Raw genomic sequence first — 144,179 nt, forward strand, 5'->3', positions numbered from 1 at the left:
CGAATACCACTAGCGCAACGTCAGAGAGAGTAAAAGAATGTCTTATCACAAATTTATGGGAATTTAGATTGCTGCTTGTAGAGAAATATGTTAGTGTATTCTGAATGCACAGCTGACATTGAGTTGAAACTCTAAACTTTCGGTGTTGTACTAAACCAGATAATACAACTCGCATATCATAATTTACTAAACATCTGCCGATTGGATCTGACATTCGAAAAGCTATAACATCATGGAATCTGTATAACCTAATAGGCCAGCCGATTATAAGAGGAAAAAAGTCAAAATTGCGATACCAGTTTGGCTAAACAAGTATTGTTGACGAACAAAGAGAAGAAATAAATGTCCCCCCGTCAAGAGAGACATTCATATAGCTTACAGAATTTGACGTAGGAGTAAATATTAATTTTTTTTCTATGGTGGTAGAAGACTACTTAATAATCTATTGGTAAAGTAAAAAAGAGGCCGTAACTCTTTGGGTCTGATTTTATTCATGTTAGCGATGAGCAGTAAAGAACACAGTGGATAGTTAATTAATGTAAAACCACTTTTATTCTTGTCATTCAAATAACTACGTTCACCTGTAACGATTAATATTAAATTCTGCGCAATAAGGTAGTCGTCTTCAGGACCCTCCAGGTATTGCAATCTCTGCAAGTGGCCCACATGCGCTATGTGAAGGCGATTATCACTTATCAGAAACCAGTGGCCAGATATGCACAGTTATTTGTTAACGTTACTGCAATAAACCTGACTTAATGCAGTAGTGGCCAATAATTTTGACGTCTCATATACGATTGCCGATGCTTCCGCTGTCAGTAATGTAAACTGCGATCTTTTTTTTTTTTTTTTAAGGGGGAAGTTATGTCGAAGTAAGTGTATTTTGTTCTATGCGTGGAAGTATTAAACCAACACTTTGATGTTCTGTACAAAACAAGCACATACTGTTCTGTTTTCAAACCGACAGGTTCATCCTCAGACGGCTGCTGATGTTAATTTAACTTACGCTGTATATGTGGTATGGTCAAAGTAGAAGCGAGGCGGTACTCCAAAGGACTGATCGACTTTTATTCATTTTTGCGGTGGATAGTAAAGAGCATAGTTTTTCGTAGTGGAAAAAGTTACTTGGGATAGTGGTGCTGTCGAAAATCCACCAGTCCACAAAAAGCATTCGCCACCTCAACGAAAAACAGCCATTTTCGCCTGTACAACGACAGCTAAATGTAATTTTACAACTGTGCAACCATCTGTAGATGTACATTTTGGCTCGAAATCGGTAACGTTGCTATTCGGTTTTAATACTAAGAAATGTTTGGCTGACTGTAACCGTTACTGTCTGTCTAAAATGTTTTTGCGATGCTTTTCGGGGGCTTCCCTCCATCATCAGGTTGCATTGCCCGTGTTTAGTGGAAAACCTACTTATGGAAGACATCGTTGGTTTCCAGGGAGTTGGTTTCCTACCAACCCCTGGAAATGCCACATGATGATGGATTGAAGTCTCTGAAGTGCATCGCAAAGTGTACGGCATCGAAATATGAAGACTTAAGTTACTTTGACTGAAGAATCGTTTTCGTGGAGTAGTAAGAAGTAATGTTTTGGAAGTGGAGTGGCAACCAGTAGTCCTGTGTGTGTTCACAGTGTGCTTTTCAGATGTTCAAATGTGTGTGAATTCCTAAGGGACCAAGCTGCTGAGATCATCGGTCCCTATATTTACACACTACTTAAAGTAATTTAAACTAACTTATCCTAAGAACAACACACACACCCATGCCCGTGGGAGGACTCGAACCTCCGGCGTGAGTGGTCACGCAGTCCGTGACATGGCGCCTCTAACTGGGCGGCTACTCCGCGCGGCACAGTGTGCTTTTCTCAAGAGCACTGCATTCGAGTTTAAGTCATCCACTGTTTACAGTCATTACCAGACATGTTACCAGTATTTAGCATTTACTGACTAACAAGCATGTTGTATGTTTTTACGTTATTTCATATGCAAAGATTATTGTTAAGTCGTACAACTGTGATAACTGCTTTTATGTTTACGCTAATGCAAACAATAGTCTTTTTTTTCAGAGGAACAATGTTGACACTTGAAGTGTGTAGATTTTCTTGTATGTAGTAATGCGCTAAGAGAATTGCTTCTTGTTCTGTACAGAACAAGCACAAACAATTGAGATTCCGAAACGACAGTTTCATTTTCAGACGTTCATTGCACATGATTGGCCAAAAATACGTATAATGTCTCAGCCATACACTTCACAGTGGTTTTCAGAGCATAGTTGTAGGTGTAAGCCGGAAGCTAAATTGTTGTTACGTCTCTAGTTACGTTTGTAACAGCTCACATGCAATGCTCTCGAGGAAAGTACACGTAGAATATACACAACGCTACAGGCATGCCACATCAGTTCCAATAGATATCTCTTTACTAGTCCAGCGACAGATATTTCGATGTCGTTAGCCTCACAGAAGCAAAGTAACTGTAGAAAAGCGACCTGATGATGGAGACAATTCTCCGAAACGCATAGCAAACCAAAACCTAAAATCCAGCGGCTGCTCACTCTGCTTTTTTTATTTGTACCATTACCAGTGGACTGTTGCTGTTTTTATTGTTTTGTATCAATCAAACTCAGTTGTATCCTGACGATGGCGCAATGACTGGAAAATCTGTTTGAAATAAACAGATATTAGTAGGACAAAAATGCAGTTTTTTTTCAGCCTTAAATATATAATTGTTCTGCCAATAGGCGACGGAAGAATTCACACATATTGTGGAAAGGAATAATAGCAAATCAGTCACCATTGAGAAAAAAAGAAGCATAACGTCTGTAAAAGGTAGTTAGAAATAACGTCAAGAATCGCAGCATGGTTCATATTTATATAACAACATAATGCTTTTTGACTGTTATTTAGACTTGATTACATCGGTGAAGAGTGTTGCGATCGAATATCGGTGTAGTACACAGAAGCTAATTAGCTCACTAGATACCGACAGGGCTATTTAGTTGTTACGCCTGTGGTGTGCCCCATGTTTCGTCGCAAGAGACCTTCCGAGCGGGTGCGAAGAACCGACGTTACCTTCCGCTGGCATCGCGCCCGCGGTACTGAAGCAGGCTTCCCGCTAGAGGGCGGCAGTGCTGCCACAAGACGGTGCGGGTGGCGAGGGAGGGGGGAGAGGAGCCGCCACCTTGCCCCATTCTTTCCCTCGCCCAACCGGATACGTGAGGCCGGCTTTAGTTCGCCGGTTGGCCGCAGAACGCGGGCGGTGGCCACCGCACTAACCGCGCCACGGATTGGAGGAGGGCGGCGGCTGCGGTGGGAGCGCACCGGGTGGGGGGGCTGGCGGGGGGGGGGGAGGGATCCGGAGGGGAGGGGACTCCCCCGTCTCTGTCGCGCAGCCGGCGGCGCGCGGACTGCGCTCTCTGTCGCGCCGCAGCTGGCGCGCCCGCATCGTAAAACAGGTTTTTCAGTCACGTCCCGAAAAGGAAGAGAGGGGGTAAAAAGAGCGCGCGTGGGGAGGCCGGCGCTCGAGGGTGGGGATGGCGCGGGGCGCGTGGAGTGCGGGGGGCGGTGGCAGCTCGGCGCGGGAGGGGCGATATTGACGAAGGAAAAAGTCGTCCCCTCACCCACCCTCCCAGTGCCGGCCTGTTTGGCGACACGGCAGCATCGGTCGGGGTGGGCGCGCGCGCATTTTTACCAGCAACAGGAGCAGGCGTGCCCGCTGTCGGCGGCAGCCGTGTGTGTCCGGCGCCGGCGGTTTCGGCCAAATCTCGCCCGTGCGTGCGTGCGCGCGCCAGCGTGTTCGATTTTTAGCCCTGTTCAGGGGGTCCGCGCGCGCATACCAGTCTGTCGCCCTCCCCGTCCGTCTCTCTCTCTGCCTCTCTCTCTCTCTCGCTCCGGCGCGAGGACCACGCAGCGAAAAGCGCGCGCCTGGCTCCGGCTTCGGCCGACTTCGGAAAAGTTCGGAGGCGGCTAGTGTGAAAGTTGTGTGCCGCGGCGGTGTGTCCGAGGGGGCGAGCCGCAAGCGACGTCGCGCCGCGCACCCCGGCGTGGGTGGGGGGAACACCACCGCCACCACCACCGCCGCCGCCGCCGCCGACGCCGCCACCACGGCTAACAGTCTTTTTTTCGGTGAGACCCGCTGGGGATAGCGGGAGAGAAGGAGCCGCTAGGAGGGAAAAAAAGCGCGGCAGGAGGGGGAAGGGGGGAGGCGAATATTCTCACCACCCCCGCGGGGCGCGACGCGGCGACAGCAGCAGCAGCAGCAGCAGCCGTCAGAGAGCAGGCGGCGCGGGGGAGTCGGGAAAAAAGTGTCAGTCTGCGAGGACAAACATGCGTGGCTGGCGCGGGGACTAGCAGCCGGCGCGACGACACCCAGTGCATAGTGTCTGGTTTTATATGAGCTCGGGCGCGGCGCCGTGCCGACAGCCGCAGCAGCAACAGCAGCAGCAGCAGCAGCAGCGGATGCATCTGCCGGCGGCCGTGGACGCCGCGGGCGACGGCGCCGGCTCAGCCGTCAGCCGGTGCGTGATGGCCGGCGAGGAGGCGCTGGCCAGCCTGCACGAGGCGCTGCAGGAGTACCACGGCGAGCTGGTGCAGACGGGCAGCCCCGCCGTGCTCTGCTCGGCGCTGCCCTCGCACTGGCGCTCCAACAAGTCGCTGCCCGTCGCCTTCAAGGTGGTCGCGCTCGACGACATCGTCGACGGCACCCTGGTGACGGTGCGTGCCGGCAACGACGAGAACTTCTGCGGCGAGCTGCGCAACTGCACCGCCGTCATGAAGAACCAGGTGGCCAAGTTCAACGACCTGCGCTTCGTCGGCCGCAGCGGCAGGGGTGAGTACGTCGGCTGGCGCCGGCGCCGGGTTTCGAACCTGGCCCCCTCCTCTGGCCCGCTGCGCGCGTGTGCCTCGCGCAGTCGCGAACCGCCGCCTCTGGCGTCGCCACTGCCCGCCGCACCTCCGTGCTACCTGCTGCCGGCGAGGCCGCCCTCACCTAGGCTGCCAGGCCTCCGACAGTCACACTGTGCTGGCGGCAGCAGACAATCTCGCGCACTAATCAGCTGATCAGCCCGTTTTTCCACCAGGTCGTTGAAAAATATCCTACATCTATACTCTGCACACTGTAGTGAAGCGCGTGGCATACGGTACTCCGCTTTATAGCCTACTACTGGTCAGGGCTCTTCGCGTTCTTTTCCTGTATGAAACACGGCTTCAATTCCTCTGTGCGAGCTGTAATTTTGTCTTTAGGCGCCCTAACCAGAGGAGCGGTATGCAAGTGTTAATAGTATACTGATACAGTGCTTGAACTGTGTCGGTACACACCCGTAGGCCGAACCGCTACCTCTGTCGAAGAAAAAGTCATAACCGTAGATTTTGAGATGCGGTCTGATAGAACTTTTGCTGGATTTGAAGTGATGAAAACAAATATTGTATTCACACCCCTAAAATGCTCAGAAAAGCATTAAAATAACGTTTTAAGAGGTGTAAACTTTCAACAGCACCCCCTGGAAATCACAGTACCGCAACTCGATTCCTATATTCCTTACCGAACGTTGCTTCTAAAGCTTACTGAGTACGCTTTCATCATGCGTTAGATTGAGCTACCCCTTACGAAAAATAGTGGAATTCAAATGTCCGAACGGATTTCTTCAGCGGAAGAAAGAAAGGAATTTTAACGCAGTTCGTGTCACTCATTTCTTAACTTGACCACGACCTTCCAGAACAAAAAGAATGGTTCAAATGGCGCTGAGCACTATGGGACTTAACAGCTGTGGTCATCAGTCCCCTAGAAGTTAGAACTAGTTAAACCTTGTTAACCTAAGGACATCACACACATCCATGCCCGAGGCAGGATTCGAACCTGCGACCGTAGCGGTCACGCGGATCCAGACTGAAGCGCCTAGAACCGTCCTGAACACTGTTCCAGAATTTTAAGCCGACTTTACATCGTATCTATAGGACGAAGATCTTTCGATAGTGAATAATCCTGTAAAAGTTCAAATTATTTCCTTTTTACGCCTCTGTAGTTTCAATTTACAATTCAAAGAATGTCAGCATAGTTCTTTACCAGAGGCGAGCCTACCTTCTGGTAGTTTCACTCACTGTTTCTACCGATACCTTACAAGAATAATAAACTCAGACGTCACCTACAGCAGGCCCAGGCACTAATTAGCGGGCTGATAAACCGTCACATGTTGCGCCTTATTTGATTTATCTGACTAGTTTCGGTCGTCAGACGCGAGCATCGTCAGGTGTTCATTACCTCAGTTACTTTGTCTTGTCGGTGTTTGTGAGCGGAGCTGTATCTAACTGTTGTCGGTTATGCAATTAATAATTGAGGAGGCACGTGTCTGATGAGCGAAAGTACTGAAATACGTCGAATAATACGCGACCTAAGACGGTTTGGCTGTACATTCCTACTAATTCAGATATCTAAAAGATTATTTTCAACGAAAGAAAACCATGAATATCGACCGATCTGGTACTGAAAGTAAATCCGGTGCTATTTCTGCTTTTAGTTTCTTACCCTAACTGTCGGTGCTTCACGCTCACCGATTCCTAAACGTGCGCCGACGTTTGTTCATTTTCCCCGACGGAGCTCTGTTTCGGACACCACAAATTTGTAAATAATAAATAATTTTTTCTGCCAGTGTGGGTTACATTCAAAGTGCAAAGAACAGTCAACTAAGTTCTTTATCAGAAGTTACCAGCGCTTTACAAGTTACTATCTCGTTCCATGAAATACTCGTAATGTTGTTTTTAAAGCACTACAATTCAGATTGTTGATACTGAATAATTAAGCCATATCCTGTATGTCTTTGTAATGATGTATGGCAATATTTTCTATGCATCTTGTGTGTTCATTGTCAGTGATAAAAAGGAAGATGTAGTTCACTATTCTGATGATAAATGCGATTGTAGTATTGAGTGGTTCCTTACGTTTCTGTGATGGGAGTTGTTAGGCCAAACCTTGTTCACATAGCTGTTTGCGGATGAAAAATTCACTGAATTCTTCAAGTTAGCGTATATCGTGGAAAAAAAGAGTATTTCCACCATCCATTTCGGGGTGCTGTTGTAAGTAAACACAGTACTCTATATACAATTGCAACTGATTCTGAAACAGCAGGGACGTCTCAGTTCCTATATTTTTCCCAAAAACTTTCACCACTATTTCAGAATATATTCAGAACTTTCTTAATTTTGGTCGAACGGTTTCCATTGTCAAGGCAATGGAACTTAAAACAGCAGAAATAGTTTTTTTTTCATGATACCTTGGTGAAAATATTATTGCAGTGCAACTCTCCTTCATCGTTTAACAGAAAATATCGATAAATGTCTCAAAATAATTCACACATAGATGCTGTTAATATACTTTTCGTTGCAAAATTTGAGACCTTTAGTCATGTTATTGACAACTCGTGAAGTGGCTGTTATATTTTGCTGCTTTAGGTTTTCATATCTCATTGTCATCGCCCACCACAGCGATATCCTTACTTTTATTTTGTGGGAAAAATACTGAAGTCTTCCTCTTAATCGGTCTCATCTGAGTACTACATCTATAATACTAAGTGTTACTGGATTGAATCTGGTTAGACCACAGCATCTCCCGTTATCATCAACTGAAGCGCTATGATCGTCGAGTTGAGATCACTTTCATGCACCACTTCCATTGTATGTAGAATAATACTGTATTTCGTACCATACATTTAATTTTAGAATGTGATGGTTAAATTCTATCAAAAAATGTTTGTAGCGTTTGTGATGTTAATATTAAGAATGACTGTTGACTGCACCAGAAGAACGTGTTCGTCTGTCTGTTTGAATTCGCGATTTTTGTTCCACGGTTTTGAAGTTGATAAAAAAATTGTACTTGCAGAGTTAGTTTTGTTTCTCGATGAAGACATAGGCATTTTAGTGCTCTTCAGCGTAAACATCGTTTGTTGTTTTCGTGGGAATCGTCGATAAATTATTGATAACAGAACTGACATTTTATGTACAAACACGGCCCTGAAATTCTGTTTATTACCCCTTCAAACGGTTAAATGACTGATTGATGCTGTACACCGCCATCTAATATTACCGGATAATTTCATAGTGTTGTCCGTTAATTTTATTGCTCCACGGCCGCACTTTATTAGTTTACTGTTTCTGTGACGTTCGGTCGTGCAGTGACAACATTTGTGTAGTAACAGTTTTGAAACCGTGGAAGAAAAGAGATGGAATGAAGGAAGGATGAAAAATTAGGGTTTAATGTCCCGTTGGCGATTAAGTCATTAGAGACGAAACACAAACTCGGATTGTGGAAAGAGGCGGAAGGAAATGGGTCGTGCCCTTTCAGCGGAACCATCCCAGCATTTGCCTTAAGCAATTCTAATAAATCACGGATAACTTAATTTTGGGTGACCTGTCATATATTTGACCCACCGTCTTCCAAAATCGAATTGAGTGTCTTACGACTGCGCCACCATCTTTATGCTTCATCAACACACATACCATAATTCACACTGTAGTTTCTTTTACGTTTCTAACATACGGGAAATAATATGAAATTGATACACCTTCTAATTATTGGCACCTGGAAGCCATCATCGGGCCGCCTCTTTCCTGCTTTGTGGGCAATGGGGCTTTTGCAAATGTGCAGTTCTTAAAAGCGTTGTTCGCCATTTGTTGTTGCTCACAGAGCTGAACATATTTGAATAAAAAATTAAAAATGAACAAGTGCAGTTCGAACATGAACACTTCATCTGTAAACAACGTGCCTCAAAAAAGCTAGGAATAGAACAAGAAGCAGTCGCTTGATGTCAGAACTAATTTCATATAACTACCTTACCAGGATAATGACGCAGTACCAAGAAGAAGACTCACCGACATCGATTAAGCTACAAGATCTGCGTTTCACCAAGCTTAAGTTACGTGCTCGCTGGTATCACCTCAGTTAGTTTAAGTTCAAAATTCAGTATTTCTAGTCCAGGGGATATTGTGTGTTATACAGGACTGTACTGAAATTTCGAAGTATTTCGTCGTCTTCAGGCAATATTTTTATTGAAGATGATGACCAAACAGCAACATTTATTTGAATAGATGCAACACACTAGTACTTTATTTTGAAACAGATCACTGTATTTACTATGTGACGCTACAGATGATTACCAAAAACTCTGGTAAATTAGATTAAAAGGCAACGAAACCTTGTCACAATGAAAGGGATAACTTTTTTCTGAAGCAACAATTCTACTAAAAAAAGAATGTCTTCTGTTTTCCTTTTGCAGTTCGTTTGGTGTTTCCATCACGAATTGACCTGCTAAATATCAATTTACACCATGTCCCTCCCAGAAGCTTCTCATGTCATGAGTGGAAAATGTAGAAGAAATAAAATTCCTCGGCGTGCATGTTCGGGGCTCCCATAATTAGATATGGTGATTTGGTTCATACAGTGTATGATACCTTAACTGAGATTCCAAGCTAACGTGAATGAAGCATTATAATGCGCATTTTTTCCCAAGAAGCAGACAAAACGTAAAGCTATTCCCGATATCTTCGAACTATTTGCAGAGGAAACTAATTTGAATACCGCGGCTAGTTGTTGATCTATGCAAAGAGTCAGGATAGATTAGAAGCAAAAATTACTAATTCTACAGGCTCTGTAGTTGGTGTAACCGTAGTTTTGACTTGAAAAACGGCACTGAAATAGTTCACAGTAATAAATTTGAGGTTGATGAATACAAGTTGGTAGAAAAACTAGAAAAAGAGGAGAGAATTAGTGGGAAAAGGAAGCACTCTCTTTCCCACCACGAAAAAGCACGGTTACAAATCTCAATAACTTGAAACATAATCCTACAAAAGTAATTTACTTGGTCGAGAGTAACAAAGTAGGCAGCCCCTGTCCCCTTTCAAACTGAACTTTGCACTATGATTTCTGTAGCTGACAATTCTCCCTAGAAGCGATTAATAACAACGCTCTTAAATCACAAATCAGAATAAAAGATTTGAACTTCTGAATTATGATATTATTCCGATTTTCCATCTTGCAGGAGATGGTGTTTTTTTTCTTAAATAAGCCGCACCCTTCATGTCCAAATTTAATTTCTGTACAGGCCTAGCTTTTTCTCCATCATTAATTTCTCTGCAAAACGGGAATTGCATTCTTGTGTTTTTTCAACAATTTGTGGAATTATAGGGGGTTTGTTCTCAAGGAAGACATCATGAAAAAACATATCGGTAATACCAAAAGTACAGGGAGACGGAGGAAAAAGCAAGGGATTTTGGAAGTTAGTCGTAAGTTTCGCTGTACGTCTTCCACGTAATAAGCCACTTCTCGTACAAATGGAGCGACAGACCGTTACAGCTAAACTGAAATACGAACAGAGCTCGAACATCTTTGATTGTGATGTTGCACCTCAGTCTGGAAAGAAAGGGAAGGGGTTACCAAGATTCATCTAAAGGAATCAAGGAAGAAGAATAGAAAATACAAACTGCGGTCCATTGTTTGAAGATGGATCCTCCGGAATTCGATGGAAGTAACCTGATAAAGATAGAACGATATTACATACTAAGCAAGAGCTCAGCTGGAAAAGGTAGCAGGAGTGTGTGTAGGGGGGGGGGGGGGGGGAGGGGGGCGCTACTGAGCCATTTTCCAGGAACTGTTCTAATCCTGCTGGCACTCCGTCTAAAATGATTTACTTGAACCGGGAAAAATCTTCATACTCTGGCCCAGTTTTGTTTCTGAAAAGAAATTCTGTAAACTTCTGTTAAACAGTCTTGACAGCACATAATTAATGAATTTGTCACCGACTTCAATTGCAACGTTACCTTCAGATATCATAGTTGATTCTACAATAAATGACAAAAAAATGTTTCAAATGGCTCTGACCACTATGGGACTTAACTTCTAAGGTCATCAGTCCCCTAGAACTTAGAACTACTTTAAACCTAACTAACCTAAGGACATTACACACGTCCATGCCCGAGGCAGGATTCGAACCTGCGACCGTAGCGGCCGCGCGGTTCCAGACTCTAGTGCCTTTAACCGCTTGGCCATCGCGGCCGGCCAATAAATGACAAGATGTAACAGTTTACTTCTGGGTGACAATCAATTTGACAGTTACATTTTTGCGCAAAAAACATTTTCTATTTGGAAAGGAATGCAAACGATAATTTTCCGCAGAAGAAAGCTTGTTCTTTCTGATGAGGAGTTGAGATGAAAAAGAACACAGGAGTAACAAGAGTATGCATTAATCCTAGAGGCGGAATTAACACTCAACTAATGTTGTACGTCACTTCCAAGGACCTTTACATGTCGAACATACTCTCTTAGATTCTTTCACTAGCAGAGCCATTGCAGTTAAAAATGTCTGCGCACTGCAGGAAATCTGTTACGAGATGATATAATGGCACTGAAAGATTGAACTGAATATCGCGAAAGGAGTGATTTGATTGAAAAGGGCATAAGGGGGGGGGGGGGGCAATCTTCCCCCTCTAAAGTTCACCCTGTAAATCGAAGAAACAGTAACGAAAATAAAAGAAAGTTTCAGAATTGGGATTCAAATTGAGGATGAAGGGAAGTATGATGAGATTAGCTGATAACACTTTATGCTCTGAAAAAATATGGAAAATTTACAATACTTGTTGAATGCAGTGAAGTCATACAGCGCAGAATTACAATTGAGACACAAGAATGAAAGTATTGAGGAGCAGCAGAAACAATGTTAGCGACAAACTTATAAAAACTGGTGCCATGTAGCAGACAATGTACGAATTCACCTGTCTGTCAAACAAAACAGCTCATGGCACATTGACCAAGGAGGACATAAAAAGAGTACCTGAATGGTAAAAGAGATTACTCCTCCCTAAAAGAAGTCTGCTAGTATAAAGTATAGGGCTTAATATGAAAAATAAATTTATGAGAAAGTACGTCTGGAGCACAGCACTGCATCTAAGTGAATCAAGGATTGGAAAAGAAACGGAAAATACGGGAAGTGAACCCTTTGAGATATAGTTTACAGAACGATGTTAAAAATTAAGTGAATTGATTCCTATAGAAATGAGGAGGTTTTCCGCAGATTGGAAAGGAAAAGAGTATGAGGTAAAAACACTAGCTAGAACAGGGTACATGATAATAGGACGCGTCTTAAGACGACACGGTGTAGAGTTCTTGGTACTAGAGGCAAATATGGTAGGGGAATTCTAAGATTGGAACGCATAGAACAAATAGCTGAGGCCATTGAGTGTCGGAACGGCTATGAGAAAAATGGACTGCAACAGTAGAGGATATCGGGACCGTTCGCATCTAAGCATCCAGAAAGCTGACGGGGCAACGAAAGTAAATATTCGAAGTATTGCCCAGTTTTTGGTGTAACAATCGTTAAGAAAAATATCAACTTAGCTGTAATGTACAATGGAAATGGAAATGCCGTGTGGCTAAGAGCCTCCCGTCTTGTAGACCGTTTCAGGTATGACATTTCGTCACGCTCACCACTCAGCTACCAGGAGCGGACAATTTACAATGAAATAGTAAGCAATCAGTTGCATAAAAGAAACTTACTTTCTTCACCGGTTTCGGGCACCTAGTACCCTTGCTCAGAAGGTTATGTCCACCACATTATTTGTGAGTGTCAATAATAAAGTACATGCAGAACGACGCCATGGTCCTAATAGATATATGCGGGAGCTGTAATGTCTTTCATTGTTGTTGCAGTCTGCAGTCCGAAGAGTGATCTGGTCCATCCCTCCACTCAGTCTTTCTGCATTGTGCGAGACCCTTCATCTCTGCATAACTAATATAGCCTTTGTTATTTGAACATTCTTACCGTAGTCAAGCCTTGTCTCTGTTGCATTTACCAAGCACACACATAAATGTGGCAAAAAGAGAACCCCCTATCGTAAAAAGTACTTGTTGTCGCTGTTGGTTGCACTCAGCAGCTACACAACCCCGTCACAGGAGCAAATAGGGTTAGGCAATACTGTGGCAAAAGACAAGACAGATTATCAACAATTTAGAATAATTTATTAATGGAAACTTCGCAAATAGTTAATTGGTGCGTGGTAAAAGCACAGTGTCCACAAGCAATAATCTGTCTTCACCTTTGGTTGAATCCTAAATCCAGTGAACTATAACTACTGTTACTTGTAGAACGTCCAGTTGGGCTCTTCTTAGCGGCGACTGTCTTGAGGGGTGAGGTGCTGTTCATACAATGCTGATATAGTCTGAGCGGATCAGAGTATGAGCTTTCGGCGTTTGGCGTATGTATGTCCTCTTGAGAACCATTTGTGGGATGTAAGTTCTGCTGAGTTCGATTCAGCATCTTTCCGTCGGTACCCGATCTACCCAGCCACCATTCAGCATTCCTCTACAGCACATTACAAAAGCTTCTCTCCTCGTTCTGTATTAAGTGTTTATCGTCAACTTTACACTTCCATACAAGGCTGCACTCCAGACAAATACCTTCAGAAAATGCTTTCTAACGTTTAAATTTTTGTGCCACGTTAAAAAAGTCTTTTTTACTAAACCGTTTTCCTCGCTACTGTCAGTCTGCGTTTTACGTCCTATCTGCTGCTCAAATAGCAAAACTCTTCTGATACTTTCAGTTTCTCATTTCCTAATGTGATCCGTACATTTATTAGCGTGTTGTATTTAAATACTCAATTTGCCAGGTCCGTTTTTAATGAGCTACTAGCTTGAAACTATTTGAAAGCCAATAGCAGGAAATATGGAAGGGCATTTCATTTGAGATGGTATTTCACTCAGATACTTCCTCCTCCAAACTAAACGCTACAAGTGATCAGGAGTGTTCATAAATTATAAAGAAATGTGTTTTGGAATTCAAAGTTAAATCGGCTTCTACACACAGTGTTGTTCTAATACGTGAAAGCAAAGAAAAGTTGGAACTTACGGACAAGTTCTCTCAGAGATGCTGCAAGGAAAGCAGGGTTACAAATTAACGAGTCCAAAACAGAGTACATGGTGTTGAGGAACGCATTCATTGATGGTATCCCACTGCCAACGAATGAATTCACTCTTAAAACAATAGACCTATTTAAACATTTTGGATCCATCTTCAGCGAACAAATGAAATGGAAACTGGGATTAAGTCAAGGGTCGCAGCAGCGAAGAACACATATTTTAGATTACGGAACTTGTATTAAAGGAGAGCCGTTTCGAGAAATTTTGAACTCAAGCTAAATTAAAGTGTAATTCTCCCGGCAGCTCTACACGGAAACATTTACACTGAGGAAAAGTGATGAGCAAAAGCTAGTCTTCGATAGAAAGATATGAACGAAAATATTTGGCCCCGAGAGAGTACCCCAGTCATAGGACTCGAGGATACTGAAAAATTAGAGCTATAGGCAGAAGCCGATTTTGGCCAGAGGATGAAAGAAAGAAGGCTGATGTGGATTGGGCACATAATTAGGATGGAAGATCGAAGACCACAGCGAGTAGCTTTCTCCAGATAGGCCGGGCGGGATTAGCCGAGCGGTCTCGGGCGCAGGAGTCATGGACTGTGCGGCTGATCCCGGCGGAGGTTTGTCCTTAGGATAATTTAGGTTAGGTAGTGTGTAAGCTTAGGGACTGATGACCTTAGCTGTTAAGTCCCATTAGATTTCGCACACATTTCTTTTTTTTCTCACGATCAGTGAACGGCGAAGGAACGGCATGGACGAGATGAAAGGATGATATCAACATGGATCTGAGAAATGGCGAAAGTATCACGAAAGTCGTGTACAGTAATGATTCGTGGAGGAATGTAGGTAACACATACGGTATCCCAGAACAAAGCGACAATTGGTTCAAATGGCTCTGAGCACTATGCGACTTAACTTCTGAGGTCATCAGTCTCCTAGAACTTAGAACTAATTAAACCTAACTAACCTAAGGACATCACACACATCCATGACGGAGGCAGGATTCGAACCTGCGACCGGTGCGGTCGCTCGGATCCAGATTGTAGCGCCTAGAACCGCACGGCCACTCCGGCCGGCAAAGCGACAATTAAGAAATAGGAATAATGATTTACTGCCACGTGACATTAAGTAGATCAGTCACTAAACTTACTTACGAAAAACTTATTTGTAAAATGTAATATTCAGAAACAACCATTGGATCGAAATATTTTTGAGGCAAAAGACGCCATTCAGCAGAAACTGTAAGCGCTCCGAGTGTTAACCACAATTCCCCTGGCACTGTCGGAACATTCATTGCTGCCAGGTTTCGGCAGAGAAGCGAGCGCGCCCGGTCCTTGTTTGATGGCTGCAAAATCGGGCATCGCGTCGGCGCCGCACGGCACGCGGGGATCAAATATTTATCTAGAGGCCGCCCCGCCGGTGACAGCGCGGGGCAGACGACATTGTTTCCAGTACTCAGTTAATACGGAGCTCGTTTGCCGGGCGCGGCGTGCTATTTATTTTTCTCTGCAGAAATCAGAGCGCCGATGGTCGCCGTCGGTGGCGTTCCCCCCCTGCGCTCAGCCTCCCTGCCTCGCGCCCTCTCCGAATTGGGCAGATTAACACGGGCACAAAGTCGATCATTTAGCTCGACGTGGCGGCGCGCAGTCGATATCGATTGGGGGAGGGGGCGGCGGGCCGTCCGGGACGCCAAAATGACTCACCGGTGGGCGGCGAGGAGAGGTGGGTCCGGCGCGTTATGAGGCGACGCGCGGCCCTCAAGAATCCAATAACACTCGAACCAACACGGCTTATATTTTATGCAAACAGAGCGCGCGCTCGCACAGTGGCGGGGGCCCGCCGGCTGCGGCTGACAGCCCGGCCCCCGGGCGACAAATTCACTCGTCGGGCGCGACGGACCGCCTGTCAAGCGGACGCGTCGCGAATTAGCGGGTCTGGAGTCCGGCCCGCGCTCCCTGTCCGGCGCAGCTCCGGGCGCGCCGCCGCCCCCGAACGCGCTGTCACGCGAGTGTCAGGCGTCGTTCTGCAAGGACCGCTGGCGGCGCCGATGGAGCGTCATTTCCACTGGCACCTAATGGAACAGATCGAATTGCGGACTTCCTCTTCACTCTCTGCAGCGTGCTGCGCACCTGGAAATCACTTCGCCCGAATACGATTTGCTTGCATGCTTGCACTGTGTCCCAAAACTAATAAATATTTAAGTACGAGGCCTGTCTTCTAAGAAAGTCCCGTTACGAAATTTAAAAAAAAGGCGTGCTAACATATCACAATAATTTTGTTTTTACATGAGAGCCTGCACCTTAATCTACACTACTGGCCATTAAAATTGCCACACCGAGCAAAAATGCAGATGATAAACGGCAGAAGTAGAGCTGTGAGTACCGGACGTGAGTCGTGCTTCGGTAGCTCAGTTGGTAGAGCACTTGCCCGCGAAAGGCAAAGGTCCCGAGTTCGAGTCTCGGTCGGGCACACAGTTTTAATCTGCCAGGAAGTTTCATATCAGCGCACACTCCACTGCAGAGTGAAAATCTCATTCTGGGTATTCATTGAACAAATATATTATACTAGAACTGACATGCGATTACATTTTCACGCAATTTGGGTGCATAGATCATGAGAAATCAGTGCCCAGAACAAACACCTCTGGCCGTAATAACGGCCTTGATATGCCTAGGCATTGAGTCAAACAGTGCTTGGATGGCGTGTACAGGTACAGCTGCCCATGCAGTTTCAACACAATACCACAGTTCATCAAGAGTAGTGTCTGGCGTATTGTGACGAGCCAGTTGTTATGCCACCATTGAGCAGACGTTTTCAATTGGTGAGAGATGTGTACAATGTGCTGGCCAGGGCAGCAATCGAACATTTTCTGTATCCAGACAGGCCCGTACAGGACCTGCAACATGCGGTCGTCCAATATCCTGCTGAAATGTAGGGTTTCGCAGGGATCGTATGAAGGGTAGAGCCACGGGTCTTAACATATGAAATGTAACGTCCACTGATCAAAGTGCCGTCAATGTGAACAATAGGTGACCGAGGCGTGTAACCAATGGCACCACATACCATCACGCCGGAAGATACGACAGTATGGCGATGACGAATACACGCTTCCAAACACAACCTGGGTTCATCCGAAAAAATGACGTTTTGCCATTCGTGCACCCAGTTCGTCGTTGAGTGCACCATCACAGGCGCTCCTGTCTGTGATGCAGCGTCAAGGGTAACCGAGCTGTGAGTCCATGCTCCTGCAAACGTCGTCGAACTGTTCGTGCAGATGGTTGTTGTCTTGCAAACGTCCCCATCTGTTGGCTCAGGGATCGAGACGTGGCTGCACGATCCGTTACAGCCATGTGGATAAGATGCCTGTCATCTCGACTGCTAGTGATACGAGGCCGTTCGGATCCAGCACGGCGTTCCGTATTACCCTCTTAAATCCACCGATTCCATATTCTGCTAACAGTCATTGGATCTCGACCAACGCTAGCAGCAATGTCGCGATACGATTAAATGCAATCGCGATAGGCTACAATACGACCTTTATCAAAGTCGGAAACGTGATGGTACGCATTTCTCCCCCTTACACGAGGCATCACAACAACGTTTCACGAGGCAACGCCGGTCAGCTGCTGTTTGTGTATGAGAAATCGGTTGGAAACTTTCCTCATGTGAGCACGTTGTAGGTGTCGCCACTGGCGCCAACCTTGTGTGAATGCTCTGAAAAGATAATCATTTGCATATCACAGCATCTTCTTCCTATCGGTTAAAATTCGCGTCTGTAGCACGTCATCTTCGTAGTGTACCAATTTTAATGGCCAGTAGGATACTTTTCTACGTAATTTCCGACAATATTGAGGCACTTGTCATAACATTGTACCAGTTGTTGAATACCCTTCTCATAGAAGTCTGCCGCCTGTCTTGTTAAACACTGCATCACCACTGTTTTGACTTCGTCATCGTCTTGAAGACGCTGACCGCCCAGGTGTTTCTTCAAGTGCAAGATCGGGGCCACAGCTTATTAAACTTTACCGTAATAGCATCCTAACTTCAGTAGTGGGTTACGGCTCGGGAGTCTGGGCGCACAGGCTCACGAGGGTTGTGCCCGCCATGACAGTGAGAAGGGCCCAGAGAAGTATGATATTGAGATCTATGGGGGCCTACAGAACATCTCTAGGGGGGCCCTAATAGTCATAATGGGGCTCTGCCCCCTGGACATCAAAATAAGGGAACAAGCGTCTTGGTACTGGGCAAAAAAGCGAAATTATGAGACAATTGTAGGTATCATGGGTGTGGGGGTAGAAAACAAAAGGGAAATAAGGAAAAGAGCAATAATGTATTACAGTGTTCCTTTTTGTTTAGCCCTTTGAGATTTTAGGTAAATGCTCAGCTTTTCTTTCATTAAATAACACTGTAAAAAGCAAGTTCAATGGTTCAAAAGTCACTAGAGTTGAGATACGGTTTTCCTCTGCTGAAACTCTAATCTCAAAAGCGACATCGTATTAAGACTACACGCAACAGGTGGCGAAAGCGACAACTGAAAAATGGTTAAAAAACGAACAACTAATGTCATTCGATATAAATTAAGCTAAAGACGAACTAACGTAAGCAAGAATATGTGTTTCACTGTCGCCTTCTTGCTGCCACCGAATATACTGTATGTGACCACACACGCAACTGTTTTACAAGGATGGAGGGTATCGTTCGCAGAGAAATCTGGTTCACATATTCTTCACTCTCAACAGTCGTCTTAAACAGAGAAAGTCAACTTCTATAGTTTCACGCTGTCGTGGAGACGGTATTGTAAGGTCGTGTCACTAATAATCAAAGGTACTTATAATTTATCTTGATTGCATAATTTTTATTCCCTTGAACGGCTTCGGTTCCTCTAGGACCATCTTCAGATCTGCAATTCCGGTTACAGGAGTAACCCGTCCACACGTAGCAACCTTCACATGCTGCGTCAAGTGAATAAAAATTTTGCAATCAAGACGGATTATAAGTAACATTGTAAAACCATTGATTGTGGCTATCCCATCAGACGTTATATCTGTTTTTGCAAAATAATCAAAGGCACTATCGACGGGCAGTTCAGGAACAGCAAATATGTGGAAACAAATGTGTTCTTCATATATATTTTCAGATCAAAATAAGATTTAACAAGAAGTAACCCAAAAAGAAACGAAGACGAAGAATTTAAAAAAATGGCATACCTCAAACAACCGAGCTGTGACAGTCGTATTTGTTTAAATTAGTGCCATTTTAGATTTATGCCTTGCTCCGGAAACACATTTCCTTTTACAGTCTATCCAGATTTCCTAATACATTTGTTGTCCGAGAATTCTGTAAACACCAAACATACTGAAACATGCTACAAAACTCAATTTACCGATCGTGCTGTCTTTGCTGGTTTTCTTACTTTACACACAATTAGGATCATTTAATAGGAGGAATTCATTCCGAGACACACGGGCAAATCAGTGTCATTCGTCCGCACGCCTTAACTGTACTTCGCAGTTTACGGAGTGTATTGTATAAGTTATTTTCAACTCATAATAAAGATATGGCTACTGGTTTGGTGTAGGAATCCACATGCACAGATTATTTGAGTACGTTTCACTGTTTAACATTCTTTTCATCGAAAACTCACAGTAGTATTTAATATGTAATTATGTATTTTCTGTTTATATTACGTTATAACAAACTAGTAATTTCGATCATGTGAAAGGTGTAAGTTGCTATCGAAAGTAATATGTTGTAAATGTCATCATGAATATTTCGCAGAAGTGTATCCTTTTCGGCATGGACAGATGGAAAGAAAATAGATGACGTCTTTAAATTAGGCTCTAAATGTCATTTGTCCCGTAAGGGATCCCTCAGCACTCTAATAAGTTGGAAGGTTACAAGCATAATCATAAACCGAAAATAGATGTTGAAGATATCTGTGCACGAAAGTAATCCTATGTTTTCGACTATTGTCGGTTTTGGGACGAAACCATCAAGTGCGGCGCCGACTCAAACACTTCTTTACAGTGTGAACTTTGTAGAACAACACAATGACAGCTCCCCATGGAAGAATATCGAGATTTGTGGTTCTTCCTACGTGTCATCTGCAATAGTTATAAGCACTGTGTCGTCTAAATTCTGATTCCCTATGAAATCAAAACATATCTGGTGCGTTTTAACAAGGCGATTGGGGCCCTTTCTAGGTAAAACATGGTACTTCATCGATCGGCAGTCCAGTACAGGTTCGCTTCTCCTATCTCATCGCTCACTCTTGTGCCACTCAGTGATGGTACATACATGGCTGGCTGGCACGAGTGGAGGGAGACCAACTCCACAAAGTCTCCCTGTCCTCGGTTTAGTATAGTACTATTCTGCCCGTGGCTGTGGCATGCGCAGACCGCTCTTGAGACGGACTCGCGAACTTCTACTTCGAAGCAAGGTTTCTGGGTAAATCTTCTGGATGCCAAACGTGTTATTACAACTTTTTAACACGTTCTACAGCCAACAGAAGTACGGAAGATTCGACGAAATATTTCTGGGCCTAGCCGCGTGGCTTCATGATATAAATAAAAACCAGCAATGTTGTTGCTCACAAACTACTTGTGACCTATGCAACTGTGAATGTCCTACTTTCATCTTGTGACAGGGAAGACATAGCATTCCTAGCGTTTGGCTGGATACGGATCAGGAGGGAGGAGATGAAAAACTTCATTACGGGAAGATTGAAATTTTGGCTGTGACTAGTGAATAAGGGAATTGCTGCTATGACGGGCCGACGTTTACGCAGACCTAAGTACCACCTAGCAGATGCCATTATATTCCTCGGAGGATTAGAACGTTGTGTTTGCTTCATTACAATTTGGCGAATCCACCCGTCCCCTTGGCTGACAGTGTCTAGCAGCTAGGGGTTAACAATTGGCGTCCCCATTTATGTTTCCAATAAGTTTTGCTATCGACTATTTCTCTAGTCCACCACATGAATGTAGGGGTGACCCTCTGGTCATCTCTGTTTAAATATCATCTGTTTACAACTTGACACTGACTTTCCATCATGGCTCCGGCGATACATCGAAATTCGGTGTCATTCGACCGATTCGGTCATCCTGTCCTTATTACAACCAAATGATAGACTGCTCTCAAAGATGTAACATTATTCTGATTACAGATGACGTGGCTGGAATGTTGCCCCACTTTCATCCAAGTGACAGATCTGTGCACAACCAGCGTAAGTTCACAACAAAGGGGTGGCAAATGATACGGTTTACGAGGTGAAGGTATTTGGAGACCTAAAGGAGAAATTAAGTGACAAACTACGAGAGCTGTATCCACTTCGTAGCCATGGAAGTAACCCAGCAACCGGCTTAGGGCTGAGGGTGTGTTGCAGCTTAATATGCCCACTGTGGAGATTTACTGCCAAAACGCATGTAAATAGCTGCAGACCATCCAGAGTAGACCTCTGAAGACAGCCCTTCGTTCGCTCTGTACGTTCCTAACGGCAGATCTATAAATAGTCGCAAACAGATACTTTCTGGACAACCCTCGCAAGTCCTACCAGGCTTGCTAACAACAGTAAACACGAATAACTCTAAGGGACCCTGGTGACCGTTCTACCTGCCATAGAGAATTGCAACGCTAATCATTTACATACCTACCAATGATATGTACATGTACAAGCTTACATTGACAGCCAACCATGTCTTCTCGGTGATTCACTTTTTTTGTCAGAGAGTGTAGTTAATCACCGTAGACCACCATAATGAAGTTCCATCCTTCTTTGTGGAGGGCACTCAGGATACTGAAAGCAAAAGATTTAAATGTCATCAGCCCTTAAAGGTTTTGACATATGACTTTTTTCTTAAATAGTTTATTGAGAGTGGAACTCGGTCTTTTATCCGAAACTGTGACGTATTATGTGCACAACAAAATAATAAGTGGCGGATGGTTCGCCTAAAATATCCCCTGTGTGTGTGAGTGTGTGTGTGTGTGTGTGTGTGTGTGTGTGTGTGTGTCTGTGTGTTTTACGATCTAAATAGATCGCTCCGTTGCAAGTTTCAGGCGTCAAAGGGCGTATGGTAGTAGGGAAGGGACAGAGGAGTCTAAATTTGCAGGTGAACAAGACTGCGACGCTTTTGTCTAGATTTACTTCTCTTTTTCGGACATTACAACCAATTTGTAAGTGCGGATGGTACACTTTCCTTTTGATCTTTCTCTTTCTCTCTCTCTCTGTGTCTATCTTTCTCTCTCTCTGTATTTTCCATATGTCGACCACCTTCATGGTCTAGTCTTTAGGAACTGATGAGTACTGATACAGAATCCTGGGTTTTTCAGTGGCCACTTTTTTCTAAGGTGAGAGAAGTCTCAACTTCGGGGTTGTGTGGACAAATTAGCTGCTTGGTAAAATAAGCAGCACTCAAGCTAACGAAATACGACTACGCGAAGACTTGCTACTGGCTGAAATCTAAAATTTTATATTGTTATTATTATTATTATTACTATTACTGTTATTATCATTATTTGTTCATTTAAAGAACATACAGTACCATTAGTTGGCCTTAATCTTCTTCCAAATCTTGACTTGTTCACGTCCATGCATCGAGCGAGATGCAGTGGTTAGCAGACGGGATGCTCATTTGGGAGGACGACTGTTCAAATCCCTATTTCGGTTTTACGTGATTTCCCTAAATCGCTTCAGGCAGATGCCGGGATCGTTCCTTTGAAAAGGCACGGCTGACTTCCTTCCCCATCCTTCCCTAATCCGACGGGACCGATCATGTCGCTGGCTGGTCCCCCCTCCCAAACCAACCAAACAACCATGCCCATGCGCAAATAGAACGTAGAGATTCTTTATTTGTTATCACCAGAGTAAACCACCAGATTCCCGTATGTATTGGTTACCCACGTAATAAGAGTCGATGTGCAACCAGTGATTCATTCGACCAGGTCTTACGCACACCAGCTAAAATGAACAACGCACTCACCATGGTAGAAACATATGCAACAGAGCATCTATACTTATTTATTTAGTTATGAGTCAGTAGAACTTGGAGAAGGTGGCTAACACACTTGCTGTTAATAATAATTGCGGAAGACACCCAAAGAAAAAAAAGAAAAAGGAAACTCCACCGTTCTGGCCATAGAATGGACAATCGTGTCCGTCCGACTGCCGTGTCATCCTTTTCCAACTGGATGCAGTATGGAGGTTCGCGGGATCAGCACACCGCAGTCGGGTTAGCAGACCTGGTGCCTCTGCTACTCGGACAGATGCCTTCAGCGCACTGCAAGCACCCCGTTCAAGTCCTCCTACAAAGGAAATATCTCTGGCAGCACCGGGCATTGAACCTGAGTCCCCCGCAGGGCAGTCACCGCTACCTCGACGACTTCATTCTAGGCTAATGCTTTGTAATTTTTCTGCAGTATGGCGTAGATATATTGAAGACAAAAACTAGAGTCCAGTGACTGTCGGCTGCGAAACGACATTACCTTGGGCGATTACCGGACCACGTAAGCAGACGAGCGCTGCAGTGTTGGAGCCAACCAGCCAGAGGCGGCGGCGGCGGCGTCGCCATTAATTTGGCGATCGGGGGCGGCGTCGACTGCACGGTCGGCGGCGGGCGTCGCACCTGGCTCCCCGCCCACAGCATTAACGGACACGCGTTATTGGGTTAAGCCTCCAAAGCCCCTCTAAATTAAGTGTTATAAAATATAGAGCAAGCGCCGGCAGCTCGGATAACCACGCCGCCCATAATGAGGGATGCTGATGGAAAATTGGAACGCGCCGCTAATTAAAACGTTCATTTCTGAGTGCGGGCCGGGCCTTGCCGTCCGTCGCTCGCCCGGCGCAAGTATTTAAACCTGGGCTGCGAGGTCGGCCGTAATTACCGCGATCGAAGCGACACTCTGCGAGCCGCCCGGCGCGAGCGAGCGCGCGCCTGCGTGCACGCTGATTTTTTTTATATTATTTATCCGAAACAAATTTCGTTGTTTTCGTTCGAGCGCGCTCGCGATCGTTTCACGTGTAACATTCAGGCCTTTCCACTCGATGCGTCTAAATAAAACACGAGTTTCCGTCCCCCCCAAGCAATTTCCAGGGAATTCCTGCTCGAAACCAACCTATAAACTACGGTGCTGACTGCCGAATACCTGAAATCAGTTGATTACGCCTGGTAGTCACCGCATTTGATCGAGGTTTTTGCGGTAGCATTCCTGCGTCAAAAAGTTTTCGTCGCCCCAGAAGAGCCACCCCACACAAAATCCATCGGACGCAAACGTCTATCCATTTCTCCCTGCCTTGTTCCTCCTCTAGACAGTGTTGGTACAAGGGAACTTCATAATCTTACACATATCGCCTCGCTCTAAGACCACTGCCCAACAAGGTCGGTGGCGCAATGTCGGAAGAGAGTACATGTTCTGGGTTGTCAGCAGACAAGCCTCTGTCGCGGTACCTATAACAGGTGCATCACAGTGCTTAAGAGAAACGCCGCGGCAGTTGGAAACGTACTCTAAAGTTAATGTACATGGGATAGTACGATTCTTATGAACAAAACATGTAAATTGCACAACGGTTCTCCCTGAAATTCTGGCGGCATAAGGACCAAAGACTATGTCGCGTCCAGCCATAGGGAAACTGTGCCGCCAAGTTGATCGAGGCTGGACAGACGTAGATGATGATCTGGAGGAAAGGCCATCGATGTCGACCACAGATGACAATGTCCAGTTAATCGCAGATTCTCCGACGATGAGGGCGTTTACACAACGGTTCTCGTATGGACCCGTGGCTATGGGGCGAATTTCAATGGTCGAAAAACTGAACAATTTATAGAACATTCCCACCGTTATTTTCAGAGACTTGGTGGCTATGCTGAAAAATATTCTCATATATTTGTGTCACGTTGAAGTGTAGTGCAGAAATCAATAAAAGTAATCTTCTTGAGGCTACAGTGAAATACAACAAATCATTTGCATAAATGAAAAGTTTATTCAAACCACTTCATCTAGGTTTCAATGTCTTTAAAAATTTATTTCTCAGAGGAATGAATGGTTACACTTTTACGTAACGTAGTGGAGTTATGTTAAAACTGTAACCTTAATGCACCACGGAAACGTGTCTGATGGTTACAAATTTATCGGAACTCTACAACATTATGTAAAAATTGTAACCATTGATCCTTCTGAAGAAGACGTTTTTAATGACGTCAAAACCTAGGTGGAGGAGTTTAAATAAACTTTTAATTTCGGCAAATGATTGGCAGAATTTCACTTTATCGTCACGATGATTTCTTTTTACAGTTGATGCACGCAGCCACATTTGAGATTTTAAATAAAAATGTTACTTGGGTTGCCCGAATAATGTCTCCTTGTAACAGACACTAGCGTTCAAACTAATGCAGTGTTCTGCATCTGCTTCTACGAGACTACTTTGCGGTTCACACGTTAAGTGTATGATGCAGGGATCATAGAAGCACTTACAGACTATTTATCGACCCGTCCACTCTAGAAAAACACTTAGGAAAAGTAAACACCTAAATCCCGTCAGAGCTCTGATTTGTTCGACTTATTACGATCGTCATTTTCCCCAATGTATGTGTGAGTTAAAGAAATATTTTCGTATCCGGAGGAGAAAGTTACTTATTGAAATTTCGTGAAAAGATCTCTCCCCAATGAAAAACGCTTTAGTTTTAATGAATCCCAGTCCAAGTCCCTTATCATATCCGTGAAACTGTCTCCTCTATTTAGCAGTAATGCAAACATAGCTGTCCATCTTTGAACTTCATCGACGACCTCTGTCAGTTCTAACTGGTAAGGATCCCGTACAGCACAGCGTCTTAGCGTCGCGTATACGTATGTCTGGACATACCCAAATGAGGTGTTATAGGACCATTTCTATTCACAATATTTTTAAACGATCTCATGAATAACACCTGGATAAACAAGGGTCAAAGAAAATGTTGATGCGAGTACAGAGAAGTTACGACGCAGTGTTCGGAAGACCGTCGGGATATCAATACTTGGTGCAGGGACTGGCAATAGACTCTCAGCATAAACAGTAGAACTTATTGATCATTGATAGGTGTAGAGACCAACAATAATGATAGAATCAGATCACGTCATGGCCTCTCGGTATCTTTTCATTTCAAACAAAATTATCATACAAGAGCACACCACTACCCCACCGTGGTTTTTCAGTTCAACACAACTATACAAGACACGTTTCTCCCAATCTAGACACACTACGGCCTCCTTGCGTTTTCAGCTTTAGATCTCTGATAAAGATTAATGACTGCAGAAGTGCAATTACGACACACTCTACATCACAAGCCATATCATGCCGTGCTGCAGAATCGTTGTAACGGAAACAATCTTCCGCCCTTCGCCGTGGCTCACAGTTGCCGTATCTCTTGGACGTCCACAGCTACTGCCACAGCCATACGACATCCGCATTACAGCCAGCCACACCCCGTCCAGTTGAGAGCTGCCTCCCCGACTGCACAGCACTGTACTGCTTTTCCAGTCCACATGCTTCTGTCGGCATCAAGAAACTGCAGCTCTTCCAGTTCAACATCCTCAGCTGACAGAGGTCCATCTTGTAGTCACTCCGACAGTAAGGACAAAAACGCACAAAGGGCTAACCCAGACGCCACCGAACACAAGGCTTGTCCACCACTGCCCACAGCCGCCCCGGCGCTGGCTCAAATGTTTGACGTCGGTTCCACTTCTTAGTACGGATTCTGAAGTCCAGTTGCTACCTGATGCCCGCAGCCATCATTCAGCCTTCTAACCAGGACCCGTTGTTCGGCTGCTAACAGATACGGCATCTCTGGAAGCTAAATAGGACCCGATGGCATGCCCTGGATGGCACGGAACCGCATGCAAGGTCCTGTCCGCAGCTGGTGCACACGGGACCCGGAGCTATCTTCAGAATATTGTTGCTTACGCGTCGTACCACTAGATCAGAGATGAGCTCCGTAAACTCACTTTAAACTTGCCAGCGAGTCTCGCGACGTCATCTCCGAACTCGGTCTCTCCGTTTGCCAGTAGACTCGACTCGTGATTCTCGGCCGTAGCACTCTTGTCAACCGAGTCTGTTGTCGGGTAAAAGTGGACTCGATTCACTCAGGTAGACAGTGAGTACACGAGTTCACAAGTATAACCGCGGACAACTAGCATTCCCGCTACATACGCAACCGTTCTGGAAGGAATGTCCGCCATTAATATTAAATTACTATTCATATATTTCAAACTATCATGACTTCGGCAAGTTGAAATGTCACAAAATATCTGACCTAGCTAAATGACAGAGTGCTCCAACACTTAAGCTCATATAACACAGAGCACTCTTTTAAAAATTCGTAATTGACCACTGTTTTGATATTGTTAGAGTTTTTACATGTAATTGATTAGGTGCAGTCCTACATGGTGGGACAAATGAAAGTAGCCCGGATGAATGGAGACGACTGGATCTGAATATATATCCCAACAGGATGGAGAAACTGCCTATACAGCTTGCCGAACCTTGGAGCATATTTGCACAAATATCACGCCTGACAGACAGATTTGTTACCAGAGGTCAGTATGGTCTCGAACCTGGTTGGCCACTCAGGTCACCTAATATGTGACTGTGCTATTACTCTGTGGGGACGCACTCAGGTCTAGGATGTATCGCAACAACCCTCACAGTCTTCAAGAACTGCAGCAGTACATATCGACTGAGAGTGCCACAGTTCCAGCAGTCCAGCTTCGATCCGCCTTTAGTAACTTGCTCACCAGGGCCCAGAAGTGCGAAGAGCACTTTTAACATCTGCTATTGTCCGGTTACTGTTGTATTTCCTTCCCTGTGCTGTGTTTCTCTGTACCCTGGAACTCTGTTCTCCAGGTCACTTTTATTTACCCTAGACTGTAATACAGCAAGTGAATAAGCAAGCAAATATGAAGAGTATATGATAGGTTCTCATGTTTCTCTTTAGTTGTTCCATAACATTTTCATTTCATACTAGTTTGCTTAATGACATAGCATTCGACAGTTTTCAAAGTTAAATTAAGAGCCAAAACTTTGGTTTTATGGTTGTTATTACTGCTGTAATCTTCAGTCCGAGATATGGTTTGATGCAACTCTCAAAGCTATTTAATCCTGTCCAATGCTCTTCACCCCAACGTAACTACTGAAACCTATAATATATCCATCTGAACCTACTCACAGCACTCAAACCTTTGTCTCACTACTATTCAGCACCTCTACTCCTCCCCAGTACTTTCTTCTCTCATAAAATTGATGACCCCTTGACCTCCCAGGATATGTAATATCAACAAACACCTGCTTTCAATCAAGTAGTTCCATATAATTCTTTTCTTCCCACTTCCATTCAAGTACCTCCTCATTAGTTATCCGATCTTCCAATCTAATCTTCAGCACAGTTCCTTAGCACCAAATTAACATTCCATGGAAGTATCTTCAGAAAAGAGTTACTAATACTTAAATTTATATTCAGTCTTAGCAGATTTCTCTTTTCCAGAAATGTTTTTCTTTCTAGTGCTACTCTGTACGTCCTCACTACTCTGGCCACCCTCAGTTATTTCGCTGGCCAAATAACAAAACTCATCGGATACTTTTAGTTTCTCAGTTTCTCATCTGTTTCTGTTTTAATGTGACCACATACGCTTTTGCTGATGCTCATTTTAAAACTTTTTAAATGTTTTAGGTTACCACAGTTTTGACTGTCGCTAGGACACTGGATTAGCTGAGGTACCAAGTCTATAAGCAAGCAAACTATAATGATTATGTGAAAAGTTGTCGTGTTTCTCTTTAGTTGTGCCCTGACGTTTGCGAACGGGTCAGTTGTTCAGTTCATACCATCTCACATTTGGATTGCACGTTCATTTGTTTAGCGGGGGCCACAATCGCCCGTTTATGAAGGTAAGATATGAAAAAAAGATGAAAGACAAAATTTGATGGTGGTATTTAACGAGAAATACAGCGGCACAGCCCTTCCTAAGAAGATTCGAGTTCGCGTGATGCGAAAATTGAGTTCTGAGACGGGGCTCACTGGAAACGAATCCGCCGCAGGCGTTCACGTGTAGCATTTAGCAACGAGAAGCACATTACCCGGTGGCCTCGCAACGCTTCTTCGTCGCCCTTTCAGGAGGTCACTCGATTACCGCGACCCCATCACGGCGCAGGCGTTTTTACACCAGTAACTACGTTTGCAGGCAGCGCCGGCTAATACATCGTAATATGGACAAAACAGAAAAAACACACACACACTCTCTCTCACGCACACAGGCACAACAAAAAATGCACAGCCGTCGCGTTAGGCTAATAATGATGTATTTGGAATAACACGCATCTCTCAAAAATCTGAAATAATGCGATTACGCAAAACGCTGTTCCTACTCTCAGTGCCAAATCTATGCATCGCTGTAATGGTATTCAAATTGGCATGATTGCGAGCGCTGTGGACTAGTATTAAATCAGTGCGACACATGCTAATAATCCGGCCCGAGGGGTGGGCGAACAGCGCTCGCCTCTCTCCAGGGACGCCGCTTCGACTCCCGGACGCAGTGCGTACCACCGCCAATTGCCCAGATCCATTGCTGTGTTAATGGTCGCTCGTTTCCTATCAGAGCTCTGCCGTTCGAGAACAACACGCTATGTAGCAAACTGCGAACTCACCAACACTCAGAACAATCCCATCCCTAGTTCTCAATTTGGTCTTGATTTCCAGCCACTGCTCCGAATAGCATTACGCTTACCTCCGACCAGAATAAACAAAAGGCAACAGTGATGCACTCTTTATCAAGGACTGCATTGATTGTTCACAACATTTCGTATAACATTACTTTTAAAAAAATATAAGCGTTTGGAACATGCCCAAGCAACCAGCTCAACACAGGAAATGTTAATTTACAATTTGTTTTGACAGCTCATGGTAGGTATATTTTAGTCGTACCCTGGTACGAGGTGAAATAGGATTAATAAAGGACTGATTCGACATAAAACAAGATCTACAATCAAAATATACTAAAACGAGTAAACAAGACGAAAACGGAACACATAGTGGTAGTACGCCATAAAAGTGCTATACGTAAAGCGATAAAAATGATAAATTACTGTTCGGATATGTTTGCGGCTGTCCTAGTTCAGTCCATATGAATGATACGTCTAGATTAACGATAAAATGTTGTGTATGTGTCCTGTGAGAATAGTTTCAAAAGCTGTGGATAGAGAACAGAGTATTTGTACAGGTCTATAAGTGCCATCCAGACAGGAAGGGAAAACAGCTTCGAAAATCAGACTTTGTATTACAGCGACATAGATACACTAGTATTCAGACATATATACGAGTACAGGAGGTACATAGTGGCATAGATTTAGAGGCTGACCGTTCCATATTCTGCAGAGTAGTACATGGGGATACAATCATTCAGTTGAGCTTTTGGTCTTCCCCTGTCGTTCTAAGTAAGAGTTAAGTTTATCATATTCAATAGCTCCATGCAGAGATACTTGCTTCGGTAGGACATCTTGTTCATTTCCAGGTACCCCTGAGTGACCTTTCATCCATACCATCGCGATTTGCGACAGTTCCTCTGCACCAAAGACAGAACGTCAGCAATTGCTGTAACTGTGGGGTTGGTATGGCTAGTATGATGTTTCTAGTCAGTTGTAGGGCTGATATGCTATCGGAGATGATGACTATGTTCTGTGGTCGTCTGCGCTAACAGTGGGGCTTCCAACCAAAATTGCAATCGGCTCGGCTGTCATAATAGTGAAAATTGAACAGTTCTAGCTCAATACTTGCTTAGCGATGTACCAGCTTATGTACGTAATTCTATAATTTTCTGAGACCCATCGCCATCCTACCGATTATACTTTCAAAGGGTCTCGAAGTGTTCCAATGTGCTTTTCCGAAACAAACATTGAAGAGTGATTTTCAGGAACTTCATTGCCTTAATATTCACAAACGATTCCAAATTTATGTGTACCAGTAGTAGAAGGAGTAATACTCTAAATATGTAGCCAGGAGAACAACGTCTAGAATTCTATATTAGTCAGTGTGTTTTTGGCTCCATGCGAGATTTTCTGTAAGTTACACGTGTGAATATGCTTCGTTGAACGAAGTCATCGGGGACTGCTTTATGTGTGTTCGTCTATCTCACGATGAATTTCGTCACGTCCCGTGGACAGGAAAAAGGATATAGAAATTTTTTAATAAAGACTTAGACCTAGAATAGAACTGATATACTTGATTTAAATCATTTTATTAATATTCTTGAACAACAACTGCTGCATAAACAACCGGAAAAATTGCTGTAAGACGTAATGCAATGTATGCCATATATATTGAAGAAGGTGTGACCAGAAGTACTCGTCCTGGCATTTAAACACTTCGTTGCTTCAGAAAAATTCCCTCTGCCAAATAATGCATTTCCCCCAGGGTTAATCGGTGAAAGCATTCCACATTCGAAGTGTCGAATGTCTCCCAAGTCCCGATCCGCACCTGTCGTTAATGGTTTATTTGAGATGAAACGCTTCCCAGGCCACAAATTCATTTAGCAATGAAGAGAGTTGTATGTCAGAGGTTGACAAGGTTGGTCCGAACAATTCCTGTTGAAAGATAATTTCGTGCCTAACATTCGCCAGTGGCAATTGTACCCTTTGCACCATAATCGATCTGGAGCATCGCTTGTGTGTTCCAAAACCCACTCACAATAATCTCTGGTAGATTATATCATCTTCGCCTTCCATGGTATTGGTTTCCTTATTCACTTGAAGCGATACATCCAAATCATCATAAAACCGGCTCGAATACGTTTAAAACGGACCGAACAGGGCTAGAAAATTCGGTTTTCGTATTTCTTTTACCACTGTCCAATAAATAAGGAACTAGCTCTCTAATAGTCAATGATTCACCTAAACTGTAGGCTACTACATCTACTAATTTGCGTATATAGTCAATATTTTATGCATCATTAATTGTTCGTAGTTTATTTCGTGCACTTTCCGGTTGTTGTTGCCTGCGGTTGCTATTTCGGAACGTCTTGTATGAGTGTCATCTTTGCTAGAAGTCAGGCTGTATTTCAGATCAGTCACCCATTTCTTAAGTGTTGAAAACATAGGAGCAGACTCCATATAAATCTTCACCAACTTTAGAAGAATTTATTTTGGCGATAAACAGCTAAAAGCAGAGAATTATAAGAGGTCATGAAATTTCAGTTAATCCATTTTGACGAAATGCGTACGAAGTGCCTAATGAGCTGTGCAAACATATCAGGCAAATTTCTCGATATCCCTCAATACAAGAAAACCAAATTTTTATTGGTATCAACGCCTTCTCTGTGCAGAGAACTAATCAGCATATTTCAAACTCGTACATGTGTGTTCACTTACCCTCTTTATTATAACGATCCAAGCGTTTCTTGTAAAGCTAGTTGTTTTGTTAAGAGGTGAGGGGTATTTATGCACTACTAATGACCATAACACGGTAATACGAAAGTACTAAATCACAAAAGAACTTGGGACCTGTGTGGGTATCATACTCACGTGAACGGACAACTAGATTTGTTCAGATTTTTTTCTTTTAAACAGATAATTTAATAACTTATGTTTCCCTTGCCTGAATACGTCACTTGATCATACGAATGATACTGGGAATGGTTAAACACATCAACAAAAGGTGCCGCCGGCATTTCTGATCGTTATCCTCATATTTCAATATGCGCAACCCCTTCTTTTATTTACTTTTTTAGACAATGTTGCCTACTCGATACAACGTCCCTGTTGGGCAGTACGCGGGTGAAATTTTGTTTGGAGCACTGCGATATAACAACGAAAAACTCCTCATTTGCTACCACGAATAATCCGAAGTCGTCCAAGTTAAAATCAGCTATACGGGCGCATTCAGGTACGCCTGTACAATAATACAAAGTTGCCTCGAAACCTACTAAGTAAGCACGCCTACGCAGATAAAAATCACGTTTCAGGCACAACGCAATAGAGAAACGTCAGTATACTTCGAACATTTAGCTTAAAAAGAATACTAGTTTTCTTAGCATTGTCTTGCGTACTGCTTAATTTTGAACTTATTGGTGATAACGTCTCATGTCTTTTGTACGCATCAATAATATTAATAATACATATTTGACGTGCTAGGACCATTACGGCAGAAGAACAGAAAGTGCAATAATTTCTCGATAATGGTTCTTTTCAGTTCTTTCCACTCAGTTGTCATATCATAACAAATAAGCGTGAAATGTAAAGGTTCAGAAAAAAATTAATACTCATATCCTCAGCATTATCATCCTAGGTGACAGCAGTTTCATTATTTACAAGTACTTATTCAATCAATTTGCGGGCATGTTGACCGATAGTAATTAACAATTCTCCCAATATTTCGGATGAAAACTGCAAAATTATTGTACAGACGCGTTTTATAGCAACTTCAGCACAGAATTTATTTGTCCCAATTCAATAAACTAGTAATCAGTAAATTATCCAGTGTGATACACAGCATGTAATAAATTGTGTAAGTATTGTAATAAATGTTGTGTTGTTAAGCTATCTCATACATTTGTGGTTTTGTTGCAGGGAAGAGCTTCTCGCTGACCATCGTGATCAGCTCGACGCCTTTCCAGATAGCCACCTACAACAAGGCCATCAAAGTGACGGTGGATGGTCCTCGAGAACCGCGCACCAAGTCCAGTAAGTGCACCAGTATTGTCATTTTCGGGTTACTGACGGCTTCGAGGACAACAGGAAACTCTTGTCATGACAGTCAGTATGTCATATCGAGAAGAGTAGTGATTCACGACAAACACCTCTCTCCGAGAAGCCTGAGAATAATCTTCGTTCAAACTTTCCGTCCCTATGTTAGAATTACAGTTGTCCGTACTTTAATTCAAGTTTTGATTTTCATTTTCGGAGCTTGCATCCATTGTCCGTATCAAAACATACTGTATCTCATTTAACATTTTTATAGTTCCTTCCAGTCTTTTGCTAACTATCCACATTTTGTGTGTTGTTTATTATTTTCCCCCTATGTCTGACATGACAAGTAAATGACGACATTGAAATCAAATACGGAATTATTTTCTGAAATTCCATAGCTGGAAAGTAGTGTTATGGAAGAAATACGAGTTTCAGAAGCGTTCCCACGTATCAATTTTAATGTTACATTATTGAAAAATATTACATTTTTTTGTGAATTTTGTAACATCAGGCGGTAAACATCCTCGTAAAGATAACTGAGTTGTTCCATCTATTGATACAATTGATGTTTCGTGTTCATGATATCTTCAGTGACTTCATTGGAGTCGCTGTGTATGGCGCTCCATCACAGACGTCAAAATAGTCTTCGGTCACAATGCGCACACCATTTACATGTGTGTCATTCCGTTACTTCTTCGACTGTCAGTTGGTTTCCTGGCGAAGACAATGAGCGATGTTGTCAAAAACTTTCATTTTCATAGAGAATTAAGGCGGTCACACTTAATGCCGTAGAGTTTCGCTCTCATATTTATCTGCTTCGACTACTTTAGATTAAACTTGAGAGCATTTGAAGCCAACATAATAAATTCTTTGAAAATTCGAGTAAAAAGATGGAGTAAATGCATTCAGTTTTAGATACGCTACTGTTTACTGACAGAAACGAAAGCTATATCCCAAATGAGGATAGGAACGGATGAAAATAACAGAATGCTGCAATTTCGTTAATACTTTCTTGTCCCATTCAAAATCTTCATATTTTCTATCTAATCAGAAGATTCGTTCACGAAACTAGTGTCTGGATTGCTCTGAACTGTTTCCTTCCTCCTTTTTTCGTCTTTACAGGTGTGTTACGTTTCTTCACCCTCCAGTATACTAAGTGTAGCAAAACATGTTTGAACTAAGACACCAAGTATCTTAAACCCGTAACAAATACGTTATTTTGTACCAGAGAAAGACAATGTATTAGCGGCCTTCCAGAGGTCTGAAATTCGACAAAACTGGATGATCAAATCAAACATTCCTCCAGTGGTCCAGCGTCTACTGAAAATTAAGAAATGTTCTCGTTTTTAAAATATGTATTAGGATGTTTACTGACATATAAATATGCAACCAGCTTTATTCTAGTCGCAGACTACAGTAAAATATCTACGATTTCGCCGGATTGCTCGTCTTTATTCTTGAGACCTCCACGTGAGATTTAACACTATGTAGACAGTTCGACTGTTGCACTGTTTTTCCTCGATCAGCTGTTTCTAGAGTCGTCTTTCCCACAACGAGTTCAATTTCATTCCGTATTTTTTTCTCATTGGCTGCGCCAACAAGTTATAATGCTAGCATTGCGTTTCTGTATTTCTTCGCTACCTTGGTAAGTTGCGCGAACAATGAGGCAGAAGTCTACAATTTCCTAAGGTTCCTTAACGGATGCACTGCGCTTCCCCTAATTGCTCTAACAAATCTAAGGCTTCACTTTTAATTTCCTATTAGTCATTTCATGCCTTAGTTTATTTTTTTATCACTTCTTTCGGTTATCCTGAAGCTGTGAAACGATATGAAAGGCTGAAGAAGTTTACCAGCATTGCCGTAAACTTAAACCATTATATAATTTCGTTTTTATCCCTATTACCCTACATTGATACACAGTTAAGCATTCATTGTTACCGTACATTAACGAGGAGTGTCGGAAATCAGATCAGGGGACTAAAAGGTAGACTAAGTGAAGAAATTCTACTACTTTGGAAGCCAGACAACATATGACGGACGATCGACGGGGACATAAGAAGAAGACAAGCGCACCAGAAGAGAAAATTCATCGGTAAAATAAGTCTTGTAACATCAAAATTCGAGAAGGAGTTGTGTGAGAATACATATATGGTGTACGGCACTGTAATGAAGTGAATCATGGATTGTGGAGAACCGGAAAAGAAGGGAGTTAAAGAGTTTGGGACGCGGTGTTACAGGAGGAGGTCGAAAGTTGAGTGGTATGGTAAGATCAGAAATAAACACTCCTTCTACAGACTCGGCGAGTAAAGGAATATATGGAACACACTAATTAGAAGAATGAACAGATAACAGGACATGGGAATAGCTTTAATGGCACTTTCCAGTGCCATCGACAGCAAAAACTTTGAGAGAGAACTTGTATTGGAATATTTCCAACATATAACTGAGGTCTTTGGGTGCAAGAGCTGCTCTGAGAAGAAGAGGTTGGTGAAGGAGTCTGACATCAAACGTGCGTTCCATTCTCCCCCCCCCCCCCCCTCCCCCCTCCCGCTACCCATTCCACACAAAATAAGTTGGTCGTAGCAGTAGATAACATAGCAGGAATTATGTGAATGGACGGTAACGACGGCACAATACTTACTTGGCCGTCCAGTATAAAATATAAAACCCCGAAAATTCAACCTTTGGGTAGAGAGCAAGAACTCAGAAAAAAGCAAAAAGCTTATGTATCACCCTCGATCGACTAATAAACTGGAGCAACAACACCGGACTGAAGACTGCGGCGGTACACAACAAAACTGTCAAGATAGACTCATACAGCCTATAACAGGGACGGAGGGTGAGGGTGAGGGGGCGAGAGGGGGGGGGGGAGGCAATTCCAGCAGGCACCAGTGACCCTGCACATACACAAAATGTTCATGAGGGCTGTCCCGCAACACGTTGCACATGCATGGATCGGTCACGAAGCACCACTAACAAGGATCGTATCAGCAAACAGAAGAATGATGAAGGCTGGGTACTGCAGGAAAATTTAGATATGAACTAACAGCATCCGTACACATAGTACTAAGCGTCGAACGTATCCTAGACGTAGACAGATTGATCTGGCAGGCTGAGTACTCATTTTTCCTCGTGTTTTAGTGTTGGCCGGCCGGGATGGCTGAACGGTTCTAGGTGCTAGAGTCAGGAACCGCGCGACCGCTACGGTCGCAGGTTCGAATCCTCAGGCATGGGTGTTTGTGATGTACTTAGGTTACTTAGGTTTAAGTAGTTCTAAGTTCTAGGGAACTGATGACCTCAGAAGTTAAGTCCCATAGTGCTCAGACCCATTTGAACCCTTTTTTTGTGTTCCTGTTAACACATATTGCTAAAACGAATTTCACGCTAGTCTCCTTTTCGGTCGATATGTCTAAAGGCCACGTAGAATTCCACTTTAGAAATCATTTTGTTTGTAACGGGAAACAAACCCAAGCTTTCCATCGACACTGAGCTTGCACGAAAGATGCGATGAGCAGTAGTTTTTTCGGCCGATTCCAGCTACACGTTGCGAAAAATAAACTACAAATACCTGCCCAAGAACCAGAGAAAATGCACCTGACGACTCTTAGGAGATACACCCTGGATACCAGTAACAGCGTTAGAAATAAGACAAAGAATAATCTGGGATAGAGCGTCGTACCAATTGGAGGAAAAAAGAAATTGAAACTTATCGAATAAATAATCGAAGACGTTAGGTGAAAGTTCTATTCTGAAATGAAGAGATTGGTAGGGAACTACTGGAAGGCCGAATCTCATTAGTGAGAAGACGGAGGATCTGAGAGATAGTACTTCAGGTGGAAACACTGTTTAGAGATTAGGCATTATTTTACAGTAATAAAGCGCCGAGACAGTCCTGTTGACAACACAGTGGATGTCAGAGACTTGGTTGCCGTTCCTAACTGATAAATCATTTATGTGTATCGATTCCACAAAGAAACCTCGGGTCTCATTACAACAACATCAAACGCCGCAGGGTAAGAGGCTCGTTTACGTGAGGGCAGAGCTCGGCCGGTAATAGCCGAACGTACAGGCTTTTGGAGGAAGCTCCGCGGCGCGCGATAAAAACACCCCGCCCCCGGCTGGTGGGACGCCGCGGGTCCGCGAGTCTGGGTTGGAGGCTGCCGTGTCGCCTCCACGGGGAAGCTCCCACGGCCTCCGCCCCTTCTGCGCCGCGCCGGAATCTGCCGGAATGGCCCGGATTTCGCGCGCCCCTCCAATTGATCTCTCGATATTCCCCCTACCCCCGCCGCTGCCCTTCGCCGAGCGCGGCATCTCATCTGGGAGCGGCCGTATCCCGGCGGCCGATAGCCCAGAAAACTAACCTCCGCCAGCCGCGCATCGCCCTTGCGGAGGCGATCGCCGCCCGCACTACCGCCGCCGCCGCCCCCACCGAGCCGCCCTCCCTACACCACACCCGGCGTTTCCTCAGCTCGTCTTCCACTCCACGCGAACCCTAGCTGGTGAACCTGCACTGGTGTCCCTAACCTAACGACTATTTATCTTTTGTTTATTGCTAAAGGTTACTTCAGAGATCGTTCCGATTTTGAATCGAATTCTATATTTTTGTTTAGCTGTTGCCCACACTGTCTTCTAACATTGCGGTTTCCGTGAATATTCGTCTACTGTTGTGTAGTAATAGGTGCATTCAAGTTCTAAGGCCCCCGATTTTTTTTCTCCGGACTGGAAAGAGATAGAAACATGAGCATTGTTTTAAAATGAGGCCGCGTTCTTTGTCAATATGTCCCAGAGATGGCAGCACCGTACGGTAGATGAAATTTTACCTCCAGCGGCGAGAATGAGAACTCTTTTAAATACTTAAAATGGCGACGTTTTCCTTACTTGAACAGCGTGCAATCATTCTTTTTCTGAATTTCCATGGTGTGTAACCAATTGAATTTCATCGACAGTTGAAGGAGACATGTGGTGATGGAGTTAGAGATGTGTCGAAAGTGTGTTCGTGGGTGCGACAGTTTAATGAAGGCAGAATATTGTGTGAAAACAAACCGAAATAATCTCGGGTTCGCATAAGCCGGTCTGACGACATGATCGAGAAAGTGGAGGTAATTGTTTTGGGGGATCACCGAATGACTGTTGAACAGATCGCCTCCAGAGTTTGGCATTTCTGTGGGTTCTGTGCACACAATCCCGCATGACGACCTGAAAATGTGAAAAGTGTCATCCAGGTGGGTGCCACGAATGCTGACGGACGACCACATGGCTGCCCGTGTGGCATGTTGCCAAGCAATGTCGACGCGCAACGACAGCATGAATGGGACTTTCTTTTCGACGGTTCTGACAATGGATGAGACGTGGATGCCATTTATCAATCCAGAAACAAACCGCTAGTCAGCTCAATGGAAGCTCACAGATTCACCACCACGAAAAAAATTTCGGGTAACCGCCAGTGCTGAAAAAATGATGGTGTCCATGTTCTGGGACAGCGAGGGCGTAATCCTTACCCATTGCGTTCCAAAGGGCACTACGGTAACAGGTGCATCCTACGAAAATGTTTTGAAGAACAAATTCCTTCCTGCACTGCAACAAAAAGTCCGGTAAGGGCTGCGCGTGTGCTGTTTCACCAAGACAACGCTCCCGCACATCGAGTTAACGTTACGCAACAGTTTCTTCGTGATAACAACTTTGAAGTGAATCCTCATGCTCCCTACTCACCTTACCTGGCTCCTAGCGCTTTTGGCTTTTTCCAACAATGAAAGACACTCACCGTAGCCGCACATTCACCAGCCGTGCTGCTATTGCCTCAGCGATTTTCCAGTGGTCAAAACAGACTCCTATAGAAGCCTTCGCCGCTGCCATGGAATCATGGCTTCAGCGTTGTGAAAAACGTGTATGTCTGCAGGGCGATTGCGTCGAGAAGTAACGCCAGTTTCATCGATTTCGGGTGAGTAGTTAATTAGAAAAAAAACCGGAGGCCTTAGAACTTGAATGCACCTCGTATATACAAACGATGCGAAGAGACTTCTTAGCTTGTTTGCAGGTGTTGCTGTCGTTCACCGTCTAGTAAAGACATCAGAACATCAGAACGAATTACAGAATGATTTCGGCAAGGTATCTGTTCTCAATGTTGAGATGTATGTGAATTCCGAAGAGACTTAACTGCTGAGGTGTTCGGTCCCTAGATCTACAACAATACTTAAACTAATTTACGCGAGGAACAACACACTTATCCATGCCCGGAGAGAGGACTCTAACCTCCAGCGGGAGGGACCGCGCAAGCCGACGCACTGCGCCTCAAAACGTGCTGCAACTCAGCGCGGCCAACGTATCTCTATGGCGCGAAAAATGTCACTTAACCCTCAACACTAAAAAGTGTGGGATCAAATACGATATAAAAAGAGAAATTTATGGCAGAAGCACGCCAGCCACTTCAATAAAGGCCTGTGTTAGACAAAAGGACTTCTTACCACCATTACTATTTGTGTTTTAGGAAAAAACTGTAAGAATATGGAATTTAGGCTAAAAATATAAATAATTTTGATAAGAAAATCATATTGAATTGAGGTAAGCTGACGGGCTTTTGCAGACCATTTTGCTATACTTCAAGAAAAACTGACAGAAGCAGTACATCAAATAACTCTTCAGAAAAGAATAGAGAGCAGAACTGGCCTTAGAATTGCAGCTGAAAAAAGTGATAATATTAAGTAGTGCACCAACAAATACAGAAACCCGAACAGTAAAATATAGCGAGTTACTAACTTAAAATGCCTTGGAAAAACTGACTGCACTGCAAAATAGACTAAAAGAATTTGCAATTAATGTCAGAGTTAATAAAACAGAAAGAGGAAAAGAAGTATCTAGAAATACAAAACTAAAAAAACTTGATGACAGTGATAAGACGAGGATGTTTATATGCATGTGAATGCTTAACAATGAACTTGAAACTAGACATATCACAGCTAATTGAAAGAAAAAATTACTAGAAAAATTATCGGTGTGATACAAACTACAGATGGTTGTGTAATGAGAATTACTGAGGAGATCCAGCAAAATATACAAAAATATCTGAATAAATAGCAAAATGAAGGTTGATGTTCTTAGACTACTCTACCGAACGAATTAGAACAGCCTAACGAAAGAAATATTCCCGTATTTCTGCAAAAATAAATCAATAATAACATGTATTACAGAAGTAAGAAGATAACTGAAAGAAACAACGTCAGAGAATCGCAAAATAACAAATCGAAACCTTTTTAAGAATAGTACGGGAGCAACATGGACAAAAGAGAAGGGTCGACTACATGGGGAGAAGATAAGGGAGTACCTAAAAAATAGCAAACAACAAAGAAAGAAGATAAGAGACCTGTTGGTTGAAAGCCCTAATAGAGCTTCCTTTTTCGAGTAGCTATTGTTGCAACATTTACATCCACACGTGGACTATACGATATTTACCACTGTCAGTCAGCTTGCATTTAAACATAAGTGAGGCAAAATGAGCCCTGGAGATATATATAGCTGAAGTCGTAAATTATGTAACCATGACTACCTACTTTAGTGTATACGTGATAACAACATCGATTCAGTTTAACAGATTATGACGAAGTGTAATGCCAGCTGGCTTATACACACTGAATTAAAATAATTCTTACTGATCTGAAGATAGCTCGCTAATGAGCTGAAACTAAAAATCAATAAGGCGATCGTGATCTAGGGTTTTTATCCACACATTTAAAATAGCAGATCACATTGAAAACAGCATATCCTGATTTGACAATGTGAAATAACAACGGAAAGAAAGAAGGGGAACTGAAAAGTCTATTAGGTCCCAGCAGGGCAGTCAAAAGAGAAAAAAGAGCAAGAAAATGGTCAGCTATAAGGATCCGGAAATTAAATTATCCTTCCAAAAAATTATAGTAGCCAAACTACTTCTCTTTGTGCCTGAGGTCCTGAATCAGGCCTCTCGAGATGTGGACGTGATTACCAATGTGATTACCGAGCGAGGATGCCGGTTCTAATCTCCGTTCATCCATCCAGATCTAGGCTTTCCGATATTTCCCTAAACTGTGCTGTGCTGCGCAGGGAAAGAGGCTCAATCGATTCCTCTTCCCATCCTTCCCAATCTGACCTTAAACTTCCGTCTACAATGATCTCGTCGTCAACGAGATTTCTAACGTTAATTCTGATTACTCCAACGTCACTGGTGGCAGTGAGAAATAATGACAAATGACGTGCTTGCCTCCGAGAATTGCAGCCGACTCCAGAAGTGTATAGCATATTTGAGCAAGTAAAAAGTTTCGAACATACTGACGAGTTAAAAATTTTATGATGTATATGGATACTACACAAACCATCTTACGATGTGCGGAGGAAGATACTGAAACGTCCCCTTAGAAAAATTATAAATGTGTGCTTAGACTGACATACAACATTTTTAGCGCAACGCAATCTGACTTTCAATAATCCCTACAAAACAATGGCCTTCACTAACATTAACCTATACATTTCACAAATAACTTACCTCACAAAAATCTTCGTTACTCGAACTACTGCAATACAGCGAGCGCCACTACTGCCAGCCAAATAAAAGATTCAAACTATTGAAGGCACTAACTACTGATAGATATAGTTAGGAAATAAAAGATTTTGATAGAGGACAAGCAATGTATTTACCTTAATAGTGTTCAAAAGTCATAATACATATAGCAGTTCGTGGCATCCAGTCTTACAAATTTACTGTCTCTGATGGACACACGTCCGGATCATCCGCTCTCAAAACTCCGCCGTCTCTCTCCCCACAACCACCACTGCTGGCGGCTCACCTCCAACTGCGCAACGCTACGTGCTGTTAACAGCCGACTGCCCAACACTACAATAGCGACTATTTCAACAATGCCCACCAGCCACAGACTGCACACAGCACAGTTAGTGATTTTCATATAGAGCGCTACATGGCGTTACCAACATAAAAACCTAAACAGCCTGCTTACAATACCATCAGTACTATTATACTGTACAGTGACACCAAATTGATGTATGTTAAGAATTTGAAAACGGCAATTAAAATTTACCGAAACTAGTCGTCCGTTTGCATATTTCATGCAATATGGACTGAATAAAACTACTCCAATGAAAAGATTATGTATTTTTTTTAAATAAGTGAATTATTAAAGAATATTACTTTCTTACCAAGACACATGGTCTGATGACGATTCACAAAGATGGAAACCAATAAACTGTCATGTATCCACCTAATGCGATCAAGGCAGATGAGAAGAAACGTGTAGGGAATGTTCTGCTACGGGCACCTACCGAGATTAGGTTTCTTACACTTACGAGTTATCCGAACATGGTGGTATTCTTGAAGAAGGTGACCCGGTAAAAATGTTGCGGAATGCTAGGGACGGCGGAGGAAGGGAAGAAACGACCAGCACGGGCGGCGGACGGCCGCTGCATTAACAAGCGTCGTGGGGGAGGCGGAGGGGGCGGAGGAGGTGGTGGGGGTGGCAATTTTAGCGGCAGCAAGTAGCCGCCCTCACGCCGCGCCGCCCGTCTAATTGCCTTGTTCGTTGCCATGGAGATTGCTAACACACACACAGGCGGCGAGCGGCAGTAATTAGTAGCACATGAGGTGGTGGTGGTGGCGGCGGCGGCGACCGCCCCTCTGGTTCACCTCTCTCGCCCCCGGCTCGGCACCGGCCGGGCAGTCGGCGGGGGGCTTCAAAAGAGAAATCAGTCCAAATTGCAGGGAGCTCCAGGGTCCGAGTTTACAACTGCTGCGCTCTCGCGCTGCCACACAGCGCAGAAAAGGGGGAGTCGGAGGCGCCGGCTCTGGCAAAGTAGCGCCGGCGAGGGCCGTGCCAGATATTTTTTAATGCGCCGCAGAGGCGGAGGAACGTGTGTGTGTGTGTGCGCGCGCGCAGAGAGAGCGGCTAGCGGCGGAGGCAGAGAGAGCGAGAGAAAGAGCGCGTCGAGAGGGGGCGGAGCTGCTTGCGCCGGGGGCTTTTTACTTTGATGCTCTTTATTCCGGGCGCGGATTCTGTATCGCGCAGCTTTTAACACACACGCTAATGTAAACCGCGACCGGCGCGTCGCAAGGACAAGAAACGCGGCATCACACAGGGGCCCCCGCTGGTGTTAATAACACGGCGTCCGCGCGACGCGCTCGCACACACACACACACACACACACTGCCGCGTACACGCTGACACACACTCGCGCACGAGAGAAAGAGAGTGCCGGGTAGATATTGCCGCAACAAACGGCGAGCATCGCCGGCCGCGCCCGAATTAATTGGAAACCGGGCTTTATTTGGGCGGCCAAGTATTGCGTATTTAAAAGGCCCCCGACAGGCGCCTGTCGCTGCTACGTCACTTGGGGCGTCGAGAAGGAAGAGGAGGATGGGAAGACCGAGAGAGAAAGGAAAAGGAAGGGGGAAAAATTAGTGTCCGGCCATTCCCTTTTGCGGCTGCTTTGACGTGCGAAGGATTCGTGGAGGGTGGGCAGAAGCAGCAGTCTCGTGCACGTTGCCTTGAGTTGTCAGCTCCATTGACGTCTGCTTGGCAGATTTTGATGAGAGCCCCAAGTTACCTGTACTCCTGAAGGGTTGGAGATGCGTCCTGACTGAGTTTCCTTCTATCACATGATCTGTAGCAGCGTAAATTGATTAACGCGTATACGCCTGCATGAGACACCGGCGGCTCGCGCTAGATACTGCTATCAGGCGTTGTGTACCGTCGGTGGCTCACGTTAGACGCATTGTGTACCAGCGGTGACTTACGCAAGACTACGAGTTATGCTACCAGCAATACATTAACGTATAATGTATTACCTATGAGCCAGGCGTAATGTACAGCTTTTAATTTTGTGTAACCCTCCAACGAGACTTTCTGAACAAATGAGATATCACATAATTTGTGATCAATTTAGTGTAAAATTATTTTACGTGATCTGTCGCTGTTTTAGAAGAATGGATTTACGCTACTTTTAGAATAGAATAAAAACCTAAGGTTTCAATTCGACCCCCGCCCCACGCTGAGAAACAGGAAAAGCAGCGCCCCCAGAAGACGGAAAGCGTGACACACCCGTTCCGCCGCACGACGAGAAGCACATTTCTCAGCTGATTAACTTCTAATGCTTCTAATGGTCGGTGTTCACAGTCATGTAGAATTTTTTAAACGGCAGCATATCCGCTATTGACTGTAGCAATTATTTATTTCACGACTGCAGTTTCGACCTTTTGACCATTATCAGGTGGTACTGTAAAAGATTTTGCTTCACCACATGCCAGAATTTAAAATCCTCCTAGATGTATACATGTATTCGTCAAAAACAAGCATTTTCACTGTAGACATGTAGTAACATCAGAAGAGTGTGAAGCTCTGTACGTGTTGGAGGATTTTAAAGTCTGACGTGTACTGAAGCAAAACTCTTCTGCAGTACCACTTTGGCAGAAAGTGAAATAAATTGTAAGTGAACGGCGAATATCATGTCCTTTAAACAGTTCTCTGCTGTGGCGTGAATATGTCAAGGTGGTTTGGCTGTCTCACTACTTCTTTCATTCTGCAGTCGATAAGTCTGCGTTTCGCTTCACGAGATCCACTGATACAACAGTGTATTTAGTATTCGTCAGGACCATACGTACAAAATTTGATGGCATTAATCTCTTTCGAGAATCACAACAGTAGGATGTTTAATCAGTACGCTTATCGCAAGGCATGATTTTTTAAATGGAAAGCGTGAGGGTAGCGCTGAAGAGGCCAACGACTCACACGAACTCCTCAACTTCTACACACTCAAAACAACTCCGCATCATGGACTGAACTAAACTTAGAGCCTGTATCCGAACTCCGCAACTAGAAGCAGACCTGTGTTTTTTTGTTTTGGCCATTGCTCACAACACATTAGTAAGATGTGTTGTAGAGGTGTAGCAATGTTAAAGTAAAGAGTACTGTCTCACGAGTAGGAAAAATGATCGGATCCAGTGTTAGTGGCGTACTGCAGGACACAGTAACATCGATTAGGTAAACATCGACGCGTAACAATGCAAAGCGACATGAAATGAAACGAACGTGTACGGCCAGTGTGTTCCAAAAATTGTAGAAATGTACGTAACCCCTGTGTGAGCACATTCTTGAGTATTGCTACATTGTTCAGGATCCTCACCAGGTCAGATTACGGAAATACGCGGAAGCAATTCAAAGACGTGTTGCTAGATTTTTTGTTACAGCTAGTTTCATCAATACTCAAGTATTAAGGAACTGCTTTATTAAAAATGGCAATTGGTAAAGGGAACAAGATGGTCTTTTCGAGAATAACTATTGAGAAAATTTGAACTAGCGTCTGCGACAGATTGCAGATCACTTGTACCGTCACCAAGGTTGATCCCGCGTAAGGACAGAGAAAGCAAGACCAATCAGGGCTCTTACGGAAGCAAACATTCATTTCTCCCTCGCTGAGGTACAAGGAAGGAAACGACCGGCAATGAAACAAGGTATCCTCCGCCGTGCACCGCGCACCGTGGACTGCTTAGCATGTACGCAGGTGCAGATGTAGATTTAAAAGAAAAAAAAGTACGAGTTAATTATTATATTAATATTCTGACCGACAGAAGGATGACGAAAAAAATTAAGTACGCTACAATGCGACTTCAGGAAGTAACTTACATATGTTATGGATGGCCAAATTCAAAATGGTTCAAATTGCTCTGAGCACTATGGGACTTAACATCTGAGGTCATCAGTCTCCTAGAACTACTTAAACCTAACTAACCTAAGGACATCACACACATCCATGCCCGAGTCAGGATTCGAACCTGCGACCGTAGCGATCGCGCTGCTCCAGAGTGAAGCGCCTAGAACCGTCCTGAACACTGTTCCAGAATTTTAAGCCGACTTGATGTCGTATCTACCGGACGAAGATCTTTCAATAGTGAATAATTCTGTAAAAGTTCAAATAATTTGCTTTTTATGCCTCTGTAGTTTCAACTGACAATTCAAAGAATGTCAGCATAGTTCTTTACCAGAGGCGAGCCTACCATCTGGTAGTTTCACTCACTGTTTCTACCGATACCTTACAAGAATACACCGGCCGGCGCTGGCCAATTAACTTCAGTTAAATGCTGCAATAATTTTTAAGGCGAAACAGATTATGATGCTATTTTCCAACATAGTCACTAAAACTCTGTAAACAACGGTCTGAAAGTAGAAATCTACACTCTGATGACGGAGCCATTCGAGAATCGTTGTGTGAATGTCCTCATCTTTGAAAAATCTGCTCCCCTCCCCCTCAAAATGTTCTTTAAACTTGACGAAAAGACGGAAGCAACGTTTTGCAAGATCTGGACTTTCTGATCGATATCAGCACAGTCCGTGCGGCCTGCATCATCAAATTTATGGTATCATTTCACTATGTTTGGATGCGACATTGCATTACTTTTGTCCATGTACTACCAGAACTTCATTGTCAATCCGTTTGAAATTCAAACTTTTGCCCCCCAAGAATCGTACTGCCCTGCATTTTCCAGAGTAGGTTTCTAGCTGCCGCACCGTTCCACTGACACGCTGAAATGCACGTGTTTTTCGTACCGCAGCTAAACTGTGTCTGCAGGAAACTCTAAACTTGTACAGTAATCTAACAGTGCTTCGCTCTATTTTCGCAGTAGTCTCGGAATGGGACGACATGTGCCACTTACTTCTGAAGTTCCTACGTAGCTCCAGCTGTTACTAGCTTACGCTCTGTGCAACGCCCACTTTCATAAGTGTAACCTGCCATTGCCCACGGTTTCATTTTTATTTAAAAAATTTTTTTAAGTACTTGTCGTTCGTGGCTTTCTTGACAGATTTTGACACGCAACCTCTATTTAGCCAAATGCTAGAGTCCGTCTGTGTTCTTCCCGAGTTAGTCACGAACGTTAGGATGAACCGACACCCACGAGAGTTAAAACGAGAAAGAAAACCCTCGCACGAATTTGCCATTCTACAAATCACAGAAGGCCTACCTATCTAACTAAATACCTGTACGTGCTCTTCCACCTGATACATAAGTCGCGCAATTCGAGTGATGGATTTAATGGGCGTTTCTCGATCTTTTCTAGATGGCGACTCAGTTTGTGTGTGCTCTTGATCGTAGTGCAAACAAGGCGGGGAGAAGGACTATCAGACCGTTCGTTTTCAAGGGAAACAACCATAATTCGACTGAAAGAAACCATCGAAATCGAAATAGCCGGTCGGTGATTTATAGCACCTTCATACACAATTCGAGTGCATTGTCTCACCATTGCGCCACCTAGATAAGCAAAATAATTTTTCAAGATGTACATAGCATGCCATGCTATATGCTTGTTACCTATACGTATCCTGCCGAAGCTTAAGACCTGATTATGGTTTATCAAAGTAATCGAACCTGGTAATCACCATAAACATTTGTGCTTGTGATCGCGAAGGGCAGCAAGCATTATCTTGAAACAAGTAGTGCTTGGTTGTTTTCCTGGACACTGAGCCATTTTTCATGAAAAGAAGAGATCTGCTTATACGCCTAATAATTTTCTACTTAAAGCTATTTCTTAATTATAAGTGTCACCTAGCGCCGAACGTCCTAAAGCATGTGTCAACTAGAACTGTGGTTGCAGCAAGTCATACAATGCACAAAGCCTAAACGTCTAACCTTGTTACAAACTGCGCAAGATTGCAGAGAGGACGTGTGTGATTTCTACGGAAAGAAAGCTATTGGTGGCGTTACACGATCGAGTCGATCGTCAACCAACATGACGACTGACAACAAGGAGCATGTGTGACAGATTCTGTCACGACAGTGGTGACTGACGCCGAAATTTTTATTAAAGAAATTGAAGCTTAACTAGAACGAAGTTAATTCTACCATTCACAAAGATTTGGGTAACTCGTGCAAATCTACTGACAAACAAGAGGCAGAATGAAGGGAACTGCAGAACATTTCACTGACAGTGAAATTGTTACCAGGTCATTTGGGCACGGAGTGAAGTACGTAATTATCTTGGCGGTATTGTACACGCGTCATCACCAAATTTCAAAAGATATTCAAGGATGTCTGATAATAATAGCGGAATTGTTTCAGAAGTCTTCAGTTTCACGAGCGTAATAGTCAAATGTGTATCTAACCAGTGAAGCGAAGCTTACTTTGAAAGCAAATACAGGTATTTTCTTCGTATCTTAAATTTGCTTTATTTATACAATTAACCTAAAATTATGCACGCATCGTGTTAATACGCATTTATGGGGTAAGTAGTCTAAATTCCAACAAAATGGAGTGCTGAAGGGGACTACAAAATTTTTTGCCTGATTGGATACTACATGATTACTCAGTACGGCGGCCGTTAAATACTGTATTACTCAAGAAGTGACCGCTTTCAATTTTATTCATGTCAAACGTGTTTAACATTCATTGCTAATGTCAGTCAGTTCGGACATATGCCAGTATAATATAATTCTGAATGAATTGGAAACTATGAAGAAAATGTTAAGCGTGCGTTTCCCTAGCAACCGAAGACATTCGAATGCCCTAAAAAGCATCATTTCCGAAGCATTCACCTGAAGTGGCACGAGTATGTGGACATTTCAAAAAGCTTAGAAATTTGCAGACTGTCGTACTACGGAAACGATGAGCACAAAAATCAGGTGATCATCGTGATCTTCGATGCCTCAAAATCCAATAACATCCTTTGACATTGAGAACTCACACTTCTATAGAATAAAGACTGTAATGACGCCTCTCTTCAGGGATAAACAGAATGAGACGGCGACTCGAAGCTGTTTACGAGAATTAATATTTTTACTGTGCAGTTTTTGAGTTTTCTGTCTCTCTCTCTCTTGTCGACTCTTTTGGAAACTTCACTCATAATTGGTGAAACTAGTTACATTATCACCAACAAATATTCGTAGTACAACTTTAGTGACTGTTTCACAATTTCAAAAAATTTTTTACACAAAGTACACAAAACGATATTACAGTGTCACGAGTGATGTTATATGTAGCAAGAGTAATAACGGCATTTCAAAAAATTTATCGTAAGAACTACTTCCAGAGCTCCGAAAAAGCGTATGTAGGGTTATTTTCTTACGTGTTCCTCGTGTTACAAGGTTGCGCCTTAAGCTGTCTACATTATTTGTATCTTGGTTTTTTAGTAATGACAAGAACTAAAAACAAGAATATAGCCATATTTTACTAAATAAAGTGTTTGTCTGCATTTCGTTTAATGCGGTACAATTCAGATGTATGGTGAGAAGTACATTTCATCGTAGTTCTACTTTGTGTATAGGGAACTTGGAAAAGTTACCAGTACCTGTTTGTGATAAATTACAGCCTCACTTTTCCTCTTCTGCCACTGCTCTTGTTGACATGAAATACTGCCTAACGAGTAGGTCAAGCGTGAAAAAAACCAAATGATTACCAGAAATTCACTGCTTTATCTGATTTAAATTCTAGTGTATTTCTGTACGTGCTTATTATGTGCTAGTGTATCCAACAAAACGAAGAGCTATCCATAAAAACTAACGAGATCATGTGTTTCCTCGTACACCTGACATTAATTCCATCTCTCACGTCCGAAAAGGTTTCTGATTAAGTTCGTGTAAAAAGCTGTAAATCGCAGGATTCCTGTTAATACAGAATTTAGATTTTTCAGTTTATTACACGTATTTTGTCTTACGAACTGAATTTTTTGCCAAGTTTTTCACAACATAATCTTCACACAGGGGGAAAACGAAATAAAGTTTGGAACTGCATCGAAGGGCGCTCAAGTTATAGGCGCTAATTCGTTTGTAATACGTTGCGAAACATTATACGCTCTATCCTGTTCTAGAATAGTGCTCTGTTATTTCGGATTAGAACTGATATCGAAAGTGTTCGGAAAGCTTAGCTACGTTTCAGCTTCTGGAAGGGCAAGTAGAATTTTCGCTTGCAGCAGTTCGCGAATCTTGCTCAGTGATTAATTTAGTTTTCATTTCTCCAAATACCATTCATGTTAAGGTGAGGAGGATAAATTACAATACGTGCAGCACATATTCAGCCGTATAAATACTATTTTTCCCTCCCATGTTCCATCCTCGAGTGGAAGGTGAAAATGACCATCACGATGGGAGACATGTTCTTAGACTTGCATCATTATTATTTACAAGACGGAATTCTAGGTCCAAATTTAGATTGAAAAGGTATTTGGGGGCAGCTGACGATTATTCTGATTGGGGAGATACGTGAGCAGCTATTTGTCCATACAGTACAATTCAGTGCTGACTTCGGTGCTAGTCGCTTCCAGCAACGTTGCGCTAACCGAACGGGAAAATATTTTATGAACAGCAGCGCCGCACGTGTCTCTGGAGAGCGAAAAAAAAAAAAAAACGCCGGTTTACATTGTGTCATATTCTCGCAGCACTCCAGCATAATTTCCGCTGTCCGTACAGCACATGGCAAAAAAAATCAGCCGTGTTAAATGAAGCGCGCACGAAGCATAATAATCACAGCTGGTAAAATTAATCTACGTAGAGCGTATCTACTTCCCGTATTTGCGAAACTCCCTCGTTTCGATTGAAATTCCGTAGGCGCGACGCATTTGAGAGCATATTCAACAAGTAAACACAATTTACCATAATTCGGCGCGAGATAGTGGGAAACTTTTAATTCGTCCACCGATCCGAATTGATGTCCTGAATTATCCGCTGCATTTTTCACGAAAAATCAGTTGTTTCAACCCGCGCCCACCCTCCTCTCCCCTCCGGAGCCGCTCTCCCTCCCGGTATCATTGAAAGGTTAACAACATTGCGAAATGTTACATATAGTACCTTGCACAAACGGAAAAAAATTGAATCTGTGTTCCATTCTGCGTGGGGAGGAAGCAGCTGCTCGCTCGCTATCCTAGCGATGCCACCGGAAATATGGGATGACGGTTTCACCGAACGGCAGACGTTTTCACCTTCCCTGATACTGATTTTGGGCATTCCCCCGCATTCTTTACCGTTTCGTGGCGTTACTCATAAATATTAAAACTCTGTGATGCACAGTAGACTACTACTGTTTCTGTTATCAGACATACGAGTATTTTTGTTCCTTATTAAGTGCCTATCTTGCGTTTATCTGCCGCTGAAGCAACCCACCATTAGTTACATGAAGTGTGACGATGCTTCCTTGCAAACAACACAATTGTCAACGAACAATCTACTAACAATATCCTGCTGGCACTATATGATAAGTCATTTAAGTTTAACGGTCGTATTAAGCTTCATTGATAAACACCTGATGCTACCTTCGTTTCTATTATCATTCACTGCACTTTGTAACAGATTGTGTTGAATCAGGCAAAAGTTCTGCGAGTCAATCACGTATCCGTGAAAATACGCACCAGTACCTCACCTTAGTTATGAGTTGATGGTGTTGTACAATGTAGAATGCCTTTGGCGAAGTTAGAAAGGCGGAAGGCATCAGTTTACTGGCTTCTACTACATGTAATGTAAGGCGAGCTGTGTTTCATACGAATGGCAGTTTCTGAAATAATATCTATTCTTCGAGGGAATCTTCTTCCCTTCAGCAGCATCATAATGTTCGAATCTGGAATATGCTCTAGAATCATGCAAAAAAAATGGAAGGCAGCAAAACTGGTCTGTAATCTGAAGTAGTCGTTGTCTTACCCTTCTTCGAAACAGTATCGACTTCCACGCTTTTCTATTCAAATCTCTGAAAGCTCGAGATAAACAACTTAAATGGCATGGCTTACCAACGGTGGAGAATTCACGTATTTATTTTATTCCTTTACATGGTGTGCGATAAGTCTATTGTCAAAACTGCTTTTGGAGCATTAACACTAAACAAATGATAATACAAATTTAATATCAAAACAGAAATAAATGTAGTGATCACTGAGCCTATGCAAGATGATCAAAGTCGTTTACTTGCTATTTTCAGCAAACACTGCATCCTTTCAACATTAATTTACAGATTTTGTCGAAAATCTTCCAGGATTGTAGATTTTTAAACTATGATTGGATTCGTTCCCTCAAATTCTGAATCTTAAAGGAATAAACCTTATTTTTTAACATACCCCGGACTGAAAAATCGATGGGAGTGATATCTAGCGATCGTCTGCCAATTCATTCATCAAAGTTTTCATTTAAAACGTCTCTCACAACAACTCCATATTTCGTGGTTGCTCCACCTTGTTCAAAATTTCCTTAACCGGCGGCAGAAATTGAAAAATTTCCAGTTCTAAAGACACTTCTTGAAGCTTATCTGGGTAATTTGCCGAAGTGGCAGTAGCGTTAAAAAATAGTGCCTGTTTAGCCCTCCGCAGAAAATCACTGCTCGTACACTCACTCTTGGTGAGTTTACCTCTGTCTCGGTTGCCACAAGTAGATTTGTAGAATCCCAGTAGATAGAATTGCCATATACTTTAAAAGTCGCTCCATCGCTCCGAAGAATGCTTTTTAAAATTTGGTGTCGGCTTCATGCCGGACTGTGTACACATAGCAGAATTCCGTACGCCTGTTTGGATCATCTTCATTTAGGCCTTGAATTGAAGTAGCCCTGCATGGTTTCAACTTGAGCTTTTTCTGAATCCTTCAGAGACTTGTTCTAGTTATTCCATACTACCTCATAATTTTTCCTTGATATTTAGTTGCACATAACCATGTTTGCCGGCGTTGAGATTCTCTTCTGCAGTAACATTCTTCAATCTACCGATCCCGCGTCCTCAAAAATTAAATTAAATTTACGAATATCTCTTGGAGATGGATGGCGGATGATTGGGAGACGTTCCACGAACAGCAAACATCACTTTAAGAATTGTCATTTTCCCACCGGTTCTGCAAAACAAATACATGCTGTTCTGGAGTTAACTCTCAATTCTTTGCTACTCAGATAACTACAAACAGCACAAGCTCAAGCTGCCAGGGTTAGTAGTCAAATTCACAACTGACCTCCATCACGCTAGGCAAAACATAGTCGAAGTGTTACCAGTAACTGATGTATTTCTTCTTTGAATACAAATACTGGAAGGATGACTGTAGTCCTACAGGGCCAAACGATAATAATAAATTCTAAACAAAAAACTTGCCCCTGAGGTGAAACTTGTTCCATTTGCAACATAAATCTTCATTTAGCTAGTAATCCCCAAGAACAACTCCACTATCTGTGACTACTGATTGCGAAAAAATATTACGCAGTCTAAAAATGTCTTTCAAAGTAGTTTGAATAAATCTTTTCTTCACTGAACGTGTATTTATCATTAACTAACACAGAATATTTACTGTTGCGTGTTTGTAAAGAAATCTGGTATTCTGTTACGGAGAAGAGTGATTACCGTATTATATTATTTTTGTTTTAGACGCAGGCACAGAAAATGACTACAGTCGTAATCGCTCTGGACCATTCATTAGTCGTCTTGAGAATTTGAACGAGACATGCTGTGTTCGTCAAACAGATTCAGACGACGATCAATATTTATACGAAGCCTGTTATGTTCTGTGGTTCTTTCAGGAGTATAATTCCTCACTTATTCTGTTACAAGTTCTTAATGTTTTAGTCATTTAAACCTCACTCGTCTCGTCCATTCTTTTATGGTCATCACAGACTTCTATGAGGTGCTTCAGTGCATTTGGTTTACATATATATACTCCGCAGAGCACTTTATGGTGTCTGACGGAGGGTACTTTGTGTAGCACTACCATTCCCATTCCTTCCTGTTCCACTCTCGACGGAATGCGGGAGAACTACTGTTGGTAGACACCTGTGTAACTTCGATCGCTCTAATTTTTCCTTCAGGTCCTTGTCGTGGGATATCAATACGAAGAAACTATACATTAGTTGGCTTCTCTAAGAATATGCGTTCTAGAGTTTTATTATTGAACTACCGCACCATGCAAAATGCCTCTCAGGTAGCATGTGCCACTAGAATTGAATGAGGCGTCTTGTATATCTACATCTACATGATTACTCTGCGATTCACAACTAAGTGCCTGGCAGAGGGTTCATCGAATCACCTTCATACTATTTCTCTACCGTTCCACTCTCGAACAGCGCGCAGGAATAATGAGCACTTAAATCTTTGTGTGCGAGATCTGATTTCCCTTATTTTATTACGACGATCATTTCACCCTGTGTAGATGGCCGCAACCGGAGGAGAAAATTGTTTATACAAATTTCAAGCTGAACTTTTGCGATGTCCTCCGCCAGTCCCACCTGATGCGTATCCCACACCCTACAGAAATGCTTCAACCAGTCTCTTTAGTAAACCTGTTGCACTTTCTCAGTGTTCTTCCGATAAATCACAGTCTTCGGTTTGTTTTTACACAACATTATCTATTCGATCCTTCCAATTTAAATAATTCGAGCCGGTCGCGGTGGTCTAGCGGTTCTAGGCGCTCAGTCCGGAACCGCGCGACTGCTACGGTCGCAGGTTCGAATCCTGCCTCGGGCACGGATGTGTGTGATGTCCTTAGGTTAGTTAGGTTTAAGTAGTTCTAAGTTCTAGGGGACTGATGACCACAGATGTTAAGTCCCATAGTGCTCAGAGTCATTTGAACCAATTTAAATAATTCGTTATTGTCATCCGTAACTATTTAGTTGAATTTACAGCCTTCAGACTTGTGTGATTTATCGTGTAACCGAAATGTAGCGGTTTTCTTTCAGTAGTCTTGCGAATGACTTTGCACTTTCCGTTATTTAGAGTGAATTGCCACATATGGCATCACATTGATATCTTGGCTAAATCATTTTGCAATTGGTTTTATCATCTGATGATCTTATAAGGAAGTAAATGAAGGCATCATCCGCTAGCAATCTAAGAGGGCTGCTCAGATTGTCTTCTATGTCGTTTACGTATTCAAGAGCAGCAGAGGGCTTTTAACGTCTCCTTGGGGAATGCTAGATATTACTTCTGTTTCACTCGATGACTTTCTGTCGAGTACTACGAATTGTGACCTTTCTCACAAGAACTTACGAATCCAGTTGCACAACTGAGGCTACACCCCACAGACACGGAATTTGAATGGAAGTCGTTTGTGAGTAACGACGTCAAAATCCTTCTGGAAATCTAAAAGTATGGAAGCAGTATGACATTCACTGACGATAACACTCGTTACTTGGTGCGAATAAAGAGCTAGGTGTGATTGTGAAGAACGATATTTTCTGAATCCGTACTGACCGTCAATAAATATTTTCTACAACGTAAACCTCAATGTTTGAACACTGTACATTTTCCAAAACCCTATGCAGATCGACCTTAGAGATACGACCTTAGAGATAAGCTGATTACTCGTATTTCCTGTCTTGGGAACTGGGGTGGCTTGTGCAACTTTCCAGTCTTTAGGTATATATCTTTCGCCGAACGAGCGTTTGTGTGTAATTATTAAATATGGAACTATTGTATCAGTATACTATGAAATGAACCTGGCTGGTATACAGTCTTGACCGGAGACCTTACCTTTCTTAAGTGTTTTAAGCTGCTTTGTTACCGAAGAAATCTACTTCTGAGTTACTCATGTTGACAGTTCTTGGTTCGACTTTATTATTATTTATTTTATGGCCTTCATTGGACCACTCTAGTCAAAAATACAAAGTTGTGAACAAGTTGTTACACAGTGATACAATTAGGCTCAGCAATAACTTAATATGATATTTAGGTAATATAATTATGGTTCGAATGGCTCTGAGCACTATGGGACTTAACATCTATGGTCATCAGTCCCGTAGAACTTAGAACTACTTAAACCTAACTAACCTAAGGACATCACACAACACCCAGTCATCATGAGGCAGAGAAAATCCCTGACCCCGCCGGGAATCGAACCCGAGAACCCGGGCGTGGGAAACGAGAACGCTACCGCACGACCACGAGATGCGGGCATAATATAATTATTAGAGTCTATTCTTATATGAAAGGCGTTGGTTCGACTTTAGTATATTTACTTCGTCTCTTTTGTGAAAGGAATTCCGGAAAACCATGTTTAGTAACTCTATTTTAGTGGCACTTTCACCAATAACAACACCATTGTAATCGCGCAATGAAGGTGCTGATAGCGTCTTGTCACTGGTGTACTTTACTTTCGTTCAGAATCCCTTTGGGGTTTTCTGCCAGATTTTGAGACAGAGTTTCGTTGTGGAAATTGTTCAAAGCATCTCGCATTGGAGTTTGTGCTAAATTTTCAAGGTTCTGTAAACCTGGGCGAATCTGGGGAATTCGCGTCCTTTTTATCTGATACGTTTTTTTCTTTGCTTCTGCACCTGCACCTGACGCTTTCGCGTTTACTAAACGAACTTGGGACGAAATGCAGTTATCTTCATGGGATCTCTGTTCCTTCAATCAATACATTCCATAAGGATGAACAGTAATCCAGTAACAATAGGACGAAGGTTTCGTAAGCTACCTCCTGGTATGAGCGGACAACACTTTCCGGGGATTCTTCCAATGAGTCTCAGTCTGAGAAGAGCGTTTCCTACGGTTAATTTTACATGGTTGTTCCGCTTTTAAGCCTTCCATGCGCATACTCCAAGATATTTAATGGATGTGCCTACTTCCTGTGTTTGTATGACAGCCGTATAACCATTCAGTAACAAGGTTTTCTGTCTATTTATGGGCATTACGTCTGAGTCCTGAACGGTGAACGACTAGAGGCCATCCATCTGGTAGACACATCGCTATGCTGCCTCACCGACTGAGACGAATATCTTTCGGTTTGTGATACAGCGATTGAGTGTTCCCTTTTAACGAAGAAAATGTTATCCATGTTGTTACGTACCAAGAACACAACAATTAGATTTACCGCCCTACTTGTTCCGGATGGAAGTATTTCTCCCCCCGCCACCCCTCTTCCAATATCCCAACCAGGGCAAACGCTGTGAACTGGATAACTGAATAAAAGGGTTGGCTACACATTATTCTTATCGAAATGGTCATAACGATGTCTTTGAATTTTGGTACTTACTACCAGAGGACATACAGAGATACGAGCAATATAGAACAAGTCCCGCCCATTATTGAGTAGCATTGTTGGCAGACCCTGCGGATAGCTGGAGTGACCCAGTTTTGAGACGAGGAGTATGAAGATAAGGTCAAGTTAGAAGGCCTGAGCTACTCAGAGCTCTCTGTTACGACTTACCAAAAAGAGAATCTGGATTCAAAGTAGTTCAAATGGCTCTCAGCACTATGGGACTTAACTTCTGAGGTCATCAGTCCCCTAGCACTTAGTACTACTTAAACCTAACTAACCTAAGGACAGCACACACATCCATGCCCGAGGCAGGATTCGAACCTGCGACCGCAGTGGTCGCGCGGTTCCGGACTGTAGCTCGGCCACCCCGGACGGCAGAATCTGGATTCACACACTGGCTCGCTGCAGGACATGGTTTTTGTTTGCTGTCTGATATAGAAAGGCAAAGGACGCGTCATTTCCCCCTATTTTCCTTTCCGTTCATATTTTTGGGAGAATGTTTGTAACCATGAAGTTTATTATGTGTAAAGTAAAAAAAAAAGTTTCAGTCTCCCTAATAATTTCATATCAACGCACAGTCGACTACAGAGTGAAAAAATATTTCTGGAAACAGCCCATTTCTAATCATCGCGTCGTCGACGGGTCACTAATTAGCGACCTTTCTTCTTTTCTAGGATGGTGATTATCGCACACGGTAGTGCGTGACAATTTGAAGACCACAGGAAGAGAGAGGGAGATGGTTAAAGGGATCTGTCTGTGACTAACGGAGGGGGGCGGCATGGAACGGGGCGGAGTGGGGAGGGGGCGGTGCGGGGGCGGATGGCGCGGCCTCCGCCGTGGGTGGCTGCTGCGGCGGCGGCAGCGGCTGGTGTGAACGCCGCCCGCCGCGACGACTCAGAAACCGTAAACCGGCTTTAATTGTGGCGCGCCGCCTTTTGAAGTCGAGACGCGGCGATACTAAAACTCGGTAAACACGCGCTCGCGCACGCACACACACACACACACCCACACACACAGACACACACACGAGCGCGTGCACACACGAGCGCGCCCGCGGCCGAGACCGCGCTCGCTTACGCGCACCCAGCTACCGTCTTCCGTTACTGGCGCCAGTCGCCGCTGGCGCCCCACCCGCCGCCTTATTTATTTATTTCCGCCGGAACGTGATTCGGCCGCCGGCTCCGGGCACCGGAACACAGCTTAGACACACGGCGCGCACGCTCTGGCGCCGAGGAATACGGCGGCATCGCGTCGTCCCTCAAAGGAAAAACAGTGGTCTTACTTTGGCCTCCGATACGTATCCCCCTCGGCGATGCAGGATCTAGTTTTATTTATTCTTTTCCCCCATTCCATACTACCATGTAAGAGCCTGTAATCATTCCTCGTCCAGAGATATTCTGGCGTACCTATTTTTCCTTCTTCTTTTTAAGTCAACAGTCTCCCACCTAGTTTCATGAAGTCGCGTATTTGTTTCCTCCGTATGCCAACCTTCTCGTTCCTGCCACTTCCCTATCGTAAAACTCATTTTTCAGGGTTCCATACCTCAATCCTTCTAGGATCATTTTGATGTCTGTCCGTTTGTCTGTCTGCACGACAGTTAAAAACCCTTCTTATCAAGTAGAAAATTATGTCACTTACCAAGATCGACGGTTCCTTGACAGTGTAATGAAGTGAAGCTTCTGATTCAATGTGAGCGAAAGTTTCGGCCATTTATGCCATATCTTTTCATACCTGCAAACTCACTCATCGGCCGGCTGGGGTGGTCGAGCGGTTCTACGCGCTACAGTCTGGAACCGCGCGACCGGTACGGTCGCAGGTTCGAATCCTGCCTCAGGCATGGATGTGTGTGATGTCCTTAGGTTAGTTACGTCTAAGTAGTTGTAAGTTCTAGGGGACTGATGACCTCAGAAGTTAAGTGCTCAGAGCCCTTTGGATCAACTCACTCGTCAACACGTTAGTTCTTCGGTGGTGTAATAAATTTAAGGCTATAAGTCAAAGCAAACAAGAGATACGCCCATTTACGTCACATAAACCTATAGGGTACTTCCCGTTGACCTAGAATAATGATTTAGCAAGATAGAAGTAAATGAGAAAGAAATTGAGAATTTACCATTGTATCATATGAAAGAATTTTTTGTAATCTCGTATCCGACTGTCTCTCTATTCGTCCTTGAGTTAGACCCCTTTTCCTCAGAAATGCGTAGATGGATGAAGCTGAAATTTACGTCTCATACTGAGGTCCATGAGCCTTTGGTGGTGGAAAAAGATTAAAAGTCAATACGATCAAAAGAAACGGCGATTTATGTCACATATTTTGGTACTCACCAATTAAAACCTGTAGAATATTTCCTACTGGTTTTTCACAAAAAACGAGATTTTACTGTACATGTAGAGGGAAATATCATAAACCGTTAATTTGTAATTATATCCCTCGAAAAAATATTTCTTTTGTCTTGTGTTATCCAACTTGAGGCTTGAAATTAAAACATTCTCGAAAGTTTTGGAAGGCCTGAGACAGATGTCTTGCGAATATAGATGTCGATAACAGGCAAAAATAATTACGTTTCTTGATTTCCGTAATGGTTGAACTATTTAGGTAACGGCCTTGCCGCAGTGGATCTACCGGTCCCCCTGAGGTCACCGAAATTAAGCGCTGTCGGGCGTGGTCGGCACTTGGATGGATGACCATCCGGGCCATCATGTGCTGTTGCTATTTTTCGTGATCCACTCAGCCTCGTAGTGCCAATTGAGGAGCTACTCGACCGGATAGTAGCGGCTTCTGTCAAGAATACCATCATAACGACCGGGAGAGCGGTGTGTTAACCCCACGCCCCTCCTATCCGCATCCTCAACTGAGGATGACACGGCGGTCGGATGGTCCTGGTAGGGCACTCGTGGCCTGAAAACGGAGTGCTTTTTTTTTTCTAGCTATTTACGTACATAATTAGCCTGCGCGGTGTCTTTAGTGCGTGAGTGCTACTCGCACCTGGTCAATTTCTTTCTCTCTTTCATCAGTTTATCGGCTCATGCCGGTGTCAATAGTCACACGCGTTAGCTCCGGGATTTTAAGGACGAGGGCCGGCATACCGCCTAGCGTTGCTGAGGTTCCTAGACGGTTTCCCACATCCGACTAGGAGAACGCTGACTGGTACCCACGTCCTGTGTGTGAGACCATGTAGAAAACATTACAAAACATTCCGCTCTTGAGCATGGGATAACTTTAGACGCAGACAGATGGTGTGCAAATAATCCGTTCCGAAGGCGAGGGGTGGATTGGCAAGGGATGTGTGACGAAGAGAGGGGCATTCCGCTGCCCTTTACCACGTTCATTGCCACATCAAGAACGTAATGCTGACCACGTGAAGATACGGGATAAGGCCAGCAAAAAGAACGAGTTATTCAGCTTGTATGATGTATGATGACCTTCTAGTATTCTTATCTATTTTACTTGGAAGCAAACTGATTATAAGTGTAGACAACTTGTAAAATTTTATACCCAAAAAACAATTTTCGAACAGGGATCATCTTCAGACATGGCACGCAGAGTTTACATATTTACTTTCGTAGCGTAATTCTCAAGGCTGTCAATTCAACTAAGTACCTGGGTGTTAAAATTACGTACAACTTCAGTTGGAAGGACCACATAGATAATATTGTCGGGAAGGCGAGCCAAAGGTTGCGTTTCATTGGCAGGACACTTAGAAGATGCAACAAGTCCACTAAACAGACAGCTTACACTACACTCGTTCGTCCTCTGTTAGAATATTGCTGCGCGGTGTGGGATCCTTACCAGGTGGGATTGACGTAGGACATCGAAAGGGTGCAAAAAAGGGCAGCTCGTTTTGTATTATCACGTTATAGGGAGAGAGTGTGGCAGATATCATACACGAGTTGGGATGGAAGTCATTACAGCATAGACGTTTTTCGTCGCGGCGAGACCTTTTTACGAAATTTCAGTCACCAACTTTCTCTTCCGAATGCGAAAATATTTTGTTGAGCCCAACCTACATAGGTAGGAATGATCATCAAAATAAAATAAGAGAAATCAGAGCTCGAACAGAAAGGTTTAGGTGTTCGTTTTTCCCGCTCGCTGTTCGGGAGTGGAATAGTGGAGAGATAGTATGATTGTGGTTCGATGAACCCTCTGCCAAGCACTTAAATGTGAATTGCAGAGTAGTCATGTAGATGTAGATGTACTGGCTCTGTGACAAGAATAATGGCACACTTGCACCTCTCAGGACAAGTGATTATCAAATGTCAAGTTGCGTCGAAGAATTAATTCCATTTTGGAAAGAGTTGAAATTTTCACTTCCTAGAAACAGCTTCAGACTTATCACGTTATACCTCGGCACGTGTTGAACTGAACCAGACACTTTGATTTCTTTTCTTTGTTTTTCAAAATACCTCACTCGGCGACGGACGTTTCCAGAGTTGCGTATCGTACTGTCTTTGTAATAGTACAAGCTAACTGAAAACGGAATGTTTTGCAAACTTTGTCAATATTTTAATCGTACCAAGAGTGAAGTTTATTGTTTCTATCCCGTGCAAAAATTAAGTAAAAAGTCTGAAATTTGCACATGGCAGAAGCCCACACAGTGTCCCTATGAATTCAAAAAACCTGTTCTGTCCACACTTTCCAGTCTATGTTCGACATCAACGCCCAACAACCACTCCCAGGCGGCAGGTGGCAGCACTAGCAAACGGAGAGTATACACTCCTGGAAATTGAAATAAGAACACCGTGAATTCATTGTCCCAGGAAGGGGAAACTTTATTGACACATTCCTGGGGTCAGATACATCACATGATCACACTGACAGAACCACAGGCACATAGACACAGGCAACAGAGCATGCACAATGTTGGCACTAGTACAGCGTAGATCCACCTTTCGCAGCAATGCAGGCTGCTATTCTCCCATGGAGAAGATCGTAGAGATGCTGGATGTAGTCCTGTGGAACGGCTTGCCATGCCATTTCCACCTGGCGCCTCAGTTGGACCAGCGTTCGTGCTGGACGTGCAGACCGCGTGAGACGACGCTTCATCCAGTCCCAAACATGCTCAATGGGGGACAGATCCGGAGATCTTGCTGGCCAGGGTAGTTGAGTTACACCTTCTAGAGCACGTTGGGTGGCGCGGGATACATGCGGACGTGCATTGTCCTGTTGGAACAGCAAGTTCCCTTGCCGGTCTAGGAATGGTAGAACGATGGGTTCGATGACGGTTTGGATGTACCGTGCACTATTCAGTGTCCCCTCGACGATCACCAGAGGTGTACGGCCAGTGTAGGAGATCGCTCCCCACACCATGGTGCCGGGTGTTGGCCCTGTGTGCCTCGGTCGTATGCAGTCCTGATTGTGGCGCTCACCTGCACGGCGCCAAACACGCATACGACCATCATTGGCACCAAGGCAGAAGCGACTCTCATCGCTGAAGACGACACGTCTCCATTCGTCCCTCCATTCACGCCTGTCGCGACACCACTGGAGGCGGGCTGCACGATGTTGGGGCGTGAGCGGAAGAGGGCCTAACGGTGTGCGGGACCGTAGCCCAGCTTCATGGAGACGGTTGCGAATGGTCCTCGCCGATACCCCAGGAGCAACAGTGTCCCTAATTTACTGGGACGTGGCGGTGCGGTCCCCTACGGCACTGCGTAGGATCCTACGGTCTTGGCGTGCATCCGTGCGTCGCTGCGGTCCGGTCCCAGGTCGATGGGCACGTGCACCTTCTGCCGCCCACTGGCGACAACATCGATGTACTGTGGAGACCTCACGCCCCACGTGTTGAGCAATTCGGCGGTACGTCCACCCGGCCTCCCGCATGCCCACTATACGCCCTCGCTCAAAGTCCGTCAACTGCACATACGGTTCACGTCCACGCTGTCGCGGCATGCTACCAGTGTTAGAGACTGCGATGGAGCTCCGTATGCCACGGCAAACTGGCTGACACTGACGGCGGCGGTGCACAAATGCTGCGCAGCTAGCGCCATTCGACGACCAACACCGCGGTTCCTGGTGTGTCCGCTGTGCAGTGCGTGTGATCATTGCTTGTACAGCCCTCTCGCAGTGTCCGGAGCAAGTATGGTGGGTCTGACACACCGGTGTCAATGTGTTCTTTTTTCCATTTCCGGGAGTGTATAATGCCTGTCGGAGCGACTCAGAAAACAGTTCAGGCGATGTCGTAATGGGGAAGTGATTTATCTGACGTCCAAAAGAGCATGATTATTGGCTTTCGAGCTGAGGGTAGAAGCATTTCCGAAATGGCTAAGTTTGTCAAGCGTTCGCGTGCCGCCGTGGCTAAAGTATTCCGTGCATGACAAAATGGCGCTATCCATACCCGGCGCGGAGGCAACTTTGGTGCGTGTCAAACGCGGTGAAGGACACTCGTTGTCCAGGATCGGATACTAAACATAATAACGTACGCGGAAGGTCATCAGCATCATAATAAAAAACACTTATGATCATATTTCGAGTAAGTCCGCAGCAATATGACCGTGTCGAGCATAAGAAAAACTACGGACAATCAAGGGAGGATGAGGAGCACGGCTTACAAAAACTGGTGTTTGTAAGTTTCAAGGATGCTCGATACAATTTACAGGATTTTCATGATAGTGACCTACTACGTTAGGCACACCAGGTTGTGCGCGACATGGATTACAGTCATTTCGAGGGTGACACTGGACTCGCATTCGGGAGGACGACGGTTCAATCCCGCGTCCGGCCATCCAGATTTAGGTTTTCCGTGATTTCCCTAAATCGCTCCAGGCAAATGCCGGGATGGTTCCTTTCAAAGGGCACGGCCGCCTTCCTTCCCTGTCCTTCCCTAATCCGATGAGACCGATGACCTCGCTGTCTGGTCTCCTTCCCCGAAACAACCAACCAATCATTTGAAGGGAAGTAATGGACGGTTGCGTAACTTCAAACAGTGCTGCAGAATTGGCAGACGTAAGATAACGAAATTTCAAGCACAGTGTCAGCCTGAAGATGCGTAACTGCGGTATCGGTCCGAAAATTTGTAGATGGGATAAATTAGCTTATCGCACGGCAAGGAATTTGTTTTCAGCTCTGACCAACCAAGATTTGAAGGGGAAATGCATATGAAAGGAACCCTGGAAATTACAGGTACCAAGAGACTTTATCAAGGTTAACTAACATCAGTGGCTAAACGTATCCGTATAATTACGACGACGATTAATCTGGATGGTAAATTGGTTGGGAAGTTATTTATTGTGCTGCAAGAATTTGGAAGTGCTCTGCCTCTACGATTCTTTCTTGTATGCGTAATCTTGCAGACAGTAGGGAATATTTACGTCACGAATGAGAAAATGGGCGTAAGAGAGCTACAGCCATGGCATGATCAATGCGTTTGGACAATAGCTGGTCAAAATAACTTTCTTTTGCTTGATTCCTGGTCTGTGAATAAAAATCATTCTTTTTTAGAGCAAGCTATCCCTCCTGAAAAGCATGTGAAATTGCAATTCACACCACTTGGAACCACTGGACAAATCAGCCTCTAGATGGTTTGTTTTTCCATGCCTCTAGAATATATTATCACACTGCAGCTACACCTTAAAGTATAGCCACTTTCACGATAAGCTTCACGACAGACCGTTTTGAATTCGGTTCCATACCATAACATCCCACCAGTTCTCATCACCCGGTTGCACCAATATGATGCTATACATATTCTTTAAGAGTGGATACCTAGCCGAATATGCTTCGGATTTGAAACTACTGAGGAATTCGCCTTCGATCTTCATGGTGCGAACCTTTGTGATCACTGTGGCTCGGCGTTTTACACTCGGTGTTCTCGGTGCAAGTTACTGGTTTGTATTGAGCATTTTTTGAATGTCGACGATGTCCAAAGAAGGTTGATCCCTGCACGTCCCGGACAGTCATTGTCTATCGCCCTTCTGATGCAAATGGTGATTCATTAGCAGCTAATATATTTCCTGTCATAACTGTTAACACAACACTTTTGTTGAGTACATAGTTTCGCGTAGTCAGCGCGTACACAACTATCCCACTAGAGTAAGCCCCGCTAAGCACAACAGCGCAGGCGCAGCCCTCGTCCATCTCCGCACTACGAGATGGCGCTGCCATAGAGATGGACCAAATTCTGCTTCCGCCTATCCGCGTATTAATATGTAACGCAGCCAATGAGATTGCCGCTTACTTAGAACCTTTTCTCCTCGCGGATCGCACTCGCGCAGTGATATGTGAACACGCGATGTATTATAACGAGTGTACAGACCTCCGATTAGTCAGTTTGTATTTGTCTGCACCAGTCTGTACCAGTCTGCATTAGACTGTACTAGTCTGCACGAGTTCTACATTTGTCTGTACCAGTCTATAGTCAAGTTTCAGTCTGCGCCTAATAAGATTACCATATTCCTGTGCACAGCCATGAAGATAAATGTATAGACACTTTTGTCAAGTATCAGAGATATATGTGAGAATAAGATTAACGTACCAAGACCAAAAGAACTTCAGATTGTCAGTTGTAAATAGCATCCAGAACCAAGTTAAGTAATTTTTATGCTTCTTGTTATTTTATGAAACGTCCCCTTAGAAAAATTGTACAAGACTGTGCTTAAACTGACACACAATATCTTTTAGCGCAACGCAATCTGACTTCCAAAAATCCCTACGAAAGAATGGCCCTGACTAGCATTAACCTATACGTTTCACAAATTACTTACCTCACAAAAATCTTCGTTACTCAAGCTACTGCAATACAGCGAGCGCCACTACTGCCAGCTAACTAAAAGATTCAAACTACGGAAGTCACTAACTACTGATAGGCACAGTTAGCAAATGAAAGATTTTAACACAGAACAAACAATGTATTTACCTCAATATATATATATATATATATATATATATATATATATATATATATATATATAGAGAGAGAGAGAGAGAGAGAGAGAGAGAGAGAGAGAGAGAGATCAGTTCGTGACACCAATTCTTACAAATTTCAAAACTCCGCCATCTCTCTCCCCACGTCCACCACTGCTGGCGGCTCACCTCCAACTGCGCAACGCTAAGCGCTGTTAGCATCCAGCTGCCGCTGCCCAACACTACAATGGCAGACAACAATGCAAACCAGCCACAGACTGCACACGGCACAGCCAGTGATTTTCATACAGAGCGCTACGTGGCGGCGGCGTTACCAATAAAAAAACTTAAACAGCCTACTTACAATTTTAATAAATGTGTGTGAAAATTAATCAAGTTCTGTTTAAAGTTGGACACCGTCAATCTGCTACTCTAAGCGTGCAAGTGGCATTTCTATCGTCTGACCTAAGGGCAGAAGATAAACACGCTACGATAAGACCAAGAGACATATTGCTGACACTCGCCTACTTCGTTAGAGCGACAAATCAAATAATCTGATGGTGTGTGTACTGAAGGTCCTACAGTGCGCTCACCACAACTTTCAAATGAGCACTACTAAAGACTGAACTTGCGACCTCGCACTCAAGGGATTCCTTCTAAGTTGCGCCACTGTACGTGTTAGTTTGTGACATTACCGAGTCGCAGTACTCGAGCGGTTTCGAGAGGTTCATTGCGCGCATCATCGCCACAGCCATTTGCCTCGCACCTTGGTGCCAAATTAGGGTGCCGATGGAGGCCTCAGTAAAGCGACCTAGCCATGCGGCGCGCGCAGACGCCTCGCTGCGTCGGCCGCGGCGATAAAGGGGGCCCAGTCTGCGCCAGCCGTCGTTTCGCCTAAACTGCGCCAGGCGGGGCGTGGCGTGGCAGATCGCAATCTCTGTCGAGGGAGCCCGCCTCCCGGCGTCACAATGACGGACGCACAGTGGCGGCTGCGCGGCGAGTGCTTTCAATTGCACAAAGTATATCGCGCCGGTCGCAGGCGGTCGAATTAATGTTGCAGTGGGTATCCGCATTCAGACCGCCGTCCGTGTATTTAAAGCGAGAGGGAGGAAAAAAGGAAATTGACAGCGAGAGAGAAAGGAGAAGAAAATGTTTTCATTGGGGCCACAAAAGAAGCCAGCTGCAGCAGAGGGAAACGGAATGGCGCCGCCTTTGAGTTAAAGGGCCGAATATCTGTGTGCTCCCCGGCCGCGAAGATTTGAATTTTAACTGCCCGCTTAGCGGGACGCGAACTGCACACGTGGCTCCGCACGGGGCGCTCACAGGGGGGAAAAGAGGTAATTGTCGCCGTCACAATACACTGGACTCCGATTGCGGCAATACTCGTGACAAAACCTACTTCGACCGCCTGGCACAGCTAAATTGGTAAGGAAACCCCATACCGCAATCCACCCTTCCCTCTCTCTCCCCGACACGTGTGACAAGAAAATCGTACCTGCTGAGTGAATAAAGTATTAGGTTCTTGTATAAGTTCATAGCGTTTTTGTTTTACGTGTTGGTATTCTGTACGTTAAGGGTTCCTTTATCGATTGTCGTTTTTTCCTTATAGTCTGCTGTTGCTATTTGAAAATAGATATTGCCAATTTGTCATTTGGAGATAGTGAGTGGGGCCGTGGATTCTACAGAACAGTGTTCCAGGTGCGGGAATCGGAACATTTCCGACATATTACTCTGTCTGAGTGCAGCAGAAATTCGAGTCTCGGTCTGGCACCCAGTTTTAATTTGCCAGGAAGTTTCATATCAGCGCACACTCCGCTGCAGAGTGAAAAATCTCATTCTGGAAACATCCCCCAGGCTGTGGCTAAGCCATGTCTGCACTATATCCTTTCTTTCAGGAGTGCTAGTTCTGCAAGGTTCGCAGGAGAGCTACTGCAAAGTTAGGAAGGTTGCAGACGAGGTACTGGCAGAAGTAAAGGTGTGTGGACGGAGGGTGAGTCGTGCTTGGGTAGCTCAGTTGGTAGAGCACTTGCCTGCAAAAGGCAAAGTGCCCGAGTTCGAGTTTCGGTCCGGCACACAGTTTTAATCTGTCAGGAAGTTTCATACCAGCGCACACTCCGCTGCGGAGTGAAAATCTCATTCATCCCAGAAAGTTCGAAACATCATAACGGAATCACACTGTATAGTGCCCTTCCTCTTGCTTCAACAATTGCAGTGCGACTAAATGACTGGTTTTACAAATCTTTGCTGTTATTTGCCTAATTTTCTTTCCAGAAGCTCTGTGGTATCTGTATGTAGGTCACTGTAGGGCGGCACTAACACGGAGAGGTTCTCAGCGGTGTCATCGATGTTTTGAAATCATCTATACGGTGAAGGACGTTAAGGGCCCCAGGTGTCTCACCGTGCAGCCTTTCACCCTGGTAGGCCCTTGTCTACGAGTAATTCATAGAAATAATTTCGGAGTTTCTCATGACGCTCAACAGTTCTAAAAAATTGATGTTCAACAGACTGGTTCTGCAGCGTAATGGTTAATGCAAGGCCTGACACGAGACTTTGTAACCTCGAAGCTCGTCATATACTTCGAAACTATTTGTTTTTTAAATCTTTATCTAAATGGCTTTGGTCATTATTTTTACTGCATTAATTGGTTTAAATGCATTTTTTATTCGTGTTAGTTCGTCATGTCATTTTAATCATCAAATTATTGTTTTCATTTACTCTTATTTTTCTATCATTCTTTTTCCACTATGAACCTTTTGTTCTTTGCTTTTAATTTTCTGTATTAACTTCGATTTAATTTCTTCCGTTTAATATTCCTATGTTTTTGTATATGTTACTGCATTCATTGTTTCTGTTCCTCATTTTGCTTCAATTTTGTTTTATTTATAATCCCTTCTTCTGTTTAAATATTCATCCGCATCACTTTTTTTCTACAACCCGGTAAGTTTTAAGTGTTTGTATGACGATAACCACCCAAAACAATGTACGTCTTGTAACGAAACATACATTTCTCACACCACTGACAGTCAACATAAACACATTATTTCGTCTTCTGATGTAACTGATATTTCATCAGGTTCATATGTTCAAATATTACGATAATAAATAGAAAGAATTAACTTCATGTACACAAACATATCAAGTGGGATAAGAATGCTAGGAAGAAAGATGGGAGCAACTGAAAAAATTAATTCAGTGATTGAAATAAGATGACGAAGGAATAGAAATTAAAAAATAAAAGTTACCTGTAACCCCATTGATCTAATAAAAATAATGAACAAAGTAATTTCGATAAATATTTAAAAACAAAAAGTATCAAAGCACCTGATGAAATTCGAAAGCACGAAATAATGCAGATGGATCCTGGACCTTAACCAGTACACTGTGCAACCAGTTTGTTGAACATTCCTCTTTCAAAGCTGTAGAGCGCCACGCGATATTCCGAAATTCTTCCCCCGTCGATTACTCGCAAAAGAAGGTATTGTGTTGGCAGAAGAGCCAACACCGTGTTACTAGAGGAGGCCGAAATGCACGCTTTTTAGCTCACGTAGGCTGGCGTGAGGAGGGAAGAACTAAACCGACGTAAGGTCTGGAACATGACAAGGAATTAGAATCCAGAAAGCGGACGTCATTAGTTTGACACTAAACTTTAATCCATTAATAATCAACGTCACTCTTGACGGTACATGATTCACAATATCATCTGTTCAGAATTTATTATAATTACTGAATTTGGAGCCTTGCTAGGTAGTAGCAAATGACGTAGCTGAAGGCTATGCTAAACTGTCGTCTCCGCAAATGAGAGCGTATGTTGTCAGTGATCCATCGCTAGCAAAGTCGGCTGTGCAACTGGGCGATTGCTAGGGAGTCTCTCTAGAGTAGACCTGCCGTGTGGCGGGGCTCGGTCTGCAACCACTGATAGTGGCGACACGAGGGTCCGACGTATACTAACGGCCCGCGGCCGATTTAAAGGCTACCACCTAGTAAGTGTGGTGTCTGGCGGTGGCACCACAGAAGGCATACCAGGGTGAAGGGCTACAGATGATGCTACGAGGAACCTTAACCTACATTACTGTGCAGATGATTTCAAAAAGTCGATCCCGCCGGTAGGAATCTCTCCTTATAAGAGTATAGGGCCTAACCAACGCTGTGACAAAGCCTCAGTTGTGCCATAGACTCTAGTTAATGCGAAATCTTGACTTTCCATTTCGTAAATTATAATTTGGTTCACTTTTCAATGGTTTGTTCATGGCTGTAAAAGCATAAATTGGATTTACTTTGCGATGAAACCTGCATCTTTTAGCTACAAACCACAGCCGAAAGTCTGAGTGAGCGGTGGTAACTAGGTTCAAGAAGAGCAGGGCGACGTTAACCGCTGACAGGAGTAAGGGCGTAGCCCAGGCAGCCGCGTAATGTGGGTCTGGCGGGGTGAGGGGAGGAACGAGGGGGAGGGGGGAAGGGGGGGGGGGGAGCTACGGGCCGGCCGGCCCACGACTAATTTTGGAGCTGCATTCCAGGCAGCGCGGACTGCGTGGCGTGCCGTGGTGTGGCGCGTGCCGCAGGCAGACGCGCGGCCGCCCGAAAACCCGCTCCTACACGACCTGCCCCAACAACAATTGCCGTGCTCCGCCACAACAACAAGTAGTTCACAGTACCTTAGCAACCAGGGAGCGACAATCAGCATGGGTGGGCAGGCAAACGATAGGAACGTCCTTGTGCAGCTTACGCAACTTCTAACAAAAGATCTAATCTTCCTGTAAACATCTCATTTTACTGCAAATATTCGTGACTCTTCGTCTTCTAAAATTTCATTCAGGTGACAAAAGTCATGAAATATCTCCAAATATCGCCTCGGATCGCCTTTTTTTCTGGTGAAGTACGGCAACTCGACATGGCATGGAATCAACAAATCGTTGGATGTCGTCGGCAAAAATACACTACTCGCCATTAAAATTGCTACACCAAGTAGAAATGCAGATGATAAAATGTTCTTCAAGTGGCGAAATGGTTCAAATGGCTCTGAGCACTATGGGACTTAACAGCTGAGGTCATCAGTCCCCTAGAACGTGGAACTACTTAAATCTAACCTAAGGACATCACACACACCCATGCCCGAGGCAGGATTCGAACCTTCGACGGTAGCGGGCGCTCGGTTCCAGAACTAAAGTGCCTAGAACCGCTCGGCCACCACGACCGGCTCTCCAAGTAGCCGAACATAGCCATTTTCAGTCAATCATCACATCAGCTAGACCAGAGGGTCCAGTCCGTTACATGTAAACACAGATGATTTATGATAAAAACTGAAACAATGTGTCAAGTGGCTCTGGGCACTATGGGACTCAACATCTGAGGTCATTAGTCCCCTAGAACTTAGAATTACTTAAACCCAACTAAACTACGGACATCACACATATCAATGCCCGAGGCAGGATTCGAACCTGCGGCCGTAGCAGCCGCGTGGTTCCGGACTGTAGCGCCTAGAACCGCTCGACGACAGCGGCCGGCGGTAGTACTCTTGTTATTGTGAAATGATGCAGACATTTTCCCTCCTCTTAAACGCTACGGTGCGAGTAAATTATTAATAAATGTATTTAATGTGAATCTGATGTCTGGGTACTGCCTCTTATCTTCTCACTTCAGATACTTCTAACTTTTCATTCCGCCTCATACTCGGAAACTGGTTGTCTTCTTCAGGGCCGGTCTGGGTGGCCGAGCGGTTCTAGGCGCTACAGACTAGAACTGCGCGACCGCTACGGTCGCAGGTTCGAATCATGCTTCGGGCATGGATGTGTGTGATGTCATTAGGTTAGTTTAAGTAGTTCTAAGTTCTAGGGGACTGATGACCTCAGAAGTTAAGTCCCATAGTGCTCAGAGCCATTTGAACCGTCCTTTTCTGGTAAGTGAAGTATTGGGGGTGCGACGCACCGCGTTAGCACCGCAGTCGGATGTGAACTGCGGGCTACCGACGCAGATGCGGCTGAATGCAGAAGGCGGACAGGCGGCGGCGTCATCTGCCCGCCAGACGGCGCGAGGCTGGACTCAAAGCGGCCGCCCGCCCGCGGTAAACACAGCGCGAGGCGCGCCGCGTAAACAGCGAAAAGCCGCCAGCACGTCTCCTGACTCCTGACTACTGTGCCGCGCTGCAGGCCGGCCTCCATCCTCACAGCTAGACCTAGCAGCTTCCTGGCAGCGGGCGGTTTTACCAGCCGCCGGTCAGTGTGGTGGGAAATCCTAACACGACCTGCCTCGATTTATTTGCTTTTAATTTTTGTAAAACAGACGTCTTAACGAGGGATGTTTCGTTTCATGGACATTAGTATGTGGACAGTTTCATCATTCATTTGCTCCTACCTATGGATTTTATGCTACCCATGATGCTTTCAAATACTGCACACAAATTTTCATAGACTCCCACTCGCTACGTGCAATTTGTTGGTCGTACAGAAGAAATAAGCAGCACCCTTTTGTAGAAAATATAATGTAGTTAAATTCTGTACTGGGTTACATTTCCGCTAGAGGCTGTAGTTTTCGAATTATTCAAGAAAAACGTACAAAAGTGACCACCGTGGCTTCCCACGAAGTCGTGCCCCAGTAAAAGATTTCACAACGTTAAATTTCCTACCAAAACGCCGTGTACATTTTTTAGGTGAGACTTATGATTTCCTTATAGCGCGCTCGCTGCAAAGATTTCCGTGCTTTGTTTTTTCAGAATACGTATCTCCTACCAAGCTGTTGGGTGCTATGTGTTACCTGAACGTATTGCATGTCAGGTCTAAACTTTGAATGTGTCTTCTTTTGGGCCATATTTTAATCTTTAAAATTTGATCTGATTCCTTAGTGCCTGTCCACTAGGGCCAGGGCAGCTAAAATTTATAACAAGTCTTCATTGCAGTGACCTAAGCGCAGTTTTCGGTGAATGTCGCGATATACTTTACAAATGTTCTGCATGTTCTTTGAATCTCTGTATCACTTATTTCTCCCCCGCAACATTGTGCAGACAGGAAGCGGGGAAATAACTTTGGACGTGGCATAAGCGCCTGAGAGCATTATTCTGGATGCGTAGGAATTTATCAACGAGAGTTTCGCCTACAGTTCCATATAGGACACGTGTAGGCTTTGACTGATTAAATCTTCGCTTACTTCAGCCCGCTGTCTTCAGAGAGGGCTGATCTCTCGATGTTGCTGGGTAAAGGGCTCCCAGGGTGGCAGGAGTTTTCTTCCAGGTGTCCTCCATATGAGCTAGTGATGAGGTGTGACTCTTAGATATTGTGCTGTCGTGTCCATGGTATGGGGATGTCTAGGAAAGTGGTGTCTCCTATATACAGGGACGCCGCTTACGTTAAAGACCAATGACCAATGTCACGTTCGTTTATTGGATAGAGTTTTCCCGTCTTGTTCTGAAGAAGTGCGGTTGTTATTGATGTGGTCTTCAGTCCAGAGACTGCTTTGATGCAGTTCCCCATGCTACTCTATCCTGTGCAAGCTTCTTCATTTCCCAGTACCTACCGCTACCTCAATCCTTCTGAATCTGTCTAGTGTATTCATCTCCTGGTCTGCCTCTACGATTTTTATCCTCCACGCTGCCGTCAATACTAAATTGGCGATCCCTTGATGCTTCAGAATATGCCCTACCAGTGCGGTTAACGGGTGAAATTTTTCCGGCTATCCGGCGAGCCATCGTCATTGGAAAGGTAGCGAAAGAATCAGAGTAAGAGAGATGGAATGTTGATCAAAGTATGTTATTACATGTAGGTTTCGCTCACTGGAAAATTTATAGGTACGTACAAGGACCTATCCTCAAGCAGCTCTATGATTTTCTATTATTTGTGACAAATAGATCCCTTCTGAGTAAATTAGAATTTAGATCGTAAAATATGTTGTATCTGAACAGTTTATCTTCGAGTCTATGTAAATGAATGATGTCTTGAAAGAAGAAACTTTTCCCAACCGGCAGGACCAGCTCCCCTACTCTTAAATAAATGTGTATTAGCTGTCGGTTTCGATTATCTGATTATCTTCAGTTATCATACACTTATTTACAGCAGCCTGAATGGAAAAATATTTACTGTGGCGTCAAATAAAATAAAAAGTATCTTGCATCAATGTCGTTAACTGACGCCAGAGCAGAAAAACGATAATCTACAGCCCCGTGTAAAAGTTTTTTACAATTCATGAATGTGTGCTGATGACAGAAACAGATGGTTAAATATTTATTTACTACCAGCTCCTGGGGGTTCTGAAATGTCAACTTTTCAGTTGTTTACGAGCTATGGGCACAAAACATATTAATGGGTGTTGTCCGATTATCAGTTAAAAAGAAGTTCAGAATAGACATGTTTGAAATTCTTCTCAGATTTCGTGCACACTGCAAACGCCGTTTATTGCACCCGAATTACATACCCGCTGCTTAGCACACTACCCGTTTTACAAAAACTATCGCGGTTACAAAAGAGGGTGGCAATGAATGGTCGTTGAGCACTATCTGCTCGGGAAACTGGCCGCTTCCTGTACCACGCTGTTTCCATTATTTTGTCAGTCCACTACAGGTACAGAGGGCGTAGCCACTACAACAAAAATGTAGCACCATAGAGAGCGCCACTGCGGGCTTGTCCGCTCGCGGAAATCGAAAGAGTTGTGTGCGCGGATATGGGAGTCAGACACGGAAACTGGCGCCGTGCCGGAGGGCGGAATATTATACCGCGGCGGACCAGCGCGGCGGGCATTTGTAGTCAATCGCAGCGGAAGCGACCGTTTTGTTTGTGCGGATGGCCACCAGATGGCTGCCCGTAATGCGCAGCGCAGCTGTTTTATAGGCGGCGGAACAATTTGTTTGGCCGTTGTTTATATTGATGACGGCGCGTATCTTAGCGGCCGAATCGTTCACAGCTGCAACGTAACACTGTGTTTAAATTCAATCGGAGTGAGGGCGCTACAGTTTGTAAAGCGTTCCGTCGGCCTGCGCGTAATTAATTACGAGTGTACGTTTCCCGCAGCACGGCCGCTCGCTACAGGGACCACACCGCGCCTCGGCTCTGCCGCGCGAATAAATTTGCAATCGGGCCGCGATCTACTTGGCAACGGTTTGCAGGGCAAGAAATACGTGTCACTGTTAAGAGCTGTGAGCGCGGAACCAAGGGATGACACCCAGTCCGCATTGTGAGTTAATTTTCTGACATGATACCAAATTGAAGATAAACGGCAAAACATAGATAAAACTACGGCGTCTATACTGACTGTTCTATGAACAACTGGGACCTCTGCTGTTCCTGATCTATATAAATGACCTGGGTGACAATCTGAGCAGTTCTCTTAGATTGTTCGCAGATGATGCTGTAATTTACCGTCTAGTAAGGTCATCCGAAGACCAGTATCAGTTGCAAAGCGATTTAGAAAAGATTGCTGTATGGTGTGTCAGGTGGCAGTTGACGCTAAATAACGAAAAGTGTGAGGTGATCCACATGAGTTCCAAAAGAAATCCGTTGGAATTCGATTACTCGATAAATAGTACAATTCTCAAGGCTGTCAATTCAACTAAGTACCTGGGTGTTAAAATTACGAACAACTTCAGTTGGAAGGACCACATAGATAATATTGTCGGGAAGGCGAACCAAAGGTTGCGTTTCATTGGCAGGACACTTAGAAGATGCAACAAGTCCACTAAAGAGACAGCTTACACTACACTCGTTCGTCCTCTGTTAGAATATTGCTGCGCAGTGTGGGATCCTTACCAGGTGGGATTGACGTAGGACATCGAAAGGGTGCAAAAAAGGGAAGCTCGTTTTGTATTATCACGTTATAGGGGAGAGTGTGTGGCAGATATGATACACGAGTTGGGATGGAAATCATTACAGCAAAGACGTTTTTCGTCGCGGTCAGACCTTTTTACGAAATTTCAGTCACCAACTTTCTCTTCCGAATGCGAAAATATTTTGTTGAGCCCAACCTACATAGGTAGGAATGATCATCAAAATAAAATAAGAGAAATCAGAACTCGAACAGAAAGGTTTAGGTGTTCGTTTTTCCCGCTCGCTGTTCGGGAGTGGAATAGTAGAGAGATAGTATGATTGTGGTTCGATGAACTCTCTGCCAAGCACTTAAATGTGAATTGCAGAGAGGTCATGTAGATGAAGATGTAGATGTAGAACAGTTAACTCACCATAAAAATCATTTTGTGATATAACTATCATTGTCTTCATCAGGAATTAAATGGCTTCGATGAAGTAACGGAATAACACAGATTGACCAAAGATACTAGCGTAAACTGCGACCAAAGATTACATTGATACCAACGATGAAACGTCACTCGCAGCGTCTTTGTTTCCATCACAAAATAAAATACGCGAGGAATTATATAGATATTCACAGTGTCCGTCACAGTTTGCAACATTTACGAGTTCTGTTTGATCCTTCGATCAACCTATGACGAAGTGATTGGTTCTGGTACTCTTCACTAATATCTGATTTGTTGCTTGTTCTAGGAAACTGATGACCTCAGAAGTTAAGTTCCATAGTGCTCAGAGGCATTTGAATCAATTTTTGTTGCTGTGGATCATAAAAAACACGGATTGAAATATCCTTTGGTCGTGCGTACAACAGTAACTAACAAATAAACGAAAGATGGCAACCGTGATTCTGTCCAATTCTCGAACTTTCGCTTGTCCCGCGATCAAGTGAGGTGCGATGGTACTGTAACCAATAGGGCTCTTACCGCTGTAATTCATTCTCTCGATAACAATTACAGTCACTTTATTACGATATATTTAGTTTGTTTGGCTTTTAATTCTTGATTAAATGTCTTCATCGTTTCACCTTAATGTGCTGTCTTGTTTTCAAAAAAATGTTCAAATGTGTGTGAAACCTTATGGGACTTAACTGCTAAAGTCATCAGTCCCTAAGCTCACATACTACTTAACCTAAATTATCCTAAGGACAAACACACACACACCCGTGCCCGAGGGAGGACTCGAACCTCCGCCGGGACCAGCCGCACAGTCCATAACTGCAGCGCCTTAGACCGCTCGGCTGCTGTCTTGTTTAAAATCTGGTAATGTTTTTATCTATTATTTTAACATGTGAACAGGGATTGAGTTTACTTTTCCAAATGTCTACCGCCTCTCATAAGCAAATAAAATGTTGTAATGGGTTCCGTCAAGTAGTATTTTTTTTTTGGAGGAGTGGGGGGGTGGGTGGGGGGGGGGGGTGGAGCAGCATTCTGATCTTTGTTACCTTTACTTAAAATCAGCACAAATAATGTCTATTTATCCCTATACATCAGTAGTGTTTGAGAACTAGTGTTGTAAATTTGTTCAAACACACTAGCAGTTCGTGCGGTGGCGGGATTTAATTACCATTTCCTTTAGTGTTTTACGAAATTGTCAGATTTGAGTCATAGTTTGTTGTGGCTAGTTCGTAGTTTCTTGCGTATGCCTTGCATTCGCGCCACGTGAGTTAAATGTCACGTGATTGTTCGAACAAACTCTATAATGTATCGAAACCTGCAGAGTATCATCAAATCCAGAGCCGTTCGAAACGAAAGCGAGTATCGTTTGCCCAGTCCCTACGTGCGACATTCTCCTCCACTATTCCGTACAGTGAAAAACAACGCAAAATACACAATACATGTACAGAAAATACTAAATTTTGTACCTGACAATAAGGATATGTTCCAAAAAGCCAATTAAAACAGTTCTAATTCCTAATTCCTACAAAGGCTTCAAAAAACTGTTCTGTTGACATATGTAACGACGCACCTCAGCTTTGTGGGAGAGAATGGACAATGTGTCAATAGCAAAGTAAATCTACGGCCTGTCCCCCGTTTCCGATCACGATTTTCCGGAGGTTTCCTTAGTCATCGACGAAACCTGGAACTGGACATTTCCTCCCAAATAAAGATTCTTCCAAAATGATCTTTACAGATTTGATCACGTATATTTCAGAAATGGGGATAGGTAGAAACGCTGTTTGCGACATAATCTTCACACGCACCTAATGCCTTCTTTTGTCAGTTTAGAACTGACAAATATGGCCTTCCTCAGGGGATAGTAATTTATGTAGAATGTTTTATTGAGATCTGACACACAGGTTCGGCGGAACGTCCGTACACGTTACAGAACCACACCACCATTATGTCCGACTGTCAAACTGGGATAGACGAGGTTCAAGGAGCCTGGAAGTGTCACGAAGAGGATGAGTTCTGGGCGTCCGAATACATGCGCTTGCTTCAACCTGATGACAGGATAAAGTGAAAGCATTTGCCACTGAGATGCTGACTAGCATCGACTGTGACTCACATAATTTGAGAAAGATGATTCTTATGGACGATACGTGCTTTCACGTGTCCGGGAAGGTTAACCGATACAGTGTGATGACCTGGGGCTCTGAGATTCCTCCTCTGCAGTGTGTGAATTGCGCGAGAGAGTCCAAACATGTGGTGTAGTTTGATTCTTGTTCGTGTGGTGGGGCCGATTTTCCTTGTAGATGCTTCAGTAATCTTGACAGTTTATCTGGGCGTTTTGGAACAGTCTGCATTTCTATAGGTCGAGCAGCTGCAATCTTACACCATGCTACTGCAGGACGATGCCCCTCATCACAGAGTGTCGATCGTTAGGAGAGTTTTGGATGGCACGTTTCCCGAATTAGCAGAGGAGGACCCATGTCCGGGTCTCCAAAGTCTCCATACATATAGCCCGATTAGATTATTTTCTTTGGGGCTTAGTGAAGAATGCTGTCTACGAGACCGCTGTGCGGGACGTGCAGGAACTGCGATCAGGCAAAGAGAAGCAATTGTCACGTTAATACGGATGTGTTAAGTCGCATATCGGAGGAACTGGGATATCGATTGCTGTAGTTGGAAAATACATTGAAATCTGTTAAATAGTTAGTAAAATTTCAGATATGTGTGAATATTATACTGCAATGTGCCCCATTCGACCAGTTTCCATTTGCGAAATATACATGAACAAAGTTGTAAAGATCATACCCTATGTTCTCAGTTGAGTCTCCCTCTAATCTACCACTATCCACCTGGGTTATCGTGCTGAAGATAACAACACTCTACAACGACCCGCCAACTCTGGAGGGAGTGAATGATATGCAAAAATATGCGCAGTACATATCGAACAAGCCACTGACTTCTACGCTGTATATGCGTTAACGTGTATACTTTTACAGATACTAGGTTCTGACGTTTATTGCTCGGGAAATGACGTTCCAGAACTTACTTAAAATAATTCTCATCTCCAGTTTTTTTCTGGAGATTTCTCTAGGCTGTAAGGCAAATACTAGAACTGGAAATCACCTCCCAAACATACCCAATTATGACTACCTCTGTACCTGGCACGTAGCTTTAAGACGAGGCATTAGTAAAACAGCCACCGCCCCCCACCCACCACCCCCCACGCCGCACACAATACGAAAGGTAGTAAAATAATGAACCATTACAGTCTCTTGGTAAAGTATCTGCATTGCTCAGTGCAAATCCAGTACCTTTGTTAAAATAGTTCATGCGTTTGAACCGCCACGATGGTTGAGTCCCGGTGGCTTGAGTTATGAACTGGAATCAAGCACCAAACATCAGCGGCACAGCACAAGTATGCTGAAAAATCTACTGTTGTCTGATAAAATCGCAAGCATAAGCACAAAATCTTACTTTTAGCCCCCAGTACCATGCGATTATATGAAGCATTCATTTTGAGTTAATTTGCAATGATAATAAATTTAAGTTAAAACTACAAAAAATGTTGAGAAAAATTTTACGAAATAAATCATAACTAACTGCAAATAAGTAACCGTGCTCCCTGTGAGGGAATCAGTCGATGAACGAGCGTCGTGTTTCGATAAATTTCATTGTAATTAGCTTTCAGCTAAATTACATCACCGGAATATCGAGGAATTGAATCTCATCCAATCGTTGCCACGAAACTGCAAGACTACACGCTCTATTTCGCGATGAACGCGTTAAAAGCAAAGAATTTAACTGTCGCAAACCATCCACGGGAAAGCGGACATACATTCTCTGGCGCAGAAAAGAGAACTCCAGGTATTGCACAAACATGAAAAAGAACGAATGAGGGATTTGTGTGAATGATTAACAATGTGTTCATCTCTAAACACAGAGAATGGACCGGGAACTACTAAATGTGTCATTCTTCAAAAGATTCTTCAAAACATATGACAAAAGCGACAATATTGCAGCTTTAACTCGTAAAGACGAAGTCAAGCGTCAAACGTACTGGAAAGTACGTACAAGCAATACCCTGTCTTTGGAATGGTTTCTGTAAAACGTTTTGTTGTCTGCTATAAGCAAAATTCTTACAACTCGTGTTTACATAATTAAATTCTGTAATAACTTTCGTTATTCTAGAACATAAACCTCCAGTTAAAGCCGAAAGCCGAACTAAATTTGTTGATGAATTTTGAGCCTCGCTACCATTTTTAGACGTAGTACGCAATAAAAGTAGATTTAACAGCCCTGCCCTCCGCAAAATACCAAATAACGCTACTCATTTTTTGTTTCCAAAACATTTATCGGCAGCTGTGTGCCGTCATCTGTAAGTCTCACTTCAGTTGATGATAGGTAGTTTACCGGCGTGATTGATTTGCTACGTTATTGTTTTAGGCCCGGAACTACAATACGTGTGTCCGTTCTTTTGTGATTGCTCAGCCTACGGTTTATGATTTTAGACTTGTACTTAACATGACGGTACGCTGTTGAACACCTCCTCTAGTAACCTGAAACTTACCACCTGGAGAATGTAAATAGCAGAGGTGCTTTATCTAATGTACAGCAAGTTGCGCGCGTAATAGAAAAACGCATATCATTTTTCATAACCCTCAGACTTCAAGAAGAATATAATAATTCCAATCCCAAAGAAGGCAGGTGCTGACAGATGTGAAAATTACCGAAACATCAGTTTAATAAGTCACAGCTGCAAAATACTAACACGAATTCTTTACAGACGAATGGAAAAACTGGTAGATGCGGACCTCGGGGAGGATCAGTTTGGATTCCGTCAAAATGTTGGAACACGTGAGGCAATACTGACCTTACGACTTATCTTAGAAGAAAGATTAAGAAAAGGCAAACCTACGTTTCTAGCATTTGTAGACTTAGAGAAAGCTTTTGACAATGTTGACTGGAATACTCTCTTTCAAATTCTGAAGGTGGCAGGGGTAAAATACAGGGAGCGTAAGGTTATTTACAATTTGTACAGAAACCAGATGGCAGTCATAAAAGTCGAGGGGCATGAAAGGGAAGCAGTGGTTGGGAAAGGAGTGAGACAGGGTTGTAGCCTCTCCCCGATGTTATTCAATCTGTATATTGAGCAAGCAGTAAAGGAAACAAAAGAAAAATTTGGAGTAGGTATTAAAATTCATGGAGAAGAAATAAAAACTTTGAGGTTCGCCGATGACATTGTAATTCTGTCAGAGACGGCAAAGGACGTGGAAGAGCAGTTGAACGGAATGGACAGTGTCTTGAAAAGAGGATATAAGATGAACATCAACAAAAGTAAAACGAGGATAATGGAATGTAATCAAATTAAATCGGGTGATGCTGGGGGAATTAGATTAGGAAATGAGACACTTAAAGTAGTAAAGGAGTTTTGCTATTTAGGAAGTAAAATAACTGATGATGGTCGAAGTAGAGAGGATATAAAATGTAGACTGGCAATGGCAAGGAAAGCGTTTCTGAAGAAGAGAAATTTGTTAACATCGAATATAGATTTATGTGTCAGGAAGTCGTTTCTGAAAGTATTTGTTTGGAGTGTAGCCATGTATGGAAGTGAAACATGGACGATAACTAGTTTGGACAAGAAGAGAATAGAATCTTTCGAAATGTGGTGCTACAGAAGAATGCTGAAGATTAGATGGGTAGATCACGTAACTAATGAGGAGGTATTGAATAGGATTGGGGAGAAGAGAAGTTTGTGGCACAACTTGACTAGAAGAAGGGATCGATTGGTAGGACATGTTTTGAGGCATCAAGGGATCACAAATTTAGCATTGGAGGGCAGCGTGGAGGGTAAAAATCGTAGAGGGAGACCAAGAGATGAATACACTAAGCAGATTCAGAAGGATGTAGGTTGCAGTAGGTACTGGGAGATGAAGCAGCTTGCACAGGATAGAGTAGCATGGAGAGCTGCATCAAACCAGTCTCAGGACTGAAGACAACAACAACAACAACAACAACTGTCTCAAAAAAAGTTTTTTGATTTCCACTTGCACAGCTAACTGGCGTTGCTGATTTCTCGAACTTACCTGCAGTTGACCAATACGTTCTGGTGTTCGGCCTGATGTCGGATAGTTTATTAAAGACCCTTAATTTTATCTTTTAGTATTTACTGTTTTGGAAATTATAACTTTTTCTTGTTTTAGCTAATACATGTAAAATACTGCCTTTAGTTGATATTCTTTCTAAAATGTAGTACCAATCATTATTTGACTATTGTTTATAATAATAGTAACAGCCCAACACTAAAACATAGCTTTTGCTACCAGTTACATGGCATAACAGGTTCTAAATAAACCCATTTATATAAGTGTAGTCAGTATGGCTGCAAACGGGTTTAAAATTCACGTCATCGAAATAGGCCTACCATACGAGGGAAAAAGTAAGCTACACATTCAAAGTAACTTTCATTGAATGCTGTTCTCCATTTCAAAGAGACAAAGACACATGACGATATTATTCAGGATTGACATCAAGTCTGTGTAAACAACGATCTGAACGTTCTACCACTCGTTCAATTCCTGGACGACAGAAACCCGTTCCTTGGTAGTGGAGCCATTCGAGGAACGCTGTGTGAACGTTCTCAACGCTGGAAAATCTGCAACAGCTGCGAATCATTTCCTCCATGGCAGGGACATTGTCTGTGCTCGATGATGATAGCCGTCCTTACCGAAGTACAGTTACCGATGATGGAGATGGATAGCGACCACCCACCCTTCTCTCCAAAATGGACCACAGAGGATCAATAACATTGAGACCTGGTGACTGTGGAAAACAAACGCTGTACCATGTCACGGAGCTGATCAGCCAGAATAGTCACATAATCCTTGTCAATAGTGCGACCTTGCAAAGTAACCATAGAGCTCATGATGTGGCTGCCCAAATCATCACCGAACGTCCGCCATATTTAGTTCTTGGGTCGTAAAGTCGGCTAGAATTTGAAAACAGTGTGAGACAATACACATCCAGCCAAGTGTCTTTCTACCAGTCCTCCCTAGTCTAGGTTTTATGGCTTCGGGACCACGTTAGGGGCATTTGTATTACTGATGAGTCTTTTCTGAATTCCAACTAGCCCTGCATTTCCCTGTTTATGGAGCTCGCTCCCTCCGCCCTCCATGTTATTTTGGTGAATGTGACATTCATTTCTGCAGTGACAGTGCTTTCGTCCTTATATATATATATATATATATATATATATATATATATATATATATATATATATTGTCACAAGCCTCTTCATTGACTGTCTGTCACGATTACTCAACACACACTTCTGTTCGCATTGTGACTTTGCGGATGTGTTTTTCCGGTTTCAAAAATGGTTCAAATGGCTCTGAGCACTATGGGACTTAACACCTGCGATCGTCAGTCCCCTAGAACTTAGAACTACTTAAACCTATCTAACCTAAGGACATCACACACATCCATGCCCGAGGCAGGATTCGAACCTGCGACCGTAGCGGTCACGCGGTTCCAGACTGAAGCGCTTAGAACCGCACGGCCACACCGGCTGGCTTTTCCGGTTTCCACGTATACGTTGCCTCGTGAAGCACCAAACACTTCAACAGCTTTGCTTACTGAAGTGCCAACTATGCGAGCATCAACAATTTTCACACGTTCAAATTCACTTAGCTGCAACATAATGCACTCAGAACTACGCACTGACGCTTGCTACGGATAGAGGACAGTACGCAAGTATCTTCCGTGGTCGAATACAATAGCACAACCTGCAGACTTGGCTAACAATTCCGTTCATGTTCGGGCATGCATTTCTCGCAATGTTTCCATATTTTCGTCCAACCCCTGTACGTTCTGAAGTCCCCTCGTAAGCCTAAAGATATACTTCTGACTTTCAGTACTCTTTAAAATTAAATAAGTGCATCAGACCAGGTAGTGAAAACACCCCTGTAAATGCACCTAACTTTATCTTCCTACTTGTGAGAGTTGTAGCGGGACTTTGAATTTCGCCGCGCTACACTCGTTCCCTCAGCTATAAATTATACCGTCGCAGCTGTATGAGCGCTCGACGGCAGAAAATGAAGGTACAAAAAATTGTAACTCTTTTTTTTTCTATCAGTCTATTGTCTCTCGAGAGCGGAAGTTAAATGCAGACGTACCAACTTTTAGCTAGTCTTGGTCTGATTAAGACGAAAAACTTACTTGTGGAAGGTGTTATGAAATTCGAATGATGGAAGTAGCAACATAAAATAAATTGCATTCAGTATCAAGATGATTTTAATTTGTATAAATTAATGATTCCTGGGAGATTGGGAGATTTTGGAGCAGCTACTACTTTTATGCAAAAATGAAGTAGGAGATTTTTGAAGACCTGGACGCCGCACGAAGAAGACATATTAACATGGTAGTGGATGAAATCTTATCTACGCCATTTCCCCCTGTTAATCACATTTTGTTAATCTCTGTTCTCCGTAAAAAAATTATTGTAGTGGAAATTGGTTTGACTTTTGTTCAGAAACGCCACAAGGACCACCGCAACAATAGCTTTTCCGAATCACGAAGTCTGATAACTTTTCTGCAATACGAAGTCCGGTTTGCATTTCATTCTTTCCCTTTTTCACAGTCATTAACGATTTTAAAACCCCATTTTTATTCACCATTTCTTCCCACATTTTCTTTTCTTTTCTTTTTTATTGACCCCTACAGTGTCATTCGATTAATATTCGTTGTTTTCCATAAAACACTTTCACGTGGTAATGATATACAAAGGTTGGCGACGTAATAAAATGTTGTAGCTCATTTCATAAGAGTGAACATCATTTAGTAGTGGCCAAGTGGAGAGTAATTATTTTTTTACAAACTTACATGCTGTACCTTAGTCTTTCAGTTATTTCATTGTAAGATAATAATCGCCGCGAAAGATACGTTATAGTTTCAGGTTTCTTTGCGTAGCGGACGGCCATCGACCACTTCGGTAGTGTACCTGCCGAGGTGTTAAACTCGAGCCACGAGAGATACAGCCCTCAGCGTTCGTTAGATCTCTTCGGCGTATCTGCAACAGGTAGAGAAACTAGGAAACACTTTTTAGTTTATATTAAACGAAAATATGATTGTAATTGCACTAGATTAATGGCGTACAATACCGTACGTCGTGTAGCGCTGAAGTTGCAACTTATTTGTCACTCCAGCTTTTCTGATTACGTAATCAGAAACTCTTTTTTTTGCATCGATTTTATTTTCACCGCCTTGTGTCTCTGCGGCGTCCGTACTAGCCAGCACATGAAGACGACGCCACCGCAAACTCCTTACGGTGGCAGGATTTAGCAGCTGATCTGACCAGTGTGTTGCGTTTTCTTGCAGATTTCCACTACCTGCCGGGCCAGCACGCGTTCGGGCCGTTCGGCATGTTCCCGGGCGCGCAGTGGCTGGACTCGGCCGCCTACCTCGGATACCCCTGGCAGGAGTATTTCCGCCGGCCAGAGCTGTGCAAGCTGCCTGCGGCCGCCGCCGCCTGCTCCATGCTCAAAGGTGAGTGCCACTGAAGCCAGCTGCTCTTGCCGCTCTCCTGCAGGCATTTCGCAATGTTTCCAAAATGTATACATACTGAACTGTAACATCGAGTTCGGAACCTTCTCTGGAACGAACAAGTCCACTGAGATGAGAGAAATTCTCCTTCAGTCATAAAATATGGCGTACAAACCTGCACAGTAACCAAACAGGTCGACAATAAACTACAAATCACGAAATGAAGTTCTCAAGAGCGAAGAAAAATATTTAGGTTAGGGCAAATCAGATGATAAGCGGAGACCCTGGAGCGTGCACATTCTTCAAAGAAAACCTGACAAGGATCCCTTTGAGAGGATTTGACCATGTCAAACTAATGGACGAGGGAAGGATAGCAGAACCGGAAGGAAGACCAAGAAACAGATGACTGGACCAAGTGAAGGAGGATATAAGAACGTTGTTGTTGTGGTCTTCAGTCCTGAGACTGGTTTGATGCAGCTCTCCATGCTACTCTATCCTGTGCAAGCTTCTTCATCTCCCAGTACCTACTGCAACCTAAATCCTTCTGAATCTGCTTAGTGTATTCATCTCTTGGTCTACCTCTACGATTTTTACCCTCCACGCTGCCCTCCAGTACTAAACTGGTGATTCCTTGATGCCTCAGAACATGTCCTACGAACCGATCCCTTCTTCTAGTCAAGTTGTACCACAAACTCCTCTTCTCCCCAATTATATTCAATACCTGCTCATTAGTTATGTGATCTACCCATCTAATCTTCAGCATTCTTCTGTAGCACCGCATTTCGAAAGCTTCTATTCTCTTCTTGTCTAAACTATTTATCGCCCATGTTTCACTTCCATACATGGCTACACTCCATACAAAGACTTTCAGAAACGACTTCCTGACACTTAAATCAATACTCGATATTAACATATTTCTCTTCTTCAGAAACGCTTTCCTTGCCATTGCCAGTCTACATTTTATATCGTCTCTACTTCGACCATCATCAGTTATTTTGCTCCCCAAATAGCAAAACGCCTTTACTACTTTAAGTCATTTTCTAATCTAATTCCCGCAGGATCACCCGATTTAATTCGACTACATTCCACTATCCTCGTTTTGCTTTTGTTGATGTTCATCTTATATCCTCCTTTCAAGACACTGCCCATTCCGTTCAACTGCTCTTCCAGGTCCTCTGCTATTCTGACAGAATTACAATGTCATCGGCGAACCTCAAAGTTTTTATTTCTTCTCCATGGATTTTAAAACCTACTCCGAACTTTTCTTTTGTTTCCTTTACTGCTTGCTCAATATACAGATTGAATAACATCGGGAATACGCTACAATGCTGTCTCACTCCCTTCCCAACCACTGCTTCCCTTTCACGCTCCTCGACTCTTATAACTGCCATCTGCTTTCTGTACCAATTATAAATAGCCTTTCGCTCCCTGTATTTTACTCCTGCCACCTTCAGAATAAAAATACTATACTGGGATACGGTTCTGAGAAAACCTCATCCGGGAAAATCAGTGATGATGATGAAGAACCTTATAGCTCCACAGTCTATGTGGGTGTCTGGTACAAGTTAAACCACTTGTCACAATACTGTGAAGTAAGTGCTAGAGCGTCGGTAAATGTTGTGTCTGACACAGACAACTGGTACACCTAAGGGAAGAACTCAGAAAAAATGGAAACGCAAAACATAGAATTAAGAAAGCTCTGTAAGTCAAAACGCCGCAGAAACTGAGTCAAAATGAAAAGACTCTTGACAATATGTTTAAAGTATTGAACAACGGCTATTACGAATATGGAATGAAGATAAATTTGAAGATGAATAAGTCAATGATACTTACAAGGCAATAAAGGAAGATAAAATTGAATATTTGGTCTTACTTAGTAGAACATGACGACAGCTTCAGCTAATAAGCAAAATTATCAATAACATAATACTTACTCAAGATATAAATACAAGGATAGTTTTTGCATTCTCTGTGGTGCAAAAAATAATTAAGGCAAGTGTTTTGTGTAATAGGTTGCCATGTATTGGGTAGAAGCATAGGCAGAGAGGTGAGAAAGGATTAGATGCTTTTGAGATGTGACAATAACAGAAGGCGTGAAACAGAGAGATAAAAGAAGATTAAATCGTGTTACAATGGTCGAAAGCGTAAAGAAAAGTACTGGAAACTGTTAAGATGACGGAAAGATACTGGCAGTTTCGTAGAACACTGGATGAGAAGAGACTACAAAGTAATGGACGCATTGGGACGAACGGTGACTGAAAATAGGACCAGAGGTAAAAGAAGATAACAGTTACTTGACGAACATCAAGATAAATATATCATGCGCAGCTACGAAAAAGATGGCGGGAAAACGGGAGGAGTGGAGAATGCTGAACGGCAATGCCTAATGCACACGACGCATAGTCATCGTTCTGATCCAAAACGCCGCAGTAACCGAAGGAAGAGGAAGAGGAGAAAATAATAGTATCCACGCCCTTTCTCCCAAGCTTGGGAAATAAAGTGAACGACCCATCGGCCAAGTTGATAGCTCTTTTGGGATTTGTGAAGGATGATCTGTGTTCAAGAAAAGAGGGGATCTTTTAAATTATTGTCAGCACAGGTTAAGAAATCTAGAGCAAACCAAACGTACTTGGAACAATGGTGCATCGAATACAAAGGCAACAGTACCTGTCACAGCCTAAAAATCTACTGTGGCTGAACATTGTACTTCTAGTGGCCAGTGTATGGATAATGCAGAAGCTTTTGACTACATCCTAATACTACTGTGGTTCAGTGAGCAAGAAAACTGTGGAAACGCATTTGGTGGACAACTTATTCATCCGGGACGACGCTGTCTACCCTTATAATTCATGAAAATCACAACACTAAAAAAAACCTTTGCTACAAACCTTCATTATCCAACATTGCGACAGCTGTCACCAGTTTCAATGATTAAACCGTGAAATATATTTATTTCATTATTACTATGGAAGTAGTTGCTGTACGTTTGGTTGGACTCCAGGCTTGCAACATTTCCATATTTCACGCATAATTTTTATCCTTAATTATCGCTGTTGTTTCAACTGTATTATCTGCGAGGCATGCGCATTTTAGTGGAGAGTATGGCTTTCTGTTATGTGCTTTTAGCATTACCGTACAGTATAGAACTTATTCACCGGATCTTTTGAAGATGTCTGTACGGTTCACAGCTGACACGTAGGAAGGAGAAGTGTTACTGTCTCCGATGCAAGCCCGAAAAATTGTGGAATATTCTGCCTGCCGGGAAAAATTCAAGTATCATATTACAGACACACTTCCTAAACGTTGAAGCCACTGTTTCGTCTGGGATGTAGGGTTTCACAGAAAATTAGAATTTATTTCTACGTCACGACTCACCAGTTTCGATCCTAGGGGGATACTTCAAGGGATAATAATTGTCAGCCAAATACGTCGACTGCGGCAACTATGGAAACCAATATGCAGTAGATGTCGTATCGATGCTGCCAGATATAATAGACAGAAAGAAATACGACAGAAGTAAATCGAACAACTGTGTGTCCTCCGGCTTTTTATAAACAATATCTTACCTTCATTTACGTTGAGAGTCAACTGACGGCTCCTGCATCAAGCTTCGATTATCTGCAGATCTTCCTCTATATGCCTCTACAGTTTTCTAGCACCAAAACTTTAGCATACACAACGTCAGCCGCAAACAATCTCAAGGAGCACTTGAAGTTAAGAACGACGTGTTCAGTTTCATGTGCTATGAAGTCCTTAAGGTTTCATTCAATTGCGAAGATACTGGGAATTTGTGTTTTGACCAAGGTGGTCGACTGTATCTCAAGGACAGCACCCAACTGAAGAATAAGACACACAGAACAGCAAAGCAGACTACCATAAACTGTTGTCCGCAGCTTTTGATCGTGCGGTAGCGTTCTCGCTTCCCGCGCCCGGGTTCGATTCCCGGCGGAGTCAGGGATTTTCTCTGCCTCGTGATGACTGGGTGTTGTGTGCTGTCCTTAGGTTAGTTAGGTTTAAGTAGTTCTAAGTTCTAGGGGACTGATGACCAAGCTGTTAAGTCCCATAGTGCTCAGAGCCATTTGAACCATAAACTGTTCTTTCCTACAGGTAGTGTGTTTTTTATTAGTTTACCGGGTGAATGAGAAGCTAGAGTAAGTCCTCTTTCTTGCAATGTTGGTGTTTGTCCTGTCGATTCATTTTCATATATTATCCGTTTATTGTCACTCTATGATTCTTCTGTCATATGGTCTTTTTTTGGGTTCATACTGTAAAGCCTCACAATGTTCGGTGAATGAGAAAGTAGTGTTTCTTGCAGAATTTTGAAATCTAATTCTCAATCAGAGTCGGTAAACAGTGAGTAAGTACAGGGTTTCGGATTAGTGATAATAAAAATATTCTACAAATTCGCTAAAATAGTCATTCATGATCGAATAGCTAATTTAACTGCTTAGAATTTCTTTCCAGCCACGGAGTCAAAAAAATACCAATGAGGGCTCATAATTTTTCTGACTCATGCGCATCAAAAAGCAAAGATACAGTTTGCTCCCACGCCCATTCGAAACTAGAATACCATCTTGTAATAAATGTACATTATGAGATATTTTCTGTGCCGAGTGCTTAATGACTTAGTAATCGAAGGTACAACAAATGTTCTTAGGATGTTGCTAAATGTTTTCAAAATATTCCCTGAGTCCAGTGCCTGCACATTCACTTGAAACGACAGATGCGTTCACGACTAGCACGCACGACTCGTGTTCCACGCCACGTACAAGTTACGGACTTCGGTTTGCCAGCGGGAGAATCCCCTCGCGAACGTCGCCCCCCTGCCAGGAACTCTTTCATCAGGGCATTACGCTGACCGGCCATCTTGGTTTCCTGGTCTGCCTATTGTGGGCAAATCTGCACACCATGGCTTGTCCTCTCTGACTCATCCCCAGCATCATTCAGCCACCCCTCGCCACCCCTAAGAAGCTGGAATGAGGAGGGTGGTCCGCCCCTCCCAGTGGAATACGCGAGCTTATGTGTGCGTGCGTGTGTGTGCGTGTGTGGGTGCGGGAGTTCGCCTCTGCGTTGGCAGCCGGGGGAGCAGTGGTGGGTGGACCAGGCAGTGTTTCAATTCAAAGGGGCACCCCTCCCCTTTTGCTCCTCCTCCAGGACCACCCCTTGCCAAACTCCCTGGCGTCCTCATTGTACATACAGTATAAGCTCGCTCAAATCGGATTAAGGGATGGAGGGGCGGAGAACGGAGGTCCGACCGAAAGGGTGAGGAGAGAGAGATGGGGGGGGGGGGGGGGATGAATTTCATACGATGACAGTCAGTGTTGCAGCTAATTCCCATAAGACTTTAAAACCGACGGAGGCTCAAAGAGCCACCAGCAGGCTGCTGGACGCTGCGGGGGAATCTGAATGCTGGCGATAGCGAGTTCCTCCCCCCCCCCTCTCCCCCCCCCCCACCCGCCCGCTACCGCCACTACCTCCCCTTCTCTCCCCGGCAGATTCCTCCCGAGCTACATTCGTCTTTATCTTTCTGTCTTCGTCGCGCGTCTCATGAATTCGGAAGCAGCGTGCGGGATCCCCGGTGCTGGCAAGACGTAACAATGATGGCGCGAGCACCCAATGAAGCGAAAGCCCGCCGGCAGACAGATGGCCCCACGGAGCAGGCGAATTCCCGGGCGGGAGACCCTTCCGCTGCAGCCGAACGCTTCTTATGAGTGCGCGGGACCCCGGCAGATGCATTAGCCGCGCCCTATAAATCTCGCCTGCCGTCCTGGATGTGGGCTGTATTGGTTATCTGGTCATCCATCTGCCTCTGGCCTACTGTTCTGTTTGGTACAGAACAAAAGAAACGAGATCTCCCCCCACCCCCCCTCCTCTCTCTCTCGCTCTCTCTCTCTCTCTCTCTCTCTCTCTCTCTCTCTCTCTCTCTCTCAAGAACACATGTGGAAGTGAAGAACGAGGAACGAAATTTTCAGTCCTTTTTCGTCTTTACCTCCTTCTTCATCGCTTCACGTATTAGGCAAACTGCCTGTTTCGGTATAGGCTTATAACGTTTCTTCTTCCGTTGCATTTATAATTGAGAGTCTAATGGGACGATAATACGAATATACAGCCTTTCTCATCCAGCTGCCAACCTCGCCTGCGAAGCAGACGAGGCGGTTACGACCGAGTATTGGCGGTATAACCATGGCATCGAGTACAGAGGAAATGCTGTACCATACTCACGTGAGTTACGACCAGTAGCTGGCAAAGCTCAGAGACGGCAATCCCGTCACCAGTCTTACTGCAACGGTCCACTACCCAATTCAGAACTCAACACACGATCTAACAGTACTCAGTCTAATCACGGAAACGGGATACGACATGGGCAATAAACAACAACACGACAAAAATTTTAACTTTTCTCCAGCAATTACTCGTATGTAGGAGGAAAGTGCAAAGAACATCGAGGGAAATCTGTGTGGTTCAATCAACGTTACGGTAGTTACCTCACACTGAATAGCTATCGAACTTGCCTCTGCGCACTCGGTGCTCACATCATCAAACAGCTGCGTAGTGGGAATTACTGGAAAAAATGATGTGCACCATCTTTAACTGTCGACGGTACTTCAATAACAAGGAGAGCCTGGTTTGACAACGTAGTGAGATACGTGATGTGCGCAGCGGGCTTGGACGAATTCAAGCAGCTTGCTGAAATTTTTTTTTATAAACGAACGAACTACAGAATGTGCTGTCATCACATACCCCTTCTGTTCTTAGTAAACCCACCCCGTCGTTCCCTGTAGGAACCAGTATTCTTAACTGAGTATCGTCCCGGTGGCCAGATTGAGCGCTCTATTGCCATTTGGACTATGAATGATAAAGTTTTGAGCAGATTTCTTAAAGAATTGCAGCTATTGCCTTTTGCGCGATATTTTTGTTGGTCAAGACGAGGCGACGTTTTCGCGAGACAGGCAAATTCCAGTGTATTCTTAGGCAATAATTTTAATTTGATGTTATTTGTAGTTACGTTTATAGCTCCGCTGCCTTGTGAGATACTGAAATGTTTGCAACCCCAAAGTTCAACCAGTCTTCAAATTACAACTCAAATGCTAACATACACTGCTACAGATAAGTAATTAGGCTATCGTAGTATCACGTACATGTTTTTAACTTAACATAACATTAGTGGACGAATCAAAATTTGTTTTCCTCTTATTTCTTGTTACAAATGTATTTGTAATTAGAAGCTACCACAACAGCACGCAGAACAAAAGCAAGAAACGACAGCACTTACATTAAATTCAACTGAAACTAAGCACTGAACGGATTAGCAAAACAACTGAGCTCCAGTAAAGCCAAAAGAGTGCAGTAACTGATCTTGGCTAAGGTATGGATGGACGATAGCTGATAGTGCTATTGATATATCGATAATTTAAAACTATCGATGGTCTTGTTGACTATCGGCAGTACGTATGCATTATTCGTCGTGTGACTGAAAATTATGGGTCGCAGATGTGCTGCCAACTCCTTCCAGCGACCTACCAAGGCCTCAATGTTTCCATGCCACGACGCTTCGCCGCTGTTACTGATGCCAAAATATATCGGCTGTTAGGGAATTGGTCACAATTTTCATCACACAAATTATTATTAATGTGTGTGAAATCTTATGGGACTTTAACTGCTAAGGTCATCAGTCCCTAAGCTTACACATTACTTAACCTAAATTATCCTAAGGACAAACACACACACCCATGCCCGAGGGAGGACTCGAACCTCATCCTGGACCAGCCGCACAGTCCATGACTGCAGCGCCTTAGACCGCACGACTGATCAGGCGCGGCATCACACATATCTAAAGAATGGAAATTCAACTACATACTTTGAAATTTCTATTACGCATAACATAACTGGAACGATCACATATATAATTTTATGGAGAAACAAACCAAAGACTGCGATTTATTGCCGGAATACTTAAAAAGCGCAACATATCTACTAAAGAGACTCCTAACACCACACTTGTCCGCCCTTTTCTGGAGTATTGCTGTGCGATGTGGGATCCATATCAGACGGGACTGACAGACTAAATCGAAAAAGTTCTAGAAGGGCAGCTTGTTTTGTACTACTGCGATATACGGGAGAGAGTTCAACGGACATCATACTTGGTTCAAATGGCTCTGAGTACTATGGGACTTAACATCTGTGGTCATCATCAGTCCCCTAGACTTAGAACTACTTAAACCTAACTAAGCTAAGGACATCACACACATCCATGACCCAGGCAGGATTCTAACCTGCGACCGTAGCAGTCGCGCGGTCCCGGACCGAAGCGCCTAGAACCGCTCAGCCACCGCGGCCGGCCATCATAGATGAATTGGGGTGGCAACCACTAAAACTAAGACGTATTTCGTTGCGGCAGAATCATCTCGAAAAATTTCAATCACTAACATTCCCCTCCGAATGCGAATACATTCTATTGGCGCCCACGTAGATAGGGCGATATGATCATCATGATAAAATGAAATCAGAGCTTGCACAGAAAGATTTAAGTGCTTGTTTTTTTCCCACGAGACCTTCGACGGTGGAACGGTAGAGGAATATCTTGAAAGTGTTTCGATGAACACTCTGCCAGGCATTTAATTGTGAATTCCAGAATAATCATGTATATGTGGATACAGATGTAACTGAACGTACAGGCGTTTTAAGTATTGCATTCCAAGAAGAGAACTCACTCTAGATATTTATGGGAACAGTATTTGGCACTGTGCCTGCTTGTTTGGAGACCTACTGGATGTACAACACTGCGCTGAAAAGCTTGGTCCAGTTGGACTACGGTGTGGCACCCGCAAAACCGCGTGCCACTGGGTGCACCTGACGCCGGCCGGCTCGGAAGAAGAGCTCCTTGCCGTGCAGCGACGCGGGGGCGGACGTCGCACGGTGTCCCCTCCCTTTGTTTGCGCAGGAGCATTAATAATGCCGCCGACCAGCCGGCCGCGCCCCGCACGAGGAGCTGCCAGTACAAAGAAGAGCTGTGCAAGCCTCATGGTCTGAGGTTTACGGCCTGTGTACACACACGGGGCGGGCCTACAAAGAAGGACAGTACAAATATCTCATTTGTTCCTCGAGGGGTTAAAAAGGGGGTGGTGGAGACAAGGGTGTCGGGGCGCCTCCAAGGCTTCATCACAGGACGAAGCAGTGAGCAGGCGACGGGTTGGTGCTGAGCATAACCTGAGAAAGCCCACTACCAGATGAAAATATTATACAAAAAGTGTGATTCGATTGCAGCAGAAACCAATCTGTATTTGTGCAGGGTATCCAGGAAGAAGAAACAAATATTTTGCGTTTTGTAGACATTGTAATTTTGTCAGTGACGTCAGAGGAATTGAGAGAGTAGTTGAATGGAACTGATAGTGTCTTGAAGAAAGGGTAAAAGATAAATACCAAGAAGAGTGAAACAACACTACTAGCATGTATTCCATTTAAATCAGATGATGCTAATAGAATTAGATTAGAAAATGTGATACCATAAGCTATCAGTGAGTTTCGCTTTTTGGGCAACAAAATAACTGACGATGGTTGAAGTAGAGAGGATATAAAACGCGGAATGGGGATAGCAAGAAAAGCATTTATAAAAGAAAGGAATTTACGATGAGTCTTCAATAAGTAATGTAACACATTTATTTCTGAAAGCAGATAGGCGTTATTCAGGAATCCAATATAACATACTCTAACATTCTGCGTGGTGTCTGTTTGTTCTATATCGTGTCTCCCTACCACTTTCGCGCAACGACGCTCTGAGCGTGTTTTTTAGGGAATTGACTAGTTTGAACCTGGGACCTGTTACTGGTAAGGAGGCGTCAGACCACACATGACATGTAGAGTTCAGACGAGTTCAGTGAGACTAACGATGATACAACGAAATACTTAATGATTTCAGCGTCAGCTCCACTGCACTCCCTGTAAAAGAATCTTAATACTAACTAAATTTAGTGGAAGGGGTTCAAGGCTTTCCTATTTTTAGTTAGCTGGTAAAATAACGTCGAAACAGCAGTTAAGTTTACCATTGTAAATTTTATTCTACTCACAAAACGTTGTTTATAAATTGCACTATTGATAAAAGGAAATGTTTTAATATGGGATGGTAAAAACCAACTGCGTTCAACAAAAATGTGAACAAATATTCCCTGAATGGGCTTTCAAGTTCTACAATGGATCGAAGGATGACCTATGCCATATCACATCTATAATCTAGGTTTAAATTAACTTTCACAAAAGAGAAAACTATCAAAATGGTCTACAGTGACCCTCAGTTATTTTTAATTACTTATCTAACTTGTCGTAAATTACAGTGGCTGATGTGGCTTCTCAAAAACTATATAACAGAAAAGTCATCGCGTTTCAGGTTTTTACTTCAAGTGGCAAATGTGAACACCATGAGCTTTAATTGACGATCGACGCTAGTATTACGCAAAAAGGGGGTGAAACAGATGAGACTTCTGCAGTTCTGAGCGAAGCTTTATGCGCTGTTATGCGGCATTGCGTGCGTTCATTACCTTGTCGGTGTTCGTCAGGGGGCGGTGGGCAGCACAGCTCCACTCACCTCGCCGTCTCGGAAGCAGCTCCCTCCTAACTTCTCCTTACTACAATTTACCGCAGTTGGTTTAAAAAAAAAAAAAAACTATCTGGCTGTGTTTTCATCTGACGAATCAGGATCTCAATGTTGACCTTAAGCTCCGCCTACAAAAATTCTGTCTATCCCATGAGAAACGTTATACTTTTCGTGGTGGGGCAATGTTTTTAAAGTTTGCAACGTAACAGAGACGCGAAAAAGTCTCACGCTAAAACTTGCGGCTGGGGTAGCACTTTTGTGTTATCGTAAGATCAGTACTCTTCTTCTGGAGGGCTCTAGCTTTTAACATGGGCTGGGGGGTGGTCCTAGCGGTTAACTGGAAACGTGGGTGTCCGTCCCTTATTGTAGGGCCTTCTCGCTTAACACGGTCCTGCTCTCGGCTTCTGTTCTCGTTTTTCCCCTCGGAACTGCGTCTGTCTCACGGTGGGAAGGTATTACATGCATTTAGGCATTCTTGTGTTAGTCTATGGAATTCCATTTGCTCACTCGTTACTCGTATTACTTTGGTTAATTTAATGTCACGATTTATTCGGAGCTATGTAACATACTACTGGATTCGCTTATCATGTCTGGGTTTTCACAGAAGGTGTTGGATTTGCCTGACACCTTACAATACTATTCCAGACTCTTTTGGCTACAAAGCTCTCATCCGAGGTGATCGACGGATCACAATCTAACACCGCGCTGCTCAACTGGAAGTCTGTTGGTAGTGCTGACGCACTGCTCCGCTAGTTGTAGTACTCAGTGGTGTGTGCCAGGTGGGTTTCTCGCCGCTTAATGTAAGAGCATATTAAAGACCGACAAAGGACCATCTGTGCGGAATTGTTTGCGTGCTGGGAGGCTGATAGTGACAATTTTGTTGTTGAACTTCGTCACAGGCGATGAAACATGGGTTCATCACTTCGAAACTGCAACCTAAGAAGTCTCACCACACAATCTCTCTTCCGAAGATAAAGTTTAAAACCTCACCTTGAGCCTTATTGTCATGGCGACGGTCTTCTGGGACTCCGAAGAGGTTATTCTGTTTGTTATCCTCCCTCGTGGTGTGAAGATGAATTCTGAAGTGTATTGTGCTACCCTCAAGAAACTGAAGAAATGATTTCACTGTGTTCGTCGCCACAAAGATGCAAACGAACTTCTCCTTCTCCATGAAAAGGCAAGGCGTCACATGAACCTGCACACCCGAAGGGAGTTCACAAATATTCACTGGACTGTTCTTTTTCATCCAGCTTACAGCCCAGCTGTCGTGCCTTTGGACTTCGATTTGTTGGCCCCAATGAAGGACACACTCCGCTGGAAGCAGTAAGTGGATAATGAGGTTGTTGATGCAGCAAGATGTTGGCTCCGACATCGACTAGTAGAGTGGTGCCATGGGGCATACAGGCTCTTCCAGTAAGGTGACGTAAGGCCGTCACATTGAAAAGATATTATGTTGAAAAAATGCTTTTGTAGCTAAAAGGGTGCGAAAAGGTATGGTGTTTTGGAGTCCTGAGTAAAACCAACATTCTTTGAGAAAGAAAATGTATTGCATTATTTGTTGAACTCCTCTCGCAATATACAATATTTACTGTCTAGTGTCTATATTTAGCAGTAATTACATTCAATTGCGATTTGCAAGCAAAGTAATGCTGCTTACCTACATTGGAGGAATTAGAATATTTGGTGAGATGATAAGGGAAGAATAATTATTAGTGTTTGAGCTCCTAACGACGTCGGGGACCGCTGAAGATGGAGCACTGCATCGGATTGGGGAGCGTGGTAATTAAATCTCTCTATTTCTTTCAAAAGAGATTGTCTCAAAATTTTCGGTAAGTTATATACGAAATCATAGAAAGCTTGTCTGGATTGCCAGACGAGGTTTTGAACCCTCGTCCACTAGAAATAGAGTCCAGTGTGCCAAAACCTACGTCACTTCGCTCGGTACGGTACACAGAGAAGCGTTGGTATTTCAGCACTTTATTTGATGCGACGCAGCCCACATTGCCAATGGATGACGTTGAACGATTCACACAATACACAGCCGCATGTGTAAGACAGTGACGCTTCAGAATTGAGCTGTCATTCACTGCTGATCCTGTCAGTCTATGCAGCTCGGAACATTGCATGACTGTTGGAAGTAGGTCATAGTGTCATGCGAGCACGTTATTCGATGTTGGTGTAGGCGGTAATTCAGTGCACCTCCGTCAGTTGCACACGGTCAAAAAGCGCTATTTCCTTCGTATTACTTGCGTCTTCACTAGCGTATACGAGAAAGTACGCTGTCACGATTTTACAATAGTACCATATATTCTGTTGTTGAATGGGCTTAGAAAATTCACTCATCCTTTTTCTCCGACAATCTGAAATTTGTAAATCTACCAATAAAGCCTTTTCTTTCAGTACCGGAGAGGAGTGGAAATTTATTTTATTATAATCTCTTCAGTCCAATAAAAATTTGAGTCTTGTTCAGGAAAGGAATTATAAATTTGTCACATCTTCGCAGTCTATTTATACTTCCTGTAACAACGTAAATTGAGGATATCAGTCCAAAATCAGAAGTTCTGAACTCTTTTTCCCTATGTTGCCTTACAAAGGAAGGTACAGCGGTACTGGCACAGTTTAGTTCTCGCTCTGCTGCAAATATTAGTGATGGTGGCGTTAGGGATCCATGGCCCACAGATTCTCGACTGGGCTTAAATCCGGGGATTTTGGATGCCAGGGGAGTACGGTTAACTCATCCTGGGGCCCTTCGAACCATGCACGTTCACTGCAATCTGTGATCCTTTGCATTGTCCTGTTGGTAGGTCCCATCATGCCGAGGAAAAACAAACTGCATGTAGGCGTGTACGTAGTCCGCAAGGATAGATGTATACTTATGTTGATCCATTGTTCCTTCCAGAATGACGCGACCAGCAAAGGAATGACACAACAATATTCTCCAGACCATAATCACGCACTGGACATCCAGTTGCGGTATTGGCACTCAAATGCCAACCTTCGTCGCTGGTGAACAGCAGTGAGTGTGGGTGCTAGAATCATGCGCATGCTGTGAAGCATGGTTCACTGAACGGTCGTTGAGGAGACACGACTGGTAACATCTTAGTGCATATGGACCTTCAGTTGCAGTTATATTCGCCAGGACGCACCTCTGTAGCCATCGTTCACCACCGTCATCTGTGGTCCGTTGTGCACCGATGTTGCCTCGGCGCCGGTTTCATAGGACGCTATCTTATCATGCACGGTTTACTTTTACCACGGTAGCGCGAGAACAGCTTACAAACTTAGCCGTTTCGCAAATGCTTCGAGCCTTGGCCCGAAATCCAACGATCATGCCCTTCTGGATGTCAGATAAATCGCTCCGTCTCCGCATTACGACAATTACTGCACCAGTTTCCCAGTTCCCCGACACCCTTTATATACCCTCCATTGACAGGGATGCCACCTGTTATCTGCGAGTAGTTGCTGCACATTGACGTTCTACATACACAGTGGTAACGTTAATGTGACTGGATCGGGTATGTCAGACACGTAAGGAACAACTGAAGTCGCTGAAACCGAAGTTCCAGAGTCCGATGGAAACAGTGTCAAGTTCTATACAAAACTTAACGGCATAATTAGCTCGCGTTTTGATTATGATACACTGGTGCCAAGACTGGCAAATTGCTTTAAATGTAAAATTGTAGACTTCGAAAAATGCGGAAAAATAGTCTGGAAATTCGTGACTACAGTGTCAAATGTCACAACTAGAGCCAGTCAGCTCATACACTGTGCAAATGTGAAAAAGGAATGATCGCATTGGGTTTATCGTGGCAGTTATTGGTTTATTGGTAGGATACTCAGGAAATGCAGTCGATCTAGACAGCAGTCTGAAACGTTCTGGCAGATTAAAACTGTGTGCCGGACCGAGACTCGAACTCGGGACCTTTGCCTTCCGCGGGCAAGTGCTCTACCATCTGAGCTGCCCAAGCAAGACTCATGGCTCGTCCTCACAGCTTTACTTCTGCCAGTACCTCGTCTCCTATCTTGGCTGAGCACTTGCCCGCGAAAGGCAGAGGTCCCGAGTTTGAGTCTCAGTCCGGCACTCAATTTTAATCCACCAGGAAGTTTCATATCAGCGCATACTCCGCTGCAGAGTGAAAATCTCATTCTGGATACAGAGCAGACTGTTTACATAACTCATACTAACCGTCCAGCCAAATACTACTAACAGGGAATGTGGATCGTATGCAAAGAAGGGCGGCACAAGTGATCACAGGTTTGTCTGAGACACAGGTGGTCGTCACAGACAAACTGAAAAACTAGAATTGGCAGACTATTGCAGATACACTTGCAGTGTTCTCCTCCTCAGACTGGCGCCCCAAGCTGTGGCTTGTATCACTTGGGCCTTAAACCGAACCAGAAATTCAGTCTGTGCTATAGAATCAACTTCCTGCACTGAAGTACAATGTGCTTGTAAAATGCAGGTTATGACACCGAGATACCAATATCATCGTTTGAAAATGTAACTAGTGAGGCATTAAATATTGGACTACTTGAATTTAAATGTGAAAAAGAGGCCATAGTCAAATATGCATTTTTTTCTGTTCCCTTCTGTTTTGACCATTTCATTGAAGTCCCACATCTGCCCTCAACAGCTATGCAGCACCGTCAGGTGAGAGGTCAGTACAAAAAGTTTCTTGTTCAAGATAGCGTAATTATCTTAAGCAGAGGGAAATGTGGCAATAAGTCATTACATTGCAGTACGTATGTTTTTGGCCCTGTTGTATCGATATTTTGGTTCTTCGCGTTACGGAAGTTACCTTGCTAAACTTCGTACAAGTGATCACTCAAATGTCTCTCGTGAAAAGCTGTTACCATTTTGCATGCGACTGACTCACATCACTGTTTTTGGAGTGAGTGATTTATATTTCCGTGCGGTTCTGAGTCTTCGAGGTCATGCACTTCCCTTGTTAGTGGCGCTACTGACACGTTTGACGCTGACGCATAACACTCTCTCGTTAACAAACCGTGTATGTAAGCATAGCGCCCCGTCCATCGCTCAAAATGGATGTCGTGACTGTCCGCTGCCACACACCAGATTTCGTCGCGTTCACTGTTCGGCGCTGCTGTCGGCCCATTACAGAGTTGGAGCACGGTACGGGTCGCCTCTAAAAGACCTAACTCACCGCAACGCCCTGCTTTCAAACACGACCATTTTTCAATAAACGGACGTCAGTGGGGAGGGGGGGGGGGGGGGGAGGGAGGGCAGCAGGCGGACAGGGAGCGGAAGAACTCTGGGCAGCACGAGTGACTAAAAATTTCATATTCTGTGTACCTTTCGTCAGCGGCGGTTGTTTGCAGTGGCAATAAAACTTCCTGCTAGTTACTTTTTCCCGCACCGCGGAATCCCGACAGGACACGCGTGTTTTTTATGTGTGTCAGAGCCATAATGCACCGTCATCAAACACGCCCAGTGAAAAATAGCGACACAAAGCAATTCAATCACTGGAACACAGCGCGTCGCATCGGCGGCTGGTTTTCAGCGACAGATGGACAGCCAGATTCGCCCGCTGCACAGGTCGCTCTACTGCAGTTACATATCCCTTTTGCTCTTCAAAGAATCCGATGTTTAGTTATTGCAACCCTTAACTCCGTAACCCGTCGTCAACCGCGTTTTTCAGAACATTGCTGAAGCTTTCCGTCCACTAATAAATTAGCTGTGACCATAACAACTAATTGCACGCATCACTACCGTTATCAGGAGATGGATTAGTGCTGTTACCCGTCACTTTAATCACTTCGTTTAATGTAATAGAATGCTGCGCTCTTCGAACGTGTTTTCCTGATCAACAGGCGTTCTACACTCCTGGAAATTGAAATAAGAACACCGTGAATTCATTGTCCCAGGAAGGGGAAACTTTATTGACACATTCCTGGGGTCAGGTACATCACATGATCACACTGACAGAACCACAGGCACATAGACACAGGCAACAGAGCATGCACAATGTCGGCACTAGTACAGTGTATATCCACCTTTCGCAGCAATGCAAGCTGCTATTCTCCCATGGAGACGATCGTAGAGATGCTGGATGTAGTCCTGTGGAACGGCTTGCCAAGCCATTTCCACCTGGCGCCTCAGTTGGACCAGCGTTCGTGCTGGACGTGCAGACCGCGTGAGACGACACTTCATCCAGTCCCAAACATGCTCAATGGGGGACAGATCCGGAGATCTTGCTGGCCAGGGTAGTTGACTTACACCTTCTTGAGCACGTTGGGTGGCACGGGACACATGCGGACGTGCATTGTCCTGTTGGAACAGTAAGTTCCCTTGCCTGTCTAGGAATGGTAGAACGATGGGTCCGATGACGGTTTGGATGTACCGTGCACTATTCAGTGTCCCCTCGACGATCACCAGAGGTGTACGGCCAGTGTAGGAGATCGCTCCCCACACCATGATGCCGGGTGTTGGCCCTGTGTGCCTCGGTCGTATGCAGTCCTGATTGTGGCCCTCACGTGCACGGCGCCAAACACGCATACGACCATCATTGGCACCAAGGCAGAAGCGACTCTCATCGCTGAAGACGACACGTCTCCAATCGTCCCTCCATTCACGTCTGTCGCGACACCACTGGAGGCGGGCTGCACGATGTTGGGACGTGAGCGGAAGACGGCCTAACGGTGTGCGGGACCGTAGTCCAGCTTCATTGAGACGCTTGCGAATGGTCCTCGCCAATACCCCAGGAGCAAGAGTGTCCCTAATTTGCTGGGAAGTAGCGGTGCGGTCCCCTACGGCACTGCGTAGGATCCTACGGTCTTGGCGTGCATCCGTGCGTCGCTGCGGTCCGGTCCCAGGTCGACGGGCACGTGCACCTTCCGCCGACCACTGGCGACAACATCGATGTACTGTGGAGACCTCACGCCCCACGTGTTGAGCAATTCGGCGGTACGTCCACCCGGCCTCCCGCATGCCCACTATACGTCCTCGCTCAAAGTCCGTCAACTGCACATACGGTTCACGTCCACGCTGTCGCGGCATGCTACCAGTGTTAAAGACTGCGATGGAGCTCTGTATGCCACAGCAAACTGGCTGACACTGACGTCGGCGGTGCACAAATGCTGCGCAGCTAGCGCCATTCGACGACCAACACCGCGGTTCCTGGTGTGTCCGCTGTGCCGTGCGTGTGATCATTGCTTGTACAGCCCTCTCGCAGTGTCCGGTGCAAGTATGGTGGGTCTGACACACGGGTGTCAATGTGTTCTTTTTTCCATTTCCAGGAGTGTATTTCATATACATGAGAACAGAAATTGTTGTTGTTGTTGATGATGTTGTGATGCACAACTTCATTTAGTTAGTTGTGAACTCAACGCACGATGGCTACGATCGGTTGCAAAATGTAAACTACTGTAAAATACGATGAAGCTTTGCACAGATGTGTTGGGCAGTGTCTTTAGTACGCCCGTCAATCGCGTCACCTCACACTGCTCACTGTAGAACACATAGTGACAACGTAAAGAAGCCTACGAAATAGTTTCTCCCGGCAAGCACGAGGGCCCAGTGAGAAATTTCACCTGAAGCTATGTAGCCCACGTAATGTAACTGTCACGCACTTTCTTCTTCAAGTCAATTCTCTGGCCACATTCTGCAGAGGCAATGAAGATGCTTCTGCAGCTTTTTCGATCGGAAGCGTTTGATCTCTCATAATACAGCCCCTAAATGGCTCTCTTTGAGTTTCATCTCTGCTCACATGAACCGCTGGCTAGGAGGACAATTTGCCACAGACAACGAGCTGTAGACCAGCTTAAAGAATTGGCGGAAACTACTGGTGGCTGCCTGCCATGACTAGGTTATTGGAAAGTTGGTACAACGCTACCACAAACATCAGAGTCGAAGCGGCGACTATGTAGATAAGTAGGTAGAAGTTGTAGCTAAAAAATGGTTCAAATGGCTCTGAGCACTATGGGACATAACATCTGAGGTCATCAGCCCCCTAGAGCTTAGACCTACTTAAACCCAACTAACCTAAGGACATCACACACATCCATGCCCGAGGCAGGATTCGAACCTGCGACCGTAGCAGTCGCGCGGTTCCGGACTGAAACGCCTAGAACCACTTGGCCACCATGGCCGGCGAAGTTGTACGAGTAGCTAACTGTTGCAAATAAAACATTTTTGATTTTCACAGTGGTTTCCATTTCGTGGCCGATCGGACCTTCTTTTGCGAATACCCCTTGTATTATGACAATTTTGCATTATTTAGCATGATAAACTAATTGTATAACTTTTCCTGGTTGCCAAAGGTTTTTTTTGCGATTGCTGCGTTTAGGTTTTATTCGTCACGTATTTCCTGACAGAACCATCGCACGGTATTACACAACTGCATCGCTGCACTGCAAGTCACCAGAGTGGTGTCACAGAGAGAGACTTGCACGTGGTCGCCTAACAGGATGTGGTGGTCGAACAACAACAGACGTGTTCTCCCGGCGAGCAATACGAAACGTTCATTTGTTTCATCAAAACACTATAAGCACTGTACGGCTTACCGATTCTTTTGGAAGCAGTGAAACTCTAGGAGCCGAAAGAGATCAGAAACATATTATTTCGGAGTGCACAATACACACGCTCTAATCAAATTAATGTCACCACTGGCAATGTTCGACGTGCAATAACCACTTACAAACGGCTGTTGGCGGCACTAGCAATGGGGGTTATATTAAGCATGACGAGGGGGGGGGGGTGACTCGGACATCAGTGCAGTCGTCGTCGTAATGCAGAAAACGGAGCCATTTATCTGACATCCAAACGTACTACAGAGCTGAGCGGACGACGCCTCTGAACGATGTCAGGAATCGTCTTTAAGCGGTCGTGGCGCTAAGAAAACGTGATTATTCATTGATTTGATTGTTGTGACAAATTTGCAAAGGGTAACCAACGGCCTTGCCGCAGTGGTAACACTAGTTCCTGTCGTATCACCGAAGTTAAGCACTGTCGGGCTGGGCTAGCACTTGGATCGGTGACCATTCGGTCTGTCGAGCGCTGTTGGCAAGCGGGGAGCACTCAGTCCTTGTGAGGCAAACTGAGGAGCTACTTGACTGAGAAGTAGCGGCTCCGGTCTCGTAAACTGACACACGGCCGGGAGAAAGGTGTGCTGACCACATGCCCCTCGATATCTGAATAAAGTTATGCCTGTGGGATGAGGATGACCCGGTGGCCGATCGGTACCGTTGTGCCTTCCAAAGCCGTTTCAGATGGAGGAGCTGCAAAGGGTGGTGCGCTGTTGGCCGTAGTTGCCTCCTACCTTGCTCACGGACAGACTCTCGGTGTCTGACGCTGCGCCTCCCTTGCACCTGCGACCTAGCGAGACATCGTTCCTCTTGTGTCAATACGGATGCTTAGCCCTTTGCTTTAATTCTCTCTCAGCACCTATTTAAAGTGATTTATGAGAGAGAAGCTATTGCTTCTTGCGGCATTCCACAGCACGAACGAAAAAAGTTTTGTATCACCTCGGTTCTGAGAGTTCCGGAACCAGTACAGAAAATGGGAATAGAGATAAACATAAACATCATTTCCGCCCTTTTTATTGCTCATGAAAACCACTCATTGCATGTTTACCACCATATAGCGAGACCTTCAGAGGTGGTATCGATGCGAGACTAAGACTAGGTGCAGTGAATGAAGGAATGCTTTCAGGCAGTGAAATACAAGGCGAAGTACGGTTACTGGGACCTTGGAAAGGAAACACACTATAAAAAAGATTTTCATTAAACAGCACTGGTATTGCTTTGTGAAAGGTCTGCCGTTAATACCTATTATTATTGGCAGAACTCTTAAAAACAATGGTTCCATTGGTACATTGGTACAGGGGCGAAATTTAGTCTCCGAAATACTGTAGCCACGAAAACAGAAGTGAAGAAATGAACGGACTTGGTACATGACTTCCGATGCGCAATAGCGGGCACCAAACAAAATTTATAAAAAGTATTTTTAGAAATAATCAGAACTTAGCACACCACTGACCCATTATTTTCTGGTTTATTGAACAATATAGAAAACGTGTAAGTTTCACTTATTTGAACATAAACGAAGCATTATGCAAGGGCTTTCCAGAAAGTAAGGTCCAATCGTTCGCGAAATGGTAACCACAGTGAAAACCAAAATTGTTTTATGTGCAACAGCTTGCTACACCCTCCAGCTACTTTTCCACATAGTCGCCGCTGCGATTCAGGCATTTGTCGTAGTGTAGTACCAACTTTCCAATACCTTCGGCATAGAAGGATGCCCCCCTGCGCTCCCTGCCACTTCTCTACGCTGTTGTGCTAAAATATTGTCTTGGTACCCAGCGGTTCATGTGAGCCGAGACGAACATCAGTGGGAAGCAAATCCGAGCTATATCGTGGATGATCAAACACCGCCTGTCGAAAACGCTGCTGGGATGTAATTGTCCCTGCCTTGTGTGGCCGAGAACTGTCATGAATAGGTATAATTAAATGCTTGACAGATACGTTATGTGGGGTGCATGAAAGGTCAACGTCACAGTGGGCACCCATACTTGGCGGGAGACGCTATTGTTCTAGGCGTCTTTAAGTGTTCCGTGTGTGCTCATAACTGAAAAGAGCAGTTGATAGAGATTCTTCGGAAACTGTTCAAAACATCTGTGCAAACCTTCATCGGATTTTTACTGTATTTTTAAAGAGAGGAGTGTTAATTTTTACACTATAGTGTTTAGTTAGATCTCAGGCTATTGTGCGACACTTTATCAGGCCCTAGCAAGGTTGGGAGTCACTGCAGGAAAAGTGTACTGCATAGCAATGTACCACTACTATGTACGCTCCCCACTCTGTGGCGGGCACTTTAGTTGTGTCGCAGTGAGGATCAGCGGTCGCACACTTGTTGGCAGGTTCTCCGCTGGGCGCGGGCTCGCCGGCCGAGTTCTACCTGCCGCACGCGGCGCCCGCCTTCCCCGTGGTGCCGCCGCCCCCGCACGCCGGCCCCGGCGCGCCGCCCGCCTTCCTGCCGCCCCCGGTGTCGCTGCTGGGCTACCCGCCACCGCTGCCGCCCCCGGCGGACCTGCTCGCCGTCACGGCGGGCGCAGCCTCCTGCTCGCCGCCCCTGCTGCCAGTGGGCGCCGGCGTCGCGGCGGCCGCCGTCCCCGCGGCGCCGACGGCCGACGACCTCAAGCTGACGACGTCGTCGTCGGCGAGCAGGGCTTCGGCGTCCCCCAGCGGTCGCAGCGACGACAGCGACTCGGACGACAGAGCGAGCGCCGGCACCGCCGCCGACGAGAAGCCGGTGCGGTCGGCGTTCCAGCAGGTGCGACCCGCCGCCGCCTCCGCCACCGCCTCGGCCGCCCCCGCCAAGGATAAGGAGGGCGCCGCCACGACGGTGCTGGCCGCAGCCTGTTCCACGGGGGCCGTCCGGCCTTCGCAGACTTCTAAGCCCGTGTGGAGGCCGTATTAGACGCGACGTTCGCGTCGAGTGGCGGTGTGCACCCGTTGAGTACGCTGGAAAGCCACTGAAGTGGGACTACTCAGTCGTGTCTTACTAAAACTCATCAACCAAATATGTGAACACTGCTTGAAACAGTGACAACCTACAGTGATTGTGGCTATAAACTCTTAGGAGTGACGCAAAACGTGCAAATCAATTCTGCAGAAGCCTAGCAGCTTCATATTTGTTTATACTCTTGCCTAATTTTCAGTCGTTTCTTGTAGTTTATGAGTTGCAGCTTTCCACCAGAATATTTTTGTGGGCATTTCCAGTTTCTTACAAACGCTGTTTGAGGTAATGGCTCTGATTTCACTAAATCACTTGAAACGTGGGCCACACGAATCCTTCAAGACGATCGCAACCATTTGCGACACGATTACAACATCTGCACTCTGCTGGCAGCCTCATGGTGTGCAGAAGAAGGATGTTTTCTGCACCACTGACAATTCTCCTCTCTCCTATTCCAGTCGCGAAGGACGCAGGGGAAGGAAGGTTGTTTGGAACCATCCGCTCGAACCCCAGTACCTCTAATTTTACCTTCGAGGTATTTCCGCGAGATATAAGCAGGTGGAAGCTATATCTTCTAGTATCGTACGCTCTCGGAATTTTAACAGTAAACCGTACAGTGATTCACAATGCCTCTCTTGTAGAGTCTGTCATTGGAGTTCCGTGAGCATCTCCGCGACGCTTTCGCCCTTGCTAAACCACCCTGTGACAAAACGCGCTGCTCTTCTTTGGATCCTCCCTGTTTCCTCTGTCAGTGTTAGCTGATAATGGTTGCAGACTGTCAAGCAACACCCAAGTATCGCTCTAGCCAGAGCTTTGTAGGCTACCTTCTTCGGGGCTGGAAATTTCTCCGACCATTATGTGCTGTGTCTTTAATCATATCGTGGCCTACCGAATATTACAAACTTGGAATCTTCAATCATTTTCTCCTTGTGGAAAGTATTCTCCCAAACTGAACCGAGAACGTTCCTGTCCTAAGCGTGTTGATACAATCGTTGTGTAGCAAATGAATTTCCAAGGAAGCGTTTGTGGGAGAAGTAGTGGTTTGGCATTCGAAAGATGAGTGTAACGACTGGAAAAAAGTTGTGTCAGATACATATGCTTTCAATACCATTCCCAATGATGCCTCCTGGAAGAAGATGCGGCACCGATCGCCGGAATCTTGTAGCCCCACGTCGATTCCTGGAGTTACAGATTTTTATTTAATATCAATTCCTGATGGCAAGCGTAATGTTCTTTGTTGGTGTAGTTAATTAAATTTACCAACCATCTAGAAGCTGCTGACAGGACGGACTTTCTAATATTGACTCTATCCGTTGTCTCCTGTACAACACGTACTATACATTGTATAGTGCTGTTACTGATGCGTCAATAAAATTTTCTGGTGGAAGATTCACAATAAGCTAGAAGAATCGACTTTAGTACTGTAAAGATTATGAACAACTGATTACCGGAAATTCGTGTAAGTTCACAAAAGATGCTATTACATTGGACTGACACTGTATACCGCTTGCCAGACTTTTCTAGGCTCGACAACACATACGCGCCTTCAAAGTGAGGCCTGAAAACTTAAGCTGTTCGTTTTCTGTAATAGTGAGAAAAGTTGTGTCTGCAGCCTTGTTGTCAAAACGGCCTTAGTGACTGTGAATTGTTTAATTGATGTAGATGAGTACTTGGAACTTCTGTGTATAGAGTTTACGTTCAGTATTAGAACCAAAGATACGTTTCTCAGTGACAGTATAGAAAAAATATTGCGTTCCTTGATTAATTTAAGCTATTGCCACTTTGTGCTAAAAGAGACTACTACCAACTTTGCCAGCATACATAACGTCTGGACTTAATTTTGTTGTCAGTTTGCAGGCAGTTGTGTGAGCAGTGCTAACAACAAAAAGTGGGACTAACTGTATATATGTTGACATTCTAAAAATGCCTGTAATGTCCTACTGTAAACATAACTTTCCTTTAACTCGAAGAGTATTTATTTTATTCAAATGAAGGTTTCATCAGCGATCTGACGCTTCTAAACAGTGGATCAAGTGCTACCCTAGACATCTCCTTTAGGACACTGTAATTTTCTGATTCTTATTGTGATAACAAACCGAGTAAAGAAATGGTAACTGCGATCACCCTTCATGTATTTATGTTCCTTTAGTGACTGTCTATTTAAGTGCAGCGTCGTGTTTTCCTTATCCCACAGCCAAAGTTGTACGGATAGAAGCTTTTATTCGAGTCGCTGTTCCGTTCAGAGAATGTTGATGACACAGTTTAATTTTCAATGACTTATGAACGTTTGTATACGTCATGGTATATTTCTTGTGTTTACCTCTGTGTATGTAAATGTAAATAAATAGATATACGCTTGTAATGAGAAAATATAAATATATTCCAAAGTATATAACAACACTGATTGAAACATTTCTCTTTACAAAGAGTAATGTTTATAGCACGTGAAGGAAATGCAAAGTATGTGCTGTAAAGTTCTTTCCGGTGACAATGGCCAGTATTAAAAACATTGGAAATGAGTGTCACTCTAAAGTGACGTCATTACAATAAGTAGTAGTTTATGTCCAGTGATATTGGAGTAACTTCCAGGAACGTCCAGGCATTTTGTATCAGATGTTTTCGTGTTTTCCTTTCCTATACATTGCAGCACATACCTGTCGTTTGGAACGACTCGCTTACTTAACGACTTCTCCACGTTTCTGATGATTTCAATTTTTGAAAAGAACCATTTAGTAACATAGAACCACACATGCAAAACAATTAACACCGGGGCACAGAAACAAAAGTGAGATACGCCAAGTACTGAGCTCAGATTCACAAAACTACCAAACAAAACAAGTAATTTCCTTCGTAAGCTCTGTTTTTTCACACATTGTATCCGTTTTTTGTACTTTGCTGTGTATGGAATTCCCGAGGTTGTGATCATCTGATCTAGTGGCTATTTTTGTACTTTGATTGTTGTATAAGTGTGTTACATGTATGTCAAATGTCAGGCGATCATAGTACAAACTACAACTTAAATAAAAATCTATCTCTATCAACTGAAGATGTTCTCATTACTTAATGCATTCCTAAAAGTTAAATAGCTATCGCCCTGTAATTAAGACAAGACAAAACGAATAATCTGTGAGAAAACTCATGTGGAAATGATGCTACGAAGAGAAAGTAATGTATATATTAAATCGACTGTCTATTAAATCAGACAAGCTGAAAATAGTCTTATAGTCAAGTGCTGTTTTATCCATGTCATAGTTTATTGTGCAGAACTTATATCGATGAGAGAAGTTAGTGAATCGCTGTTATCAGAAGTGAACAGCAAAACACATTTCAAGTCAAATCTTCCTGGCAGATTAAAACTGTGCTCCGGACCGAGACTCGAACTCGGGACCTTTGCCTTTCGCGGGAAAGTGCTCTACTGGCAGAAGTAAAGCTGCGAGAATGGTGCGTGAGTCGTGCTTGGGTAGCTTAGCTGGTAGAAAAAAAATTAAAATTAAAGTAAGAAAAATGTTGGTAGTATTGACTTGCCCGCGAAAGGCAAAGGTACCGAGTTCGAGTCTCGGTCCGGCACACAGTTTTAATCTGCCAGGAAGTTTCATATCGGCGCACACTTCCATGCAGAGTCAAAATCTCATGCTGGAAACATTTTTATCTTGTAGATGACTACGGGATGCCTCGATGTAGAATACAGTTTTGTTATTTATTAGTCTTTTCTTAGGTTTGACTTGTACCCTAGAGGTTACTGCAGTCCATATTACACAGTTATTATTAAGATGCTCATCGCATTGAAAATACGTAACCTTCTTTTATAATCTGTACAGATCCGAAATCGAACAGTCCATATTACACAGTTATTATTAAGATGGTCATCGCATTAAAATACGTAACCTTCTTTTATAATCTGTACAGATCCGAAATCGAACAGTACATCAGATTATTTAACTATTAAAAAAATGGGAACAAGTGTTCTAGAGAAGGAGAAAAGATAGAGGGGAAGGTGAGACTCAGTATGAGAAATGCTAGGGGCAAACTAGGTTGAAAAATATGTTCTTATAAAAACAGGTTGGCAGCGAAGGTAAGAAGGAAACTGAGGAAATTAGTGAGATAATGATAGGCGCAAGTAGTAATTGTTCCTGATCTCATTCTTTTATCTGTACTTTATGAATAGCATTCAACAATCGGTGTCCTTGAATCAGTAATTGCAACAGTAGTACTCTGTGACGGACTCAAGAAGTGTGCTCTCCTTCGTTCCGCCAGGGTTTCACGTTGGTCTCTTGATGTTTATGGCCTGTAAGGTGTCATCAAGCAGATGTAGCTGAGGCCCTCTCCTTTGGTCGGCTTTTCGGACCCTCTTGAAGTGACGTAATGCGTTCTACCGTTGTGTTGCAGTGAACACAACAGTGCCACAATCGCAGGTACTGATGACTCCTGGTAATTCGAAGGAATATCAAGCGTCTCATGCCAACTGTTGACGGAGGAGATTAGTGTTTAACGTCCGTTAGTCAATGAGGTCATTAGAGGTGAAGCAAAAGCTGGGATTAGGGAAGAATGGAGAAGGAGAGTAGCTATGCCCTTTCAAAGGAACCATCCCGGTTTTTGCCTTATGTGATTTAGGGAAATCGCGGAAAACATAAATTTTTGACGTCAGTCATCAATACTCTGCACAGTCCTCTGTGACATTGTGCTGTTAGACATTACGAAGCTTCGCGTTCTCTTCCACTTTGAACTTTAAGACACTTTGGTGCTCGATTCCGGATGTACAGTATCCGTATAGCACGATGATATAAATAAATATATCACTTGGATATTGTTATTGAATATTTGGAAAACTTTTGATTCCTGAGCCGTAGTGTCTGAGGCCATAAAAAAAGTCGTATATTCTATTTATTTCTCGCTTCATCTTTCCAGCTATATTTTGTCCTTATACATCCTCTTGTACTCTTTTGATTATTTCCTATCGAGCCGAAACGCCGTGATGAAAACTCTAACCCCAATCTGGTTTATGTTATTTATATTTTTCACTGTTTCCATCACTGCATTCCGTCCCTAGCCACTACCCCCTTCTTTTTAAATGTACCATTCTAGATATGAAATGAAATCGAACCCCGTTGCTAGCAATGGTCTGCAAGTTTCGTCACCAGATTTTCTTTCGCGCGTTGAATCCAGAGTCATTGATTCAGTAGTCGGGTGGTAGAAAAAGTTTTAACGATGACAATCAGGCTCAGAGAGGCTGCAGCTTATGTTTACGATAAAATTAAAGGAGCGTCTTCTGCTGGGAACAGACTTCCGCCTCTAGCCAGGCCTGTAACAGAAGTTTATTTGTTATCCCGCTTTGAAATTATAGCATTCACTTTATACGTGCTGCAGTCATTTTCTAAAATTACAAAAGTTACTTCAGAAAGGAAAGGTTTTTCCAAGTGTGAAAACTATTCCAAGGTGCATGGTCAGGAAGAAATTTAAAAGTGTTGCCACCCAGAAGATGTTGTCAATACTGTGCTAAACAGTTTAGGTGTTATTACTTTACTACGTGTCAATATACAGTGAGGGAAATGAAATTAAGAAGAAGTCTTACCAAAAACAAATTACAAGCTATTAGCAACTAACACAAATTTTCATTTTCGAGACGGGGAAAATTCTCGACACATTGAAAAGATTCAGTTCATTTGCGCAGTAACAAGGCCTTCTGTTTCGAGGTACAAAATTGTGATCGACTGTCGAAGTAAGTCTTAAGCGTCCATATGTTATGAAAACAATTTAAAAAATATACAGAATTTTACTCACCACAAAAATCTGTAACAGTAGAATTTACAATATCATCAAAATAGCACTTAAATACGTAGAACACGTAATATTCACAAACGCTGCACAAAACACAACCGCATGTCTGACAGCAACAAAAACAGTAGAATGAAACCAAAGTTTTCAAACCTCAGCTTTATATGTGCACTGCATTAAGTTCAACGGTGACTTCTGAAAATTTGTACCTCACCGGCTCACCGGGGCTCGAACCCGGATGCTGCGCTTCTCTAAAACGGTTGTCTTAACCGCCTAGGCCATCCGACAACGCCTGTGGTCCACATCAAATTCCCGCATGCCTCCTAGTACAGAAGTAGTGTCCCCCGTCTTTAATGCCCTGTTCCCTCGCAGATATCTGAGTCCGACGAGGGTTCGCACGAGTGAGTGCATCAGCTCAGAAGATATCATTTCACCGTTAAGGCGCCTATGTGTGTGTATATTTATAACTTTGGTGTCTGTTCATTCGGACATGTCCGAAAGGATATATGCCACAAATATAAATACACGAAAACAGGAGAAAATGGCGTCAACTGCTAACGGCGGACTTGGAAGTTCCTTCAGGTGGTTGTGGAATCGGCCACTGCACTGAACACCAGACCAGGAAACATGATGTGTTCCTAGGTTCACTATCCTCCAGGTACAACACTCTCCTCTACTTAAAAATCATTCATGGTGTAAGGACTTAAGGCATTAGTAAGAGTGAGGTCAGATATGGGCGTTTAAGTCTACAACCGTTTTGATGCGGTTGGATAGCGGGCTCTCGCCATGCTCCATTTATTCCCTTCTCTCATTGTCGTAAATAACATCACCAGAAACGTACAGCACACACTACAATAATCTGCACAGTAAAGCTAACAATTAGAACAGTGCATTCACTGTTGCCTAATAAAATAAGATTCTCCGATTAGGTGCCTGAATCACCCGCGGGTGTCACTATACTAGCAGAGCCCCATGATTTTACTTTATTTTCAGTTGTTTGATCATTTTAAAATATTCTCGAATTTCTGCTTACGTCATCATCCCTATTATGCGGCGCACAAACGGAAGTCGCTTTCGATCCATACTTATGTTGCTGATGGAATCTATCTTTATAAGCCACACCTTCGGAGTTCAAAGCTGTTGCTAACAAATACGCTAATGATACGTAAGAGTCATATGAGAGATATTCCTCAAAATGCTTAACGGAAACCGTCAGTTCGACATAAAGGGAAAACAAGGGTATTTATTGTACTATAATTTCTCACAGAATGTTTCTTTCCCAAGAGACTAAATTGTCCTCTTTAATTTGAGTGTCCAAGCTATCTGCCAAACGCCGTCAAGCGAAAGCACACGGAAGAATGAAGTGGGAGAAAGACTTAATGATATAGCACAGATACACAAAAGGCTATACTGTCTTGGAATATCGATTCGGAAAACTTCTTCTTCTTCATCATCATCATCATCATCATCATTCACAACTCTTGCAGTATTTATCTGATGTCACGGTACGTATCTTTTTCTATGCAACCCTCAGCTTGGTCGAATCGATGTTTTATTTTTCGATAACTCGAATATCCCTTTTCTTGCCCCGCCGGGTAGCTGCAGGGCCTCAGACGTCTTGTCACGGTCCGCGCAGCTCCCCCAGTCTGAGGTTCGAGTCCTTCCTCGGGCATCGGTGTGTCTGTTGCCCAGAGCGTAAGTTAGTTTAAGTTAGATTAAGTAGTATGTAAGCTTAGGGACTGATGACCTAAGCAGTTTGGTCCCATAAGATCTTACCATAAATTTACACTGATTACTCAAACATGTTCCACTTCATTATTAATTACATACCATTGATATGTGTATTGATAATAGAAGACAGGGGGTCATGTAGAGGTCACTGACCATGTTTCTGTACCGAGACAAAAAAATTTTCTGTGTAGGTCACATTTTATTATATCTGACTCGCGCTACGACACTCAGCCATCCTCTGATGAAAAACGCGGAATCAGTACAAAGTATTACGTCAAATAGTATGTGGCCGTACCACGTATAAGCCCATACAGGCCAAAAGCGCTATATGTATACTATCTGAAGTAATACTCGTATTTCTTAGATTTTTACTTCATATGGAGCCGTAGTCAAATAAAACTTATGGAAAATGTAACCAGCATTTATACTATACAATATGCTTTATTACACGATCTAGATTTCAGCTTAAGCCATTTGCAAGTGCTATAGCTGGAGAAAATAAATACACAATAAAAGTACAAACATCAGAAAAGTAGAACAAAAATATAATTAATGTATAAGGTTGTCTACATGATTTGTTTCCTTACTTCTTTTTCTTTATTATAATTTCATTCCCCTGCCCCACACAGGCAGGGGAGGGCTGACAGCAGCACAATCCACCACTCTTCAGCCAAATGGCTTTATAAAATGCAGAAAGGGGCATTCTTGCATAAAAAGAGGGATAAAAAAGGGGACATAAAAACACTGAAAAGGGAGATGAGGGGAGTTGAAATACTCACTAATATGGGAACATGCACTGGGGGATAGTTAAAGTAGACATAAAGTGAAAAGAACACAGCTGGCAATTTCAAGTGCTCTTAAAAAACTGGAGACAAAAATAACGTAAAAGGTGGCCATAGTATAGCACATGAACAAGCATGGACTATATACAGGTTGAGCACACAATTAAAACCACATCACTAGATGACACTGTATAATGACACCAAACACAACACTAATGCAGCACACTTGATAATGAATAAAAAAAATGGGAGGATCTACCAGGTAGGGGGGTGGACAAGGGAGAAGAGAAAAGGAGGCGAGAAGGATGGGAGACAAAGGGGGATGAGGTGGTGGCACACTGAAGGAGAGCTGAGGAGGGAAGTGATGCGAGAGGAAAACAGCTGAGGAGGGGGTGTAGTGACTCAGGGAGGGAAGGAGGAAAATCCGCTCTGGGAAGAGGAGGAGGGGAGAGGAAAAATGGGGCCCTGGGAAGTGGGGTGGGGGACACGTTTAGGTTACAGTTGGAAGGAAGGGTAGATGTCATGGCAAAGTTCAACATCAGGGAGGGGGAGGTGCGGGAAATTGCCCTAATGAAGCAGTTGGAGGGTGTGGAGGTGGAGAGAGGGAGGGATAGAGCAATGAAGGTGTGCCAAAGGGCAGGGGATGGAGAGAAAGGAGGAAACAAGGGGGGAACAAGCCTGTGGACAGTGTAAAGGATGCGTAGATCTTGGAGGAAAAGGAGGAGGTGGGGAAGGGGATGAGGACATAGAGCAGTTGTGTGAGGCAAGGAAGATGGATACAGAAGGCAACACAGAGCACGTGGCGTTTGAGAATTTGGAGGGCCTTATAAAAGTGGGGGGAGGGAAGGACAGAGATCCAGGCAACGCTGACACAACAGAGGATAGAACAGATGAGGGATTTGTAGTTGTGGAGGATGGTGGAAAGATGCAAACCCCATTTCCGGCCAGACAAGAGTTTCAGGAGGTGGAGGTCGGAATGGGCTTTCTACTGGATGGTCAGGAGGTGAGGAGTCCAGCTGAGGTGACGATCGAGGGTGAGGCCAAGGTATCTCAGGGTGGGGGCGAGCTGGATGGGACGACCATAAATGGTGAGGTAGAAATCGTGGAGACGAAAGGAGTGAGTGGTGTGGTCTATGATGATTGCCTGGGTTTTGGAGGGGTTAATACGAAAAAACCACCAGCTAACACATGATGAACTAAATTAGAATTATATATTAATACCTTCAGTTTCTGACGGGCATTGATATATATCAAAGGGGACAGGTGAAAATGTGTGCCCTACTGGGACTCGAACCCAGGATCTTCTGCTTACATGGCAGATGCTCAATCCATCTGAGCCACTGAGGGCACAGAGGATAGGGCGACTGCAGGGACTATCTCGCGCACTACTCTCACCTTATATGTCCACACACTGCATTCGTAGAATCCCTACCCAACACACTCATCACTCGTGGAACACATTCTTACCAAGTCCCGTAAGAGTTCGGGTAATACGTGTGCCTCCAAACAGCAGAAGAAGGGCATGTCTGGTATTGCCAAAACTATATACTTATATAGATATGGTGTCTGTTCTTTTCGGACAAGCGAACGCGAGGTAATCCTTGCAGGCGCATTATCCTCTGTATCCTCGGTGGCTCTTACGTATAGAGTGTCTGCCATGTAAGCAGGAAATCCCGGGTTTGAGTCCTAATCAGGGCACACATCTTCATCTGTCCCCGTTGATATATATCAACGCCCGTCAGCAGCTGAAGTTATTAATATATAATTCTAATCTCGTTCTAGACGGTGTCCGAAAAGAATAGACACCATATCCATGTGAGTATAAAGTGGTGAACTGGTCAAAGTAGGTTTGGAGTGTGCTTTGGGGCCATTGAAGGGTAGTGTAGAGAGTCAGGAAGGAGGTTCAAATGGCTCTGAGCACCATGGGACTTAACTTATAAGGTCATCCGTCCCCTAGACCTTAGAACTACTTAAACGTAACTAACCTAAGGACGTCACACACATCCATGCACGAGGCAGGATTCGAACCTGCGACGGTAGCGGTCACGGTGTTCCAGACTGTAGCGCCTAGAACAGCTCGGCCACCCAGGCCGGCAGGAAGGCAGTGTCATCAAGATATTGGAAGAGGTGGAGAATAGGAGATGGCTTAGGCATATCGGCGTTGTGCAGGAGATAGAGGAAAGGGTACAGGAAGGAGCCATGGAAGACGCCAGCAGTGGGATAAAAGATACGGGAGCTGGTGTTGTGGAGGGTGACATAGGAATGACGGCGTGAGAAGAAGGAAGCAACCATACAGACAAAATTGATAGGCAGGGCTTAGGTTTGGAGTTTAAAGAGGAGACAAGGATGCCATACGCGGTCGCAGGCATTTATGGTGGAGCGATGGGAGTTAAGCTGGAGGGAGAGAAGGTGGACGAAGTTATGGAGTTGGTCTTTGGTGGAGAAGGAGGGTCGTAAGCCACACTGGGTAAGGGATAGGAGGTGGTGTTCATTAAGGTGCTGATGGATACGATGGGAGAGGATGGATTGTATCCTTACAAATCCTCTTCGGTTATAAAAACCTGATGTTTCCTAGTAAAACTGAGAACATTTTTGTAATTTGTTTACCGACTAGCATGACTTATTAACGGAATGAGACTGTGAAGTGAAACGGATAAACAGATCACAGGCTTTATACTTCGTTTTACTCTGTCTCTGCAGAAAACAACATAAACGTAAGTGAAACAGCGGTCAGAGATCACTACAAAGACATCTCAGTCTTTGCAAGGGTAATATATGGCATGTCATTAAACTAGGAATGGGAACTGTTTATTTAACAAGCGGGTTTCATTATCTTTGCAATACCCGTGTTTGGATTATATGGAATGGAGATACAATTTCACAATGTGTATGAAAAGATCGCGAATACACCATCGTAATTCAGGAGACACAGTTGTTCAACTTAATGATATGGTTGTTGTTGATGTTATGGTCTTCAGTTCTGAGACTGATTTGATGCAGCTCTCCATGCTACTCTATCCTGTACAAGCTTCTTCATCTCCCAGTACCTACTGCAACCTACATCCTTCTGAATCTGCTTAGTGTAGTCATCTCTTGGTCTCCCTCTACGATTTTTACCCTCCACGCTGCCCTCCAATACTAATTTGGTGATCCCTTGATGCCTCAGAACATGTCCTATCAACTGATCCCTTCTTTTGGTCAAGTTGTGCCACAAACTTCTCTTCTCCCCAATCCGATTCAATACTTCCTCATTAGTTATGTGATCTACCCATCTAATCTTCAGCATTCTTCTGCAGCACCATATTTCGAAAGCTTCTATTTTCTTCTTGTCCAAACTATTTATCGTCCATGTTTCACTTCCATACATGGCTACACTCCATACAAATACTTTCAGAAATGGATTCCTGACACTTAATTCTATACTCGATGTTAACAAATTTCTCTTATTTAGAAACGCTTTCCTTGCCATTGCCAGTCTACATTTTGTATCCTCTCTACTTCGGCTATCATCAGTTATTTTGCTCCCCAAATAGCAAAACTCCGTTACTACTTTAAGTGTCTCATTTTCTAATCTAATTCCCTCAGCATCAGCCGACTTAATTCGACTACATTCCATGATATGCTTAATACTTGATAAATCGTCCGTTATATAAATCAATATTTATAAACATCGTAGAGGATTACAGCGAGCTAACACTTAAGCTTGTTTGGTACATGTTCCATAATATAAAATAAATGATTAAAACATCGTTAAAAGTTACAATCTCCTTTACACAAAATCTTTGAAGATTCTCATAAAAGACCAAGCATTCAAGAAGAGAAAAGAGGGTAGGGAGTGAGGAAAGTGATGGCATAGCGGGAGAGCGTAAATTTCAGATTGGAATTAACAGAAATAAATCACAAGAAAGGGATATAGAATGGTTGGACGATTGTCTGTGTTGTGGGAGAAGGTGAAGAAAGGGAAATTGTGGGGGGAGGGAGGGGGCTGGTGGGAGACGGAGGAAACCAATGGACACAATATTCACAGTGTTGCCCATATACAGCCTACACTGCTATATTATTTAAGCATGTAGTTAAAATAAAAAGTAAGAATCTTACTGTCTGATGGTTAACATATGAAGTACATATACTAAAGCCACATGTGGTAAATGTACTAAAACTAAAAACATAAAATGTATGGAACAATTCTTCCTACGTAAATAAGGTAATGTAGTCTGTAGTTTCATTTTTTTAAGTAATAAAGTATAAAAGACAGTCTTCAGTTTTAAACAATGTTTCATGCGGAAGTAATGGTTCCATTATTTTAGAAAACTAGGCTAAAAACTGGACAATTTTTCAGAGTTAATTACTGAAGATGACAGCCCCCCCCCCCAAAAAAAAATTGTAACTATTCTGGAGACCAAATATAACACACTCTTGTGAAGATTCTATGGGGAGACATGTAAAACAGACTATATGAAATAGAAATAAGTATGTTTCCAACACAAATGCATGAGAGAGACATAGCAAGTAAACCACATTCCATTCAGAAGTAGTCAAACATATAAGACAAAACACGAGCTTCATAGAGCAGTCGTACCATACACCTCTAATTTTCCTCCTCGCAGTTGCTTTCTAAAAATGACCGGAAATACCCTCCACAACAATTATTTTACAAACAAAAATACATTTATAGAAAGTTAAAACGGCTCTACGCACTATGGGACTTAACATCTGACGTCATCAGTTCGCTAGACTTAAACCTAACTAACCTAAGGACATCACACACATCCATGCTCGAGACAGGATTCGAACCTGCGACCGTAGCAGCAGCGCGGTTCCGGACTGAAGCGCCTAGAACCGAGCGGCCGCAGCGGCCGGCATTTATAGAGAGTAAAATTGGTACACGCTAGTCAACTATTCTCATGAAACTCATTTTTAATCATATCAGCTCTGCTTGTACTCACACACGAACATAGCCCAGTGCTAATTGCACATACATAATGCTCTTGACTTATTATATGCTAAACACAAGTTAGGCTTTTTCTAAAAGGAGAACTTTTAATTTCAACAGAGGCCAATAGTTGAAAAAATTAACAAATACTATTTCCAGCAAAGACTTGTTTTAATGCACGCCCAGCGATTCTGCCTCTTTCAATAGTTTCATTCCTTCGTAGCTTTCTTGTGGTTAAGTTGTCGCAGGACTTCTTTATTCTTCACTCGAACAAACCATCCGAACTGTGACAATGAGCTGTGACGCCGTATCAATCTCACTCTAAAATTATTACTTCTCACTCATCTTTTAACTGGCAAATTGAATCTATTTTGATTTTACTCGAGGTGTGCTCTAAAACACTTTTTTCCTGTTAGATATAGTACCTCTCTATAAGATATAGGATCTACTCACCTAATCTTCACCAATCTCCCGTAGTACCACGTTTTAAAAGCTGCTTTTGTCTTGACGTCCATACTATCATTTCCATGGTAAGGCTAGATTCAAGACATGCCCGAAGGACTGAGTATTGATAGTAGATTAAAATAATCTGCGAGTCTGACCTAAACACCTAATCTTCACCATTCTTCTGTATTTTAAGTGCCCCAAACGTTTCGTTTACTGGGGGTAACTTTGCGTTACGTACCCCATCTGACCAGAAGTAGCAGAAAACCTGTTAGTGCACATTAATATGGAGTGCGTCCACCATTCACCTTTATGAGAGCTTGATCTCTGCTGGAGACACTTTCAATGAGCTGTCTGAACGACTGTAGATGAATGACAGCCCATTCTTCGTCAAGCTCCGAAACCACAGAAGAGAGTGATGTTGGACGTTGGGACCTCGAGCGAAGTCGACGTTCTAATCCGTACTCTGTAACTCAGTGGGTTCAGGTCGAAAGTGTGTGCAGGGCAGTCCATTTTAGCAATGTTATCGGCTACAAACCATTGCCTTAAAGATGCTGATTTATTACCGAGTGCAATGTTATGCTGGTACAGCATCCGTCTCCGAACTGTTTCTCCAATGTAGGTAGTACACAGTGCAGTGAAATGTGTTCATATCTTTATTCAAGAAGCTTTTGTTTAAGTTCAATAACGGGAACTCACCCGAACCACGAGAAACACCCCCATACTGTACCACCGCCTTCTCAGTACTTCACACATGATGGCAGATAACACTTTTCTGGCATTCGCCAAAATCAAAGCTACCCACTGTCATTGACTTCGATCTTTACACCACGTCAAGCGCCGGTTACTGCGGCAATGTGTGGCTTATGAAGAGCTGTTCGACTATTTTATGCCATTCTCTTAACTCTCTACTCACAGTCATAGCTAAACCACTGGTAGCAGTGTGAATCTAACAGGTGACACCTTCACGGTGATCTTATGCGACTTTTTATAAACCTAACTAACTACATCACACACATCCATGCCCGAGGCAGGATTTGAACCCCCCGATCGTAGCAGCAGCGCGGTTAAGGAGTGAAGCGCCTACAACCGGTCGGCCACAGCGGCCGGCTTGTGGTAAGGACTATGGGACCAAACCGCTAAGGTCATCGGTCCCGTAGGCTTTACAAACTACTTAATCTAATTTAAACTAACTTATGATAAGGACAATACACACACCCCGAGGGAGGACTCGAAACTCTGACGAGGGGAGCTGCGCGAATCGTGACAAGGCGCTCAAGACCGCACAGCTACTCCTGACAAGGCGCCCAAGACCGCACAGCTACTCCGCGAGGCCGTATTACGGCATGAGACGTGGCAGTTTCTTCATGATACATTGGCCACCGTTTCCCGAGTGCATTCATGAATTTTTCATGTTTCCCTGGATTCCAAAGATTATGTTCTTGTCAAGCAGCCAGTCCACGTGTTTCGCAGCAGTGTAGGTATCACATGTGGTGGGTCAGAAGCGAATTGTTCTTAAGAATTGCGTTGGGCGTACGTAATTAAGCATATAGGTAGTTTAAACACAGAAGTTTTATGTGCATGGTATCATACAGCCACTATTGTGCATAAAGTTACATAACGTACCCAGTCAGATTTAAGTTCGAATTTTTACTGGGAAGCAAAAGTAAAAACTCACTTTTGAGAAGTTGACACAGAGTATTGCTCTCTTTTAGAAAACTTGAACTGAATATTGACGCAGATTGGAAAGTTAAATCATGAAACTTACTCTTTCAAAATTGAAAAGTTACATATGAGTACAAGCATAAAATATACATCTTGGCTTCGTTTAGCTGTAGTCATTCCTTCACGTTTCCATTTCACAACAACATTCCCAAGAATCGACGTGGGCTCCTTTAGAATGTTGAAATGTCCCTGATTTCCCTACTTCGAAGATGAACTTCACCTGAACAAAAATACTCCGTGACTACTACATAGGAATCATCGTATTTTCACAGCTAAAGGTCAGTAACAGTCCCATGCTAATGAATCACGACACGTAGTCCCCACCAATGTGAGCAGTCTCGTTTGTTTTCTATTTGATCCATTGTTTTTTCAAACATTATTGATGGTATGGTTTCAACAACTGCCTCGGCTTCATCGTTTATATATACATTACCACTTTCTCCATCTCCTTAAAGGGCTAATTTCAGATCAGTTTGTGGCACCGTATGACAAAGCATGCGCTTCCTGTATGCACACTGATCTGAATATCGCCAATTTAGACGATGGAAAAACCGGTAAACAAAAACACAAATGTGATTGTGTGTGTGGTAATAAAAACTGCTCTAACAAATATAGCTATCTCGGTCATCCAGGCTGGCAGCTGTGGCCGAGCGGTTCTAAGCGATTCAGTCAGGAGCCGCGCTGCTGCTACGGATGCAGGTTCGAATCCTGCCTCGGGCATGGATGTGTGTGAAGTCCTTAGATTAGTTAGGTTTAAGTCTAGGAGACTGATGACCTCAGATGTTAAGTCCTAAGTCCCATAGTGCTTAGATCCATTTGAATCATTTTTCGGTCACCCACGAAACGAGTACGGATGAAATGAATGTATAAACAGATAATAAAAGCAGTAGTAAAAGAAAAGACAGTCACCAGCTACGCTCCCCCCCCCTAAAAAAATGAAACAAATAAAACTGTCGTCTTGCAATAGGAAATTCATTATTGATTACATAAAAAGCCATGTTAGATACAACATCATTGTTCAATAAGTAACAGATATCACACCACCAAAAAAAGTTACTTGTAATTCGAATTACGTTGAACTAAGGATACAGACGTGCAGAGAATAGTAGCTTCAGAAATTTAGTGCTACAGTAGAATGATGAAGCTCAAGTGAAGAGACCTGATAGACTGCTGGCTAGGAAAAGGCAGCTTTATTCACAACTTGACTAAAATCGATGTGTAGTTAGCTAACGACGAAAAGCATTTATGGGAAGTAATAATATTAGAGGAAGACTGATACTGTACAACAAGACATTGTCGGGAATCGAATGGATTGAGCAAGTAACGATTTAACCACAAAAATGCCTTATAAAGTATATATTTATTCGAAGACACAGAATGGTTAGACATGTTTAAACGAATATTTGCTGAAAACAGTACCAGAAGGCATGGTGGTATCATCGGTTAATTAGTGGGTTAAATTAAACTGCAGGGTAAAACTCAGCTTCATTATGGTTTTACCTGACGTATGGTTTAAGAGCTGTTAATATTGATAAGTAGGGTGTCAAAGAGCGATATCACGCTACTGGCTTCCTTGAGTTAGTTATAGCTACTCAAGTTTCAATGAGACGCTGATAATGGTCGTGCGGGATTCCCGTAAATTACGGACCGTTAGTTTTTGGGCTCGGTACTGCCACCCGATAACATCCCAGATTTGTGCCATTGGTTTCAGATCCTGAAGATTCGCAGGTATGATTGATCGCCATCTACTTGACATTTATACCCTAAGGGGTGATTTGACTGCAAAATGGGGTAATAAGAGAAGAATAACTGTGGGAAACTTGGAGCAATGTCACCCAGAGTTTTCAACCATATGGCTTACTATCTGGATATAAGGTACTGTGGGACTGTCGCAAGGATGAGAGTAATCTGGTGGTCAGTTTGCGTATAGTGGAATAAAATCGTTAAGCGAGGTAATTCACTTTCAATAGCAAGTAACTGAATGCAAACAATGGAACTGTTCTGAAAACGAATGTAGCTAAAAGACGTTATTAAAAATCCGTCCATAGAATTGTGACAGAAACCCTAATACAGAATTTCGAACCCAGCGTAACATTTTCCCCCTTGTCAACATAACAGGAAGCAGAATCCTAGGTAGTGTTACATATGTCATCTTCTCAGCGACGGAACAAGTTGTTAAGACACTAGACTCGCATCCAGTAGGAGATTGGTTGAAATCATCGTCAGATACCCCATGAGGCAAATGTCGGGACGGTGCGGCATTATCAATCATGTTTCGTCGTTCTCTATCAAGTTTCAGCTCATTAATCGTAGATTAATTCGAGAAGTATTTGTACGGAGTGTAGCCGTGTATGGAAGTGAAACATGGACGATAAATAGTTTAGACAAGAAGAGAATAGATACTTTCGAAATGTGGTGCTTCAGAAGAATGCTGAAGATTAGATGGGTAGATCACATAACTAATGAGGAGGTATTGAATAGGATTGGGGAGAAGAGAAGTTTCTGGCACAACTTGACTAGAAGAAGGTATCGATTGGTAGGACCTGTTCTGAGGCATCAAGGGATCACCAATTTAATATTGGAGGGCAGCGTGGAGGGTAAAAATCGTAGAGGGAGACCAAGAGATGAAGACGCCAATCAGATTCAGAAGGATGTAGGTTGCAGTAGGTACTGGGAGATGAAGGAGCTTGCACAGAATAGAGTAGCATGGAGAGCTGCATCAAACCAGTCTCAGACTGAAGACCACAACAACAACAACAATCGTAGATTCCAACTGTGAGTCTAGTAGACTAACACTTGATTCAAGCTTGAATGGCAATTTGTATTATAACTTACCGTTTAATCCTGTGATCATATTTCTCTGTATTAACACATTACTAATAGCACGAAAGATTCTCAGAGCCCTTCATTTGACTCACATGTTTTACTGTTAGTGATTCCTCCTTGTTGGAGTCCATTGAATGCTTATCTGTTACGTTTCCTTCACTCCTGCTTTCCACGGCCTCTGACCAGATCTAAAATTTGTCAGATTCACCCTATCTTACATTTAATTCTCTTTTACAGTTTATTTCTCCTTTCATGGACTCAAAATCGGCTGTTTCAAAATCTTCGACTCTTATTGTCATCTCATTGTTTACACCTTCTCTGCCAAGATTTGCTCTGACCTCAGCGAGGTCTCTTCGACAACGATGTCCTCGTCCATGATGTCCTACTCTATTACGAATTGTTTTAATGTACGCCCAGCGAGTCTGCCTCTTTCAATAGTTTTATTCCTTCCTAGATTTTTGTGGTTAAGTTGTCGCAGGATGTCTTTATTCTTCACTCGAACAAACCATCCGAACTCCGACAATGAGCTGCTACGCTGTATCCATCTTCCTCTAAAATTACTACCTTTCACTCATTTTTTCACTGGCAAATTGAATCTATTTTGATTTTACTCGAGGGGAGCTCTAAAACACTTTCTTCCTGTTAGATATAGTACCTCTTGATAAGATATAGGACCTACTCGCCTAATCTTCACCAATCTCCCGTAGCACCACGTTTTAAAAGCTGCTTTTGTCTCGACGTCAATACCATCATTTCCATGGTAAGGCTATTTTCAAGACATGACCGAAGGACTGAAAATTAATTATAGATTAAAATAATCTGAGAGTCTGACCTAAACACCTAATCATCACCATTCTTCTGTATTTTAAGTGCCCAAAACGTTTCGTTTACTGGGGATAACTTTGCGTTACGTACCCCATCTGACCAGAAGTAGCAGGAAACCTATTAGTGGACATTAATATGGAGTGTGTCCACCATTCACCTTTATGAGAGCTTGATCTCTGCTGGGGACACTTTCAATGAGCTGTCTGAACGACTGTAGATGAATGACAGCCCATTCTTCGTCAAGCTCCGAAACCACAGAAGAGAGTGAAGATTGGACGTTGGGACCTCGAGCGAAGTCGACGTTCTAATCCGTACTCTGTAACTCAGTGGGTTCAGGTCGAAAGTGTGTGCAGGCCAGTCCATTTCAGCAATGTTATCGGCTACAAACCATTGCCTTAAAGATGCTGATTTATCACCGAGTGCACTGTTATGCTGGTACAGCATCCGTCTCCGAACTGTTTCTCCAATGTAGGTAGTACACAGTGCAGTGAAATATGTTCATATCTTTATTCAAGAAGCGTTTTTTTAAGTTCAATCACGGGAACTCACCCGAACCACGAGAAACACCCCCATACTGTACCACCGCCTCCTCAGTACTTCACACGTGATGGCAGATAACACTTTTCCGGCATTCGCCAAACTCAAAGCCACCCACTGTCTTTGACTTCGATCTTTACACCACGTCAAGCGCCGGTTACTGCGGCAATGTGTGGCTTATGAAGAGCTGTTCGACTATTTTATGCCATTCTTTTAACTCTCTACGCACAGTCATAGCTAAACCACTGGTAGCAGTGTGAATCTAACAGGTGACACCTTCACGGTGATCTTATGCGACTTTTTATAATCGTCTTTCATAATGTTCGACGGTTCCTGTCCATCAGTGAAAGAGGTCCACCTTTGTGTTATAGTATGAAAATTTGTGGCACGGTTCAAATGGTTCAAATGGCTCTGAGCACTATGGGACCTAACATCTGAGGTCTTCAGTCTCCTAGTCTTAGAACGATTTAAACCTAACTAACCTAAGTATATCACACACATGCATTCCCCAGGCAGGATTTGAACCCGCGACCGTAGCAGCAGCGCGGTTCAGGAGTGAAGCGCCTAGAATAGGTCGGCCACAGCGGCCGGCTTGTGGTAAGGACTATGGGACCAAACCGCTAAGGTCATCGGTCCCGTAGGCTTTACGAACTATTTAATCTAATTTAAACTAACTTATGATAAGGACAATATACACACCCCGAGGGAGGACTCGAAACTCCGACGGGGGGAGCCGCGCGAATCGTGACAAGGCGCCCAAGACCGCACAGCTACTCCTGACAAGGCGCCCAAGACCGCACAGCAACTCCGCGCGGCCGTATTACGGCTTGAGACGTGGCAGTTTTTTCATGATCCATTGGCCACCGTTTCCCGAGTGCATTCATGAATTTTTTATGTTTCCGTGGATTCCAAAGATTATGTTCTTGTCAAGCAGCCAGTCCACGTGAGAAAGAGAGATGAGAATGGTGAGAGTGGTCGGAAGCAGACGTGTGTATCGATGCGGAGACCTGATTTCGGGCCGGCCTGTGTGGCCATGCGGTTCTAGGCGCTTCAGTCCGGAACCGCGCGACTGCTACGGCCGCAGTTTCGAATCCTGCCGCTGGCATGGGTGTGTGTGATGTATTTAGGTTACTTAGGTTTAAGTAGTTCTAAGTTCTAGGGGACTGATGACCACACACGTCAAGTCCCATAGTGCTCAGTGCCATTTGAACCATTTTTGAACCTGATTTCGTAGTCCATTTGCCTTTACTTCGAGTATGTTAAAGAGGTTAATATCCATCCCCTTACGCTAGCTTAGTAGAACTTGGGATGTCATGTTTAAGGAATAGTTTTAATTTTGGGTTTGTAGTTTTCATAGTTTGTATTTTTTGAATTCTGTGACCGTAGTGACTAAACTTATATAGCATATGCTTGGACTCAGGAAAAAATCATATCATTTCCAACCGCTTTTTCCTTAAAGTAATTATTGTAAAACAATTTCTGTTTCAAATTATAATAATCCATTCAGCAGTACTTACATTAAGCTGCACGTCGCGCCATGGCGATGTTTATGAAGGCTGCCAACGTGGCTAAGGGGGTTGCCGAGAAGTCCGTGGTTCGTCAGTTAGGTTGCAGGTAATGAGGATACTGGACAGGGGATCCTACATATGTTGTGTGCAACATGTGGGAATTTAGGTGGGACGGGCGAATGCTCGGATAGCCGGAATGAAGAATCCGGGTTCGACTCCCGGTCTGGCACTAATTTTCATTTCTCATCATTGTATTTATTTCAGTGACTAGTTGCTGCTGATGCAGACTTTCTCTTTTACCATTAAAATAAGTCATGATAATCGGTATAGGCTATCTTTCACAATGGTTTCTTTCAGAATAGCTAACTTGTTTCCTTACCTTTCACTATTTGGAGTTATTAGTCTTTAATGATTTCATCACCAACGAGACTAGCTTCCTTCCACCCTTCCTTCTCATCAGCAATAAATAAACAAATAATTAAAGGGAGTCCAATAAGTCTCCGTGCCCTTTCAGGAAAGGCGAGAGGAAAAGTGAGCGTCACCTCTCAGTCAACTGACCAGCGTGCTGTGAAATTTATTTGCAGAAAAGCAGCTGTCTGTAAGTATCGTGGTCAACAATGCGTTATTACTCAAGGAAAAAAATGAAAATCGAAAGATTTAGAGCAGCGAGTGACAGACTGCTGCTCTCTGGGAACAATTTATAAATGTCATATCTTACCCAAGAGCGATAGTTTCTGATGAATGTGCAATGTATCCGTGTTATAGAGAAGGAAAGTGGCTTTCTGGTGCAAGGGTTGTAAAAGAACATCCCTCGTCTTACGATATGGGCCGGGATGTCATGGTGATATCTGCCTAAACCTTACCACGTCAGGCAGCTCACTGTGGGTAATAATGAAGTCCCATGTGACTCAACGTTGATGTAAAGCTATTGAAGAAATGTATTACTCAAGCTTATGGAAGTTTAAGGTGAGAGATGTTCCACAAGATGTTGAGGAGAAATGGATATGCATTTGTCACGATGCAGAGTATTTCAGCAGGAATAGCCAACATTTAAGGAGCTGGTAATGAAGACTGATTTAAATAAAACACTAAATATGACATGCTTCCATTTGCTGTTGGTTACAGAGAAAATTAGTTTACATTTCCCGTGTTCTTGCTCCAGTAGTCCCGTGTTCCGCTCCAGTAGCTATGGGTTTATATATCAACTGGCATTTCTGTTTTGAAGTTACAAAGTTTTGCTTGTGATTATATACTTGAATTTTTCCTCTATGTTCGTGGTTCTGCCTTGTTGGCAAATTATACTGTATTGTTTAAGGATGCCGCAAATTTCATACAAGTGCTGAGTATTCCGGTAATGTACACTCCTGGAAATTGAAATAAGAACACCGTGAATTCATTGTCCCAGAAAGCGGAAACTTTATTGACACATTCCTGGGGTCAGATACATCACATGATCACACTGACTGAACCACAGGCACATAGACACAGGCAACAGAGCATGCACAATGTCGGCACTAGTACAGTGTATATCCACCTTTCGCAGCAATGCAGACTGCTATTCGCCCATGGAGACGATCGTAGAGATGCTGGATGTAGTCCTGTGGAACGGCTTGCCATGCCATTTCCACCTGGCGCCTCAGTTGACCAGCGTTCGTGCTGGACGTGCAGACCGCGTGAGACGACGCTTCGTCCAGTCCCAAACATGCTCAATGGGGGACTGATCCGGAGATCTTGCTGGCCAGGGTAGTTGACTTACACCTTCTAGAGCACGTTGGGTGGCACGGGATACATGCGGACGTGCATTGTCCTGTTGGAACAGCAAGTTCCCTTGCCGGTCTAGGAATGGTAGAACGATGGGTTCGATGACGGTTTGGATGTACCGTGCACTATTCAGAGTCCCCTCGGCGATCACCAGAGGTGTACGGCCAGTGTAGGAGATCGCTCCCCACACCATGATGCCGGGTGTTGGCCCTGTGTGCCTCGGTCGTATGCAGTCCTGATTGTGGCGCTCACCTGCAAGGCGCCAAACACGCATACGAATACGACCATCATTGGCACCAAGGCAGAAGCGACTCTCATCGCTGAAGACGACACGTCTCCATTCGTCCCTCCATTCACGCCTGTCGCGGCACCACTGGAGGCGGGCTGCACGATGTTGGGGCGTGAGCGGAAGACGGCCTAACGGTGTGCGGGACCGTAGACCAGCTTCATGGAGACGGTTGCGAATGGTCCTCGCCGATACCCCAGGAGCAACAGTGTCCCTAATTTGTTGGGAAGTGGCGGTGCGGTCCCCTACGGCACTGCGTAGGATCCTACGGTCTTGGCGTGCATCCGTGCGTCGCTGCGGTCCGGTCCCAGGTCGACGGGCACGTGCACCTTCCGCCGACCACTGGCGACAACATCGATGTACTGTGGAGACCTCACGCCCCACGTGTTGAGCAATTCGGCGGTTTGTCCACCCGGCCTCCCGCATGCCCACTATTCGCCCTCGCTCAAAGTCCGTCAACTGCACATACGGTTCACGTCCACGCTGTCGCGGCATGCTACCAGTGTTAAAGACTGCGATGGAGCTCCGTATGCCGCGGCAAACTGGCTGACACTGACGGCGGCGGTGCACAAATGCTGCGCAGCTAGCGCCATTCGACGGCCAAGACCGCGGTTCCTGGTGTGTCCGCTGTGCCGTGCGTGTGATCATTGCTTGTACAGCCCTCTCGCAGTGTCCGGAGCAAGTATTGTGGGTCTGACACACCGGTGTCAATGTGTTCTTTTTTCCATTTCCAGGAGTGTATTTACGTATGGCTTTGGTAATGGAAACATTACTGCAGCTTGTAAAGGATACGGCAGATACTTCCTAACTGCAAAGTGCCAGATTCAATAGCACTTACTAGTATTTCTCTGAACTGAGTGAGTCTGCTACAGTGTCTAGTAAACATATTTTATCTGAAAGTGCAAATGAACCAATGTGTATGACACAGAAGACGTTGTTTCGATTGTATGCGGAATTTCTACTCACATGAGTGACTTAATGTATGCATGGCATCTGTACCTATAATTTACTATACATTCCACACCTACAGAAAAACGCCGAGTAATTCCATAGTACTATCTTGTGTTGAAACTGCATATACTCGTGATGGTATCAACAACACTCTTATCTCACACCAGTGGTCCGGCGAAAGTCTAGATGCCTATGTGGAGACACTTTTTCAAGAACACTCAAGTTAATTCGCGTGGTGTAGTGTGTCAGACAATTTACTGGGCCATTTATCTTACTGTATCGTCGCAGTGAGTCTCTTTATCTACACTTTCTTGAACACGAGCTATCAGATTTGTTGCTTACAAGGACGGGTGTGTTCTCCCAATATTGTGAGGCTCTACGCATTCTAATAGTCAAGTAACATCATCATCTAAACCTAACACTAACCGGAAGTTGGATGTTTTCTTAGCCATCAAGGTTGCCGAATTTTACTCCCTTTAGAAAAACGTTCAAATGTATGTGAAATCTAATGGAACTTAACTGCTAAGGTCGTTAGTCCCTAAGCTCACACATTACTTAACCTAAATTATCCTAAGAAGAAACACACACACCCATGCCCGAGGGAGGACTCGAACCTCAGCCAGGACCAGCCGCACAGTCCATGACTGCAGCGCCTTAGACCGTTCGGCTCCCTTTAGATTTCTGTCTGTGGGTATAGTTGAAGGACAGAATCAACAAAGAAATATTAAACACAAGAGAGGATTTGAACGATCGTGTTATGAATTGTTCTGTCCTCATTAAAGAACACCAAGATTACCTTAGCAGATCTACAAGTAGTTTTGTCAAGAGAACTGGAAATTAAATTTTTGGGAACATTGTTCTAGGAAAACAGCAATCTTATAATATTACGATTTATTTAGAAACACAATCATGATCACACATGAGTTGTTACTTTTTGTTTTGATGACCCTTTTCTACTACAGAGATCATCATCAAATCTATGTTCCATGGTGATAGCAGGACTCGATGGTGTGGAGCAGGCCCATCCGTGCTGGCGTGGAGATCAGTATTCAGTTAGAAATTACATTAAAGCCGGAGGTGTAATTTATGAAAATCAACTCTGAGCCTAATTGTTTGCCTGTGCTTAACTCGTTTTATGGGTATCATTTTGGGATATATTATTACATATCTCTGTATCTCTCTAACTAATATTAACCGAGCTTGTGTTACTTGGAATGTTTTGTTCCAATTACTACTACCACCTCCCAAAATACGTATTGTTCCCCTGTAACACCCTATACACACAGCAGTGTGAGGCAGCAAGTAGAGGAGGAGGAAACGAAATGAAACTTCACGGGATAAGAAGTTGTATGTTATTTCAGTGATTACAAGATCGAATCGAATTCGCAATGAATTTGGCAGTATAAACCCACTTATCAGCATGACGTTGCTCCCCGGTCTGCTTACCCCTACCCAGCCTGCATGCATGCACTGATTCGGCTGGGAAGAGTGTGATAAAGCTGTTGCGTACTCCCCTGAAACAATATGGCCCAAAAACTGTCGTAAGTGGTCCTCGAGATCCTGGACACTGGCACAGAGCTGGAGTTGATGTCCGAGTTGCTCCCACATTATGTTCGTTCTATTGGGGACGATTCTGGGGAACTTTATGGCCATGGGAATAGCACAATATTATGCTGATAGTGTATAGACATACTTGAGCAATGTTGACGAACATTGTCCTGTTGAAAAATAGCACCACGATATTATCGTATGAGAAGCCACGCATGAGGAGGCAGGATGTCGTTGACGTATATTGAGCCAGCCAGAGGTCCCTTCATCTCTGCCAGCTGTGATCTGAAGGCTCCTCACAACATGACACCAGCAGTACATTGGATGAATTGGACATCTTCCCAAGTCACCAACATACGCGCCGACGATAGTCTTCAGGGGTAATGAAAATTAATATTCAGAGCTGACTACAATACGATGACCATTAATCAGCAGTCACGGCTCAATTAGAAATGCAGCCGTTTGTATTGTAGTGTGAATGGTAGCATACGCATGGTCCCGTAATTTCCTATGCCGCCTGCTGCTAGGCTCTGACGAGTGGTGTGGAAGACACAAAATTTTACAGAGAGTTCATTACATGTTCTCGGATAGTTCTCGGATGGTGAAGGGGCTACGATGTACTACATGCACAATGCGACGATCCTCCGTTGACATGGTTGGCCGGAACACTGACGTCGCATGCGTGTGCTCGCTCGTTCCCATGCTGTCCAGCGTAGGTCCACTGTCACATCTGATTGCTCCAGAAGTCTGGATACTGCACGATTCGACCGCCGGACGAACTGAAAACCCGCAACGAGGCGCTTTTCAAACTCTGTCTGGTTCACGGTAATTTTGTATTCTTCACAGCGATCACTCAGAGTGTAACGCTGTTGACGCCCTCTATATAGGTTACCAGGCTTGATAACAGCTCTGAAAATGAAAATCGGCAATACAATTTGGTAGCGTTCTATCTATGACAGAAAAATGTAGCGCCAATCATTTGCATAACCGCCAATGGTATGTGCATATAAGAAGTTCCATTGACTTGTCACAAAGAACTACAGCTCCAATCATTTACATACCCGCCAATGCCATGTGCGTATCAGAAGTTCCATTGACATCTGACCACGTTCTCTAGTTTGTCAGGCGGTGTGCTCCAATACACCTTCAAATCCATAGCTGATAAGTGAGCATGGCTGACTACCGACTGTAGTGAATGCGATATGCTAACCACAAGCCCTTCCATATCGCGCTCGGTTAACAACACCTCCTAAATTATTATGCCACCTATAACAACCGGTAGGCAACGGCCTTGCCGCAGTGGATACACCGGTTCCCATCAGATCACCGAAGTTAAGCGCTGTCGGGCGTGGCCGGCACTTGGATGGGTGACCATCCGGGCCACCATGCGCAGTTGTCATTTCTCGGGGTGCACTCAGCCTCGTGATGTCGAGGAGTTACTCGACAGAATAGTAGCGGCTCCGGTCAATGAAAGCCATCATAACGACCGGGAGAGCAGTGTGCTGACCACACGACCCTCCTATCAGCATCCTCACTGAGGATGACACGGCGGTCGGATGGTCCCGGTGGGCCACTTGTGGACTGGAAACGGAGTGCTTATAACAACCGGTATACCTACCTGAACTTATGTGATGTTGTTTCAGTTCGTACAAAATCGAGTGAAACTTAGAGTGAAAGTTGAATTATTATCCCAGTTATCAGTATAACGTTGCAGACCCGACCGCGGCCTCTCTCCCATGGCAGAGGATGACACGGCGGTCGGTCGGTCCTGATTAGGCCGTCTAGGAGCGGAACGCGGAGCTTTAATTCAGTGTATATAGTTCTGACATAAGGAAATGGAATTTTTCGAACTCACTGCACGTGGAATACAAAACTTTTTTTGCTCTGACAGCAAGTAAACTCAAACGCGAATTCCGCAGATATGTTGTCGTTGACGTTACACACCACGAGGGCACGCCACGAGGGCGCGCCACGAAACGAACAGCTGCTGGCCATTCAGTGCGCAGCGGTGTAACCAAGCGTCTATTGAAAATCACATACGCGAGCCCGTTTTGAACGTCTCGCGCGGGGCGGTGGCATCGCGGTGGCGGCGCGTAACACGTCCATTATGAGGTCCGCCGTGCGGCATTTCCATACGAATGCGAGGACACGCATGAGAGAATGCGCAACACGCAGGCGAGGTGAGGCGAGGCGAGGCGAGGCGTACCTGTGCTGCGGCTGCACGCCTGTGCCGGCTGTGGGCGCAGCCGAGTGGACTAATCTGAGGAAAGACCGGCAGCCGCCGCCGGCTTTGTCGGCGCCTCCCGCGGGCCAAACACGGCGCTCTTCCGCGTACCGCGCAGACTGCGCGTCCTGGGCACAGGGGCCGCCTTCCCCCAGCCCTCAGGCCGCGTCACCGAGGAAAAAATAAGTCGGGCTGGAACCACACATTCGTTATTACCGTACTGTAGCTGCTTCAAACGGGATGGAAACCCAACTTCCCACTTTTTCAAATCACACCCTTTGACAGCTGCCTTTTCGTTTTCAGTCTCTTTTTCTGTTCACTACAGATTTGGTTTTCGTGAGGAGACCAGGATCTCATGAGGACCCAATAATGATATTTTTTTTATTTAATACAATTCTGTGATTCTACCTAACTCTAAAAATACGCATATATTTCATGTATAGTACCTCATCATTTTCTCGTTTAAATGCCTTTCGAAAGCAGATGCGGCGTGTAAATGCCTTGCTGTGACACTACTGCAAACACAAAACCTTGCCTACAATGTTACGTTATTTAATTTGAGCGCAGTGAAAATCCCATGAAGTTTTGCACAGGTGTGTTGGGCTGTGTCTCTAGTAAGACCGTCACTCACATTAAGTCGTTCTTTTTAGTACTGAAAAAAAGAGGGGGAACTTAAAGATACCTAGTAAAATAGTGTCTCAGCCTCATTCAGCAGGGGCAATGAAGATGCTCCTGTATCGTTTCCAATTGGAAATATTTAATTACCCACAATACAGCCCGTAATTATCTCCCTCTAGCAATTGGATGGGTCATCGCCTGGGTCTGCCGACTGCTGTTGGCAAGTAGGGTGATCTCAGCCCTTGCGTGCCTAGTTGAGGAGCTACTTGACTGAGAAGTAGCGGCACCGGTCACGATAACTGACAACGGGCGGGAGAGCGTGTGTTGACAATATGCCCCTATGTATCCGCATCCAGTGACGCCTAGCGGCCGAGCGTAGCACGGTGACCGATAGTTGCCGTTGGGTCTTGAAGGCCTGTTCGCATGGTGTTTTTCTTTTTTTTTCTTTTCGTGGAGTACGAACCAATAATCCACTGATGTTATGGTAACAACTGGTGGTATTTGCGTCTCCGGATTATTAAGCTGGGTGTACAGTCAAGAACAGGTTAACTTGTGATACTCCTTGGCAAGCATTTAATGTTTTAATGTCTATTGATTGTTATATTTCTTACGCATTCAGTTGTGTGGCATAGCGTAACTTCCGTTTCTGTTTGTTGTAGTCAAGCGGCCCATTGCCGCTAGCTGTATTCGTAACTTGTAAGACACACACTACACCTGCACAGAGCCGAGCTTATATGCTATACTGATTTGGTGTCCTTGTTACAAAGGCGCTGATTGTTATTTTTTTTAACCTGTCTGTATCAATCATGTTAGTAACCTAGTATTTAAAGCTTTAGTTGAAATTTGTTACTTTATGCTTTTATTGGTTTTAAACGTGCCTTGGTAATTACTGTAACTACTCAGTTAAAGCTGTAACCTGAATGGACGCGATTTTTGATTTTTTAAAAAAATTTAATTTCTGTTGATGGTTGGTACAGAATGCTTTGTTTAAAAAACATTGAATCACCTGGAATTTGTTTTTTAAATAACTGTGCCACATTTGCTTTGTGAAGACCTCTATAAGATAAAGGGAATTGTTGTTTTAAAACTTTGCTCTGTTCGAAACCAGAACCTCTCGCTCACCCGTTCCATGTAGTTGATACCAGGGTAAATGACATTTACCACATCAAATTTCTCTGTTACCTCAAGAGAAAGTTTCCCGTCACGTCGATGATAGCATCAGACCTCTCCTCGTACTGCAGATGTTACGGCACAAATCCGCTGTATGAATATTCCGGGACAGATGGTCGGTTACAGTAAAGAAACAGTTTGAGTGAATTTAAACGTAATTGTGTGTGTGTGTGTTTTTTTCTTTAAGTGTCACTTATTCCAAAAAATGGTTCAAATGGCTCTGAGCACTATGGGACGTAACTTCTTTGGTCATCAGAACTACTTAAACCTAACTAACCTAAGGACATCACACACATCCATGCCCAAGGCAGGATTCGAACCTGTCACCGTAGCACTCGCGCGGTTCCGGACGTCACTTATTCCTGCAGGAGGTAGTATTGGTCAAAACCAGAAGAAAAGTTCTTGTAATTGTATGTCTGGAAACCAATACTTGTTGAATATGGTCAAAACTGTTCTCTAGTCCTATCTGTCTATTATGTAGATGTAGGCCCTATAGGCTGCACGTGGCTACCACGCATGCTGACACATCCTTCAATCCTTCTCAGCAATGAATCACGCACTCTTTCAGATAAGCTTGGCTCCATTCGGACTGCGTCACAATCATTGATCACACTCTCTTGTAACGTTTGTAGATTGTCGATTGTGTTGGGCAGACAACAATGTCACTAAACGTCCTCATAGCCAGAAGTCCAACGGATTTAGATGTGATGAGAGTGGAGGCTATGCTACCGGACCTTCTCGACCAATCCAGCGGCGCTTCATCTGAATCGGTTTTATTCAGTAGTTTCCAAGATGCACATTTTCATCTGCGGTTGTCTTGACTATACAAGGTGTCCACCTGACTGTCATCTTGTATATTTCAGAAAGGAAATGTGAGGAATACAATTGTCAAGGGATGTCCCTGTTCCAGGGGCTCACACAACGGACAGAAACGCACAATCCAGAAATGTAAACAATTAGACATAAAGTTAGGTTATTTTAAATTGCACATGTTTTTTATACGGAAATGGAACCGCGAGGTACAGTTACTGTCAGCAAACTTGTTTTTTCTGTCATACACCTCATACCTTCTGAAATATGTAGACTTCATTGCAAGGAGTGGAATAGACTATAGAGTTTGTGGAGCAACAGTAAATGAACGAATGAGACACGACTGAGCAATAAATAAGACAGAGAGTGGTATCTTCGGCGTTTTGGTAGCTTGGTTGGTGCGCTTTCGAGATTAAAAGTGTAGACTGCTTCGCTATCCCTGCAGGGTGCCTGCAGTGACCCATCCCTGTCAGTCTTTATGGTGGGGACAAGGAGTTACTGAGCTGTAATGTTGTCCTGTTCCACTTGGTTCATGGCGATGACTAGTAGATAAACGCCCCTCCCCGAATCAAAGAGCCATGAATAAAATTTGAAGGGAAGCATCATATTGATATTTTTAATGGAATGATTTACGGCAATCCCATAATTATTCTGACATCACTGATAGTGGTAGCATTAGTAGTTTGAGAATTAGTTCATTGTGGGGCATTTGCGTATTATGTACTTGCTTAACATACTGGTAGCCAACCAGTGACTGCAGTCACTCGATCTGAAACTTCATCAGCTGTCAGAACCTATGATCAGAATTTAGGCTAAATGACTTATAACATGCGCTTTCCTATTATGGACTGGATATAACGGTCGACCCGGCCTCGCAGACGTGAGAGTGAATCGCTCTGGAAAAGTATGTGATCTGCATCCTGAAAACCATGTAGGCTATCAACTTAATTAGGAGGATGCAGAATGAGAGGTAGTCAAAAAGTGTAATGATCAACTCGAAAAATTTAGACTGCGACCGTGAAACTTAATGACTGAGTTGGCCCTCCTCTACACAGTCAACCTTCAATGAGACACGTGTTTCGTAACAATGTAATTGACAGTGACCTTCGTTGTAGAGGCCTACATTTCGGCTGTTCAAGAAACGATCCACCTCGAAAATAACTTCGTCATTCTGGAACTGTCCGTCACGAAATGCTTCGTCCAGGGCAAGCGGATGAGGGCCCTAGATGCCGTCTCGGGAGATTACCGAAACTGCGCAAAAATTTGATATCCCGAAAAAAGATATCTGTGATGTTGTCCTGAGCAAAAACTCTACCAGAAAGTTTCTTTCCACTCTTTGTCTTTACAGCCTCCAACAATCCCTTCAAAAGATTGCGGTACTACACTTCCGTTAGCACCACACACCGGCAATACAAAATCTTGCCTTTTGATATTTGGATGTTCTCCTATTTGACGGTGATGAATCCACAAATTTCCCATGACTTCTTTGCTTCTTTATATTGTAGTCACAGTGCAAACCCAGAACTGGTGTATGGTGATTAAGTGGCTAGAGATGTTCTCAGCATTAGCGTAACGTATCTGCACTTTCCCACTACTGCCGCAATTGGGTGGTTGGACCGCACTTTTCAATAGGTAAATGCAATTGCAGGGCCCGGCAACCCGAGATCTATTTCATGTTAAAAATGTCCTGAAAGATGGAAACTGATTCATGAGTAAATTTCACTTTTTACGCTATGGCCTCGATTTTAATACACCGTTTTCCTTTGAATACTAAGGCATCCGCTGTCGACTCATTATTCTTAACTGAAGTATGGCCTGCCAATACTTCCTTCTTTATTCAGATTCGTTTGATAGGACTGGCATCGTCTGCGTCACCAAATCACTGTTCATACGATGATGAACCATATCACCAGGGATTGTGTAAGCGTAATTGCCCCACAAACGCAGAAACCGAGTAATCACATGAAACTCACCTTTTTCAACAATGTTTACCATTTTTTTGTCTTCTCTAGGGTATTTTGCATTGAATCTGTAACTAAAAAATATACTTATCTTTATTTTTCGCGCTGACAGCAAAAACTTTATGACTAACCATAGTATTTCTAGACCAGCTTTTTTTGATGAAGATAGGATAATATGTGAAGTGACAAGCCGATCTCGTTGCCAAAACTACTTGTGCCCCGTCGGGACGGTGCATGGGTTCTGAGGCAGAATAAAAGGAAGAGAGAATACCAGTTTTGAAATTATATATATATATATATATATATATATATATATATATATATATATATACTCCCGTACAATTACCACTTGTTGAATACCAGACACAAGTCCTTGACAAAGCCGAGATCAGTGAAACACTTCAACTGTTCACAATGAAGACATAAATGTAAGTCCTGAGGCCAGTCCTGAAGTATTACTTCCGTGAGAAAGTAGTTGAAACTGCACTGTCGATACTAGTCTGATTTAGAATGCAGCTACACAATGATTCCGCAAGAACTCATTTACCACTCCGTCACTGGGCACAACTGCAATAAGACAGTCACTTTATCCTTGTGACCCATACTGCTCGTAGTATCCCAGCTAAGGGGGCATGGCACCCGTGCAGCCAGTGGTTGGGTGGCGCCAGCCGCTGCCGCTGCCGCCATCGTAGGTGCAAGGAATTTCCATTGCCAACCTTCCGAACCTGAACGATTGTGTAGCATGCGAAGTTCAGAAGAACGCGAAATCCCGAAGATGGGCTAAAATTTACAGACGCGCGAAATTTGGCACGTACTTCGATGCGAGATGCCTTTAATAGGTTCCACAACGAAACATTGTCTCGAAATTTGGTAGAAAATCCGAAGAAATTCTGGTCGTATGTAAAGTACACAAGCGGCAAGACGCAGTCAATACCTTCGCTGCGCAGTGCCAATGGTACTGTTATCGACGACTGTGCCGCTAAAGCGGAGTTATTGAACGCAGTTTTCCAAAATTCCTTCACCAGGGAAGACGAATGGAATATTCCAGAATTTGAAACACGAACATCTGCTAGCATGAGTTTCTTAGAAGTAGATACCTTAGGGGTTGCGAAGCAACTCAAATCGCTTGATACGGGCAATTCTTCAGGTCCAGATTGTATACCGATTAGGTTCCTTTCAGATTACGCTGATACTATAGCTCCCTACTTAGCACTCATATACAACCGCTCGCTCACCGATAGATCTGTACCTACAGATTGGAAAATTGCGCAGGTCGCACCAGTGTTCAAGAAGGGTAGTAGGAGTAATCCATTTAACTACAGACCTATATCATTGACGTCGGTTTGATGTATGGTTTTGGATCATATACTGTATTCAAACATTATGAATCACCTCGAAGGGAACGATCTACTGACACGTAATCAGCATGGCTTCAGAAAACATCGCTTTTGTGCAACGCAGCTAGCTCTTTATTCGCACGAAGTAATGGCCGCTATCGACAGGGGATCTCAAGTTGATTCCGTATTTCTAGATTTCCGGAAAGCTTTTGACACCGTTCCTCACAAGCGACTTCTAATCAAGCTGCGGAGCTATGGGGTATCGTTTCAGTTGTGCGACTGGATTCGTGATTTCCTGTCAGGAAGGTCGCAGTTCGTAGTAATAGACGGCAAATCATCGAGTAAAACTGAAATGATATCAGGTGTTCCCCAGGGAAGCGTCCTGGGACCTCTACTGTTCCTGATCTATTTAAATGACCTGGGTGACAATCTGAGCAGTTCTCTTAGACTGTTCGCAGATGATGCTGTAATTTACCGTCTAGTAAGGTCATCCGAAGACCAGTATCAGCTGCAAAGCGATTTAGAAAAGATTGCTGTATGGTGTGTCAGGTGGCAGTTGACGCTAAATAACGAAAAGTGTGAGATGATCTACATGAGTTCCAAAAGAAATCCGTTGGAATTCGATTACTCGATAAATAGTACAATTCTCAAGGCTGTCAATTCAACTAAGTACCTGGGTGTTAAAATTACGAACAACTTCAGTTGGAAGGACCACATAGATAATATTGTCGGGAAGGCGAGCCAAAGGTTGCGTTTCATTGGCAGGACACTTAGAAGATGCAACAAGTCCACTAAAGAGACAGCTTACACTACACTCGTTCGTCCTCTGTTAGAATATTGCTGCGCGGTGTGGGATCCTTACCAGGTGGGATTGACGGAGGACATCGAAAGAGTGTAAAAAAGGGCAGCTCGTTTTATATTATCGCGTTGTAGGGGAGAGAGTGTGGCAGTAATGATACTCGAGTTGGGATGGAAGTCATTACAGCATAGACGTTTTTCGTCGCGGCGAGACCTTTTTACGAAATTTCAGTCACCAACTTTCTCTTCCGAATGCGAAAATATTTTGTTGAGTCGAACCTACATAGGTAGGAATGATCATCAAAATAAAATAAGAGAAATCAGAGCTCGAACAGAAAGGTTTAGGTGTTCGTTTTTCCCGCTCGCTGTTCGGGAGTGGAATGGTAGGGAGATAGTATGATTGTGGTTCGATGAACCCTCTGCCAAGCACTTAAATGTGAATTACAGAGTAGTCATGTAGATGTAGATGTAGATGAACGATGCCCCTTACGTGCATGGTACCAACTGCCTATGATATCACAGCATGAAGCGCCACGCTATATTTATAAATTGCTTGAGAATTTCTTGGTAGGGAAGATGCAGTACGTTATACTGACTGGAGAGTCGTCGATTCGGAGAAGTAGCAGTAATGTCAGGCATGCCTCAAGTAAGTGTGTTAGGACACTCGCTGTCAGTGTGTCACATTTATGAGATGACATACCTCACACGTTTCTGACGCAGTTATTAATTCTGAAGTATTACCCGAAAAAACCTGCGCAAATATTCAAACAGGTCTTACTCAAATTTCAAAGTCGTTCAAGGAATGGGAACTTGAAAGTGGCTCTGAGCGCTATGGTACTTTACTTCTGAGGTCGTCAGTCCCCTAGACTTAGAACTACTTAAACCTAACTAACATAAGGACATCACACACATCGATGACCGAGGCAGGATTCGAACCTGCGACCGTAGAGGTCGCGCGGTTCCAGACTGTGGCGCCTAGAACCGCTCGCCCACTTCGGCCGGCTAATGGGAGCTTGTTTAGTACTTCAGAAATGTAAAATTATCTACACTCCTGGAAATGGAAAAAAGAACACATCGACACCGGTGTGTCAGACCCACCATACTTGCTCCGGACACTGCGAGAGGGCTGTACAAGCAATGATCACACGCACGGCACAGAGGACACACCAGGAACCGCGGTGTTGGCCGTCGAATGGCGCTAGCTGCGCAGCATTTGTGCACCGCCGCCGTCAGTGTCAGCCAGTTTGCCGTGGCATACGGAGCTCCATCGCAGTCTTTATCACTGGTAGCTTGCCTCGACAGCGTGGACGTGAACCTTATGTGCAGTAGACAGACTTTGAGCGAGGGCGTATAGTGGGCATGCGGGAGGCCGGGTAGACGTACCGCCGAATTGCTCAACACGTGGGGCGTGAGGTCTCCACAGTACATCGATGTTGTCGCCAGTGGTCGGCGGAAGGTGCACGTGCCCGTCGACCTGGGACCGGACCGCA

At 44.0% G+C, this 144,179-nt stretch overlaps 1 protein-coding gene and 1 pseudogene across 1 annotated transcript; both read left to right on the top strand.

Annotated features, from left to right (window-relative positions):
• Positions 1 to 3,649: 3,649 nt before the first annotated feature.
• LOC126335349 (segmentation protein Runt-like) lies at positions 3,650 to 111,183 on the top strand. The gene is made up of 4 exons (XM_049998534.1): positions 3,650 to 4,828; positions 33,470 to 33,583; positions 85,914 to 86,081; positions 107,544 to 111,183. Exons 1-4 carry the CDS (start codon positions 4,393 to 4,395, stop codon positions 108,101 to 108,103), a joined length of 1,278 nt encoding a protein of 425 aa, XP_049854491.1. The 5' UTR covers positions 3,650 to 4,392; the 3' UTR covers positions 108,104 to 111,183.
• Positions 111,184 to 135,052: 23,869 nt separating this feature from the next.
• On the top strand, positions 135,053 to 135,170 carry LOC126337378 (5S ribosomal RNA; annotated as a pseudogene).
• The last annotated feature ends 9,009 nt before the right edge of the window (positions 135,171 to 144,179 follow it).

This window comes from Schistocerca gregaria, chromosome 2, assembly GCF_023897955.1.
Source record: "Schistocerca gregaria isolate iqSchGreg1 chromosome 2, iqSchGreg1.2, whole genome shotgun sequence".
In the NCBI taxonomy this organism is placed as follows: domain Eukaryota; kingdom Metazoa; phylum Arthropoda; class Insecta; order Orthoptera; family Acrididae; genus Schistocerca; species Schistocerca gregaria.

Coding starts and splice junctions, on each gene's coding strand:
- LOC126335349 (XM_049998534.1), top strand. CDS start 4,393: ATGAGCTCGGGCGCGGCGCCGTGCCGACAGCCGCAGCAGCAACAGCAG. Junction 33,584..85,913: donor AGAACCGCGCACCAAGTCCA/GTAAGTGCACCA, acceptor GTTTTCTTGCAG/ATTTCCACTACCTGCCGGGC. Junction 86,082..107,543: donor CGCCTGCTCCATGCTCAAAG/GTGAGTGCCACT, acceptor ACTTGTTGGCAG/GTTCTCCGCTGGGCGCGGGC.